Raw genomic sequence first — 108,158 nt, 5'->3', positions numbered from 1 at the left:
TATTGTTGCTTTCACAGGTTTTACTCAATTTCTAAGAAGTTGGAACTTCACTTTTCAAGAAGAATTTTGAGGTGACAAGTTGGAGTTAATTAAGAAAAATATTAAAATAATGTATTTTCGTTTTGTTCTAAATAAATGTATCTGTAGTAGGTACTTAAATTTAACATAAATTCACTAAATGAATTATTTTTTAAACTCTTCAAAATTAATTCGACAAACAGTTTGAATTTTTTAACCAGCAACCATTGTCGAGTTGATTTTACTAGAATTATTTTTCAGGAAGATTGACTTGAGTTTGACTCAATTTCAAGTCAAACTCAAGTCAATTTCAAACATTCAAGTCAAACTTGTGCAACTCTAATAGGGGTACACTGTAACAAACAGAAGTAGGAGAGGCAAATGTTTACAATTCTGTTTTTTTGTAGGCATCGACTGACGATTCTGCTTTATTCATTAATGCGATATCACATTTTAACTCATGAAATTGGTATTTCCCGCCATCTGGAGAGTAAACAGACAACTTGTTGTAGAGTAGATTCCGTTTCGGGAGATTTCTTCATTTATAGAAATTTAAAAAGATATAACAGAAGGTATTCTGGTTTAATTACTTAAAATCTCATCTGAAGAGAAATGAGATAATTCATTGTTTCAAAAAACTCCAATAGTTTCGATGCTACAGATAACATTCTGATTGTGGGTTTCGCCTATTCAACAATAGATGTCACTAATACTGACTCTCAATCGCAAAATTGAAATATATTTTCAAATATCTCCTAAGTCTATATTATGTATTTATCTCAATCACAAAATTCAAATATATTGTCAACTATCTCCTGAGTCTATATTATCTATTTTATTTATTTATCTTTATTAAAATTCACACATAATTTTAAATATCATAGTTACCTATATTGCACAAATCGATCCTTTGTCTTTCAGAGAAAAAGCTAGATTATTCTACAATTTCATATTCATTCAAACTGAATTTTATTTGATATTCCTATTTTTTTTCTATACAATTCAAACAGTTATATGACTTTGTATCTGTATTTAAATTTTTGTAATAATTGTAACCTCGTAGGAACCTACTATTGACGAACTATTTTCAATTTGGATCTTATTAGGTATATCGAGTTTGAAATCAAAAGTTCACAAAAAATCAGAATGGAGAGCACACAAGTTTTGATTGCTAAGTTCGAAATTTCATCATATGGAATGATCACGGTATACGTAGAAAGTAGTAAAGAACATTTCAAAGTCCACTATGTTATTACATTAATTGATGAATATATAATTATTTTCTTAATTGAAATGAAATATTCAATGTAAACAATATAGCTTCTCAAATATTCGTGAATACGAATATTTTCAGTAATTATTATTTCTTGATTCACAAAATAATTTCTTATTTTAACTATATCACAATAACATCTCTCATAACTTAAATCTTCAACAGCCCATTTTCATATCACCATAGACCTATGCAGGCAAAAAGAATTCTACAAACAATTCTTATTTTTTCCGAAATCAGGATTTATCATGACTGTGATGAATTATGGTTTCAATCATTTTTTCATAAGCCAATATTTTTGCGTCTTTAGCCATAAACACATCATAATGATTGAAGGCTTTATGTGGTACTCGATAATTCAAAACCATATTTGGCAATTTCTTTTCGATTTCTTCAACATCCTGTAAAAAAAAATTTAGGGTATCAGGTATTGATTTTTTCATTTCGAGTAGCTATGTTCTATGAAATTTATCAACAACTTTCAAAAAATAAATTCTGTTACCAATTATTATCGAACACTCTCATCTTTCGATTGATATTATAAGACAATTGGTAAAGAATTTAAATCTTTGTGAATTTTTTCTTCAATTGATTTATCATCGAAAACAATGAGGTTCAGAGAAACAATCCAATGAATAATAGGAAATTATAAAAGACTTAAGTGTTAAATACCTTTGGTCGCGACCAACAATCATTCTCGCCCCAAAAATACGAAACAGGGGCAGTTACATTATTGAGATCATATTCTGGAGGGTCTCTTATGCCATATTTCTTCAGATTTTCCTCAGGTCCATAATCAAATCTCCTGAATATACCTGAAATAAGAAATGTGAATTATTGGTAAACTAATGAAGAGCAATAGTTAGAAATAAATATGAGATGAAATATCTGCTTATGAAACAAAATCAATATGGCCAATCAATCTGTTAAAATATATAATTCAGTATTTCAGTTGAAGAAAATCACAATATTATTACGAAAAATATACAGTTAATCAACAATATGTTGAAGTTGTGTTGTGGCCTTGTCTGTATTTTTAATTTACTTTCCACGTCAATGTGAAATGTGAATACAAAGTGAGTTCATAAAATTTGAATGAGAATTGAAATGCACAATTCATGATTGTCAATTCGGAGATTTTATGTCGGACAGTTTTCAGTATTGGTATAAGTTGTAAGAGAACATTTTAAAGGCCACTTCCATGTAATGATCGTTTATAAAGATCTTCTATTATTGTAATTTTTTTCCTAATGAAGTTATAAAATGTATACTTTTTCTGTACCTGATTGAGTATTGGGTTCTCCAATAAAAGGTTTCATTTTGAATTGCTGGGTAGCTTCCGATTTTGAAGCTATAATCTTTTGGCATTAGACAAGTTTAAACTACGCCATTACAAAAAATGAAACGATACACTCTTCAACAATACATAAAAATCATCAGTTCGCAAAACTAAGGCATATTTTTTTTTAAATACTTTCATATATTGTATTGAGTTTATAGGTTCATTACCTCGACTCTTATTCTATCTAATAATAATAATAATATTTAAGGTCGTTGTAGAAAACCTGTGTTCATTGATTTTTCTCCAAATTTCATTTGTTTTCTTTGTTTATTTATAAACTTATTGATTGATTGATTTCCAATAATTTCCAATCTATATTTGCAATTTGTCAAATAAAGTTTCCAGAACATGTGATTTAACACCTTTAGACTTTTTCGTCTGGAGCAAGGAAAAAGATAAGGTCCATGCCAATGCTCTACAATCGATTTAAGACCCAAAAGATGTAATTCGTGAAGTTATCGAGGTCTTACAGCCTCAAATGTGCGAATTTCTCATAGAAAATTTAATGAAAAAGCTATGGTCCTGCAACAGTAGTCATACTTATATGGTGGCCATTTGGCTGATATCGTTCTGCATCGGCATACATCCCTAGTAATTTAAAATGAAATAAACATCCATTGATTTCTCTCAAAATATACTCGTTTTTTTTTAATATCAAAATGAAACATCCTAAAGAGGAACACTTTATGTACAAGTTGATAAAATGGTTATTTGCTCACCTGAATTATACATTTGGAGATAATGCAAAAGCTGCTTCATAGAAGATTTAACTGGATAAACTTCGAACATTTTCGCTACCGTCAACTGAAAAGAAAATTGATAGGCTGAAAAATCAATATAATAGATAGGTATATCATTATGAAAAATGATATTATCTTATATTATCATTATGATATAAGAAATAAACTCACTGATTCTGATTGTTCTATATCTGAGTACCCAGTGAAAGGGTCGTATAATTTACTGCAGACTAATGAAAATATTTCGTACTGACATATCGTTCCAAAAAGTTGTCTTCCAGGTACTGTATGTAGTCCTACAACTCTTGCTCCCAACTGAAATGAGGTGAATAAATTGATGTAATTTTAATGAATGGCAATCGCTACAAATTTGCTATGACGCGTGTATCAATAAGATGGCAAAATTTTGAATACATTTTCTTTCTTCTCGAAAACTTCCCAAACTCAGCTTCACCAAGCTGGGTGCCCCATCCTCGGGACCCGTGGGCCCCGGAACCCCCAGGGATGGAGCCCTAGTCATTTTTCACGTGAAATGGGGGCTTTTTTCGGGTGTCCCCGCTCGGGTGCCATTCCTTGTACCCCTCAGATAGTTGGGACACTGGACGGAGTTTGGAGGTCCATTTGTTGTGCTTCCATATACTTATATGTAGCCTTTATGTTTCTTGTGATCTTCTCTGGGCCCTCATTACTTGTGTCCCTCAAAAAGTTGTATATGGGGTCACAACGAATAGGGCCCCAAACTCTGTCAGGGGTCCCAACTATCTGAGGGGCACAAGGAATGGAACTCGATATAGGTTACCAGAAAATAGCACCACGTTCATATGAAACATGACTAGGACTCCGTGACCCCAGATTTGGGCCCCCCGGAACCCAAGAATGGATGCCAAAAAAAAACAATTCCCAGATTGGTTGATAAATGTGGAGTATTATACTATAGATCAATGCTTACATCTTTTAAGCTAAAGATGCTTATACGTTTCAATTCTTCAATAAATCATCATAATATTCTGCTTCATTATTTATAATGCTTGAAGACTGATTTTCAAATCCTCCAACTTAAAGATTAAATAAATATATAAGTAGTGTAAGTATAAGTCCTCAGTCTCGTTCTCTCTATCACTCATGTTTATTCCTACTTACTTGCAGAACTGGCCATACAGATCCCAGAGATTTCAGAACTATATTGTCTGAGTGCCTTAAGTGTGAACTAGGCGATGTAAGCAAAGCGAGCTGTATCTTCTTATTATATTCTGGTCGTGAGGAAGCCATAATGAGGAAAGTAGCCTCTCCTTGAGATATTCCAACATAAAATAGTTTTTCACTTTTACTTGTTTCTAGGACGTAGTCTACCATCGCAGGCAGATCGTAGTAACCTATCTCGTGAATGCTGAAATAGATGGATAATTTGAAATTTGAATGTACTGACCTGTTGAGTATCCAAATGAGTTATGATAATCATAAAATCACACTACATTCAACCAACTGACTTAACACAGAATTGGTGAAAAAAATAACTTCAACATATCATCACCTCGTATCCCAGAATTTTTCAGGATCTTCATACGGGTCCACGGAAGTATGATTGAAGGAAGCTTGAGTTCCTCTAACATTTCCAAGCCAAACATCGTAGCCCTCTTCCAGTAATAAATAAGGAAGTGAATTTTTTCCTTGGAAATGAATCCAGTCAATCGCAGAAGATTCCAAACCATGTACGAAAAGAATTGGATAACGTTCTTTAGGTTGCTTTGTACTTTGTTCTGCTTCTTCTTCTTCTTGTTTGAGTATTCTATGAAGGCCCAAAATATATCCATCTTCTGTTATTGTATGATGAAGTTGACCTTCATAACCACTTTCATTAATTGATGATAACTGGAATTTTAGAGCAGGTAATCAATGTATGCAAATTAACTTTAATGAGTGAAGTAGGAATTTCATTTTAAATGTTTCAATTATAAATTATTCCATACTCTCCAAACTTATTTTGAAAAACATTGAAAGAATGAGTGTGAGAAACAGTACCTTCGATACTAATTTATTGAAAAATATATATAATATATCAAATATATCATACATAATATTCAAACTATAAAAATTATTACTCCAAATCATGTATATAACAGTTGATCAATGAAGCATAAATTCAATTCAATCCTATACCTATCCCCACGTAAGGTCCCTCCAAAAAATGTTTTCATTGTTTTTGGCTCAGGAAATTCGATTTGCAATGCAAAATTCAGAACACTTTCATTATACGATATTTTCATTCAGCCAGGAATCGAAAAATAATATGTGAACTATTAAGATGAAGCGCAGCAAACAAACTAAAAATGACGCTGAAACTACGTTCAAGTATAGATTACAGTTGTGCCAACTTGAATTAATTTAAATCATTTTTTTTATATATTTTTGATATGAGGTAGATTGTGAGTTAAATCTGTAACCCAAAATCTGTTCATGATTTCAACAATTGGCTTGATGTAGGCTTTTTTTTAATTGTATCATTTGACCTTTCTCCAATATTGAATTTGATGGATAGGTTCAATTATGTTAATAACTCCTCTTGTTTAAGTTACGATGAATTTAAAATATAATTTATTCAACAATACAGCAATACAATAGGTTTTTTATATACCTAGTGAATTACGAAGCAAAAGCATGTACAAGTACTGAACTGGAAACAGAAAAACAGTATTTTAACAAGAATTATGTCTTCATTTAGATGAAACTATGGTTCATTGCATGCCCAGTTAATGATTTGTTTTTAATTTATTCATGATAATTATTTTTCGTGTTTCTTTTATATCTGATGTAATAAATTACTTTTCCAGTCAATTACGAGCTGTTCAATTAGAAAAATTATTGAGAGTTTTTCTGTTGATGATTCCAATTACGAGTAACCAATAAAAAATTGTATTTCTAGATTAAATGGTTTAAATAAATAAAAAATATCTTATTTTCTATTTCTGGTCTGGGAAATGCTACCAAAAGATAGGTTCAAGGAGAAAATTGACAAAAAATTGCCCAATATTCTCGTGACCGATGAAGTTGAGATTTTGAGTGTTCATATGAAATAACAATTTTAAGCTTTGCGAGAAATAATGAGCTGATCACATCATAAGAACAGGGAAGTATAAAAAGGATACAAGAATGGAGACTGTTCATGAAGGGACTAAAATAACACACAATTTCACAGAAAAAAAATTAGAAAATCGCTGATGTGAAGTTATGACCTTTTGGGGCTCGTTCATTAAAGCAACGATTGCACACTTGAAGACAACATATATATTTATGAATAAAGAACTATGGGATCTCCAAAGTTGCAATGAGCGCTCAAAACCTTCTAATGTTAGGTCAGTACTTTCCTCATTTTTCTGCATTGGTCTATGAATTCGGTGGTTCAAAAAGAAAAATGAATTAAATTCATTCATGTATAAAGAACGTTTAAAAAAGAATTTTTTTCGAGCGCTCAAAACATTCTGGACCTGAATTAACAAATAATGAAATAGCCTCTCTACTTACACTTAAATGAAATCGAATGAAGAAAAAATTCCTCTTTTCACGAGTTAATTATTTCTGTAGTATTTACTATGTAAAGAAAAATTTTCAAAAATTCGCTACTGCTGCAAATTAACTTCAAAACTCTTATGGTTTTTTGTTATATCTAGAATGATTAACTAGTGGTAATAAGTATCTGTTTCATAAGGAGTAAGAATGTAAAGAAACTATTATAAATTCATATTTCTTTCTCCACTGACAACAACTTAATTATAAACAAAACTCACCACAACGTTTTCCTTTTCTCTTCTCCTCAACAGCACAACTGCAGTTATTATAACTACAACACTAGCGGTAAGTCTCAATCCAAAAACACCCATTTTTGATAGAACTGGTATAATTTAAACAATAGGTCTATATGGTTTGGACACTGATTGATGTTTACTTCAATTTTCTGGTTTAGTCCATAATGATTATATTCAATGTACCTAAGAAATCTACGGAACAGGGGCGGCGCAAAAGAAATTCTACTTCATTCGAATTCCATAATTCGATAAAATATTGGTATTGGTCCTTCACTGGTTATTCCAACAACAAGAATAGGGGGGACAAGGAGGAGCCCGGGATTTTTTTAAGGGGGGGGTCCAAGATTCCTGGGAGCATTTAGTTTACGTTAAATTCATTTTGTTTATATTATTTGATATTATAAGATGATGTATAGAAACACAAATATGTTGGTACTTTTTAATATTTAAGTTTTATTATTTGTCACCAAAAGTGAATAAAAGAAGAGAATGAAAGGAGAAAGCATATAAATAGAAGAACAAAACTAATAGTGAAATATAATAAATTTGATTTTTAAGGCTGAATTCGAATGGATATTTATTCTAAATTTGTTTTCTTTTCAATTACCTATAGGAAATCTAAATTTTATAGGTAATTCAGAGGATATATTTGTAAACATATGAACCAAAAATTCTGGAAGAATCTTATAGAATTTCGCAACGTGATTCCAGTTCTTTATCATTTCTAATATTTTTATGGTATTGTTTCATAGGTATCTTGGATGAAATTTTGATTCCGAATTCTCCAAATCTGTTTGCAACCATCATATATGATATTTATTTTCAGACTTTTGAACAAATTGAGGTATTCCATGGGATATAAACAATAATATCTACTTTGTTTGAAATATTCAGTATTTGTTCAAGCGCACCCATCAGCAGAATATCGCCAACGCCACTGATTTAATCACCAACTTGACTCACATTATGCCATCACGGTGTCAAGGTAATTATGCAATAGTTTCTACCAAATTACTGCAGCAGTCTTCAGTGATCGAGAAATAAGATTGCAAAAGTAAAATTGCTTCTCATTTATTGATACATTCCTCTTGAAAACTTTTGCAACCAACATACTTATTTGAACAGATGCTGTCCATGGTAGTATGATATGACTGTACATATTCAGTCATGATATTGAATGAATTAACAAAGGAAATAGGTTTCCTTGAACTCTAGTATTATTGAACAGATATACATTCTCTATTCACCCTTATTTCGTTCGAATCAATAATTTTGTTATTCATTCAAGGAAGATAACAGATAATTGATGAAAAAAACATCTGTTTCCGCAAATTCAAAGCTATAACAGAAAAATTTTGAATTTTGAATGGATTTATCAATTCGCCAAGCTTGTAAATGGTTATTTTATATATAAAGGGAGGGCCAAATTGGATACTTTTGAATGGGAAGTCCTAATTCTATACTAGATTGACGAAAACAGATGTCGGTGTCTGTTGTTCAATTTTCATACGAAACTTGGCGAAAAACCGCAACTCTATAGCTATCACCGTTACATAGTTAGAGGGTGTTTTTCGAAAATGTTTTTGTTTATCTAGTTGGTATAGAAATAGGACTTCCCATTCGAAAGTATTCAATTTGGCCCACCCTGTACAGACAACATTTCAACCTTATTGGAAATATTAAACAAAAATCGCATTTTAAGCATCGCTAGATAGATAAAAACAACGGTGAAGGTTGTAAATAATTTTATAATAACGAGTCTTTTTAGGTTCAGCTGATTTCATGACCTCCATGCTAAAGATCAATTCAACTAATACCCATAAATAACTAGATAACATTAATTCATTTTGTTGGATAAACTATCATTCCGTATGCATTGGGCGAGAGGAATATTGTAAACATCATTCACTAAAGCTCATAAAGTTCATAATTTCTTAATGTCGGTAAAAACGAGTTGGTAGCTCATGAAATAAAAAATCAGGTCACTTGAGACTTGAGAAGTTTGAGCAGTGCATTTTGTATACATATGTCTACGTTATACCTAGACCTTAAAAAATCAAAAAAAGTAAAAGTTCTTCCATGGAAAGTTTATACCTTTCTTTCGATCGATATAATTACGTAGACCACGAAAATGCTTGAAGTTGGGCGATTAAAACATTAATTCAGAAATTATTGGTAATAAACTGAAATTTTAAAGAAAAATTAGGTAATTTTTCCCGAAACTTTATTTTCTTCTGGACTAAAGATACGGACCTGAAAGCTCATCATGTTCTAGATCATAATTCCATTTTCGCAAAACGTTTTTATTTGAGGGGTCTGTAACAGATATTTTAGGAGATATAACAATTTTTGTGAAGAAATTCAATTTTTACTGATTTTTCCGAAATTTCGAGTCTAGTTTTCTCCCAAACGTGAGTTCTACGAAAAATCGGAGAATGGTGTGGAAATGAGCGATCTCTAATTATCCAAATTCCGTTCTCACCCAAAAATTTTTATGTCCAAAAATTTCACTCAAATACATTAAAAAATCAAAAAAGGTGAAAGTTCTTTCATGGAAAGTTTATACCTTTCTTTCAATCGATATAATGCTTGAAGTTGGGCGATTTGAACATTATTTCAGAAATAATTGATAATAAACATAAATTTTTGAAGAAAAATTCTGTAATTTTTCTCGAGGCTGTATTTTCTTCTGGACTCATGATACGGACCTGAAAGCTCATGTTCTATATCATAATTCCATTTTCGAAAAACGTTTTTATTTGTGGGGTCTGTAACAGATATTTTAGGAGATATAACGATTTTTGTGAAGAAATTCAATTTTCACTGATTTTTCCAAAATCAAGCGATCTCTAATTATTTCGTTCTTACCCAAAAATTTTTATGTTCACAATTTTTAGTCATACATATTGAGATAACAATATTCAAAAATTCATGTCTGAATATATGACGAGTATTTCAAGAAATTAATTTCTTACAGTTATATGTGAGTGTTTAAATTGTAGTGACTCTGTCTGCCCGTGAGGTGGCGTTATGGGTGTCGCTGTGTTGTAGCAGAGTCACCTCTCCACGATGGTTAGGGAGGGTATCTTTCACAGAGATCGCTGGATTGCCTAACTGAAGAGTCCAAAAGCGATCTCGGGATGAAATAAAATTTGGCTCCAGAAAGACTCGCTAAAAAATTATCTCAATTAAACTGGAAATCGGTCTCATTCTATTTATCGTATCAATTCGAAAAGAGATGAAAAAACGTGAAGGAATATTATTCCCCTTGAGTGATACTAAATTTGATTCAATAAATATTTTATTCAAATGAGATATAATTACATTTTCAAAATTTACAATGGAATAATATTACGTTTAATATCACGATCGAATCATATATATTTTCAAACTGAGTTCATTTTTTGTTCCACCTTAGATTTTGAATGATTTATCGATTGCTCAGAATCTTATACAATTTTAAGTATTACAGACGAATTGCAATGCTCATGGTGAAATAAAAAATATATAAAACCTTCAATTTTACAGTCGTATAAAGAAGGGCAGTACATTAATAGGGGCGGCATATCGTTTCAAAGTCCTCCTTCCTGCATATACAGTGTGGTTGTTTCCATCTAACCATCTACCTCTTGGCAGGTAAACGTCCCTTGATCTCGCACCTTGATCCAAAACAGGAGCAACTAGTATCTTTTCACCCAGCAGAAACTCTAAAAAAAGGTATTTTTTGAAGTTGAATCTCTTGATTCAATCGATAGAAACTCACCATCATCTACTCTAAGAGCAACAGGATCTGTTGGATCAATCCACCAAATTGGAGGATTCACTGGAGTACCTTTTAGTGTTGAATTCCTCATTGCGTCAACGATTATATCAGCATACTTCTCGTGGAGATCCGTGAAATTTCTAACAATTTCTGTTGCATTGAACTGAAAAATATACAGATATTTTATCTCGTCTTGCTTGAAAAGCCTGCTAAAAAACATGACATGAAAGAGTTGATGGAAATATAAGAGTCAGGAGATTTGCGCTCTTCCAATTCTTTTAACTGCAATTTTGTCGTGATCAAAATATACATATAAAACTTTTTTTTTGATTGTGTAAGCTAGCCGTAGCCCACTCTATATTTTCACTTGATTGTGTCAGAGCCTACTGTAACCTTTGTGGGTTGTGGTCCTTATACTGTGACTAAAGTAGTTCACGGCCAAGGACAATTTAGGGAAATAACAGAATGGGATAAAAACACTTATTCAATTTATTTACAACCCACTAAATATGTGTGAAGAAGATGATAATTTGTCTAATCGATTCTTAGTGTCGCTGGTCACTTGGGTCGTTGCAGGTACTTTTTCGTCGGTCTCCGGAACATATATGAAAATCTTTAATCTTCTCGTTGTCGGTGCAAGTGTTGAACATATGTTGTAGTTGTAGACTGTTGTGAACTCAATTGAATTATTCGCCCTGAAATGCCGAGTTTTATGGGCATTCAGGCTGTTTTCCATTCGACCGTTAGCAAAGCCTTTCTACGGATCCCTTAGGGGTGTGGCTTTGATAATCCTAAGTTTGTACACTGAATTCTTCAGTTCTCGGACTTAGAATATTTTCGAAGGAATCGATAGATTCCCTACACCTTCATTGTATTTATCAAAAGGTTAATTGATTGTAATAAATTTGTTTTGATTCGTATTTTTCTAGGACAAAACTCAAAATTTGAGGTTGTTTGGTGAACTCACCGAAGCATCAGCTAATTCCCATGGCAAGTAACTGAACTGCATAGCTGGCATGAATGTATTGGCTTGGGTCCATCTTACCAAGAGTTCAGGTGTCGGAATATTACCATTATAACCATTTCCACCAATCAAATCGGGTAGAACACTAGAAACAGAAAAACAATTGATGATTCACCTCAAGTGAAATTAGTAAGACTTACAAGGTGTATCCAATCATATTGAACTGGAGCAAGGAATGAACCAACGATCTCAAACCATTATTATTACCCCAAACTGAATCTTTATCAAGCATTCTTACGAACACTTGCAGATTTTGGGTCCTGTAAAAGAGGACTTGTATTTAGGTGTTCGATGAAATATATTCACTTCTTTTCACCTGAATCCTGATCTGACTTCAACAAGACCTCCAAGCTGTGAACACGCTGTCAGATAAAGCCTAGTCCAAGAATTTGGTTCGTCATCATAGGTTGTATTGAAGATTGGTTTCTGAAAATATCATTTTTTTAAAACATAAAAAACCTGTAAGCTGAAATTTCAGAGTGATTTACATAGATGGAGGGATTTTCTACGCAATTCTTAAGTGTTCCCAACATGCTTAGCTTGACCTTATCGGATTATTCAAATACACAATGATATTTATTGAAAATTTATATGATATTGAATAAGATCTATTCGAATGATTCTCGGTTTCAGTTTCGAATTTTAAGTACGAAGAATATTTCATGTTTCCTGTATTTACATGCCTAAACCCAAGCTTTGGCATCTATGCTGTATCCTTCCTCTCGGTTTGTACAACGTTTTTCTCAAATAATATAACTTTCAATTAGGCTTATCCAAAAAGTTTCTTCGGAACTTTGAAACTGCGAGATCTAAGAAGTATCTGGATCTCAACAAGAATATGCTACACCTCTTCACTGTATTCCTTATAGGGCATTGTTGCCTCAAGATAGCACATCATGAGGATGACGAGTGCAGATTCTGGGGGTAGGAGGTAGAAACACCGGATCAACTGGTGACTTGTAGAAGTAAGAAGGTAACGTTCCTAAAGCCATCCGAGATACTGGAGTTCTTTAGAACTCTGGAATTGAAAGGCAAGCTGTAGTCTTGGATGATTAATGGCAAGAACTGCTCTGATGACCATTAGATTGCGGTTCAATATAAGTACCTTAAATCTCTATCTAAATCTACGCTATATCACTGATTTCTTTTGAATAGGTTAATAGGAAGAAGAATAACTGAAGATGAAAATAAAGAAAAACTGAAGAAGTAAAATGGAATAGGTAGTACTCACATTTGGAAGCCAATCGTTTTCACCAGCATCGCATTTGAAACCATCAATGCCATGAAGATTATGGATTCTCAAAAGTCTGTCCACGAACCAATCTGAACCATGCGGATTAGTGAAATCTATAACGTAAGATGAATTGCCATTCCACCATGAAGTTACTGGGTTGCCAGTTGAACTGTTGACGAAGATACCTATAAAAGAAAGGATATGTCAATTAAACAGAAATAATGATTCTGCAGTAAGTCGTTTAGTGTACTAGGGGCATATTATGGTTGACATAATGGTCCATCTCAACCTACTATTGGTAAGATAAGTAAAAGAATTCGAGGAGACTGGATCTGTTACTAATGTATCAAGTTCCATACATTATCGAAATGCATGCTCGACTATTGCTGCTGTAAAGCAAGTGTTGAAGCAGATCGATGTTTATCCATTCCTGCATCTACATCCTCATGAGGTACAGTTGACACAAGAACTAAAGCTAGCTGACCATGGAATGCGTAGACCATATGCTGATTGGGTGCTTGAACAACAACTTTTGGATGAAGATATTTCGCATAAAATTTTCGTCCATTTCAGTATCGTAATGAGTTTATTACATTACTAAAAAAGTGATGTATTTAACTCATTAACTCAGCATTGTTGCCAGTTAAATTTTTCGCTTCGTGGTTATCTACACTGACTTCCGATTCTATCAAATTTCAACACACTTCAATTGTCAATATAATATAATTTGGACATAGTGAAATGATTTGCAACATTATTTGCAATTTCTCTTAATTCTGGTATTGTTAAATCGATTTCGTCAGACATAATTCACGAATTTAATGCGTATTTATGAATTATTTCAAAATTAGAACAGTACGACTTAAATTCAAATTCCGTAATCTGTCAATTTTCGAAACAGTCACACCAAGTGCCAAGATACAATACAAAAGTCACTAGGATGTATAATCTGAATTTTGCGTTGAATTTCGACAATATTTCACAAAACTTGAGTGAAATAGAGAAAATATCGTCTAATGCTCGTTGCAGAAGGCAATTCTAACACTCATTTCAACAAATTTCTCTTTCGTGTTGGATTAGGAGCCCATTCTTCAACTTCTTTTATAATATACTATTAGCGACGAAGCATATTTTCATTGGGTGGCTATGCAAACGAGAAAAATGGTCGCATAATGGGACTAAGAACATCCTCATGTAACTGCTGAGAGGCCATAAAAACCACAAAGAGTCACTGTATGGCGTACAATTTCGTCTGGTGCAGTACTTCTTTGAAAATAGGTCTGGACCTTGAAATTTCAAGTTTCTACATTGTTCTGCTCGAGTATCATCGATTTCACGGCCGGACCCGATTGAACAGGCACTATAAGCATGATAAAAGCCTTCGGTTCGGGGAACGACCGCTCAAAAATATGAAAGAAGACTCACCTCGCCTTATACCATTACGAACTGGGGTGGAACAGTCTGTATTGACAAAGGGATGTGTCCATAGAGTAGCTCGGAAGCCATGTTTGTGGATGAGGTCAACAGTTTCATTTATTGAACGGAACCTTGACTCTGTGTCAAATACTTGATCTCCATAACAAACCTGTAATTGTTTAATTTTAATTGATCGCTTTATACATGAGAAAAAGATATGGATGGATAAAATAAAATTACTTAGCAAATCTTAACCTCAAGGTCGTAGGTGGAAACGACCTATGGCCTAGCCGCTGGTACGACCTTAAGGTAAACACCCTGAATTGAAGCACTGAAATACTCAAAACCATTTCAGTCCATCGATAATTTCAAATAATTACCTCCCATTTGTCATCAATCTCTATTTGTCCTTTTGTAAACCCGTGTCTGTATATGTCATTCAAGAAGTCCCGTACACTACTGTCATTGATTTCTGCTTTGTATTTTCCCCAAGTTGTCCAAATGGGTTCTCGAACCATTCGTGTGTCAGGAAGACCTGTAAGGATAGATGAAAATGAATGAGATCCAATTATTTTTGGTATTCAACCTCTTACTCTGTGGTTTTCCTAAATAATGTTGGACAGCAAACATATGAGCATCCCTAGAATTGTTTTTCGCAGCTATACTGTACGCCAGGAAATTCTGAAAAATGAAATATAAGTAATTTCTTCAATTGAAATAAGAACACTAAGTTATAGTCGCAGAAACTCAATAGTAATATTTAGGATAAGATGACAAAGTGCTTATGTAAGATACGCCGGTCATTGTAATATTTGGGATACACAACATATATTCAAACATTGAATTGTTCAAATACTGATTCAGTGAAGTTACAGCAACATCAACAAACTCAACACATATAGTTCATTGTCATCAAAGAATATTCACTTTACATCTTGATATGGACTTGTGAAGCAATCATAATAAAATATCATGAAAACATCACACTCCGTTCCTGCTTGAAAAAGTTTCTGTAGATTTTGATCATTTCTGAAATATCTTTGTAGCTGCCATAGTAGCCGCTATTAGTGAAAGAACGTGCCGAGAGTGATTTCAATGCTTCAAGAACGGAGATATTGACGTCGAAGATCAGCATGGCGGTGGAAGAAAGAAGGTTTTCGAAGATACAGAATTGGATTCATTACTTGATCAAGACTCATGTCAAACGCAACAAGAATTGGCAGGATATTATAGAGTGACGCAACAAGCCATTTCAAATTGCCTGAAAGTCATGGAAATGATTCAGAAATAAGGAAATTGGGTGCCGTACGAGTTGAAGCCGAGAGATGTTGAGCGTCGTTTATTTGCTTGTGAACAGCTTTTTGCAAGGCAGAGATTTCTGCATCGCATTGTGACTGAACACGGAAAATGGGTTCACTACGATAATTCCAAACGCAGAAACGGGAAACGGGATATCCCGGCATTGTTTCCAGGTCGACGTCCAAACCGAATATTCACGGTTCCAAGTTCATGCTCAGTATTTGGTGGGATCAGATGAGCAGAGTGTATTATGAGTTGTTAAAACCGACTTAAACAATCACAGGCGATCGTTATCGAACGCAGTTAATGCGTTTGAGCCGAGCATTGAAAGACGAACGGCCGCAATACAACGAGAGACATGATAAAGTATTTCACAGCTTGACAATGCTTGACCCCATGTTGCGAAAGTGGTCAAGACATACTTGGAAACGTCCTACCTCACCCGCCGTTCTACAAACGTTGCTCCCTCGGACTATCCCTGGCTGAACAGCACTTCCGGTCTTATGAAGAAGTAGAAACTTGGATCCATTCGTGGATCGCTTCAAAAGATGGCCAGTTTTTTCAACGCGGGATTCGTACGCTGCCCGAAAGATGGAGGAAAATAGTGGCCAGTGATGGACAATACTTTGAATCATAAATGTAAAATGTATAACCAGTTTTTCACAATAGAGCCTCGAATTTCGGAAAAAAAAACAGCGGAAGCAAATTTGTACGCCTGGTTTGGTATCTTATGATCTTACTTACATGTGTTCGGTTATAAGGATCATAAGCTCTACTCATGAAACAAACTTTGTCTTTCCATCCATTATTCTGGTCAACAAAAAGAGGAACTGTACTGTTAACCCATACCAAACCTCCTTTGGAATTGAGCCAGTAAGGTTCAACAACTGCTCCATTATCTAATTTCGAAGAAATGAATGGTCGTGTTCGTAGTTCCAACTTTTCAATGGGCCAAGAAGTGTTAAAAGTCTCTGGCCCTCCAAACCATGACACAGTGGTAGAATTCAAGTCGAAGCAATCAATGAAAGCTATTATGGAATTGTTGAAATTGAACCATTCGATGTTGAAACTTTCCTGAAGAATTGTAATCGATATGGTGAAATTCTTGGAGTCTGTGAAAGAGCAAAGGTTGTTGGAACATCCTTTGGGTATGAAATGTATGTTCCTTCCAATATGGCCTGAGAGTTTCGTCTCATTTCCTGGAATAAAACAAGAATGAATCTCACAAAATATCGTCACTAGTCAGTAAAAATGTCAAAAAAGCACCAATAAGTTGTCAATTAAAATTCTAGATAACGAATGGAAGTACACATAACGTAAATTGTAAACATTTCAGGCGGTCCAATTTTTTTTTCTCACACGATTCCGAGGGTTCATCTTCATAGAAACTAATAATTATATTCATCACAAATAAGCTCAGAATTATTCATAACTTACCAACAATGAGATCTACAAGCATTCCATCATTTTTTACATATGTGATTCCCAGCTTAGATTGTCCATCTCCAGACTCTATAACCTCACTATACTCAGTCCTAACTGCGGCCGTCAGGCACAGAAGGAATGCTAGTACAAAAAACATAAAGGACTTAGTTCGTGTCTTTATCAAAAAACCAATCTTCAGGGCCACATGAACCTCTGAACCAAATTGAGGTAAAATCAATACAATAGGTACGAATTGTTAACTAGAAAAATTTTGAACTGCGGTAGAAACCGACACTTTGGAATGGTTCACTCACCTATGCATTTGAAAATCATCCTAACCTTTCTCAGGCAATTTTAGATGATGCTTTGCTTAAATATTGTTCGGATACTTCAATAATCTTATCGATTGTTTTATGTGTATTATCGAGAAAATAACAGGAATAAAAACTAAAAATTATACCAAATTTTCAAATGATAAAGATGATAAGAACTATACACAATAGGAATATTAGGGAGGTGTTTGTTTTCATAACTACCACTTGTAAGATTACTTTTTTCATTTGATTTTTGTTGTGTATGAATCACTAATCCGATACATGATAAGTACTTGAGAATGAATTTCGTGCAAATTTAATTAAATTCATATTTTATATCTTAACTCTTAACTTAACTTCTTAACATTTCTTAAGCGCATCCACCTAAATTTATGTAGCACAGAAAACAATTCACGATATTGTTATTTCATTTCCAGCTCAAATTCATTGAAAATTGTGGATTTTATATATATTTCATTCAATTTATATAATAGTAATTTTTTAGTAATATTATATTTTCCTTTTTATGATTTATATTTTCATAATACAAGTCAGGCTTCATTAGTCTACCAAAGGTAGAAGAAGCATTATGATTTCTCTGATTTCCAGTCGGTGAAATCATCGATTTTTATTGGGCTTTCACATAATTTCCTTTAATAATAATCTACATTGTAGAAGGTAAAAATTTTTAATTAGTTTTTTTTTCATAGCTCTTTCAGTTTTTAAGATATTGAGATTGAATTTTAAATAAAGTTTAAGTTTTATGGTTTGCATTATCCACAATGCCGAGTGATTGTAACAAGCTACATTAAGACGTTCGTTCAGGGGTCAAGCCCTTTTTCGCCCCGTAAAATATTTCGTAGTACGCCGATGGTGGATTCTTACATATGAAATGAATTCCATAAATTTTTGTTTGTTATAATTTTTAGGCTTTTGTGAACGTTATCGAGATGAAAGTGAAACCTAAAAAACCTATATTTCAAATTTGATCTTAATATATCAAAAATTGAAAGAACTAGGTATGAAGAGAAAGAGGAAATAGTCCGGTAAAGTTCATTGCATAGCAATACGTATCAGAATACTGGTTTATCGAATTTTGTGGTATGAATATGCCACCACGATTGCAGAAAAAATTCAGGGAACATATCCTTTTGAAGGTTAAAAAGAATTCACCAGAAGCAAAACAAAATTGAAATATTCTTCACCTTATATATGCCTATTCCTTATTGTTCGGGAATTCAATATTTTTGCATTTTATTTGTACATGATACAGTAAATATAAAAATTCATGAACAAATTATTACCATCAAAAAATACATGGCTTGTCAAATGAATGTGAAAACATCATAAAATATAATAATAAATAGTCATACACATATTCAAAATTGAATAACACAAAAATTGGGTACGATGTCACAGTTAACTTAAAAATTCGCTCAACTTGTATATAGTATTTTCTAAAAGTAACCCCTTCACTCTCCTATTAAATACCGATGCACCAAGCTGTTTGAAATGGTTTGGAAGCCTATTATATAGTTTGAGGCATGTATGATTGGGACCTTGTTGGGTTTTCTTTATCCTGGCATAAGGAATAGAGAAGTTGTCCTTTTCGCGAGTGTTATATCCATGATAGTCAGAATTTCTGATAAATTTGTCCTGTTTGTTGTGAACAAAGTTAACACAGGTAAGTATAAACATTGATGTTATCGTCAGTATTCTTTCCCTCTTAAAAACATCCCTACAGCTTTCAGTGCTCTGCATCCCGAATATGGCTCGGACAGCTTTCTTTTGCTGAATGAGAACTCTCTCAGCTTCTGAACTATGACCCCATATGATTATGCCATACACAGCTAGTCCATGGAAGGATGAATAATAGACCATTTTAGCAACCCCCGAGTGGGAAATTTGTCTTATTCTTCTGATCATAAATATTGATGTTGATAATTTATTACAGAGATTAGTTATATGGTTTCTCCAGCTCAAGTCCGACTGAAACTCCAAACCCAGATACTTAATAGATGAGGTGTTACAAGTTTATTGCTAAACATGATCTTCTGTGTTTTTGACGGATTCATCTGCAGGCCATTAGAAGAAAACCAGTTCAGCGCTTCCCTTTCTGTGGTTTTTGTTTTCTCATATAAGTTTTTCCTAGAGTTCGACTTGTTTAAAAATGAGGTATCGTCGGCGAAACTACACGTTTCATCTGACGTTACATGGTTGAAAACATCATTCAGAAACAAAATGAATAAAATCGGACCCATAATTGATCCTTGAGGAACACCTACCTCCACTCTCAGCAGAGACGATACCTTCCCATTCCACCTCACGGCCTGATACCTGTCTGACAAATACGATGCGAAAATTTCCAGTGCCTTTCCTCTTACGCCATAGAGCTGTAGTTTTTCCAAAAGAAGTCGATGGCAGACACTGTCGAAAGCCTTGCTCAGATCAACACATGACATTTCCACCTCTTCGCCGTTGTTATATGCTTCTAAAATTGTTTCAAGCACGTCGATCATGGCTGTAACTGTTGAAAGATTTGGTTTAATATTTGAATGAAATATGAAGAGTTGTCAACCCTACCGTATAATAATTTACTAATTCATTTATTTCATATGAATTGAGATATACTGTGAGTAATAACTAACCTAATTTTTTATTTCTAGAATCAAATAAGGCTCGTTTTTCGTTAAAAACTTTATATCTTCCGATCGAGGTCAACTGATATTGATATCAATCGGAAGCTGTTGAAACTAATGCAATATGTGAATAATAATTCTCAGTGGAATTTTTCTATGTGTAATTTCCAAGATCAGATAGTTTCGTCGGATTTTCTTCAGAAGAATCTTTTTCCTTGTACCTATGTTATTTTATTTCTACGGAAAATAAAAACCGACAAATAAATAATTAATCTACAAAATACGATAAAGTTCTAAGTATAGTTGGCGAAATGATATGAAATACGACTCATACTTTCGGTGCCTTAGGATGAGTGAATAAACAAATTTTGTCAATATCATTTGTGAAAAGTGAGTGGTTACCAAACACAGCCCAGAAAATCAGGTAGGAAAGATATGCTTTTCAAAAGGTGCAAAATCTTTTTTCATTGAAACATTATCTTAATTCGTGCTTTAATAAATCTGATATCGCTGATTAAAATAATTACCTTTCTTATAATAAATATATGCAGCGTATCCTATTATTTGATATATCACAATCCATATATTCCTGTTTGAAAAAAAACAGTAGAGGGATATGGAGCGTAAAGGGTGTGGAGTGTAAATTCAAAAAAAGCATAGGAAGACCTGCTTCCCTTAATAATAATTAGTAAAAGAATAATGGTCAGATTGCAGTTACTCTCTAATCACAAATTGTAAATTATTTTCTAATTTTTTAATAAAAACGGCATTACAAATTCTACTTTTAGCCACATCGCTGAATAGGTAACCGAATTACCTTTCATTTGATGAATCACAATCTGATTTAATGATTAAATGATAGTTCCGTTTAATTAGTATGAACTGAAATATGTAAATAATTTTTACTTGTTTCTTGCTTTGATTCTAATATGTTCCATTTAGTTCAAGATGAGTAAGTTGATTTTTTTATCGAAATGTATTGCATGTTGTTAATTAAACTAAAAGTACCTAAATGTAATACAGATCCGACCCAAAGAAATTTGGATAAGGGTTAAAATCACTTGAAAATCAACTTAGAATGACATCGTATGATATATCGTTGAATTCAGCGTTAAAAGTTATTTCGAAAAGTGTCATAAAATATGCAGGTCCGTATTGAAAATAATGAGGTTGAGGGTGGCCCAGGGAATACGAAACGTTGGATACGAAATCTGATTACGTCAAATTGAGGATAATTTACTGTCGAATAAAAAATTCCTGAAACATTTTTTGATAATATTTGAAATAAAGTGGGAAAAAAGAAAAATCAAAATGACATAATTTACTTTTCCTATGATATCTCAATAACCGGCCCTGATAATCTCGATTTGTTTGAACTGCTTGACAATGCTCCTTTGAATGCAACTTTTTCTCCATTTGACCGACCTTCTAACTCTTATGGTTTAAAAGTTACCAATACAATCCCATTGAAAAAGTGGCCACCCTGTATATATACACTTTTGAAAAAATTAAGTAGACGTAGGGGGTGAGAAATATCAAATTCAAAAAAGCATACGATAAATTGCTTTCGAAAGTAAAAACCGTCGGATGCGAGAATGTTCCTTAATAATTCTTTATGCAAGAATTATTGACCAGTTACGTTGCTTTTTTGGCACGCTGTATATGGAAGTATACCCATCATGTGCGAAATACCTTTTCTGATACTTACACATTACAAATAATAATAATAATAATAATATAGTTTATTCTCGATAAACATCAATCACAGAGGCGTGAGCCTGTACGTGATTTTTAATACAACTTATAAAATTAACCATAGCCAATATAAAACATACAAACTTAATAATAATTCTAATGTGACAGGAGTAAAGCTCCAAGAATTTTCCTTGATCATATCATGCTATACGATTCTATCGGAAATAATATTCGGATATATTTGTTCAGATAACACTATTCTGTTATCATCGATATGGATTTAATGTATTTACATTGATTTATTTGATTCATGCAAAAGTGAATGAATTAGATAAAATAGCACGAGCAAGTTCTCAATAAATGGATATTACTTGATATTATAGATAATATCTCCTTGAATAAGTACCTGAAAAGTGTGAAGCACTTAGATTCATGTAATGACATGGATCTAACTAGGAGGAGATTCTAAAAAAGGGATTTCCAATAACAGTTTTCATTTTGAAATTGAAAAACCATATATTTTAAGAGTAATCAATATAGTACATTAATTTCATTAAATCAAGTATATTAATTTCGTCCCTAAATTTATAACTCTTGAGATAAATCGGGTTCTCAAACGATGTTTTCTCTTCTATGATATAATTCATGAAAATAGTTTTCGAAAAAGAAGAACAGTTTTTCAATCTTTTTTGGATATTAAAAATTCCAAAATTCAATATAAAATCATTTCAAGAAACATGTTCATAATACCTACTACATTCGATCACTGAAACTAAAAATTCCTATTTTTTTCAGTTCAACATCATGAGACTCTTTCGAGGATGGGTCTTCATTTTCTGCATAATTTTACTGGCATCATTAGTTATTGCTGGAAGAAAAACCAAATTACACCGACATGGAATAAAAAAGTATTTTACAAGGAGGAAGAGTTTATCTTGGGGAGTACCTGGAGGTCCATTTACAAATGATTTTATACGAAGGCGCTCCTGTCCCAGAGGTCATGTGTACGTAGCTGGACTGTGCCGAAGGGTCTTCTGAAATTCCTGATCTAGCACTGCTTTAAATCAATTAATCTCCAGATAATGAGGCCAAGCTGAGAAAAATAAAGAAAAATACTTCTCAATACTTCTTACCGTCGTTAACACATGTACTTAAATTTTTAATAGATAAAATATTTTTATCGATTATTATTTGTATTCTGAAATATAAATACAAAACTAAATAATTATTTTATATTGGCTCGAGGAAGGTGCAGGAGAATGTTTTTTATGGGTTAAAATCATCATTTTTATTATAATCTATCTACGGGCAAAATTTAAACACGTTCGGATATGTTGTCACTGAAAATTTTTTTTCTCGATATTATGCTTAAACTTTCTATGAGCAAAGCTTGAAATTAGGATAAAAATTTTAAATGGGTATAATGGCAATACTGTTTATTTTTTCTCAAGTCATTTGTGTTCAGTAAGTTATGCGATGAAATCATGGAAAGCTAAGCACATTAACAACGTTTAGAAATTGTTTTATTGAAATCAGTGCTCATTTGTGAATACTGAGGGAAATTAGAGAAGAATTCATGGACGACAATGACGACATTATTCAGTTAAAAACAGTCAATAAACAGTCTTTCGCAAATCGCAAAATCGAAAAAGAAAATAAATTTTTCGAAAAAAGTTTTTTCTGCCAAAGTTCTCATCGACACCATTTTTTTTCCCATTAACTTATGTACCGTTGAGTTTTTACCCAAGGTAAAAATGCCGAAATTGTCATCAAAAAAGCTATCTATGCAGTAACATATAGAGTGTGCCATTTGAAATAAGGAAGTAGTAATCTGTTTCCGGTACCTATAACCGGGAGTTGTAAAGATCTGAAAATATTTTAGGGAGAAAGATCATTGTCTCAAACCCCAATATCCAAATTTACAGCTCAAGATTATGATTATTTTTCTATAAACGTCTAATAGCCCATCCCGGTCAATCACCTTGTAAAGTGTTGCCATTATTACCATTTTACTTCGCATAATTTCTATTGAAAATCCTTTATACGCAAAATCATCATGAAATTTTGAATGATTATTTCACAACTGAATACAAAATTTCTTTCATGTAAAGGCAGGATTCACTGACTTATGTGTTCAAGAAGCTGAATTACCTGAAGGATATTGAAGCAAAAATGTTCATGCGAAATTTTATACATGAATATTACATTACATTTGAACCAACGAGTAAAAACTCTCATGTTTCCATTTTTGGTTCAAAATTTTTTGTAATTCAAACTGCTTCTGTTCTACACCAATTATATCTTTCTCCTTTCCTGTCAAATTCCCTACGCCTCCAATTCACCATAAATAGGAGACGAACATAAATTGGCATTAGCTTAATTGATGCTCATATCACATGGGAAATTTCCAATTAAGACTTAACTGCGTCTTATTACTCATAGGAGACATAGGATCATTTCGGTTTCCGACAAAAAAATATCATTTTCTTCGCGTGCTTTCATTCAAATTTCGACCCAGTTTGACGCTTCTATATCACACCCACTTTACAGACCATTCCAATTAATTGTGCAATGTGGTTGTTTGTTTCCCAAACCTGATGATAGTTCGCACTTTCAGAAGTGAGTATTCTAAAATTAAGTAAGTACATATTTTGAAATTTGAAAAACTGCAAATCTGAACTATTGTTTATCATTATAGAATATCATAAAAAACGGTTTTGAAAATTAAAAAAACAGTCTTCCACATCAAATCCAAGATCAAAGAGAAAAATATAAATTTTGATAATTATATAGCTATATGAGCTTACATTATCACAGTTCTTGCATTCTTTTTCCTTTGTGTGGTTGAAAAAAAACATGCATGTGGATAGTGATTTATATAGGGAAAAGATGCATGTAAATTCTAATACAGTTTCAAAATATTCGTTATATATAGGTGTTATGCTTAATTTTTCGCCTTTTGAAAATGTTATTATTCTTTGTTTCAATTGTTATGTTTATCATTTTATGTGTCTCATGACAGAAATTCTCATACAAGATTGGGTTTTCATATTTCTAAATAAAGACATAAAATTTGAATTGAAACTGAAAAAGTTTATAAATATTTTTCAAATACAATGTTTGCCATTTACCCTCTGGTTATAGTAGCCGATTCTTACATCAAAATTTTCAATCACATTCGGACATAGTGGTGGCTCTATCTAACTTGATCAGTTTCTGCTTTCAATACTTCAACGTTCCGAGATTATCTTTGTAGACCTGTTCTTTCACATGGCCCTTGAGAAAGAAGTATAACGGTGTCAATTCACAGGATTTTGAAAGCCAAACCACGTCACCGAATCATGAGAATTGATAATAACACGTTCTGGAAACTTTGTATGCAGTAATTGGAAAGTTTCTCTTGCTGTATGACTGGTAATCATTCATCCTGTTGAAACCAAATGCCCTCAGTATCAATATTTTCCAGTTTTGGCTATAAAGAAATAACGGTTCTGGCATTCCCAACACCAATAAAAAAAATGTACTAACCAATAACAACACACACCACAATGCGCACCAAACCAATTATAAGGCAGCTGTCCAGCAATGGGAGTGGAATAACAGGATAAGCCACTGGACCAACACTCCTTGACTCACTTAGGCCAAGAAATTCCTCACGATTCCACCTACCTACGCCAGAAAGCTTTTGAAGCTGTCTCGAGCTGAGCTTAAGGTGATGGTGGGACTGCTGACGGGGCACTGCCGGTACAAACATCATTTGTACCGTATGTGAAAGTCAGCAGATGAGATTTGCAGGCTCTGTGGATCAGAAGCAGAAACAGCTGAACACATGGTATATGCAAGTGTCCAGAGCTGGCTGGCCTAAGAACCATTCATATGGGAAATCCTTTCCTGGATACCCGAGAGGTAACGTCCAAGGCCCCTAAGGAGATTGTCAGTTTTATCAACGCCATTGACGACCTCCTTGGGTTTACATGAATAAGTAGGGAAGAGAACAAAATATCTACACCACAACATAACCCACAACGACCCCAGTTCAAATAATAATAATAGTGTTACTCTTTTTCAGGTTGAAATGCTTCAAAATCCATTGATTATATCAGCAATTCTGCTTTACGTCCAAGAGGTCCTAGGAAATGAAATCCTGGAAGGATGCGACTACGACAACCTCCAAAGAATGTATTACTGCCATGAAATAACCAACACCTTCCCCAACCAATATTATGGGGACTATCATCTGAGATGCGTCGAATGCAACATAACAAAATTCACGGAAAATACCTTCCCTTTCACAAATAGTCTAGAATCTTTCAATGTGAGCTACAGCGGCATCAGAGCGTTACATCGGAGAGCATTTTCAAAGTTCACATCAACCCAGTTCATCTACCTGGACCACAACGATATCAGAGATATCAGCGAGAACGCTTTCGCTGGAGCGAAACAACTTTACGAACTCCATCTAGAGAACAATCATTTGAAGAGATTAAAACCGAGGTTTCTCAATAATTTGAGCTCAAACTCTGTGGATTTGAGCCGAAATCAGCTTGTGGATATTGGTGATGGTGTTTTTGAGGGAGTTGTAGGGGTGTTGTATCTGGGTTTGTCCTACAATAAAATTTCGAAGTTGTCTGAGAAAGCTTTTGAGCATTTGGAGGTCTTGGAGATCTTAGATTTAAAAGAAAACAAGATATGTACCATTCCTTTGGGTGTATTTGGAAGGTTGCCATCTTTGAAGACACTTAATTTAGCTCATAATAGGTTGATCTCCTTTTCTTTGGGTACCTTTTCAGGTAAGCCTATTTTAGTTAATCATTTAAACTTGAATTTTATATATTTACTTTTTTTAAATTGAGAAAATCTTAGAATTCACTTAGTTCAGCCCATAGAGTAATAAACATAGATACAGGGAATACACGCAATTTTTACATGTCCCCAACATGGTTAGATTACGTTGTCAGATTGTGATATATTTTCAAATCCATAATTTTACTATATCGCTATGAATGCATATCATATTGAATGAAATATATTTGTTTGATTGTCTCAGTCTTTACTTGTCGGAAATTCATCTTGATGATTAAAAAGTAAAATAACTTATTTCCGCTTTATATATTTATTTTCACAACAATTGTTTCGTCATGATAACATGACTTCGTCAGGTGAGCAGTTACCATGCTCACCTGACGAAGTCATGTTATCATGACGAAGGTGAGCAGTTACCATGCTCACCTGACGAAGTCATGTTATCATGACGAAACAATTGTTGTGAAAATAAATATATAAAGCGGAAATAAGTTATTTTACTTTTTAATCATCATAGAAATATATTTATTTGAGTGATTCCCGATTAAATTTGCAAATTTGAATATTTGGAATACGATATTTTCGAAGTTATACTAAGCAGAATATTCATTATTTTCTGTATCTACCTGCTTGAATTTTCTGTTTCTACCTGTTTGAATTAACTATGTTAGATAAAGTTACCATCAAAATTCCGAGCCATCGAATTTTTGTGAATAATCTTTATCCAAAATATTGTAAACGTATTCTAATATTTTCGTAAACATAACATAAGTTGAATCTTCATAGATAACTGAAATCTAAATATTTATTCTTTCAGCAGGTTATGATTGTGTTAAAATAAGATGCTACGTCTCCTTGCCTTAAATTTTTTTGATATCCCAAAAATACATCCTCACAAAATTTTGCGTGAACATTCGTTTAACAATTTCACAATTGATTTAAAAATTTCAGTTAGATTGAATAGGTATGAATCAAATTATTAAGAAAACCAAATTTCACATAGGTATGGAAATATCTTACCTCTCAATATCTCAGTTATGCTCACTGAAATCTGTACTGTATAATATAGATTTTAGTGATACGTGAGTGGAATCTTTGATGCCACTTTCGGCACCAAAATTGGGAAATAACATTCTGAAAAATTTTCACAGGTTTGAAATCACTAGTTGAATTGAATCTCTCCAATAACAACATCCAATACTTTGATGGTGACTTTCTCCTCACTCTACCGAAGATATACTGGGTGGATCTTAGTGAAAATGGTATCTTTCATTTCGACGGATACGCCATTGTGGAAAACGCTCCAACACTAAGACAATTGAAGATGGACCACAACATTTTCTCTTGTGCTTCCTTGAAGATTCTGATCAGATACCTTAGGAGGGGAAACGTCCAAATTGTCAGCGACAGTTCAAATTACGATGTTCAGAATATTCTGGGAATTGCATGCTCCGAAACAGAATTATCGAATTTATCTTATAAAAAATTTTTAGCTACAGTTCGAGAAGAAGCGAAAAATTCAAAACATGTTTGTTGATAGTTATTACTGATTAATTTTATTTACTTTTTTTCGTTTGTAAAAACGTTCGTAAATAAATTATTCAGTATAAATATAACGTGTCAGATTAGAATTGACGCATTAATTTTAAAACGGAAAAATTGATTAAATGATTATTATCAGCGTGAATATGGAATTTATCCGATAATGATAGAATTGAGCTTATTTTTTGTTGAAAAATTTCAAGAGAAAAGTAATGAGACTGATAAAATAAAACATACAGAAAATATTTATTTAATTTCATTTTATTTCTCCAAACATCACCCTCTCTCTTAGATAAAGGTATAAAATATTTCTTTCAATATTCGAAATCGTAATTTTTGCATGAGCTTCTATGTTAATTTAGTTTTGCTAATTCAATTTTTATTGATTTTTATATTTACTTTTTTATCCAATAAAATCTTATTTGGAGACGAATGATCTATACAGGGTGATTCACCAGGAATGTCCAATTTCTGAATTGTAGGTTCTAGTCCTCTAAATATGATGATTACATGATGATACATGGCAAAAAATGTTGCTAGTTTCCGAGATACCGGATTTGAATATGGATTTTTATTTTCGCGATATTCCTTATATTTTTAAAATTTTCGTTTGAATTTCGAAAATTTTTCGTTTATCAGCATGAGGATTATTAATTTTTACTCTAATGCAGTTAAATGAGGGTGCTAGTTACACTTGGCTGTGTTCAGTAAATCAATACAAATTACCTAGGAGTAAAACAATTCAAATATGAAAAAGGGATGAATTTCACAAAAATAGAAGGATTCATGTAACTCGAGCGGTTATTAGCTTTTAAAAAGTTCAATGAATTTCAATTCAATTAAAACTTACATTCCCCAAATGTGTAACAATAAAAAATCGAAAGAATCATATTTCGAGGTCTAGAATCTATACAATTCCGTAATCGAACATTCCTAATGGATGATCCTGTATAATTATCATGAAATATATCATTGCTATAGTTTTTACAAAGTCTCTGTAATATTTTCATTATTTCTTATAATAATTTTTTTTTGTTCTTTCTACACATTTGGTATTTCTTGAAGAGCAAAGTTCAATACAGATTCTTCGTTTGATATTCTTATCTATTATAAAAAACGGGAAGCACATTTGAGATGAACTGATGTAATGGTACATAAAAAATGATATCTCTACATTCAAGACAAAAAATTCTCATGAAATCCGAAAATTTCTTAACTAAGTTGTTTCCAATTTTCTTGATATTATAAAACAAATATCTACGCCCAATATCCTGTAAAAAGATCTAAACTTACCTAACATAATATAGATTTTCCACTATTACTTTTGTGTAGAAACTCATGATCCAATTTCATTCATGTTTGTCTCTTCACCAAATTGTGAACTACTAACCATTAATCAAGCAAAAAAAAAGAATTGCTAATTGATTTAATGAAACCCTTTTTGATGAGGTAGGATGAAATTTCAGCAATAATTGAGGAAATAAGTGTCATTATTCCTGTTAGTGAATGAATCCACCTCCAATTAAACTAACGATTAAACCTAGACAATATAAATATCGCCACTGAGAATTTCAAATCATTCAACGTTTCATACAAGTATTCGTGAAAATTTTCAGTTCTACTTTGAAGATGCAAGGTTTACTTTTTTCAGCTATATTATGCGCTGCTCTGTCGTTGGCCAAATCGGAGGTAAGTAGTTATGTTTATATGGTTATTTCAATATTTTGTCACATAAAACTTCTTGTTGAGAATCAAAGAAATTGAAATATTCGGGGAATATTTTTTAAGTTCTACCAAATTATTGATATCTTATTTCATATCTTACTTTTTTCGAATAAACTAGAACTCGAATAAAATATCACGAAATTGGTTCCTCAAATTAAATGAATACTGAGTAAACTATTATATCCAATGGATTCATTCTGATTTCACAAAGTGTTTTATATGTATCTATATAAATAAATATAAATAAATTAAGAGAATATATAAATATTAGCATGACAGACAATTTCGAATCGTGATGATCGCCGATAGTGAATTAGTTCGCTTTAAACATTAACTTCCTACTAACATTTGATTCTGGTATGCGGTTAGAATTTTCAGCTTCCTCGGTAGCTGTAAAAGCGCTGGACTAGTTGATCGAAGGTTGCGGGTTCGATTCACACTCGAGGAGGTACTTTTTCCGGAATTGAAAATTGTCTATAATTCTCTTGACAAATAAAAAATTCATTGTTCAATCCATACTATCAATTTCAGCTCAGTGCAGATTTCAAAGAGAAATTCATGGCAAAAATGGAAAGTGTAGGTGAGAAGTGTGCTGCAGAAACAGGAGCTCCCCAAGGTATATCACTGTTTATAACCAAATGAATTCTTCTCATTTCTCTTCAATATCGTAATAGAATTACACTCAAATCAATTTTTGAAATTATAGAAGACATCGCCAAAATAATAACGAAAGAAATTCCAACAACCCATGAAGGAAGGTGTATGCTGTTCTGTGGACATAGAGAATTCCATATCGTAAGTATACTTAACTGATCACAGCTCAACTCATTAATTTCGAATACAGCAAAATCAAATGAAAACATTTTTTCAGCAAAAGCCAGATGGTTCAGTCGACGTGGATTCTGCAGTAGCATCTCTTGAGACGATCAAATCGGAGGATGAAGATATTTATAACAAATTGGTGCAAGTGTACAAAACCTGCGCTCAAGGTGAGTACCACCTGAACAATATCGGTACTGAGAGAACCAAGTATTAACATATGAAGTCAATATAATTTTTCTTATAAATATTGAATATGAAAGAAAATTTGCTACTACCTAATTGACACAACCCAAATTGTTTACCCTCTCACTCCTTTTTTCTGGTTATATTTAACGCACTGAGCTTCTGGGATATAGCCAAAATTTTCAATCGATATAAGACATATATGTCTTTCTTTGAGTATAATCATCAGCGATAATTGATCTTTCAAAAATGCAAATGGTTGATTATTTTTTCTTTTTTTGTCGATAATTTCCTAATTGTTCTTAAATATTTTCAGTTCCTGTAATAGCTGATCCATGTGAATACGCTGTTGCTTTGTCAGAGTGTGGAGTACATGAAGCACATAAGGTGAGTTTTTTTAAATAAAGAAAAATCTGAATCATTTTGACTTTCGTCAATTGAATGTATTATTTTTATTTCCAGTTGGGCATTGATTCAAGAATTTTGGAATGAAACCTCAAGCAATGAACTTTTGAGATGAAGGTGATGCATGTTTCTATTATTATCAATTTCACTGTATTTCATTTATAGAATAAAGCAAATGAACATTTCGTATTAGTTTCACTATCACCTTTAAGTAAGCTCTTAAGCTATAGGAAAGATATACGTAATTAATGGTGAAAAATACTGTTACAAATCCTACAACTACTACAAAGTACTGAAACCATTTACAAAAATTCTCTTATCTCTCTCAAAATTGAGAAATGTTCAGGAAAGAAGTGGCAACATCAGAGCGTTTGTAAACATTCTCGGCTGTGAACGATTCACAGCACAGGGTGTTCTAAATAAAAGATTATTTTTCACTTTTTTGTTCTCCCCTGCAATAACGAGGTAACTAAGGATGCCAACTGAACAGTTATGATCTCGAAGAATCAAGTTAAAATCGAAAAAAAAAAATTATTGCTAAACTCGACAGAAAGATTTAAGAGAAAATAAACTACAAACTTCGTTGTATGTTCCCCTAATATTGCCGACGTGTATATCCAGTGGGTATTCATTATTCACTTCATCAATAACAACAAAAGCAGATCTCACAAGTGTCGCTATGGAAAGTTTGATCGATAAAATACAAATTGATGTCAATATCTATGCTCGCTCTTGTCGTTATTGTCAATCTGAATCTCAAAAATGGTGATCGTTCACGTAAAACAAAAAGACGACAGTCAGTTTCTACATGAAACAACTCTTAAAACATCTGTGGATGATCTTATCAACAACATAGTTGCTATTTACAATGGTAGACTGAAGATACAAAGGGTGTGTAGTGAAATTTCAGAACTAGCCAAGCATGGCATCTTGTATCCACCTGAAATACTGGGTTTAACACTCGAACAAGTAGAAGAAATGAAATTGGTAGATCCATATGAAGAAAAGTGAGTTATATTTAGAAAATAAATGGCTTTTAGCTTTTTTTGTATGTCTTCAGAAGCAACAAAAATATAGCTGAGGTTTGAGTTGTACCTATTCTAAGCACTTTGTTTGGTTACGAATGTTTCTTCTGATTGAGGGATTGAGCACTGATATTGAAATTTCTTTTAATGATTTAATAAGTTGAAAAGTATACGTAATTAGTTTTTTGAAGATTTTTAAATTTCATGGTCAACCTGTTTAATTTTTTTAGCAGATTAGTTTCAAATGACCACCTCAACTTTGTGGAAATCTTTTGATATCGGAAAGACTTTAGTAATTTTCGTAATTAATAATTCTTATGAAGGACACTCACAACATGTTTCACTGATTATGTTAGGTACCTATATGAGGTTATTTTAACTTCAATAGAGCCAATATTTAAAAAAATTTCCATCTTATGCGCATTCACCATTTGCATTGACTAAGTAAATAGGTATAATAACTAGAAAAACGAGAAAGAGAAGAGAAAAAAGTAATCATACTGAAATTAGTGCATTTGCTGGGATCTATTGAATAAGTATTATCGATTTGGGTATTTCAATAGTTTCAGTCATTCTGAAATCCACAACTTAAAAAGGGAGCATTAAAAAATAATAAAGGCATGATTGAATAGTTAAAATTTACAATATATTATAAGTACTTACATCGGCACCAAATCATTAATTCTACATCCAATTTTTCTCTTTCGAATCTTTTTGCATCTTGGCATTCCTTCATTGGTTAGAAACGTGGTACCAACTTAAGCAGATCTTTGTCATGGACAAATGTTCACACAAAATAGCGAATTCACTGCATTTCGATATCTTCAACATCAAAGCTATCTCGTGGAACATCAATTTACCATCGCAAAAAACCATTTCGTCAACTTTTTTGATGTTTTATGAAATAACTGCCGAATATTTCATTCAGCATCCTCGGAGGTACTTCTACGAAGTTTAAAGTCAGCTTACCACCTTTCAACCGTTATTGTCGATGGAGCAGAGTCTGAATAAACTTATCGAGCAATTGATAAGTATTTTTTCCCACTCAACCTTCAATATTATGATATTTCGTTTTCGTACTAACCAGAAAAAAACTGATTCAACACTGGATGTGCCATCAGGCCTGAGAGTTAATGAGTGACGTGGTATTTGGGCAAAATCGAAAAAGAACGCAGAAATTATGAGAGTTAATATACCTATAAGTAATAAGACTTCAAATAATGATATAATCAGTTCATTTCTTGAATCGCTAATTTTTCTATCTAAGGTGCATACCAAGCGGAGGCTTCATTCTCAACAAAGATCCCATAGGCAGAAGGAACGGTCGTCAGCCCAAGAAAGACATGCAAGATGTACTGAACAAGGCAATAGCCGACGCCAAAGAAATGATTTCGAAGAATCTAGTACCCTTGGGAAAAGTGATGACCATGAAGATCGTCCAAGAGGCCTTGAACATCCTCAAGGGAGCCATCACCATCGTTTACCCCATGAAGTTGCCACCGCATGACGTCATCAGGATGGAGTTCGAGAACATAGAAGATCTCACTGGCACCCAGGCATCTCTTGATGTCATTGATCCCGTCACTGCTCAGCTATGGTTTTGTGGAAAAGAAATGTTCAGAGATAAGACCGTTGCTGATTATGTTGGAAAAGTGGAGAACTGCAAGGTTGGAATATATACCTCTATCATTTATATAAATTATACACGTTGACCCATTTTAAAATATCCACTGATATAACGCCTTGGAAAGAGTCTGGATCAAAAAATGTTTCAAATGAAACTTTTTTAGTCTTCAGAGGGGCATCGATATTCAATATGACACCATTATGTTTGATGGCTAACAGAAAATTTTTGGAAAAAGTACTTCCTCCAGCGGGACTAGAACCCGCAACCTCCGAATCACTAGTCCAGCGTTCTCACCAACTATATATATACAGGGTGTAACTAAATAAGTGTAAAACATTTAGGGAGGTAATTCCTCATCGAAAAAAAGATAGGATCTTTCATATAAAGAAACTTCATTGGACCATCCCTTGTTAAGATACAGCACCTTAAAGGGGGTACATAAAATTTGTATAAAAATTTTTTTCACAAAAAAAGTTACAATATTGAAATTAACCTGACGTTTTCTAGTAACAAAAAGACACTTAGCCAGTAATTTATTTGGTTTACCCCATGGTTGTAAAGGTTTGAAAACGCTAATAGCGACCTAATAGATAGATTAGTTTCGTATTTTCGCAGTTATGATGACGATGTATCTCTGTAGTTGTTCGTGAAATAATTTCTTGCTGCGAACTGGTTCATTTTGGGCAAAACACACAAGAGACATTTTTTGTTAAGAATGAAACAGGCTATCGAAAATAAATTTTTAAATGGTAAACGAATAATAAGACAAAAAGTTACATTGGAAATAAATTTTAGGGGATGCGTTTTCCACCCCTCACAACCATGGGGTAAACCAAATAAATAACTGGCTAAGTGTCTTTTTGGTAGTAGAAAACGTCAGGTCAATTTCAATGTTGTTACTCTTTTAGTGCTTGTAAAAAAATTTGTTATACAAATTTTATGTACCCCGAGTAAAGGGCTGTATCTTAACAAGGGATGCTCCAATGAAATTTCTTTATATGAAAGACCCTATCTTTTTTTTGATGAGGAATCACCTCCTTAAATGTTTTACACTTATTTGGTTACACCCTGTATATATATTCTTTTGAGAAAGAGCAATACAAAATATTAATTTCAAACAATCAAGCATATGTGTCGATGAATCTCAGTATTAGCAGAGGAAATGTAACGGGGCATCATACATTTCAACGTATGATACAAGAGAACAGATAAAAACCTCAGCAAAAACTCTGTCTCCCCGTATCGGTGTAGTGACTGGTTTGTGTAAACGTTTAAAGAATAAGCTTCCGGAATTGAAAAATTGTGTCTATTAGCATTGTTTAAGGAGAAGATAGTTAGTTACTTCGGTTCAAATATCATTGGAGGAAATTGGGCAATATCGTTAGAGGGCGCCACTCCGGAAGAGGCCCAACATGATGGGTTGCCTATGTGCAATGTTGAAAATTCAGACGAGTATTAATTTTTGGGTATGGTGAACAACAGATGTCTCTAGTGCGTTTCTTGTTCAATCTTTATCTTTCTGTCGTCGAGCAGGCATCGGAAGAAATTCTCTTGGCCGCAATACATTTTTATTACCCTTGCCGCATGCCGGCTAGCTGCATGAAAAAGGGTAGAGCCTCAGAGTAAGAAGTAAACTGTTTACTTCTTACTCTGAGGGTAGAGCTATTGTTCGAATCGTATTTTTGGTCATAATATTGTTTTAAAAGCTTCGTCGCCCTACCTTCAGACTGAAATAAAAAAAAAATTTGGCACGGGAAAAAAATTAGACATTCTATCTCTGTTGACAGGTAACAAAATATAACTTTCTCGAAATTACTTTTTTCCCGGGAAAAAAGTGAGTGTAAAGATTATACATATATCCGGGAAAAAAGTATAGTCACTTTTTTGCCGGATAAATTTCGTGAAAAGTTTTAATAATATTGTTAATTTAACTAATAAAGAATGTTATGCGTTATTTAATGAGCACACACGAAACTATTGTATTTTGTCCACCCTGTACCACTTTTAATGATCTTTTGAAATTGAGAGTAGACGCTGGTGATAAATATAAATACAGAAATAGAAAGAAACGGAATACTGATGTCGCCTACGACAATCATGGACGCCTGGTCGTTTTTCAATAATTTTCATTTTGCCCCCCCTGAGAAAAATTTCTGCGGGCGCCCATGCCTCAGTTACGTCTAAAACCCCTAAGTGATACTAGATGGTCAAGTAGAATCGATGCTAAAGATTCATTTTATTCAAATATGTGATAGCCTTTTAGAAATAACAGAAAATGATACTTTCAACATAAAAACTAGACATAAAGCAAGTTCTCTTTTATTAAATATTCATTCTTTTAAATTTATTTGAAGTATCATAATTTCTTATGACGTTTCATTCCAGATTAATATTGTAAGCAACATGATGCAAAGTGTAGCGATTGACATTAAAGTGTGCCAAAACCATTTGAAGAATTTAGTTGATCATTTCAAAAATTGTAGGGATGATAATGTTCTCGAGGAAAAACTTGCGGGAGCTGGAAAACTAGCGGCTGTTCTTGAGATAGCTCAAGATTTTTCTCCATTATATACTGTAAGACGAAAGTATAAACCAAAATTGTTCGATTATGAACAGACGGAAGATCCAAAAATCGCTTTTAAAATAAATTTCTTTTAGAAAATAATGGATCAAACACTTAGTTCCTTAAATAGTAGATAACGTTAACGTTTTTTGTTTTATTTGTGATATTCTTAAATTAAATGACAAATATCTATTGAAATGCTGTCATGCTCTTCAACAAAAGCTAACTGATGACATGAAAAAACGAGACTGAAATGAAAGAAAATGATTTATTCAACGAGATAAGAGCCCTAGGATTGTTTTCATTATCTGAAGCGAAAATCCTCTTGAAATTCTACAATATATTTTTGAAAATAATCTAACTTCTTCTCTACCGAATCTTAGTATTGCCTCAAGAATCCTTCTCACTTTACCTGCGTCCTGTGTCTGTTGCTTCTGGTGCGAGATCATTCACTGAATTAAAAATTTTTAAAAACTATTTGAAGTCTACCATGTCTCGAGAAAGATTTTCTGGATTAGCAATCTTAGATATAGAGCAAGAGATACTCGATAAAATTGATTGATTGATAATATAAAAGAATTTGCAGCAGCCAAATCTAGAAAAACATCCATTCAATTTCTGGATTGATCCTAATTAAATGTTTATGCCTTTATGAATAATTTATAGAAGAATACAGCTTAAGTTTTGAAACACATTTGAAATGTATTATGTTACAAATAACACCATAAAGTTCTTAAGGCAATGAAGGTTGCTGATAGATTTTCAACCATTCTATACTAAATTCTCAACAAAACTTCAAAAAAAAAAATTTCCGATTATACAGTAGTACTTTTCTCCACCTCCCCCTTCGAGGGGCGCCAAAATATGTTCCGCACGCGGGCGTTGATGTCCCTTGCGGGGGCCCTGAGCAATATTATTCAATGCTTAACGCCGATCTGAGAGGGGAAACTTATATGGAATTTTATAATTTTATTTTTCATGAAAAATCTCTTTGCAAACCAAAATTCGATATAATTTGAATCAAATATTCAGCTGAAAAAGTCTTATATGTATATTCATAAATTAAACATTCACGTCCTATCACAAAACAAATGAGATTTTCACAAAAAAGAGAATAGTTTTTTTAAATCAAATTTTCTTTTTCTTTTGGCAGTATTCCAATATTTTAGTTACCTATTTGAGGTAGATAACCTTGACATGAAACTATTCACTGATAACAATTTTACATAATCAATTAATTAAATTTAAAATTCTCTTTTCGAAAAACTAAAAAATAGTCTTATACTTATTTTTCTCCAATCACAGTATTTCTTTTCAAACGCAAATCAGATCATACATTCCCTTCACGATTTTCATTTCAGATAATCCGGTCCAGAGATATCGTGATCACCGCAAAATTGGTTTTTTTTTGCGGAGCTCTAGGAGATCGGCGATAGCAACATTCGCGAAGATTATTTTGACAAATAAAAAATATGTTAATATATTATAAGGTTATTATAATATGTACACCAATTTTCAAATTAATAAATTGAATAGTCTGCGCGAAAAAAATTCTTGAAAATCCGTCTTTTTGAAGCCTTCTAACTGTATGTAAGAATGAGCGAAATCCCATAACAAAAACAATCCCCGTTACGACCAAAGCAATAAAATCCCAAGCTCGAAACCTGGGTCATAAACATCGAAGTGTTTCTACTTTACTTGGCTCCGATTATTTACTCTTCACGTCAAGTTTTGTACCCAATGTAGAAACCTCTTTACCGACAAATGATTATAGAAATAGCCGCCTAGAGGGCGCATTAGGATGGACCCCAAAAATTCTGAGTTTGCCACATAATTCTAATAGGTACCGCCACATACGCACATCCAATGCCCTTTGCAGGGCGAGTAACCAACTATCTTCTCCTTAAACAATGCTATTAGCCATAAAATATTATGCTTTTATAATTAACTTCAGACATTGATCAAATTTTCTAATTCAATATGAACTTCGAGTTTTATTTCAAGGTTTTTTAAGAACAAGTAGATTTTTTGAATAGGGAGTATAAATTTTCCTCTGAAGAATATTAATCTTCTTGAAAAACTGAAAACATTTTGTTGCTTTAGAATTTAGAACATACGATAGAACTGTGCATTTCTAATCAAGGGGAAACTTTCGTACATTTAATTAGGTGAAACGTCCAATTAATTTAATTTTTGTTTGCATCTTTTAATTGAAAATTTCATTTTTGATTTGTTATTTGACTCTCCATCAGTACTCTTGCTTTTGAATATGCTCAGTATATTCTATTTTGAATATGCTCAGTATATTCTATTTTGAATATGCTCAGTATATTCTATATTGCATGTAGAAGATTTTCATCAGAACCATAAGCATATGCATTAAACAGTTCATTAACATTTTTGAAAATCAAATTTCAGGTGATTATGAAGCTCAGCAAGAAGGGATCAGGAGCACCAGCAAGGGAACCAATTATGAACGATGAAGAAAGGAAGCAAATGATGATGCATGCCTACAGAAAACAGGAAGAATTGAAAAAACTAACTGCAGATGATGATGATTCTTATCTCAATTCAGAATGGGCTGATCAGGGCAGTATGAAGAGAAGTTTCCATGGTTTAACGAATATATCTTGGAGGCCCGGAAGAAAAACTAAATAATTGTCAGGATTTCAAAGTTTTTTCGTGTTTTTTTTTCTATTGACTACCATTCTTTTAATTCTGTGTGAAACCTGAATTCTATGTTTATGTGATTAAAGGCAAACTATGTAATAACTGATCTTTTCTGAGAATATTCTCCCTGAATTATTTGATCTAATACCTGATGCACCCTGGATACAATGTGATGAACATTTATTTAATAAGAAAAGGAAAATAATTCAGATTTTTCAATCCGTTATGAGAGTGAAATTGATCGCTCTATAAACCTCTCTAATAACAGATCCATCCCATAAATAATAAACTAGTTCGCTAAGAACATCAGATCGAGCACACCATAAAGTGAACCATTATCTCAACTATACGCAACCTGCATAATATTCTTGTTGTTTAAAAGTTAATTAGCTGATTTCTTCACAGTAAAAATATCAACACAACGGTTCCATGATTCCATTTACATACCCAAGTCAGGTAGTAGGTACTACGCCTATTATGAAAACCTTCACTACACTGAAACAAGAGTGGATATTCAAACTTAATCTTCGGAATGTCATGTTTATTGATAGTTTTTTAGGTAAGTCTTTTCGACAAATATAAATTATATTCTATTTTCTGACTTCTTTCAGTTTATTTTCAACGAGAACTAATTCAACATCAATATTCTACGGAGACAATTGTATCTCACACATCAAGTACCTTTCTGGTGAAGTCAGAAGTGTTTTCCAACAATAATATTTCAAAAGCATTAATTCCGTTCGATAACGATCGCCTGTTTCAGTCGGTTTTACCAACTCATAATACACTACGCCCAATGATCCCACCAAATACATGACCTTGGAACCGTGAATATTCGGTTTGGCCGTCGACGTGGAAGCATGGCCGGGATATCCCCAGGATTTTCTGCGCTTAGAATTATCGTAATGAACTCATTTTTCGTCTTTAGTCACAAAGCGATGCAGAAATCCCTGCCTTGCAAGCAGCTGTTCACAAGCAAACAAACGCCGTTCAACATCTCTCGGCTTCAACTCGTACAGCACCCAATTTCCTTATTTCTGAATCATTCTCATGATTTCAAGTGTTTTGAAATGGCTTGTTGCGTTACTCTCAATGATCCTGCCGATTCTTGTTGCATTTGACACGAGTCTTGATCAAGTAATGTCTCCAATCTTCGAAAATCTTCTCTCTTCCACCGCCATGCTGATCTCCGACGTCAAATTCACCGTTCTTGAAGCGTTGAAACCGCTCTCGGCAGTCGGCACGTTCTTTCACTAATAGTGGCCTCCCCATAGCTTTTTGAGAGCATTGGATGAGCCTTAGCCGCAGATTTCTTCATATTGAAGCAGAAGATGAAAAACTCCCGCAAATAACGAGAATTTTGCTCGTTAGCTGACATGTTCAATCGAGGATAACTTCATAATGCAGACACAAATCGACCAATATTTCGATGGCGTTATGTTTACAAATACCTAAGCTTATTGTTCGACATTTACGATCTATTTATATCGACTTACTACTTACCGCTACAGCCATCTATTGCAAAACAGCGAAAGCAAAGTTGTACACCTAATAAATCTAGTAAATCTCTGGATTTTTAACAACTCTTAGGCCCAGTTTCACCAAACAGCACTTGATCCCAGATTGATTAAACTCCGCTTGTTACTAAAGCAGGCTTAACAGTGTTTTCTGTTTCACCATGCATCAACCCGTCCAAAGATGATCGCGATTAACCAAATCGCGATTAAATAGTCAGACCATTTGGCAACGTTGTGAACAAAGAGTTATAATAGTGTTCTGTATCGTATTAGCAGTGATGACCACCATTGGCGCTAGGTGTCAGGTGTCATTCATTCATAACTTATAACATTTCAAAACATTTGTCATCTTGTAAACAAAAAACAAAGTTAATTTTTGCCGAAAATGTCGAGTGATGTGTTTCGAAATGTCGGAAACTTGCAGAAGTTAAAAATAAATTATCCCATTTCACAAAACCACACATTCTGGAAAAAAAACTACATAAGTAATTTTATTAACTTATTTATTTTTATAAACAAGTTTAACTGCTTCTTAAATAATATTTCAATCAAACATATCAATAAATTATTCTTTGCAATAAATTTCATAAAACACAAAAACAAAGTTTACGTGTATTTTAAATGGGAAATATTGAGCCTATACATATAGTCATATTTTGATAAAATTGACCCAAAAATTAGAAATTTCCGGAAAAATAATTACATAGACAAGAGTTCCATACTGATAAATAATTATTAATCTCAACTTTAAAGGTTATAATCCTCCAAAAATGGCCGATTAGTGCTAAATCGCGATTGGTCGATTAAATGGCGCTTTGGAGTGTGGTGAAACGCTACATTACATTAATCGTGATCTAAGGCCTCACTTAAGAGCTAAGTCAAGATTAAAGCATTTGGTGAAACTGGGCCTTATGGTTGGGGCGTATTTTGTTTGAAATAAATAATACACGGGGTATTAATAAACAATACCTACGTAGAATTTCAGCTAGGATTCAAAGTAACCAAGTAAAGAACGTTTAATTGAAGCTATGATTCTACTTTGTGATATAAGAAGCAGAGCCGCAGCTCTAAAAATATTCAAGATCGATAGAGCAGTGGTCCTACCAAAGAAACCCAATTTTCAATAGAATATTACCGCCGTAAAAGTTCAAAACTACTCGTTAGATTCAGACAAGATACAAGAGACATTTGGTTTACATAAGGAACAATCATAGAGACAAATCATTAACAACTGGCTTGTAAGAGATGTACTGTATCTGTTGTGCAACAGGCCGGAAGTTCTCTTGGAAAAGCTCATTGCTCCAGACGTTCCTCCAAGCACATGGAGGTCACGTTTTCGTTATACGCAGCCGTGACCAGCGGTAAACCCAGACCTCGAACAGACTAGGAGGTGCCACGTGCCTTGCGCGTGAACTCCCAAATGGAACAATGGCACTCACTACGTCACATGACATCTTCGTCAGGAGCAAGAGCTCAGCGAGAGATCGATCATCGAAATCGTAGCTGTGGTGGGGGTAGAGATTCCAAGTTCACGAGAATCCATTGCTGACTCCGTTTATGAACAGCTGGGGTCAGAAAAACTGAACTCAGATAACAGTGTTAACGTTGTGATGACGATGAATGAACATTGCTTCCGGTGATGGTTAGATGAGATGCGTATGTATATTTGACTTAGTTCTTAATCGTTCTGTCGAGATTTCTTTGAGTTTGTTTGATTTGGGGAGATCCCCATTTCGACAATGTGTCATTCTTTGTGTACGTTTGTGATTCAATTGAATCGGTGGAAAAGTAATCTTAGTTTGTTTACATTCGCAGATCTTTTATCTTTGCTAGAGATGATACGTTATAAAAGCGGACGTATTCGCTGGATGATTCAAATCACAAGTAGATTTGCTTGAGAATGAATCGAAAACACTCTTCATAGTATGGATAAAAATTATCATTTGCACCTATGAATCGGAATATAAACATAAGTCAGTAACAAGTAGGTATTTGTTTGTTGATAAATTTCATACATTGTCAGCAACCATTGGTTTAAAACGAATGTGATTATGTTCCGTGCAACATTCAATTTGAGTACAGTTTATAGAAAATAAATTAGCCATTAAAACCTTTTTTGCACATTAATGGATACGTTATTTGATTTTCGAAATTTTTCGAATTCCATGCAATGATTGAATTTATTTCGAGAAAGTTTCAATTATTCAAAATTCATTGGAATGAATATGTACCTATATTACAGCATCTCATTAAATGAAAAAAAATATTTTGGCTATGAGATCCTTTTAGATACATCGAATAATGGCAAATATAAGCTTTCCTTAATAGAAAGAGTGCAAAGAGTCCACGGGCGTAGCCAGGTTTCAGTTTCGGGGGGGGTTTTACATATTATAAAAAAAATCTTATGTTTTTCTTTTTAAATATATCAACTTCAAAAGAGCCAACCCATTCAGTCTATTTTCACTAGTTTTATTTTTCAAGTATGTTTTGAGAAAAAATAAGCATTTTCAAAATCATTTTTTGAAATTTAGTTTATTTCTTTACATCGATTCCTATAAATATATTTAGGAAAAAAATACCGTCGTAGTATTTATACAACAGAGTACTCAAATTCAAATTTATGAGTAGAAAGTTTATATGCAAAAAACCGGTAAAAAATTATAGTTATCACGTTTTTTGCATTTTTTTCAATGTTTTATCATGAAATTTTGGTGGCAAACTTCAGATTCGAATTCTGCACCCCAGAAACAGAGATAATGAATCGAAGAAATTAAAACTATCCCATCAACTGAGTTTTAGCAGAGATAGATATAATACGCCAATTTTGAACTATCGTTTGAGCCAGGTTTTTCGGGCAAAAAACTTTATGGAAGGAAACGTCAGAAGATTAAATTTTTTTTGTATTTTTTTTTTGTTCTGTCAAAGAATTTTGGTGCTAAACCTCAGATTCGGATTCAGAACCCAAAAAAATTAAGGGTGTTTTTTTTAGAGCTATAGAACTTTAAATTGCAATAAAACAACGATGGATTATTCGATTGATATGAATTTTATTTATCCGTAAGATAATCTTGTGGCATTACATTTTAAATATGATTTATGGCATATGACCGACAAGGCTGGCTCGGATGTAGTCGAATCTGGACGTCCAATTTTCGATGACTTTTCCAACATTTGTGGCCGTATATCGGCAATAACACGGCGAATGTTGTCTTCCAAATGGCCAAGAGTTTGTGGCTTATCCGCATAGACCAATGACTTCACATAGCCCCACAGAAAGTAGTCTAGCGGTGTTAAATCACAAGATCTTGGAGGCCAATTGGTCCAAAACGTGAAATTAGGAGGTCACCAAACGTATCTTCCAATAAATCGATTGTGGCACGAGCTGTGTGACATGTTGCGCCGTCTTGTTGGAACCACAGCTCCTGGACATCATGGTTGTTCAATTCAGGATTGAAAGAGTTAATAATCATGGTTCTCTACCGATCACCATTGACAGTAACGTTCTCTCCATCATCGTTTTTGAAGAAGTACAGACTAATGATTCCACCAGCCCATAAAGCGCACCAAACAGTCAGTTTTTCTAGATTTAACGGTGTTTCGACATACACTTGAGGATTAGCTTCACTCCAAATGCGGCAGTTTTGTTTGTTGACGTAGCCATTCAACCAGAAGTGCGCTTCATCGCTAATGGACGTAGTGTGCGATACGTATTCCGCACAGAACCATTATTTTCGAAATAAAATTGCACTATTTTCAAGCATTTTTCAGGTATGTTTCTATTCATGATGAATTGCCAAACCGAACTGAGAATAAATCACTTAACAGCTGTTGAATCGGTCGCCATCTTGAACAGAAATGCCAACTTAAAGTTATATACCTCGAAAAAAAACACCCGTTACATACGAGCGAAAAAATCAAACTAACTCATTACTTTCCTTTGGGGGGCACATGTGAGCACAAATTGACTGGATTACGTAGAGGTAATTTAATTCAAATTTCACATTACAAATTAATTGAACTGAGAGTGATAATTTCATTCACTTTTTACAAATTCCATTGAAAAATATTTTCGAGATTTTGAAAAAAGAATAAGTTTTTTTGACATCTTCAACATTTCGGGGGGGGTTTGAACCCCCAAAACCCCCCCCCCCCCTGGCTACGCCTGTGGCAAAGACAAACAGTAGATGCTAAAAAAATAAGAAATAAAAGGGCGTATCTGAACCTAACCTCATTTCCCTCATACTAAATTTAAAAAAAAAAAACAATTCGAGGAAAGCACCGAGTTAGCATGAGGAGCTTTCGAGCGCCCATTCATTCATCCTAGTAATGTGGTCTTCACAGAACCCTATAAAGGAACATGTGAAAAAAAATATTGTTATGTGGAGATTCAATTTTTACGGATTTTTTGCATATTTCGAGTTCGAAATTTTCATGAATTGGAAGGTCTATGAACAATCGGTAAGCGAAAATTTTTGAATCGAAAAATATGAATAAATTTGAAAATATTCTCAAGGCTTTCAACTCTCGTTGAGGCAAGGTACGGACTTTTAAATCTCAATTTGCTTTAGATCTCAGCTCTATCTATAAAAAACGTTTTTATTTGATAGGGCTGTGACCAATTGTTTAGGAGGTATAAAGATTATTGTGTAGAGATTCGATTTTTACGGTTTTTTTAGAAATTTCGAGCTCAAAATTTTCATAAACTGGGGGTCTACGAACAATCGGTGAGCGGTGTTAGGATGAGTGATCCCCAATTACTCGAATTTCGCACTGACCCAAAAAGTTTTAATGGATAATGGATAACTGTTAAATGTTTGCAAATTTAACATTATGGATGAGTGCTTGTTGTACTTATATTCATGGATGTGTATATTGTAAATGCAAATTCGTTATCCAGAAGTAAAATTTTTTTGTAGCAATCAACAAAAAACCTTTATATTTGTATCCCAAACACATCAGTGATTTTTCACGAAATTCTTCTCATCCAATCTACTAAGTTCATGTGAATTATGTCAGTCCAAATATCAAAATTGTCAATCAAAAATTCAAATTACAAATCCTACGTTCTCTCATTTCTATTCAGTGTTTCTCAGGTAATTGTAATTAGAACTGACGTAATAATAGAACTTGCCAGACGTGCAAAAAATCAACAGAAAATTGCTAGGTTGTGCATTTTGACCTTTGAAGTGAAGACGACTAGATGATTCATTTTTAGAAATCATCAACTTTTCAACATGTTGTCCAAATTTGACACTACATTTATCATTATTATGAATTCACTGATTATATGCCATGAAAAGAAGGCGCGTAGGCGAGATGGTTCTTGTTCTTTTAAGAATTATCAAAAACAATATTGTAACGTGGCGATATCGAAGCTCATGTTCTTCAGTTCTTCCGGTACAACATATGAATGCACTATTGAATTTTAATGCTGAAAATGCAAATAATGAGAACAATAGATGATACATAGCTTTATTTTTCTCGTTCATCATTGCTGTTAATTTCAAATTTGTACCTTCAGTATTCATAGAAGTTCATTGTCGATTTGCCATCAAATCCATACTCCAGAAACAATGTTCAATTCTAGTCCAATGACACCATTGAAAACCAAGGTCATAATAATTGTTTGTATACAGTTACGGAAACAATAAAATTTAAAAAAATTGAAAATTCTCCTTGAAGGCAAAGAATACAATCGAATACTTATGAAGTTGATTTTTCATTGAGGAATGTAATAAATGAAATTATTGATAAAATTAACTAGGTATTGTTTTCTTTTGATAAGAATCGAATTGAGGACTGATCTACTTCATTGATATGATACCTGGTATTTTCAATCTGAATGGAAAATCATTTTAACGCACAAAAATTGTGTTTGCTTTGTTTCCTGACGTTCCACGGAGATAAAAAAAGCCAAAAATTATCATTCTCAGAAAAGTCTAAATTCATTCTTCTTAATTGGAGCCCATTCAAAATTTCATCATCTTGTGTAATACGTATAACATGTTAAAAAATTTACCAATTCTGATGGCACGAAACAAGAAAAATTTACGTGATCAAAATCAAATTTTTCATTACTATATTATGTCTGCATTAATAAAAGCACAATTATCTTGAAAACGGTTAGTTTTCCCGGATTCAAACAAATATACATTTTTCACTAAAAAATTGAATGGGGGAAAACGAAAAAGCATTATTTTTCTTATTTTACCTGTGGCGTTAAAAAGGGGAGAAAGAGGACTATGAAGAAAAGTTTCCAGAATGTGTTATTTTTCGAAGAGACGATCACAATTGTCCACCGAGATCTTGTGATTTAATACCTTTAGACTTTTTCTTTGGCGCCACGTGAAAGATGAGGTATATGCCAATGCTCCACAATCGATTTAAGACCTTAAAAATATAGAATTCGTGAAGTTATCAAGAACATAAAATCACAAATGTGCGAATTGGACATATAAAATTTCATGAAAAGGATATGGTGCAGCAACCGTATAGTCGTGGCGGCTTTTTGGCTGATATCGTTAATGACATACCTTCCTCTTTACAATGAAATAGACTCTGTTAAAATATAATAGTTTTTGTTTATATCAAATGAGATAACTCCTTAGAAATTCCTTTACTTTAGCGGTTAAATCTTATCACCTCATCCTCGGAAACAAGTGGAAAATTTCACAACAGCAAACACAAACATTCGTGTAAATCATGGATTAATTATTTTCACTAAATACAGTAATCATAATAGAGTATCTACGATCGTCATGCTTTTATCGATTGGTTGTAATGGTACTTATCCTTGTACTAATTCACACTTTGTATTCCATACGCTGATCGAGAATAGTATAGAAACTGAAAATAAATTATGTCATGGAGATAATTGTTCTCGAATTTCAATTTCTGTTGAATTTTCTATGAAAATCTGAAAAGAGAACTTTCAGATGGATCAGAAAATTGGAGGTTTCAGTAGCATTCATTATTTATGAGGGTTTTTCATGATTTGTATCACGCGATGATCCAGAATTGCTTCATAATTCAATTGTCCTATATCTAGAGGTAGCTAGTTGAGTTGGTAAGAAGTTTCGAATGCAATGATTTATTCATGAAAGCCATAATGTTTAAAGGCTAGGCGGCTATTTATGGAAGAGAAATCTAATAAATATTGCAATAACAAACAACGAACTCCGCAAGTTATGCAAACTTTTAACGAACAAAAGGATCTCTCATATTTTACAAAAATCTTCGGAAAGGTCAGATTATGTTTCTTTACCGAAGCTGAAGAAGCACTGTTATCATTTTTTTTTTGGTCTCCGATTTCAAAATATCAATTCTGTAAATGCAACGAGGACCATTCTTAACAACTTTGATTTCGTGTCATCTGTTTGTTTGTATCCGCAAATCCTTGTGACAGCTTCAACTTCAACTATTCTCATTCTAGTTTGATGGATTTTTGTGCAGATCTACTGTTATTTGGGCTATATATTGTTCCATATAAAATTCGATAAGAAGGGTACGCCTTGAGCATGTACAAACCTTAAATTCTCTGGATCTACATATCTTACGTTCTACATGTTCGATCTGGTTCGATAGAAATTTGGGTCATTTCGCATATATTAGGCCAATTGAAAAGTCCCGAGTCTGATGCACAGATGGCGGTGCTAGTATTAAATCCATGACTTTTAGTTAGTACCAACCTCCAAACGATACGTGTCAAAATTTGACAGCAGTCCGACCATTAGTTTGTGAGATATTGCGCTGTGAGTATAGCTACTTTGGTTATTTGAAAAAAGATGAAAAAAAAAGAATTTCGTGGGCTGATCAAATATTGCTTTCTGAACGGAAAAAATACAGTTGAAGCAAAATATTGGCTTGATGAAGAGTTTCCGGGGTCTGCACCAGGAAAATCAACCATCATTGATTGGTATGCACCGACGAAAAATCATAAAAGTTCACAAAATAATTTTGAATGACCGTAAAGTGAAGTTGATCGAGATAGCAGACATTGTGAAGATATCATCTGAACGTGTACATCATATCATTCACGGATATTTGTACATGAAAAAGCTGTGTGCAATATGGGTGCCGCGAGAGCACACAATCGATCAAAACCAACAACATGTTAATGATACTGAGCAGTGTTTGAAGCTGTTTAAGTGCAATCAACCTGAATTTTTGCGTCGATATGTGACAATGGATGAAACATGGCTCCATCATTTCACTCCGGAGTCCAATCGACAGTCAGCTGAGTGGACTGCACACGATGAACCGAATCCAAAGAGAGGAAAAACACAACAGTCAGCTGGCAAGGTTCAGGCATTAGTATTCTGGGATGCGCAAGGTATAATATTGATTGATTACCTCCACAAGGGGCAGACCATCAACAGCGATTATTATATAGCATTATTGGATCGTTCAAAGGATGAAATCGTTAAAAAACATTTGAAGAAAAAAACGTGCCGTTTCATGGAGACAATGCGCCGTGTCACAAATTATTATTATTATTATTATTAAATCAATGAAAACAATGGCAAAACTGCATGAATTGGGCTTTTGTAACCACCGTATTCGCCAGATCTGGCCCTCTGTGACTTTTCCTATTCTCAGACCTCAAAAGAATTCTCGCTGGAAAGAAATTTAGCGCCAATGAAGAACTAATCGCCGAAACTGAGGTCTATTTTGAAACGAAAGACAAATCGTACTACAAAAATTGAAATCGCTATAATCGCTGTATCGACCTCGAACGAAGGCAACTATGTTGAATAATAAAATCGAATTTTGCCAAAAATTGTGTTTTACTATGGTAGACCATGGACTTTTCAATTGGTCTGTTAAAATTCGAGTTGATACATAGGAATTTCTGCTCCTACAGCGTGAGTTCGAATGCTTAAATTAGGAAAACAATACTGCTACAGGTCCGAAAATAACTTACTTTCAATGGCTGATTTTCAATAACAAAGAACGAAAAGGCATAGTGTGATGCCACACCCATTAGAAGAGTTTATTTTTTTCTCTTTTATCTCGAAACATATCTCAGAACAAATAAATAAACATAATACTTTAATAAAAAAGAAATATTGAAATGAATATAATCCGTTAATTCCTGAGGTAAAAAATGAAGGGATAAAATTTTAAAAAAATCCTTTCTCGAAGTCCTAGAGTTTGTTAGGTATTTTTTTTGTCACTGTTTTCTAATTCTGAATAATCGCGAAAGGACTTCTCTATTCTGTTCAAAAATTAAGTCTGAATTATATAGCTTTCCCATATCAACTAATCACTATCGATAAATTTCAATTTCAATGACAACCTTCATTTTATTATCATTCTGTCGTCACAATTTGGATCTTTCTTCGAACGGTTCATATGCTGGAATGATGAAATATCCTGCAGAATAAGGCGCAAATTATTCACATAAAAAAGGCATATTCATAAAACTGTCATAACCTGCCAGTAGTAGAGTGAACATTGTGATCGAAGTGATGTAGGAAGATAATAAATCGTATGGTTTACTTTGCAGGTCACATATCGAAAATATGTACACTGAAAACAAGAAGATGGTACCACCAGATGGTGGTTGGGGTTGGATCGTTGTGGCGGGAGTTAGCATGGTCAATGTAAGTACCAATATTGGTAATTAATCTTTTATTTTATTTTTTGTTATTCAATGGTGAAAATTATAACAATATGTTGATAAATAGAAAACTATAGTACTATGTGGAATGAAATGATGTCATTCATAGTCTTTTTCTCCTAAACATTTTCAAAACAATTATTGCCCTTCCTTATGAAATTTTGTATGAACATTCGTTTTGCTATTTTACACCTGATTTCTGAATTTCAGTTCAATCATCAGATGAGAAATTTTTCATTTAATGAAAAAATAAAATTTCATATAAGTATAACTCCTAAACCATTGAACGGATTTTGTCCATTGGGGAATTCAAACGAGATATTCGGACCATGAACCTACACTGAAAATTTCAAGTCAATTTGTTGTCAACGTATCAAACCCAATCGTTTGTTAAAATTGAAATTTACACACAAAGGTATAAATAAGTATACCTACCCTAGAAGACTTTGTACACACCCTCATATATTTCATTTTCATAATTTTGCACCGATTCAAGATTCAATAGAAGGTAGAGAAACTTTTTATTTGAAAAAATGTTGTTCCCCAATTTCATTATTTCTGACTGCAAAATGCAATTGACCTACACCATTCTGAACAACCTTATTGGTTTCGTATCTGTCTGTAGTTTTGTGTAATGTTGTGTCAGATTGATAAAATTCCATATGGATTTTTAGGTCAGGTCATAAATGGTTCCAGAGAAACTTCAGTTCTTCAGTTGTTCAATTAAGATGAAATTTGATATAGATATTTGGCTAAATTAGAACTTCTCTAGAGACAAAACTGTTCCAAAAGAGTCACAAGACCAAAAATAACATATAAGTATACTATGAAGGGCAATTTTTTTGGGAGCGATGGAGAAAGAATTTTAGTGACACCTAGAGTTTTTGAAAAACCCATTTTTGCGTTCCTGTTTTTTATCTTTATATTTAAGAAAAGAGTGAAGCTCTTTCTGACGGACAAATCTAGGCACAGAATATCTGACCTTTTCAAATTCGTTTAACTCTCTGTCTTGTTAGAACTTGCCTTCCCAATACGCAAAGAAGAAAGAATGGTAAAAAAAGGAAAAATATTTTTTTTTTTGTTCAATTGTGTGTCGCATATATTGGCTTTGTTATTTTGCATTGTTCATAAAATTGAGAAAAAAATTTAATTTGGTTGTTCACCCCACGGACAGGCTTAGCCTTTGTGGGAATTTTCTTTGTTTGTAGATTGTATAACATTTCTACAAATAAATTTATTATTATTATTATTCTTCGTCCGCTCTAAAACTGACCTGATAGCCCAATAGACCTTCAACATTTTATAAAAGCTGAAAGTTTTTCTGTTCAGCGACTATAGAGTTTAGATTGAGCTTACTTTGGCAGGTAAAAGGTGGTGAAGGTCTATAAAATAGTACCTTGAAGTATGAAGCTCAATTAATTTTTATATTTTCTTCGGGGTAACTAAGGATAACTCGTCATCCATTTCCAGACACTTATTACAATTGCTACCCCCTGCCAGACACCCTTTTATAATTACAAGTATACTTTCGTTATAGTATAAAAGCTAAATTTTATATATGTTGCTTGGTGTTCTATAAAAAGATTTTACCTCAATAGCCGGACAGTTTTAATGGTTTTTATATCTTGCCAGACACTTTGAAAGTCCGCTGTAGATGTGAGTGCTAAGTCAATTGCAATCTTTTAAGATATCTATTAAAACCTACGACTATAAACTTACGTTTATAGTTATGTTATATAAAGTATAAAATGTTATTTAAATAATGTAAAACACAAAAAAGTATTATTATATTACATGTAAAAAAAATATTTAATTGTTTTTAATTCATTAAAAGTTAAGAAGTGTCTGTCATAAGTGTCCGTCAATGGATGACAAGTTTTCTCAAGTTATCCCAATGAAAATATAAAAAATCGAGCTTTATACTTCTACGAATTTAAGGTAATGTTTTATTCACCTTTACTACCTGTTAACACAACCCAAACTATAGCCGCTGGTCATCTTAACTTGTATAGGGGACATGTTCATAAAAACTTTCACCTTTTATAAAATGACGAAGAGGTCTGGTCGTCGTGCGCTCTTGCTATATGAGCATCAATTCATGAATATAATATTTTTCAGCTATGCACCAGATCCATAGAACAATCATTCGGTCTCCTCTTTGGTGACATTTTAGAATCAATGGGAGTGGAAACCACTGGTTCAGCCCTAATAATGAGTGCACTAGACGCACTCATCAATTTCTCAGGACTCTTGGTGGGACCTCTTATTCGTGCCTTTTCATTCCGTAAGGTATCACTTGCTGGAGCTCTTCTTTGCTCCATTGGTTTATCGGCTACATCTCCTGCCAACAATATGGGACATATCTTGCTATCATACAGTATTATTAATGGTAAGCAATCTGAAAACATTCCAATAGTTTTCGTTTATTGAAATGAAGTATAGATACAAGTGGTATCATTCCATAATCATTTTTCTATTAGAAAACTGTGGATAAGCACTATTTCCTTACATGCTATAAAATTCGAAATAAACAATATACTAACTGACAAAGAAACTGCTACACCCAGAAAGATATGTTTAAATTTTTTTTGGTAAAACATAGATATAGTATAGCAAGGAGTAAATGATTGAAATTTGGAGAAGTAAACGAAGGGTTTACAATTACAAGTCGTCTTTTCTGATGAATCTCGATTCTCTTTGGGTGCACATGATGGCCGAAGAAGGGTGAGACGACCTCGGGGGGAAAGACGTGAACCTCAGTTTTATGTTGAGCGTCATGTACACCGGATAGTAGACGTTATGGTATGGGATGCTATTGCACATGCAAGTAGGACACCTCTAGTCTTTATTCGAGGTAACATGACAGCTCTGCGTTACCTTCGGAAATAGTCCATCCATATTTTCTCCTTCACCTTAACCGGCTCGAGAATCCAATATTTCAACAAGATAATGCCCGACCTCATGTTGCCAGAGTTAGTTTAAACTTTTTCGAAGAGACCCATGTGAATCTTTTGCCATGGCCGCCCAGATCCCCCGATCTTTCGCCCATAAAGCATGTTTGGGACATCATGGGTAGAAGGCTTGAAAATTTACCCCAGCCCCTACGGACTTTGGCGGCTCTGAGGCATGAAGTACAGGTAGCTTGGGATAGTATCCCTCAAGAAGAAATAGACCATCTTATTGCATCAATGCCGAGACGTGTTGGAGGGTGTATAGATAATCGCAGTCGACAAACAAATTATTAACAAATTTATTAAATAAAATTGTAACCCCTTCGTTTTTTCTCCAAATTTCAATTATTCACTCCTTGCTGTACTATCTATGTTTCACCAAAAAAATTTAAAATTTAAACAGCTCCTTCTGGGTGTTGCAGTTTCTTTGTCAGTTATATAATACACATGTATCATTACAGGACTGGGAGTTGGCCTAGCCTCCTCGGCAACTTTTGTTGCCCTAAATAACTACTTTGTGAAAAAAAGAGGCCAAGCAGTGGGTCTTTCTTTGGCAGGAACAGCTTTCGGTATGATGATCATGCCTCAAGCCATCAAATTGTTATTAGACGCCTACGCTTTTCGTGGTGCTATACTAGTCCTTGGAGCGTTTGCCTTGAATGGAGTAGTCGGTTCTTGCGTGTTGCAACCTGCAGAGTGGCACTATGTAGAAGAGCGCAAAACTGTTCAAGATGGTAAGCTTCATAAGGTAAGGTATCCAAAGAATATGAGGAACTTACAATCTAAATATACTGAGTGACCCAAAATGTTGAAATTCCGATTTTATAAATTTTCACTGTGAAGAGTAGAATTTTTAAATTTATATGTCATATTTTCGAGATGGCATTGTTACAATGAGTTAAAAACGGTTGTCAGAGAAATAAAAGACTTTATAGATCGACCAATTCACCTTAGCCTTCTAAATATTAATCAATTTAGGCTGTTGAATTTCCAGCACCGTCCACAGGCGTTAGAAATGTTTGGAAGATACAGATACAGATCACATCATCAGAACCCAGCTGAGGTGTATCAATGATACGATGAGTGCAAAAGAAATCGCAAGTAATCAACACACTATTGTACAAGTTTTTCTAGAAATACTCTAATAAAGCCAAATTCTGATCATTTCTGAAATAAAAGGCACCCAACAGGTACTAGAAAAAATTATTAAAATCGGAAGTTTTTAAATTTTTATCAGATTGTCACTTTCCTCACTCAGTGTATATTGCATATAGTTAGCAGAAGAAACCAAAATCTTCAAAGTGGTTTATGAAGGATTAACTTTCCACGAATCATTTATAGGATTTGGTTTTCTGGCTGTCTTCAGACTGTTAATAATGAGAATAATCAAATTTTTGAATGAATAAATGGTAACTTCTTTTAATAGGAAATGGAAACTATAAAAGAGACAGAAGACGAGGAAGCAGATATTTTCGAGGATCAGAATCTCCTCCATCCCAAGATGAATCAAGATATGATAGTGGTGAAAACATTGGAAGACCTTGGAAAACAATCGACATTGATCAGAAAAGGCACATTCCCAAGAAATTTTTCCACGTTGAGCTTCGTTGGGTCTAGGAAGAGAAAAGTTTCTTTGGAATCTGTAATGTCTAGTTATTCCAGATTGGATTTCACCGGCTCCAGTCTTCAGTTGCATTTGGAGGTATATATCAATTTTTACAAAAGGGTTAGGTTAGGTTAATGAACTAAAGCAACTAAAGCTTCTGTGGGAACTACCATTTTGGAGCTTCTGGTCCACTTTGTATAAAAAGAATTTTTTTAGCAATGCTATGATAGCTTCATTGCCCTATCTTTTGTATTAGGTACTTATAAAAGATCATTCAAATTCTGAACAATTTTTTCAGACAAACCATTTACCAGATGATAGACCTGCAGATAATGTTCCCCTTAGAAGAAACATGAGCTATCCTGGAGTGCAACCGAAAAGAATCAGGGTTGCAGCTCCCACACCACTATCCCTAGAAATCAAACCTTTGAAGAAGCACAGCATGTGGCAAAAAGTTGTTGAATTCATGGATTTCGATCTGCTCAAGGATCCAATATATTTGAACTTGGTCTTTGGACTCTCGATGTTTTACGTTGCAGAACAGAATTTCAAGATGTTAACTCCGTTTTTCTTCAAGAGTATTGGTTACGACAAACAGGATGTGGCAACTTTTTTATCTGTACAAGCAGCGACTGATATATTGGCTAGACTTATACTACCACCTATATGTGATAGAATGGCTGTGTCGAAAAGAACCCTTTTCATGACTGCGATTTTTTTTTTGGGTTTATGCAGATCAGGTAAATATCGTCTATATTTTCAAGATTTTGTTGGGAACTAAGAAGACTTATATGAAAAATATATTTCTACTTATTCTTCATGATACTTTCGGAAATTTCTAAATAAATATAAGCATGCTCACACTAAATACCTATTTAATAATGTGCAAGGTATTCAGGAGTATGTTTGAATACAATTTCATTAGAAGTTAAAAAGAAGAAAGCATTCCAAGAAGTTTGTTTCAATTAGGAATTACCAATGTTATAATTTATTGATGGCAACTATTTCTAGCAATAGAAATATTTCTTATCCTGAGAATAACAGCTTTCCATTGTACAAAACTTGTAATAAGATAATTTGAATATGTAAGATTAGATGAAATGTTCAACCTGTATTTAAACTGAAATATTTTTAGTATGACAACATATTATGGCAACTAAGAACTTCTAAGAAGTCAGAAACGATATGGCTTTGAAATTGTTCAAAGTTGTAAATGAAATATGAACAAATTGATGTAAGCAAAATCATCATATATCGAATGAAGTTGGTTTCTATTTTCATTTGCATGTGAACACAAAAATGGCTACAATTGTTATTGCTAATTTTTTGAGAAAATTTCAGCCAGTGCTATAAAAACTACAAAAATATTTTTTTGAAACATCCCAACGAATTTATAAAATGTTGCATGTATAGGGTGTCTTTCGAAGTGTTGGAAAAAAGTTAATTTAGCGAGTGCAAGACTCCAATAGACAATTTCAAAATTTAACCGAACATTCCATTTTATTTTTATGGCTCATTCCTGATTATTATCAGTTGTAATATTTCCATTATTTTGACATTTTTGCTCTGTTAAAAACAAGAGGTTTTTTTGATTTGATGATTGAGACTATCTGAAGCTAGAAGTTTCAATGCCGAATATGAGTTAGTTTTGCAACGAATTCTAAACAATATGCTTTGATAGTATTGGAAAAAATATTCAAACTGATTATTTTTTCTTTATTATTCAAATGCACATATGATATCATTAAAAGAACACTTGGAATCTTGTTCAGATCGAAATGAGAACTTGTGAGAAAAACCTGAAGTTGTGTGCACTTCAAACGACATGCTCTATATGAAGTCCATAAATAATTCAGCTATTGGCTTTTCACTACACATCCATTTAACACTGCATTATCACCAAATATAGGTCCTAAGCCCTAATTTTGTCATATTGTTAATATTTCTAATTGACTCTATGACTTTTTGTTGGCAGCTGAGGAGCTGAGAAATAGGTAACCCACACAAGAAAAAAGTGTAAGGATTTCAATAATTCTTAACGCCTATTTTTATTTTTTCACTAAATGATGGGCTTTTGCTTACTGGGTGATTTTTGGGTTGTTTTTCGCATAAATATTTCAAACTCTTATTTTCGATGACCAAAGGAAAAAATCAATCAGAATTAAATATTTTTCAGTGCTTCTTATAAAACACGACTCCAGTGTTTCCTAATTGGAGAAATATTCAGAGACGCACTTATTATGATTTGCTTCGAATCAAGCACTGAAAATTATTCTTATTTTTGGTTCATCAGTTTTCTTATATTTAATCGGACTAAAGCAGTTTTTCTATTATTTCAGTATTGGCCATACAGAAAGAAAAATCAATGATATTAACATGGCTTGCAATTGCTGGATTTGTCAGAGGATCGGCTCTAATAAACTTTGCTATTTGTATATCGGAATACTCGACCCTAGAAAAATTACCAGCAGCTTTTGGACTTCATAATGTCGGCAAAGGATTATTTGTGGTAGCTTTAGGACCCTTATTAGGTAAGTATCAACATTCCCTGAACAAAAGTTGAGAAACTATACCAAAAAAATTCCATACATCACTTCATCAACTCTAAACGTGATTTAATGATTAGTTTTTTGATGAAATTAAAAAAAAAACCTTCATTGAGAAAAAACACACCATGGATATCCATGTGAATACCCACTTTGTCACTTTGTTTTTGTTGACAAAAGTCATAAATTTATAACATAACTCGACACATGTAATCAACTTCATGGCAAATCTTTATGCTACCAAATCAATGTAAGCGTTGATATCCACTTATAGGTAAATATTGAACGGTTTGATAATTTTTGTTGAGAAAAGTGGTACAATAATTATTTCTTTGAGCGATCAGTTCAGAGAAAAATGTAACAGTTTCACTCATTTCATTTTCAGGGATTATTCGAGACACAACAAAAAGTTTCCCAATATGTCTACATTCTCAAACTGTTCTCATAATGCTCTGCTGTGCAGCTTGGATTACAGAATACATCATTCTATATATAAAATCTAGGAAGAAACAGAATGAACCACCGCCTGCAGTTTCATGACAAATAGAAATATACTGTGATGATACCCTAAGTTTGTGATTGGAAATTGTGTAAATAATGATTTTAAAGAAATGATGGAAGCAGGGTAATCATCTTTACAAAACTTCATATTTGCACAATGATACCTGCAAATCTAATGAAGAATATGATGACTGGAAAAAATCATATCGGCTGAAGATAAGCTGAAGAAAGCATTTTCTCAGAAAATGTTGTATCATATTTTGCGAGATTTCAATGGAAAGACAATTTCTGTGTTCATGAACATTCTTATTTGTATCATGACACATATTCATTTGGATTTTTCAGATTTTTTTCTTCCTTATTTGATCGGAGGCATATACTATAGATACTTAAAAGATCAAATTTCATCAGACAAATTTTTCAGTATTATATTTTTCAGTGAAGTATTATTTGTATTTTGTTTTTCAATTTTGTACTAACTTTTATTTTATCGAATCATGTTCATATCAATAATGAAAAACAGCATATTGGGCATTAAAGCCTTTCAGATTATTGATTTGCACATAAATGAACTGAGGAGTTTTATCATAAATGATGAATATTATGTAAACATACAATTATACAAAGAAAAATATATTATCCACAAATATGGTCCATTTCAGTCTTTCAAAGAGGTATTCGTAAAAAAAATTTCAATAATTGGAGTTCATATATTAATTTATCAAATGATTTGTACCAAAATCTGGTACCGAGATCTATAAACGGATATTTAAAGTTATACACAAACAAATGTAATGAATTGACAAAAATATCTAACAACTACAAACAATTAGACGAATCATAAACAATGAAGTTTAGTTTTCCACTTATTTTCAAATTTTTAATGTTAACAGTGAATGAGTTTTCAACAAAAAAAAACTAAAAGATATCAACCAATCTCAAACTAAGCAATTTAATGTTATTTCTATCTTCTAATATCACAATATCAAAATGCTCATCATTTCACCTTGAATGAAGCATTTGACAAAAAAATGAATTGTTTCATTTCCAAAGTTGAATATATTTTTATAATGGCACTAACATCCTTCAGATATGTATATCATTCAAAAAATACAGCCAAAGTTTGACTTCTATATTCATTTGTAGGAAAAAATTCGTCTGAATATATCAGAATTATGAGAATTTGTAAAAATAACAAATCTAATTTTTTTTTCTAATCTTAAATGGATTTTTTACATTGATAGGACTACTAGGAGGAGAATCAAACGCTTCATCGAAAAGATCACAATCTGATCCAGATTCAATTTCTGAGCATTTTCTTTTGATATAAGAAGCACTCGCAACTGCATTATTTCCAGTTACATTATTTATTTTTGAATTTGGATTCATGCCTACAATTTCCTTTGTCTTTGGATTCTTAATACCAAAGGAATCATCACAAACATTGTTGGTACTTTCAGATACAGAATTGTTACACAAATTCTCTTTTTCATGTACTTCTGTTGATTTTTTTTGCATATTTGCCTCATCTTCTAGAATGAGATCTGCTCCCAACATTAAAAATTCTTCTAGTTGCCTCTCTTCTTCAGTCATAACACTTTTAGAATCAATCACTTCTTTTTCTTTATTTTCTTCTATTGTAGAATTATTCAAGTCTAGAGAGCCTGCTTCACTTTCTAGGGCTTCGAAGGAAAAGTCTTCAAAATCCTCGTAAACAATTTGATTTTGCATCAAATGATTCCTTACATTATGGTATGCCATAACAACTTTTAAATCGTTCCAAGATATTTCAGGTGGACATTTCTCCTTGATTGGAGTCATCAAATTACCTGGTGTTTCAAGAATTGCTCTTAAGATAACGAGAGTTTTAGTTTTATCCACACCCATTTCTTCTAGTTTAATTGGAAGACCCTTCTTCATACAATCCACTAAATGACTGAAGATAGTATTTGGAGACATAACTCTTTGTTCGCTGATTTCTTGAATACTTTTCCCTTGTTTGAATAGATTATAAGTTATATCGGTGCTTGCACTAGATTTTTCTAATAAAGGCACTTTGAGCAATGCTTCAACAATGCTCATTTTTGTTATACCTTCATTTTCATTAGAACCGGGACCACACTCTTCAATAATAATATCGATTAGCTTTTGTCCAAATTGATGAATTTTCACCTCAGAAAACATTTCAAAATGACACTTTTCTAGTTGTTTAAGTGATCTTGGTTTGACTTTTATTAGCTCCCTTATATCAGGAATTGATATTACATTGTGCGGCATACAATCTCTCTCATCCGCAATTTTGTATCTTTTGTCCATGATTAAGGAATACAACTTTTTGTCCAACTCTTCCTCTCTATTTTTGAGGATAATATTTTCAACCAGAACAGCTTTAGAACTTGATTGAGCTTCTGCTCCCGTATTATAACTCCGAACTTCAATTTTCGGTTTGGCTTTTATTTGTTCCAAAATATCTGATCGTGGCTTTAATTTCAATTTTACAGAGTTATTATTTACTGAGAGTTTCTCTAAGAACTCTGTCCCTTTATCAGTCAAATCAAAGATGTAACTACTGAATCCTGAGAAATTAACAGTTTTTCTCATAATATACCCCTCTTCTACCAAAATATTGCAGATGGATTTCCACCAATTCTCATTCCTATCTTTACCACAACCATGAAAAGGATGCTTTTTGTGATTTTCCTTCAATTTGCTACCTCGAGAACCACGAAGAAATAAAATATATGTTGTCAATCCATATCTACCTCCTAAGGCATCAACACTTCTCAACATTTTTTCTGCATCATTTGTAAAATCATACTTGCCTTCTTTATCTAAACCTTCATAATTTTGTTCGGCACCATACAATTTAGCATAACAAATATCACAACACTGTTTATTTTCACCAGTGTATTTTTCTCCAAAGTACGACAGAATGAATGCCCTTCTACATTCTGTAGAATACAGATATTTCCTCACAATGCCGGTCAGAGAATGCTTGTGATCTTTAGCAGCTGCGTAAGATTTTTCTGCAAGCATTAGATGTGTTTGGAAGTCACTTTCACTGAAAAACATAACACATCTAGCGGGTTCTCCATCTCTACCTGTAAAGGAGCCAAATATGGTTACCTGTATAATGGATCAAGAGAAGAAAAAAGTTGGAAGTATTATGGTAAGAAAAATGAGAAAACCGCTGGAGTAAGAAGTTTTTAAGCGCTTGTTCAAATTCGTATTCATGCAATTTATTTACAAAATGTTGTCTTCAATATACTCAACTCAGTTGTCTGGACTCAAATCTGAAGTCAAAATTTTAGTCGGATCTGTGACAACATGTCATTTATTAACTTTTGAAACAGTTTTCTTGGCAAAAAAATAAAGCAAATGAAAATATTAAGAGCATGCTTGAAAGTGTTTGATTGTTCCCCTTTCAATTCCAATATATAACAGCAGCAATAATTCCATGAATTACCTGCTCTTCCAATCTCTTGATAATATGCTTCGATACTGCTAGGAGTTCCATAATGCACAACACATCTTATGTCAGGTTTATCTATGCCCATTCCAAAAGCATTAGTTGCAACAACCACATCGAGTTGGTCTCTAAGAAATTTTTCATGTATCTCTTTTCTTTCGTTCAAACCTTTACCAGCATGATAAGCAGCACAGTTGACACCTGAAGAACACATATGTGACCAAAGAATACTCAAGAATGTCACTATTAACCTTTAGATTTAAGAAGTTGTTCTATAGTTTCAGTGAATTTTCTTGTTAAGCAGTACACAATTGTTGGTCCAGGAAATTTCAAGGTACCCAATTTGTTCTCTGAAACTTTAAGAAAATCAGCTGAAGGTCCTTGTTGACTTTTTTGATACACTTCGAGGTTTAGGTTAGGTCTATCAAAACTAGAATGGGTTATTTGTGGATTTTTCAACCTGAAATTTGAATTTCGCTTTCAATATGAAGTCTCTACCTTATTGGAATTAATAATTTTAAAATTTAACAATAAAACAATTTGTTGAATTGTATCAATGGTCAATAATTATGAATCATTATATTATTATCACCAATACTTGTACTGTATTAGAGGTCAGGAATAAAGAAGTAAATAAATAAATAAATGTGCATATCACCTTAGAGATTTGATGATGTCAGTCTCTACTTGTTTTGTAGCAGTTGCAGTAACAGCTAATATAGGGACACCAGGTAAGTATTCTTTAATTTTTGATAATTTTCGGTACTGTGGACGAAAATCATGTCCCCAACTACTCACACAATGAGCTTCATCTACAGCTATTAAGCAAACATTTAATTCTCGTTTCATACGTTCTAAAATAGCACTTCCATATTCACCAGTAGCAAATTCTGGGGTAAGATAGATAATTGAGTATTTATTTTCAAAAATCTGATTCAACACCTTTGTCTTTTCTTTTTGTGCTGTTCCCAACAGACATGCGGATATTTTTGCAACTTTCAGGGAATATACTTGATCCTCCATGAGAGAAATTAGGGGTGATATTACTAATGTTACTCCTTCTGAATAAATTGCTGGATATTGATAACAAAGGGACTTTCCATAACCTGTTGACATAATGGCACAATTGTCCCTTTTGTCATTTAGTATAGAACTAATAATTTGCCATTGCAAAGTCCTGAAAGTAGTATGACCAAAATATTTTTTTAGAATTTTCAAGTGTTTGGAGGACGGAGTTTGACAACTAAGCATTGGTTTTTGTGTTGATATGCCAGAAACATTATAGTCCTCTATTGAACTGTTATCATGTTCATCCAAAAATTGATCCATCATCTGCTTATCCAAAAACTCATCATTACTCTCATCAGAATCCATTGTGAAATTTGTATTATATCAATTTGAGACAATACTGATGACTAATTCAAATGAATTTTGTGAACAGGGCTATGAGAATTTTAGGTTCATGAAGTTCTTAATAACACTTCAATACCAATGGGTGTTTTCAATGAATAATAATTCTCAAGCTCAAGTATAAGCTCAATCTCAATATTTGAATTTACGAAAATATTTAACTGTCAAAACTTATAACCTAATATCGTAGATTAAGCGGACTTCAGGCCTTACGCATAGAGTTGGAGTTGAGAGTTTAGACCTACCCAACATCTGAAGAAAAATTTCCCAAATTGATTTGTTAGTTAAACTTATTAAGGAATAAATTAAAGAAAAATCTTATGAAATGATCTCTATGAAAATGTTTTATTCATATAATGAATTTATATTTGAATTATCCTTTTTATATGGTAGGTTTTTGAAAATTTCTCAACAACTACATAAATAATCCCTAAGGAAAGGTTTTGAAGAATTCAAAGAAAGGGGGAACATTTGGAGAAGAAATAAGCTGCCGTAGCAACTTCAAAAATAAATCGACAAAATTCACAACGGATTTTATTGTCTTCACTTGACAGAAGAATATCTTAACATTATGAATTTTAGGCATTTGTACTTTAATATGGTGCGTAAAGTTCTCAGAGGAAAGAAAAGATTTTCTTTCCTCTGAGGTAGAGATATCTTCACCCTCCATAGACAACAGAGTTTTAAAATAATATTTTATATTCTATGCATTTGGAGTTAGAAGATTTTGACAGTAACCAAACCACCATTTTTCCTGTGGGGCAACAAGTTAGTTATAGTCCATTTACATGTTAGTTAATTCGTTATTTGTGTTTGGTTTGAGTCAGTTCTAGAGTATACTATATTGAGTTTTTGGAAAAAAGTGCAGAGAGTACATCGATGCACTTTTAAAAGATTTGCGGTGATATTTGAGAGGATACTCCAAATCTATATCATAAGAATGAAAAAACAAATTCAGACGAAGCGTCACTAATGTTAATAAATATTGTTTTATTGGTGCCAGAGTTCTGCTCTGGAACAGAGATATTCTTAAAATTCAAAAGAATATTCTAGTCTCGTCACTTATTGAAATTTCTACAAGGCGCTCCCCTGAGCGTCCTATTGCGACTTCTTTCAATCTCTCCCTGGTCCCTAAGCCACTGCTTGGTGGGTACTTACCCACTCCAAATCCAAAGAATTTATAAATCATCCACTAATGAGTATTGGACTTGAGTAGGTACAAATGAGTTAAATATTTTTTCAGAAATCATTCAGAAACAATTCATGTGGAAAATTTATCGTAGCTGTAAAAGAAAAGAAAGAACGAAAATATTAACCAAATTATTTATTTCTCCATGGGGAAATATACGATCGATAACATTGTTTTAACTAAGTCTATACTTTGACAATTAAAAATAAACTATATTTACAATCTTATTCTCTTAACAATTACTTCAATATCAGAGAAATCGTTCCATATGAAGTAGTTGCAGAACGTTTCCTATCTATTCCATCACAGATTCTTATCACCGCTAAGCCCAGGTCACACTTTAGCTAACGTTTTCTTCAGGGTGCAGAAGGACACTAATCGCAAGAAAATCATATTACAACCTAAGAATACAATGTCATTCCAGAAATTCGGTTTGTCCATGCCAACCTCTCTGAGTAGTTCTATTGGGGACACGAACAGACAGATTTCTTCTGATTCTGGACAAGGTACTGCTGGTCTGTCGTAGCCGTAGATGCTTTGAGCAAGAGCATCCATTGCATAGCTCAAATAGGAGATGTAAGTCAATGAGTACATGACATTGGACATGTGAGTGAAGAGCAGTAAGAATCCCGCAACGGACAGCATCAGAGCTAGAGTTATGGCTCCAAAGAAGGTCCCATTCTGTAAAAGGATATTGGTTTGATTATTAAAGAAAAATAATAAAAAAGCGAAAATTACGAGGGCTGTTTTTGCAAAAATTTACACAAAATGAATAGTGTAAATTTAGTCATCTTGATGTGGTGCAGACAAATCAAAATAAAACATTCTGGAGCATCGTGAATTTTTAGAAGACTAAAAATGCATATGTGATTCACTTTATTGCGATGCGATATTGGAAATTATTTGTTTTTAGTCATCAAAATATACTTACGATGGGATTAACTATAGTGCCAAAGAATACTCCCATGCTTGAGGCCACAGCACATACGAAAAATAGCACTAGTACCACCATCAGAAACCTGGACAGGTCGAGAGGCTGGGCGCTTAATAAATATGATCCAGAAATGTAGGCAAGAACGAATATCAACTGAAAAATTCGAAGAATGTGGTAAAAGTATTTTTTAATATTTCAAATATCGGTGCTACTTACTTGCATGGGTAAGTCTATCAAGAGGAAGGCCGTATAGTATGTCTTGAGATTGTACCAGTTATTGAATCGTTCTCTTTTCAAAATGTTCAATTCTGCTGGAACTGAAAGGAAAAACATCAATGAATTTTTACGTGAACATTTAATTTCTCATCGTTGAACATTTTAGAGAATATGGACAATTCCAAAGTAGGTACATCGAGGTGCGCCACAGCTAGCTTATATAGGTATTTCAAAAATTATGGTTTCATTTGGAAAAGTGGTGATTATGAATTTTATTGGAGAGGGCATATAAAATTTTTCACTTACATTTCAAAACGGCAGGCATCAAAGAAGTATATCCTAAATAAACAATCGTCACCAGTAGAAACCCTAAATTTTTTATCATTTTTGAAGCGTCATTACCAACATTCAAATAAGTCAATCCTAAAAATATTCCCACGCATAAATGTAGGAATGTTTTAAGTGTTGATATCGTCTGAAAAAAAGAAACGTAGGAATAAATGAAACGTTGTTTACACCAATGAATAAATTAATTATATAATCACACTTCAATACAGGAATTCTGATTCCTGGTCATTGAATGAAATATTCGATGTATTGAATTGGTATCGGGAGCTTTTGAGCGATCATTAATTATAATTAATGATCGCTCAAAAGCTCCCGATACCAATTCAATACATACTGGGCCAATAAATACTGGGCCCATTGCACCCTTGGAGATGATATTGCTGAAATTCGACATGAGCATTATAGTGATTATTTCACATTATTATTTCGAAATGAAGGACTAGACATCACCCTAATGAAAAAATTGACACCGCTTGATTTTTCTGAATTTTTCGCATATTGTGGAATATGACCACCTGAACAAGAATGTCTATGGGTCCAACTCAATCCTATATGACTAGTTTTCGAAAGACACGGTGCCGAAGTGACATTTCTTCAAAGTAACATTTCTCATTGGAGAACATCTTAAATGAAACACACTTTTACGGGACAAATATTGCTTACCCATAAGGTAATTTTTAAGTTTGAAACATATTGCCCCGGTAATAAAGAGGAAAAAATGTCTACAATAGAAGTTTATTTTCCCTCAGAAATTCGACATTATTCAAATTATTTTTTTAATGATATTCCAAAAAGAGACGTACCTAAATATTGATAGAAAACTTCGAGGTCATAGAGAAATAAATTTTTAAAATTCAGGTGAAAAGAAAGTGGAATTCGCTAAAACTTCTAGGTAATGATGTGCAATTACAATAATGAGAAAAAACGATTGAGATTGAGATTTCGATAAATAACAGTAGCTAAAGGTGAAAATAGGTACTACAAATTCGTCTTAATCTGAAGTTCAATAAGAATAACCTTCAAAATCGAACTAATAACATTTTAGAGTTGAAATTTATTTTCATTTAATACTCTACTTGATGGATGTAATAAATAATGATAATATTAACCTTAACCTAATAGAGTCATAATCAATTATTGTTCGTATTAATTGTAGAAAATGCAACGTCATTAATTTTCATAAAAAAATACATTTCTTTGAGTAGATAAGGACCGAATCAATTCTATATTCTTATTTCTTAAAAAAATATTTTTTTTGGCAGTGCACAACAAAAAATTTGAACCTTACCCAGTCTCTTTTCATCTTCTTTATCGATCTTTTCATAAGAATACATAACTTATACAATTCAGAAGGTGAATTCCCTGTACTTAAATGATCATCTTCGATTTCTTTATAAGGTATATTTCTTTCAGTCAGATCTTCGTCTTTTCTTATGTTTCTCCAAGTATTTACCCTTCCTTTGATCTCCAAAACATCGGTAAAATCGCCATAATCACCATTAGCTACTTCCAAAACTGAAACAGAGTTTTGCTTGAGCAAATATGCGATATCACAAAAAATATAATATTTTAAATGCGTACGACAAAAAATCCACTTTGGCAAATCAACTATTAGACACACAAGAGTAACGTAGCGTTCTTCAATTACTACTCATAAAAGTCATACATATTCAATTGATAGTATTCTGTGCTTAGATCAGAACATCTTTTTTTTTGTTACATTGACGCAATTTCCATTTGAAGTTTATTGATCTGAATTGATATATTGATATTAACACCATTTATTAGTTATTAAACCTTGAACAGTCGAGGAATATTTTCCCTTCTCAATTCATGATCAAAATAAGTGTATTCATGTTACTGTTTACCTACCATCGAAAAAAAATCGCACGTGGAATTATTTTATGGACAATTTCCGCTATATTCTTAGTCAGTGCTTTTGCTTTTCACACTTGATATAATTAAGGTCATTGACAAGTATTTTGAAGCTAATTGGCGGTATTACAAAAAAATATAATTTTTTCAATTTGTACGACAAAAAACCCACTGTGAAGCCTTTACAAAAGAGGTATCGTAGTGTTCAACAACTGTTACTCATACATATTCAATTGATAGTAGGTACCTATTTTGTGATTAGATCAGAAGGTTTTTTTTTTGTTACATTGACGCAATTCCCATTTGAAGTTTATTGATCTGAAATTGATATATCGATAAAAACACCGTTTATTAGTTAAACCTTGAATGGTTGCGGAATATTTTCCGTTGTCAATATTCATGATCAAAGTATTCATGTTACTGTTTACCATCGAAAAAAAAAACACACGTGAATTTATTTTATGGATATCTATATGCCGCTACATTCTACGTAATTGCTTTGATTTTCACACTTGACATAATAAAGGTCATTGGCAGGTATTTTCTCCAATGATTTACGAGCAATATACAGAGTAATAACAGTAGGCAAACTTTACTAACGAATTTTATGTGTAATCAACAATGCAGTTTTCATATTGACAAGGATTTTAAGAAATGTTGGCTATGAAAGAATAATATTATTTTTATTATTGTGATATGAATGTATAGCCTTTAACCTACCTATTGACAGATTTTGTCATTAAATTTGTTGAATAACACTCTTTCAATGAATCTGATTGCTCAGTTCAAGACCATGTTTGGTTCAAAATCTGGATTTTGGTGATATTAGGGTTTTTAACATCTTTTTAACACTCTTTCAATGAATCTGATTGCTTAGTTCAAGACCATGTTTGGTTCAAAATCTGGATTTTGGTGATATTAGGGTTTTTAACATCTTTTTTCCCTATACCATAAAACAACTGACCAAAGGGAATAAAGTAACTCTACTATGGGTACCGAGGCATTGTGGTATTGAAGGAAACGAAAAAGACGATTAACTTGCAAAAAGGGCAGGTTAACACCTGTTGGTTCTGAGCCCTTCTTTGGGCTTGGAAAAGACCAACATAAGGCAGTGCTCCAGCAATGGGAGTAGAACAATAAAAAAACCCTCTGGAGAAACACTCCGGGTCTTGCTCAGGCAAAAAAATTTGTGTTTCTTTCGCCGATCTATACTAGGAAACTCCTGAAGCTACCACGAGTTGAGCTTCGTGTTGTTGTGGGACTGCTGACAGGACATTGTCGGTGCAAATATCTTTTGTACGATATGGGTAAGTCAGCACATGAGATCTGCCTTCTGCAGGCTTTGTGGAAAGGACGTAGAAACAGCCGAACACATAGTGTGCAAATCTGCGAGGCTGAATGCCTAAGAACCACTCACATGGGAGAGTCTGTTCTGGATATTCACGAAGTTATAGCCCAGGCTCCTGAGCATGTCAGTTTCGTTAATCATATCTACGTGAGACTATAAAAAACATCCATCTCGAAAAAAAAATCGTTTGCGGGCCCATGTTCATAGGACTTTTTCCTTAAAATTAACCAAGGAATATCTAATTTTTTTTTTGTACCTTCAATTTAGGAATACTCTATATATTATAAAACCTCTAAAAAACTATGCCTTCATAGTGAACATTTTTGAATGTTCGACATTTCAAATAAATACTAATAAATTCGCAATCAAATCTAATACTCACGATAATCAGCTGGATTATGATATTTTGGACAATTGAGACCAAATGAGGCCAAATAAGAAACTACGTTCCTACTGGAACCTTGATAAATACACCGACCATCTGCCACCACATAAATGAAATCGAATAATTCGAATAAAGCTGCGCTTGGCTGATGAATAGTGCAGACTATGTTTCTGCCTTGCTCTGCCAGTGACTTCAACATAGATATCACCTGATGAGAAGAAGCACTATCCAATCCCCTGGAAACAATTTCAGTTAATATCTACTAAAGCAGTTTTTGAACGTATTCATCATAATTACAGAAATGATTAACACTAACCCTTTCTACACGATTAATTTACTCACGTTGTAGGCTCGTCTAGGAACATAATGGATGGATTTCCTATAAGTTCTAAGGCTACACAAAGCCTCTTCTGCTGACCACCGGAAATCATGCTACACCTTGTGTTTCGGCAAGGTAGCAGTTTTAGAGCTTCTAGAATACCATACACCTGAAACATGACAAACAAAATGAAAAGTTGCTTAATGGTAATTTGGAGGGATTAGAAACAGAGCTAAGACCAAGAAAAATTATACAGGACAACAACAACAAAAATATGTTTTTGATGTTTGGGATTTTAGAGCTGATTCCAACTATATTTGGGAAGCTAAATCTGTACATGAAATCCGTTTTTCTCTATCAGCTCTTTTTTTTTAGATACATCAACTTATCTACCAATGTGTGTTTCATTCAGTATATTCATTTATTAGAGTTCTAAAATTATTTTATATTCATTAATGTAGGTATAATGGTTTTATTGTCAGTCTGTAATTGAGTGAATATGGTTCACTTTACCATATTGACATATCATTGAAACCAGTTTCATGCGAAACTTTTAATATAGAAAATGTCAATGCACTCACAATTTGCTGTTTATTTTGCTTCGAGACATCACGGCTCAACTTGAGATCTGCAGCGAAATTCATGGTCTCTTCCACTGTGAAAAGAGGGTCTAAACTGTTGTCCTGTAGGATGTAACAAGAATGTTTGGCATATTTTTTCACTCCTTTTCCACTACAGGATGCCCTTCTGCTTCTTATGGTCCCTTCTGCTTCTCTGGAAGAAAACGTATAAAATTTAGTTTTAAATCTGCATTGAATTAAATTAAATGTTATTTATTTTGTATTTGTATATTTGACTACAAATATCAAATTCGTTCAGATCTCTGAGCGAATTGAGTGTTTCAAGTTATAAAAAATCCAGACTTTATCTCAACTCTACTCTTGACTTTAATGAGAGTCGATTTAGGTACTGCTCGTATTTAAACAACACAGCACATTTTACACTATGGCTAATTATTCCTCTTTTAACGCAAAATATCTCAACATATAAAAAAGGAAAAATTAATAAGTAGGTAGCGGCAAGATCATTCAATCTCATTTAAAATAAAATAAAAATTCATAACTTAGAACTTATAGTGCTGGGACTTTGGTGAGAAAATATTTTATTGAGTATAATTTAATGATTGAGTATATGGCGCTAAGATCCGAGAAAAATTTTTTTTTAATTTGATTCCTTGACTTTCTGCCTTAAAAAATCATGGATTGTGTAAGTGTTCGTCAGTTGGGAGTTTCAAAACGGTAAAACAACCAATGTCTATACAATATTATATATGAAGAGAACTTTCTAAGAAAAACTCTGGACAGTGGACGGATGGATTTTTTTATTCGGGTTTTTGATTCTACACATTCGAAAACGTAGAGTGAAAAAATTTCAAGGGTTGATAATTTTTTTCCGTGACCGATTCCAAACGTTTTTTATTGAAAAAAATAAATCAAAATCAGTGGAAAATAAAAAAAAAAATCTATGATCTCAAATAAATTCCGAAATCATTATCGTTGAATGACATATAATTTCAATTCGCGAATGAATGGATTATTTGTTTGTTTATTTTCTACTGTCTTTTTTTAATACGAATGCATACTTGTCTGTAAAGTATGTATATAGATATCATTATTGAATTATACCTAGAAATGGTTATTTCTTATCACGAAGTATCTCTTAATTTATGGCTCTACGGATATATTTTCATGGAAGTGTGCGCAAATCGATAATGATTCGATTAATAGAATGCCATAATTCAAAGTGACGATAGTTGCACGAGTTTCAATTCTCATGAGGTAAATACATGTACTATGAAGTTAAAAATTAATTAGAAAGTGTGTATGTATACCACTTCACATATGAGTCCTGGGTATAGCACTTAGATGACACCATAAGTGCTATATTTTCAAAAGATTCAAAAGAGGCTCATCAAAATTTCGAAGAATCGAGTCTGGATGTAGATATTGAAGGTTAGGTGAAGCTACATTGGTTGTTTTTTGAAAAATAGGAAAAAAGTTTCATGTAATAGGCCAATTGAAAAATCCCCGGTCTACCATAGTAAAACACATTTTTTTTGGCAAAATTCGATTTTATTATTCAACATAGTTGCCTTCGAGGGCGATACAGCGATTATAGCGATCTTCCAACTATTCGATACCATTTTTGTAGTACGATTTGTCTTTTGCTTCAAAATAGGCCTCAGTTTCGGCGATTACTTCTTCATTGCGCTAAATGTCTTTCCAGTGAGCATTCATTTAGGTCTGAGAACAGAGAAAAGTAGCTGAGGGCCAGATCTGGCGAAGACGGTGGATGCAGAAGCAATTCGAAGCCCAATTCATGCAGTTTTGCCATTGTTTTCATTGATTTGTGACACGACGCATTGTCTTGATGAAACAGCACCTTTTTTTTCTTCAAATGGGGCCGTTTTTTAACGATTTCTTTCTTTAAACGATCCAATAACGCTATATAATAATCGCTGTTGATGGTCTGGCCCTTTTGGAGATAATCAATAAATTTTATACCCTATGCATCCCAGAATAATGATGCCATAACCTTGCCAGTTGGACTTCTCAATTGGCTTAATATGGATAAAACACTGTCTTTTTGTGGAAAAATAAACTGTGAAAGCAAATAAAAGGCTTGATAAGTTTCATGCAGTCTCTGCTCTGTCGACAACAAGGTTGAAAGATCTTATGCTGATTTTAAACGTTGTCGCTCGAATTCGGCAGTTGCTTCAGAAAGCATGAAGAAAGTCGATGAAATGGTTTCGAGTGATCGTAAATTAAAGTTGCTTGAGAAAGCGGTGGAGTTGAAGATATCAGAAGAGTGAAGACAGTGAATTCACTATTTTGTGTGAACATTTGTTCCTGAGAAAGCTTTGCTTGGTAACCGCTGTTCAAAAGTAACAATGCATCATCGATTCCAGAAGATAATCCAATAAAATACGTTTAACTCCAAAATTTTGTTATTGTAAACAGCTTTTACTTACTACTACTTACTATTTATCTCATTTTCCTTCCATCTTCGGAAATACAAAATTTTATTTTTGTAAGTTAGAATATAAGACAGACTCATTACGGATTTGACAAAGATTTTATTCTTACTGTTATAATTGAATCATTTGTGTTCAATTCCGGTTCATATTTGGATCGACCATGAAATTTATCCTGAAATTAGAGATTTGATAGATCGATGTTGGTCTTATAAAACTTGTAGTTAGATCGTCGATATGAAATATGACACAATGAAAAATTGAACGAGCATTCCCACAGGTAATTTTGAGGTTTGCTGCATAAAATGGATATAAATCTCAATCCGAAAAACATCGCATTAAATTATATGAGCATCCTTATTTTTTCATTGGTCCAATACTTTTAATTGCGTCACATAACCAATTAATTGACGTCAATTAGATAGACAAGCGTCTGGTTGAAAAGACCGGCTAGATATACTTTCTCGTTAAAAAAACGTTGTTATCTGAATCCTATCTAGATTTTTCCATTCAATTCATCTACTCAGGCTGCAGATTCAGAAAACGTTCGTGTCTTATAATTGTTCGGCTAAATATTTGGCAGGTATTTTAAATAATATCAATGATGGAACCACACTGTTAACTATAGTTAGACGGTGAATTTGATCCCTTAACATATCAAAAATAATTTCACTTCAGATGAACATTGGACCTGTTTAAACTAGAACAGGTTATAGATAACTAAAAGAATTCAAATCGATTTTGGAAATTATCATAACAAGCTGGACCAAATTCCTTCTTAAATGTGATTGGTGTAGGTATCTTACACATTCCCTAATCAGAACTTAATTGTCGAGAGTTGCTTGTTGGTTTTTTATATTTTTTTGTCTAGAAGGTTATCTAGTTAAGACGATTTTGAGAACATTGATTACGCCTTAATCTCCTATTTTGACATTCTTCATACATTGTCGTCTTCACTTGGAGTTTTTTGTGCTTGATATGACCTAGAGAAGGAAGATTCATTATGTCTGGTATTTCTTTATAAACTTCATCCAGAGTGAAAATTTGAACCAAACTATTCAAAATAAGGAAGGAAAGATAGAACTGAATGAAAAAAATTTGGGCTACCTCGTTTCAAATTGAATTTCTTTGAATTATATTGAATTTAACTAAATCTTCTACTATTTATCACGATGAGAAATTTGAGTGAGATCAACTCAAAGACTTTAATGGATTATTTTATCTAAATTCAGTTAGTATCTACCTGCATTCAAAAGAAAATAAAAAAAAAATTAATTGATAAAGAGAAATAATAACAAATTACAATCAAATTCAAGTAGGTATTCATTTCTGATTGATTGTCATCGCAAATCATTTTCTTACTTTATCTCTTATTCCACTTTCAGCACAACCATTCATTTCCTCGGAAGGGAAACTTTGAAAAAAACAAAAGTAAAATAAGACAAAGATTCTTTTATGAGCCTATAAGTATGTAGGTATATTGTTTCGGGTTCTTTGAAATGGAGAAATACGGACAGATCTTTAGGTACAAATGAAGCAGGTACCTCAATTATCGCATAGCAACAACCCTTTGAATGATTAACCATATCTCCTCCCATGGATGTGTGCAAAATTTCAGGTTCATCGGATGAGCCGTTTTGGCCTGGGAAGGTCACAAACATGTTCGGATTCATTATAATGGTATGGATGTTAGGTATTTTTAGGTAGATATTGAATTTTGAATTTTTCATTGATCTTTTGTAACATCTTCCATTTTTTTCCTTTTATTTTTCCATTTGTAGATATTTCTTTATTTTTGGTACTTTAATTCAAAATTCAATTTTTGTATTTAATAGAAAGTTTTTGAAACAGGACCTTCAATTTGGTATGACGGTGAAGGTATGACACAAAGGACTGTTATGCACAAATTGATAGTGGCCTGATTTCCAATCTCCATGGTTCAAGTTGTAGCCTGTGCTCTAGCAAGTTTACTGCCAAAGTTGACGGAGTACTGTCTTTACAGAAGGCACTTTCAACTGGAGTCCCACAAGGATCTCTGCTGTCTCCGTTATTGTTTACATTATATGTATCCGACATTCTGAAAATTGGGAATACCTGCATGGTACATTATGTTGACGATACCTTCATCCTTGCCAATTCCTTATCTTAAAATGCAAACCAAGTACCTGAAATAAACCATCTCAAGACTACAATCATGATTTGCTCGATGGAGATTAAAAGGGAACCATCAGATGAGCGAGGATGCTTTCTTCAACCGAAAGAAGTGAAGTATCTGTGAGTGATGCTTGACAAAAAGCTAACTTGGAAACAACACGTCTTACCAGATGTTACGAAGGGAAATACAACAGCGGTTTGGTTACAACCGCAGCTTCGGAAAAGCAGCAAAATATCTCTTTTCAACAAACTTCTTCTCTACAAGTCCATCATTTGGTCGGTCACAACTTACGCATGCCGGCTTGGGCATACGCTGCAAAGACTCATATACAGAGACTTCATGTCAATGCTTAGATGAGCAATAAAAGCACCATGGTTTGTCAGCACCGAATGGATTATTATTCACTGTAACAGGGTCGTTGCGACTCTGGTATTGCGACTTATGGTATTACGGCACTCACATGTCAGTAGAGACCCCTGGCTATATGATTCCAAGGATCTCAGCGTAGCCTGGCTATCCGTAAGTGAAGTTAATACGCGCTCTTTTGATGTTTCTTTTGAGACACACATGGGCGCAAGTATAGACAGAAAATGTCTTGGGCTCACTGCCCAGGTATCCAGAAATCCTCGTTTAAGGCCGATATACTCCAATACATGTGCCTCTTTTGTGATTTTGATCCATCTGTATACCACATGGAGGACTTTTTGTTCAAGCAATTTTCGGAGTTCACCGAATGGATACATGGAAGACCTACAAATACTATTCCAAGTCGACCACATATCAGAACTAAGTGTGAAGATTTTCAACTCAGCAAAAAATTGCGTAAAACCCTTTATATCTAAAGAAGGCTTGACTATGATGAAAAAGCCCCAAAGAGACCAAAGATGACACTTCTTGAGGAGGTGCGTATTTTGCCTTATACTTTTTCCTGGCATGTAGCCAACTGCTAGAGCAGGACATAATACGCTACCGGAAGTGAATAACACTAAGATGGAGCAGTAAAAGGCAATCGGCCTGACCGCAAAAGAGAAGTAAGTGCAAAGTTCAAAGTATGGCTTTCAGCTTTGACGTGGTATCAATATTGATCCTGATCCGAGAACATTGATCTATTAGTTCTGTGAATTTTTTTATGGATGAATATCATTTAGATAACACTGAAAATGACCTAAAAATAAATATATGATTGAGTACATACTGCATTAATATGTCCGACTGCCAATGTCAGATTGGGCAGTTCAAGTACGGTAGATTTAGTTCGTAGTTCAAAGTTCACAAAAAATATAGATTTGTTTGAGGACATTTGCACTCATTGACATATTCAGTTATTTCGGTCAGACACAGTGAGCTATCATTCGACCAAATGTCTGTAATTTTTTAATTTTAAGAAGATTATGAGCTTGAATAATTGGGGTCGTGTCTTAATGGTGAATTCGAAGTCAAAATAAATTCTTTCCATCTTGTTTTCTTTGTACAGAAAAAAAAGGTTTAAGATGGGAGACTTGAGATATTCAAGGTAGGTTCAGAGTCCGAATAGGTATCTTGTTAATGGACAAAGGCCATTAAATGATTCCGGAGAGGTATGCCCAATTGAAATTTTGTTTTCTCAATAATTGGAAAAAAAGATACCGATCCGATCAAACTGAAATTTTGTCAGTTCGAACTCCTTGAGATAATTCAGACTATGTTTCTGTTTGTTCACATGATTTCAATTTAATTTTTTTAAAACGATTTTTTCCTATAATATTTTGATGATTTTATTGATTTAGCTTATCTTTAACTGATACTAAGAGAATAATAAAATAAGTTCAAATAATAATAATAATAAGAGAAAGTATACTGCCAGTCCCCGTACGAAACTTGAAATAGGAAGCATTTTGAAAACTATTCATTTTAGGCACAACATTACTCAACAAAGAAATGAAGACTTCTCACTAGACCAGGTTAGTCGACAGGAATAAAAACTGGGCTGAGGGCAAGCCATTCGAATCAATGGACTTATTGACATTTTATTGTTTTATTTATTTATTACAAACGGCAAAACAATTTTTTTTTAAGTAATCATCAGTCGTTACGCATCAGGATCGAAAAACTGTTCTACATTAAATCATAAATTGAAATCGTGTAATAGAGATGTGATGAAACTGAATGTCTGAAGTTGAAGATATTGATCTCAACGTAATTTTAGCGTAACATTGATATTATGGTAATGACTCAAAATTTATAAATAGAGGGAACACAGATCAAAGTTTCAAACTGCATTTGTTGATTATATTTTATCAATCAGATAATGTTTTCTCAAAATTCGTACTCTCTAATTTATCCAGTTTTTTTTTTGGTATGAATTATATTACACGGCATAACAACTTATTATCGAAACAAATTATAAGGAATCAGCCATAAAATTTTATGGGATTAGAATTCGGATGGCATTTTTTCTATAAATTTTTAGATTTTTCCAGAAGGTGAACAGGTAAGAATTGCAAAGTTTGCTTTTGACAAACAACAAAAAATAATTTGGACGGCTAATTCAGTGTCAGAAAATGTTCCTTAATGATCGGATAGGCCTAGAGTAGTATGAATAACAGGATACTCTTGCATTCTTTTTCTTGCATAATAAATTTTGATTTTCCTTTGCTTAATTCAAACTTATAATATCAGAAAACCGGAAATATAGCTAAATCATTTATTTCAGCACATACCTCAGTTGAAAGATATTGAAATTTCCAAACAGATTAATGTTCGATTTACCTGAAAAAATTATCACTAACGCCTCTTTTAATAGCTCAATTATAGGTAACTGCTTGCCGTGTTATTAAATTTAATGAGTACTCACGCGAGCATTTATTATTTTTTGGCTGGTTCTGGGTTTGAAACAATTAATTCATAAGAAATGGAAAAAAAATCATATTGCAAAAATTGTCAACATTATTTAGTTTTTGCTGTTTGTGTGTTTTGAGTGGTCGTTTCCCGAACAGTTTGATCATTTTGTCACGATAACTATCGAACGGAACAACATAGAAACTTGAAATTTTCAGTATAGGCTTGGATCTCGAATGTTGCGGTTGAACTCTCACCATGTACTGTTCCAAATTTGGAACATGGCCTTTTCAACATTTTTTCTAACAGATGAATTGGTTCAAAATTATAAACGCATTCTGTTCCCTATTCGGCACACTCAATTCTCGGCGTTCAGAAACTTTTACCGCCATCTAACGACGCTCATTTGGTCAGTCAATTCCAGTTTTGTCTGCCCGCCGACTTACACCTGTCACGAATTATTATTCGAAAAATTTTGGTGGTCGAAAAAACTTGAAAAACAGGATTTCAATGGAAAAAAAATTCGTTATACGGTAAGTTTTTTCTTATTTCGATTCCTGTTAAGAAATACCTTCCATCTTTCTCCTTGGAAGATATTTATTTTCTTGTGCCATATTCGGAACAGTTTGCAACAAAGGCCTGTCTGTTAAATCGACCAATTTTGCTTGAGAATATTTTTCCATTTCCTGGATATGGTGTGCTGCAATTAGTCTAGCGATTACAGGTTCTGTCCTCAAGAGATTGAATAATTTTCTTGGTGTTAGATGACGCTCTTTATCGGAGAATCATTGTAGTTGAAATGTTTTCCAAAAGGAAAATCATAAACTATTATCTACGCAATTTTTAACTATGGTTAATTTTCATTATAATCTGGAATTATAAATAATAATGAATTCATTCTGGAATGCTTGTTTTGTTCCAACAGGTAAACAATAGGAATAAATGAATTTGAGAATATTGATCATTTTCTCTAAACTTCTTTTCAGTACCAAATTTTCTTTGATACGGCGTCAAAACTTTCTTTCCAACAGAGTTTGCGGCAGATAGAATGGGTTGCCACATAGTGTTGTTGGTGCAAATTCACTGAATTCCTTCAAAAACCGACTCGACCAGTTCATTGGAGACCAGAATCGTCTTTATCAACTCTTAGCAACTGTTATTATGTGCGGGTTTCTTCATTATTTATAAGAACTTAGTAGTTTATGAATTCCATTTCATTATGTAATTTTGAGTTTATGTGTGGAAACCCCTATTCTTTTCATTTATTAATAATAATAAAATATTTCATCAATATTCGAAAAAATATGCTGTTAAACAAAAATTGTGTGCGCCTTGCTTCTCAACATCGAAGCTCGTTCTATTTAAAAGAAATGAGTAGTCAGAAAAGCTCAGGAAATAAAACGTATAGTATTAAACCCCGGAACAATCTTGAACTAACTGAGATCCAATTTATGAGAAATATAAATTTTTTATAGTGATGGATAAGATTCATTTGTTTTTCTTTCAATTATCTCAATAATGGGTAATTAGAATTGAACAATCTTTAATTTAAAACAATATACCACGACACCGAATCGTGTTGCTATCATTATATGATTAAATTTGAATGGGTTTATTAACATGTTGGCATCCTAGCAATGTTCCAAATAATTTATTATTGTCGAACGGAAGGAGATCCTAACAGAAGTAAAATAATTGAAAAATTAGTATCTATTCCACCAAATAAATAATATACAGGCAGAAAAACACATTTTTCCTTCAGAATTCGATTTTATTCATCAATACAGTCACCTCCAATGTTCTTCAAACTTTTCAATACCTTATCTGTAGGAAAATTTGTCTTTGTTATGTCCTTGGAGATTTTTATTGCAGGGAATGTTGACAATGGGATCGGAACTGAACAAACTTATGTTATTTTTGAGAATCAAGAATGAAATATGAAAAGGCGGCCATCAAACTGGGCTGAATTGCCGCCCATCAAGTAAAGGCTCACTGTTCCTCTTGAACCCTGCTGAGACCAGTTATCACTGGGAATGATTGAAATGAAATCTGGAAAATACGCTGGGTGGTCAACATAGAAATTATGGTCGAAGTAGTGGAAAAGGAGTTTTTTCTCTTTATATTCAATTCATTCTTCTCCTCCAGACCAGTTATCAAATGGAGCTTAAAAACTTTTTGGTAATCGGTATCTTCAAGCATCTGCTCTCACAATAAGTTATGCCTTCATTTTTTGAGAATTTGTATTCAGGAAATGTATGCTCATATAATAATTGCATTTGCCAGGAATGCGCGACAGTTGAACAATTAGCATAATAAAAGTATTAATGAATTTGCATTTCAGTTGGAGTTCTTTCGTAGAGGAAGTCATCTTTGACGACTTCTCATGACCTTTACAGTTCAAAAAATGAGCAATTCATAGAAATGTTCGAGGAAGGCCAACCACCTTTTGAGAACAGAGGATTTTCGAACTTTGGTTTTACTTCACAATGCCTGTACTTTTTAAATTTTGAGCTGGAAATGGTCTCAAACAATAAGGTTTCCAAAATATAGCCTGCTCAATGGGAAGATATTGCAATTTCCAAACAGAAAACATTATTACCAACACCTCTTTAATAGCTCAATTATAACAACCTGCTGTGTTATTACATTTAATGAGTGCTCACGCAAGCATTTTTTCTTTGATGTCAACCCTATGCAGAGAATCAATTTGCCTACCTAACAGAAGTAAAAGGTCTATTCCAAGAGGAAAAATTTTGAAGACATCTCTTTAAGCACATTTGATAATAACATTGGGAAAATATTCATTAACAAAAAAAACAACTTTTTCGAACGTGTACAAAAAACCTAAATTAATTTTATGATTTACCGGAGGATATCTGTGCTTGTTCTCATACGTTAGAAGATGTATACTACGATCAAAGACGCTATAAATTCAGTTACAAAAAAAGCACAAGCATTATTGTCAGTACCAATGTTTCCGTATGACCATTTTATAACTTCAAGATCATACATGAAGAAAAAAATTTGCTCTACTGGAAGCATGCACATGTTCGTATACGAGGTGAAAAAATTCCTTTTAAAATTATGAGCGATTTTAGGCGAATAACTCACACACAAAGCTAGATGATATCTATATGCAACGGATCAAGTGACCTTTAAACAAGACGCATTTACCACCATTAAAAACAACCAGATCCAGTACTCTATTATATTAATCAAAAGCAAGATATGTTGTGTCAAATCGGCGATCTCTAAAAATTTTATGAGAGGTTTGTCAGGTGTGCAACGTTGTAGAGTGCACTTACGTAGAGATGTTGAAGTTACCAACAACACAATTTGCATTATAATGAAGCAGACAAAAGATAATCTGCATCATCCTGTCCAAAACGCAACATTCAACCTTCTCAATAATATCAAAACAGAATCGGTCAGTGACAACAAGTGTTGATTAATTATTTTACGTACTTATTGTCGTATTTTGGGATGGTCTAATTCAAAATTAGCGATAAGAGGTTAAAAGATAATCCTTGTACTGGATAATATTATATGAAATATTGTTTTCAACACAGACCTAAAAATTTTCAATGTAGCCTATAGTGCAGGTCGATTTAATAACAGATTTGAGGTTATTTCTTGAGAAAATTGTTATGTTCTGATGGAGAGGGACATTTTGAGATAATATGCAACCAATTAAATATTTTGAATAGCAATGGAGAACTTTCATTTTGATTAACAATTCACAACAATAATTGATTCTAGAAATATTACGATATTCACATGTAGTAGATGCAGTAAATGGTCTACCGACAAGAATGCAAAATTTCCATATAATATTGAGTCTCGAATGTCTAATGTCCTGGTAAAGATAGAGAGCAATATTGAGTGAAGTAATCAGTACTGCGGGAAGCAGAAATAAGTAGTTCCTTTATCCTTTATCCAAAACAAATAAAGTACGTAACGGGTGTTTTTTTTCGAGGTATATAACTTTAAGTTAGCATTACTGTTCAAGATGGCGACCGATTTAACAGCTGTCAAGTAATTTATTCTCAGTTTGGTTTGGCAATTCATCATGAATAGACTCACTCCTGAACAACGCTTGCAAATAGTGCAATTTCATTTCGAAAATAATGGTTCTGTGCGGAATACGTATCGCGCACTACGTCCATTTTATTTTGTTTAGCGATGAAGCGCACTTCTGGTTGAATGGCTACGTCAACAAGCAAAACTGCCGTATTCGGAGTGAAGCTTATCCTCGAGTGTATGTCGAAACACCGTTACATCTAGAAAAACTGACTGTTTGGTGCGCTTTATGGGCTGGTGGAATCATTGGTCCGTACTTCTTCAAAAACGATGATGGCCAGAACGTTACAGTCAATGGTGATCGGTAAAGAGCCATGATTACTAACTTTTTCATTCCTGAATTGAACAAACATGATGTCCAGGAGCTGTGGTTCCAACAAGACGGCGCAACATGTCACACAGCTTGTGCCACAATCGATTTATTGAAAGACACGTTTGGTGACCGCCTAATTTCACGTTTTGGACCTGTGAATTGGCCTCCAAGATCTTGTGATTTAACACCCCTAGACTAATTTCTGTGGGGCTATGTTAAGTCATTTGACTATGCGGATAAGCCACAAACCCTTGACCATTTGGAAGACAACATTCGCCGTGTTGTTGCTGATATACGGCCACAAATGTTGGAAAAAGTAATCGAAAATTGGACGTCCAGATTGGACTACATCCGAGCCAGCCGTGGCGGTGATATGCCAGAAATCATATTTAAAATGTAATGCCACAAGATTATCTTGCGGATAAATAAAATTCATGTCAATCGAATAATCCATCGTTGTTTTATTGCAATTAAAAGTTCTATAGCTCTGAAAAAAACATCCTTTATAACATACCTGAAACCAGTCAAAATATTGAGAAGGGACGATTTTCCAGCTCCACTAGGACCCATGATGGCAGTCAGCTCTCCAGATCGTAAGCATCCAGAAACTCCCTTGAGAATATTCCTAGATCCTGGAAAGAAGTTAAACAATTATATTACACACTTCTACAAATTCTGTAAAACGGTTTGAAAATTCAATTTCACTTTTTCTGGATACAATTTCATGATGAACGGCTTATAAAATACGACAAATCTATGACAAAATAATAATAATATGAATTGGTTCCGTGTTTGTCTGTCTGTAGATCTGTGTCAGCAAACCCTTGTAACAGGGTTCCAATTTCAGCTTTAGGTTTAGGTTTGAGGTTTTAAATTTCGAAATGCTCTGTTTATAATTCGTAAAAACATGAAAAAAAATGTACAGCTCAATTCTGATTTCACATATTATCTCTGATCTGTTATTTCTTGATAATTGCTGTACTACCTATATGATGCAGTATGAAACAAAAACATCACACATTAAATTAAATTACCTATACCTAATCTTCTTTCTTCTAAGAAGCGAAATTTTTTTGGTCTTCAATAAATTTTTTCCTCAGGTAAAATTCGTCCAACAATGAATAATAGCATTAACCTAATAAAATATAATTCCAATTTATTTATAGCATTTCTAATTGAGGGTATAGCCACTTAACCTTGTATGGAGTTTATAATTAGTACCAATATTAATAAAACGATAAAACTCTTCTTGCTTTTTGGGTTAAACCATACCGTATGGTTATAATAGCAATAACCTTTTTTGTTTTAATCTCCTAATTTATATATTTCAAATTGAAGAGAAATCCCGAACTCAGATATACAATCAGGACAACTACTGAAAATTGTGAATATGTTTAACCTACACGGTTTTCCAGAAAGATTTAAATTCAAGGTTAACTTGATTTCAACTGGATATGATTTTTATTTGAGAATAAACGTTTTGTTTATCAATTATATTGTACAGTTATTGATTTTCTGCATACCTATTTGTGACCATTAATGAGAAATATGTTGAAATCCTATATAATCCACTCATTGAAAACGGATAAGGGCTTTTTATATTTTCTAATTTAATATGTGATCTAAAAACATTATGTAAAGACAGGCATATGCAATTTGGGGTTGTTGTGAAGGAGGTAAAAATTAAAGTGGGAGAATCCTTTGGATTGTTTTATTCCAAACATTTAACATATATAATATGTCCTACAAACATGGCCAACATGGGCCCTCAAACGTTTATTTACGAGATACAGGGTGTTTCTTGTAGTCCTACATTTCATAAGAATATATCAAATCTTTATGAATCATTGCTACAGTTCGGCAAAATAAAGACCAAAACTAGTTATTAATTTATTCATCACAGATCACAGCTAACTGGATTTTTATGATAATTTGGAGTTTCGTGAGTATTACAAGATAAGTGTTTTATTTATTTTTTTTTGGAAATAGATACGACAAAATTATGAAGGACAAAAAAGTTTAATATCGAACTAACTGAAGTTTCTTCTGACATTTTTTTGAACTAACAGTTCAGGAGGAAAAAAGCCGGCACAGCTCCAGAAAAAAAATCACTCTGTAGATTTGAATTTGCAATTGACAGATTCCGTGATATAACCTTCAATTTTCAGTATCTATGCCAAATTTCAGTTGAACACCTTCGGTAGAGCTGATGCTATCAGAAAAATCTTGAAAAAAAATTAAAATTTAACATCCTGTATCTCGAAAAAAAAACTGTTTGTAGGACCATGTATGTAGGACTATTTTTCTTCAATTTTTTTTGTCGAAAAATTCGCCGCCCATCATCCATCGGGCATTGACAAGTGCCTAATTTCATGACAAATTTCTCAAGCTATCTTCACAAGCCTATTTTGGTAACAGCCGTCAGCCTTCGGCTTCGGGATACAGTTATGTGGTCTCCAAGGGTGCAATTAGCGCATGCATGAACAAGAGCTCGAAATCTTTATGTCAATGTTTTCCTAATTTTTTCAGTAATATTTTTGATCTTGAAAGGACAAATCGATTATGTAGAACACAATGAAAACAGGAAATGTTATAATTAAAAATAAACAAGATACTTGTTTTAGGTCCAATTTATATGCTGCATGAATTTCCTAAGACGTTAATTATACACCTCCATTGTGATTAATAAATTATATGGTTTCATCTTCCATCTTCTACAATCTTGAATTTTCCAGAGTATAATATAGGCAGGTACCTACTGCAAACTTGTTCAAGCGCTATTAAAAGAGAGGTTGGTTGGATATTTCCATGTCGGCAATAAAAACTCCATGGAACATCTCAAACTCACTCTTGAAGAACGTTTCGGATGATTACAACGAAATTAAAATAAAAAAAATCTAGGTGATAAACTATGTCATATTGGAGTTATGTCAGAGTAATTCGGTGGTTGTTTAATAATGTCTAAGGCCGGTTTGTCACATGGTAATAAATAAATTCATTCGCATATGAAAAAACCAGCCCTTATTGAGTTATTACAACAACAACAATTTTTTTTAGCGCCTGGAATTTTAGCGCTGATTTTAACTATATTTGGGACGCTTAATCTGTAAATGCCATCCGTTTTTAATATCTTTACTTTTTAATATCCATCAACTTATCTACCAATGTGAGTTTCATTCAGTATATTCATTTATGAGTATTCTAAACTTATTATAAATTCATTAATGTAGGTACAATGGTTTTATTGTCAGTCTGTAATTGAGGAAATTCCAGGTAAATCTATAAATAGTGGAACCATTGCCTATCAGGTACGTGAACTGACCCATTTAATCCCCTAACTCGGGTAAGTAAGTGAAAAAATCATGCTTCCTCCGTTACATATAAAGTTGGGTTTAATGAAGCAATTTGTAACGGCTCTTGATAAGAATGGGTCATTTTTTGCATATATATGGGTAAAAATGCACCAGATAAGCACAGAAAAACTCAAAGCAGGGATATTTAACGGCCAACAAATAAGACAATTAATTAAGGATCCTGACTTCATAAATTCAAAGAATCAAGTTGAACGAGAAGCTTGGACATCATTTGTTACAGTTGTAGAAATTTTTTTAGGCAAACAAATAAAGCTCAAGACTATGTTGAAATGGTTAACAAGATGCATAATAGTTTCAAAGCCTTAGGGTGCACTATGAGTTTTAAAACACATTATTTACACAGACACAATAATATAATAATAAATAGATAAATTATTAATTAGAAACGCTATGAGATTCAATATAAAATCAGTTTCTATATACCAGAGAAAGTTGATAACTATGATCCATTATGTTTATTGCCAGAAAATCAAATGAAAAAAAATTCCCGAAAAAGTGATAATTATGGATTTTTTTACAAGTCGAGTCATTTGTGAAACAGAAAGAAATTAAAACTCATTATGTATAATTTACACATTTTTTCTGAATGTTAAACATATTCAATTTTGGTTCATTATTTTCCCATAATTAACCTATGGACATATGTTTGAGTTCAATAGAATTGTGAAATGGACATTTGAAAGGTTTAGCTGTCTACGAAATCACATCAAATATCAAGAAGAAACGTGAATGTAAATCATTTTATGTCCAATCGACCAGAATTAAGTTATATAACGAGTAGTATGGGCCAAAATTTCAGATTGATGCAATGACTTCGAAATAATTGCGAATCCAGTGGCGTAGCCAAAGGAGGGATAAGGGGGATATATCTCCCTTCCCCAGGAGGAATATCTATAAAAAGTCATAGCGTTTAATAATTTAATTCTGCAAAAAATGATTCACCAAATTCATCAACCAGTGGTTATATCAAAGAGCTCGATCTAATCCGACTGTCTTCTGAACAATCATAATAATGATTGTTCAGAAGACATACGAGTAAATTAATGAGATCCTGAAGTAAAAGCTCGGAACTAGACGAATTGAACAGCGACACCCTTGATAGCAATTTCTCTAATTTTTTAGGATGAATAAATAATGTCATATTATAATATCTTATTATCCCATTGTTGCAAAGAATATCTTTGTCGGCACTTTGGATTCCTTCACTTACTGCGTTAACATTTTCACTCATAAAGATAGGTCAGTAGGTTTAATATATATTGTTGATTAGTTTGAGGTGGATGAGGTGGAATTTTTCAATTATATTCTCTATTATATACCGTGTTCAACCCTTGATCTGTGTTGCATGATTTCAAAAATAATCGAAATCTCATTATGAGTAAGAAAACTGCTTCAAAAGAAGGAAAATTGATGCAGGCGAATCTTCATTTTTTTCGCATTTGAATACAACAGCTGACACCTCGACAGGTGTCTGTAAATTCGAAGGACATTGGAAACGAATAACCAATATTTATATAGTTTAAACTCCTTATCCCCCAAGGCTTATGTCTGGGTACGCCACTGTGCGAATCAGATGTGGTTTATGTTATTATCATCATGCTGATTTATAAAAGTTGATGTATTTCTTCATACAGACATATACTAAACCCATTATATGGAAGAATGGGAACTCACGAAGCTAGTTTCTTTCACAAATTTCTTCCATCTCACCATTCTCATCTAGGGTTCGAAACCTTGACACATTGCTTCTTGGTCCCTATTGACATTACATAAACAAATTAATATGTCGGACAGATTGTGCAGTAGTTTCCTTGTTGTCTGTTTCTTAAACCTTTTATGGAAATGCAATAACCTTCAAGTTTTCGATGTTAGGAATAATTCATGAAAATTACTGTATCTTCGGAGTTTCGGTGTTTCATAAACTACGCAATTATATATCTCGAAATTCAGGTTCATCTGATGTGAATAGACCCAAACCACAATTCAATAAAAATCAAATAAATTGACGAAATATAAAAACAACTTTGCTTCCGCCGTTTTTTTCAGAAATTCGAGGCTTTATTGTAAAAAACTGGTTATACATTTATGATTCCAATTATTGTTCATCGCTGGCCACTACTTTCTTCTTCAGGCAACGTACAAATCCGGCGTTGAAAAAATTTCGAATCGATCCACAAATTGATATTTTTTTTTAATTCTTCGTGTAAACGGAAGTGCTGGTCAGCCAGGCCGTGTACCATTGATCAAAACAAGTGTTAGTCCAAGTACGTCTTGACCACTTTCGCAACATGGGGTCTAGCATTGTCATCCTGTGAAATCACTTTATCGTGGATCTCGTTGTCTTTTACTTCTCGGCTCAAACGCCTTAATTGCGTTTGATAACGATCGTCTGTGATTGCTTCAGTCGGTTTTACCAACTCATAATACACTACGCCAAGGACGCTCCCACCAAATACTGAGCATGACCTTGGAACCGTGGATATTCGGTTTGGCCGTCAGCGTGGAAGAATGGCCGGGATATCCCTATGATTTTCTGCGTTTGGGATTATCGTAATGAACCCATTTTTCGTCTCCTGTCCCAATGCGATGCAGAAATCCCTTACAAGGAGCTCTCACAAGAAAACAAACGCCGTTCAACATATCTTGGTTTCAACTCGTACGGCATCCAATTTCCTTGTTTCTGAATCAATCCCATGACTTTCAGGCGTTTTGAAATAGTTTGTAGTGTCACTCCCAATGGTCTTACCAATTCTTGTTGCATTTGACACGAGTCTTGATCAATTCTGCATCTTCGAAAACCTTCTCTATTCCACTGCCATGCTTGTCTTCGACGTCAAAATCACCATTCTTTAAGGGTTGAAACCACTCTCAACACGTTCTTTCACTAATAGCGGCCTCACCATAGGTATTTGAGACCATTCGATGAGCCTCAGCCGCAGATTTATCCATATTTAAAGCAAAGAATAAACACATCCCACCAATGACTAGAATTTGGCTCGCAAGCTGACATAGTTAATCCAGAATATCTAACTTTATGATGCATCAGACACAAATCGACTAATATTTCGATGGCGTTATGTTTACAAATACCAAAGCTTATTGTATGACATCTACGATCTATTTATTTCGACTACCACTTACCTCTGCAGCCATTTATTGCAAACCGGCGGAAGCAAAGTTGTGAACCTAATAGTATGGGTACCTGTCTATTATTTCATACCACCCTTTCTTTTTCTTCTTTTTTAATACAAGTATTTGGTCGAAAAAGGTCAAGTTAAAAGTTTGATATGAAACTGTGTAATTTCGAATTGCAAATATACTGGATGTTAAAAAGCAAAGTTTTAATATTTTGGGAGCTAATTAAGGACCACAAAATAAATACAAAATCTCATTTTGGGTTCTCAAATTAACTACTAGCTACAAGACATCTTTCAGATGTCTAGTTAACTAAATAAGTAAAATGGTTTTCAGTCGGTTCATTAAAAAATCACAGCTTGCATCCAGCATTTGGTTTTCATATGACATTTATGTACTTTTATTGAGTATTTTGCATCCTTTTCGAGTTGTTTACTTTCTTTCACTTTCCTGTTAAGAAAAACTTATTATTCCTGAATTTGAAATGCCTTATTCGAATATTGAAATAAGGGATATTTTCATGTATGGCGGTGCCAACAGAAGTGGTCCTGAACCACGTCACCTTTATGCAGTGGCTTACTTCCTTCGCATGTGACGTACAATCAAGTTTTAGACGATTGAGGGAAACTGGTTCCTTAAAAAAAAACACTCGTGATACTGGGCGTCCAAGATCTGTAAGAACTCCAGAAGTTGAAAAGCGAATTTTGAATATTGTGACTGAAAAGTGAAAGAAGAATTTTAGCGGAAGTAGTAGCAGGATTTCGAAAAAAATGGGTTGTGTTGTTCACAGGTACACCATGACAGTTAAATGAATTCATTTACGTCATCAACAATTGGTATCCTTCAATTGTGTTGACAATGGAAAGTGAAATGAACAACAGCATTAATTTTCTTGATATAAAAATTACAAGATCAAATCATTGTCATGAATTTTCAATTTTTCACAAACTATACTGATGTTATTTTACATAATAAATCAAATCACCCTCTTCAACTAAATTAGCCACATTCAACAGTATGATCTATAGATAACACAACGTTTCCTTGAGTAAAGAAAATTATAATATATATAGAACTTAATATCATTAAACAAATCACTGTAAACAATAGCTATGATTGATAGACAAGTTGATAAACAAAAACTACAAAAAAGCATTAAATGTGATATACCCTCACATAAAAGAAATTTTCAAATATATCTTATGAATTATACCAAAGTTATTCGTGAAAAAATTGCCACATATTTCTAGGATAAATATAACTGAAGAACGTCTATCAAAACGAATTCAAACATCAATAAACTCGTCAAAAACAATAAAGATACATCGAAAGATGATAAATCAAGAGTATAAATGTGTTCATATATAATGATTGTCAAAAAGTATAGGTATATCGGAAGCAGGAAGATTCATATCAACATCTAAAGAGAATAATATAAATATTCCTATCACATATTATAATAATATAGGCTATTTCGGAATTTTACAAACCGATAATAAAAGTTATGGCTTAAAATTCCTAGAAGCTAAAATAAATAGACATAATGAAATTGGAATATTATTCAATGACCAAGATGAAGTCAACAACTCGCAGGTTTTAAATATCTTTCTGTTAATCATCTTTTGATGGAATTTCTAGGAATTTTTGCCGATAACATGTACCTACTGCTACTACCTCCATATTTACCTATGGAAATAAGCATAGTATAAAAAATGCATTCCTTATACTATGATGATATAAGTATAAGTGATAGTTTCATTTTAAAAATTTCAGTTATAGAAATGTAAAGTCTAAAGAATCTATACTGTTTAAAGAAACAATAGTTATTTATATAAATGAAAGGAGGAGAAAAAAATAATTGTCATTTCATTTCAGTTTTTGTTTTTCGATATTTTGCTTGAAACTTGTGTGGATAATGTGAATTGGTGATTTTCTAGGATCTAACAACAAGAAAGCAACAACATTATTCCTCCATACTAAAATATTAATATGATTATTTATCTTCATTATTTTGCGGAAATATATTACTTTCAATTAATATCATGAAGAATTTCCGTAAAGTATAGACCAAACAATCAAACCTGTGCACTCAAAATCATTGAGGACAGAAATAGAGATATGTGTATAATTTAAATGGAACATTACATATTCAGTCATTCGAAAATAGTCAATGAAATAAATGAGATTCCTTGAATTTGACAAAAGACCCATTGTTCTCTTGTTTCATTCGTAATAGAATAATTTCAGTTGAATACCAAACATTGAACAACCGTTATTTATGTTTTACTATTTTCATTGTTATGAAGTTTGAATCTTTCCAATGAATTTAATGGTTTTTTTTAACACGTACGATTCCAAAGATTTATTGTCGGAAAATGAGAAACTGAAGTTGAAATTGAAGTAGGTAACATTTTTTTCGAATAGTTTAATTACTGTGTTTGTAAATAAGGAATCCTGGCCTGATATTTGCAATAAAAAACCACAGGTACAATAAAAAACAAGTTAAGACTAAATTAGTTGAACTTTGTGGGAGTTTTATTATAGGGTATGAACGTCATCAGTGGAGGTTGCGTTTTTTGAATAATGGGGTATTATTTGCTCAAATGTCTATAATTTTAGATTTTCGAGCCGATAATGATCTTTGGCGATTGGTTCAGACTCGCGAAATTATCAACTATGTGCACAGCTGCATACGATTGTCACAAGTTCGACTTCATTTTTGACAAATCTTTGACAAAAGTTTTTTGAAGTGGGTCCAGAATTCCCTCGTCGTCTTTATCTAAATTTGGGGCAGCATGATTCCAATAAATATCCCGCGATCATGGGTGTCCCTCAAGCGTCGCTTCTAGGGCTGTTATTATATATTATTTTTGTGGATGATCTACCAATTATATGAATAAATATTATTATTTTCTATATATTTTCATGAAAATTTTGCTGTTCACTGATAATACCTCATTTCTCATAACAGCAGCTAATCTGACGGAACTCAAGATGAAGTGCGAATTGTTGGTGTAAATATTTTCTGTATGGTGTTAACGGAACTCTTTCTGTCTTTCATATTGAATATTAATAAAACCAATCTTATCTACTTGCAAGATTCAGATCGACCACTGACTTTAAAAATCTCATCTGGTAACGTAGAATCATCTGGTACTGTGAGGTTTCTTGGCCTAGATGTCGATACGTCTCTAACTAGAGGAGTCATGTTGATTTTGTTCGCAGGAAGTTATGTAGTTTTTGCTGTAGGCTCTTTGAAACCTATTTTGTCTCTGAACTCGCTGTTGAAAGTATACCATACACAAGTGTACTCTCACTTGAATTACAATGTGATTAGGCGCAGTCTTTATAGCACAGAACAAGAGAAATAATTCGATTTATTTTCAACCTGAAACCAAGAAAGTCCTGCAGACTCGTATTCACCAATCATATAGAATTCTTACTGTCCCATGCTGTTTATTCATAAGAATAGTGGTTCAATGCAAAAATGTTCTGAATATCATGGGTATCATACTAGACATAAAGAAACTCTTTGTTTTCCAAGGCACCGAACAATTCAATTCCAGAAGTTTCCGATAAAGCGGAGCTTAACTTTTCAAGCATCTGACTGATATGCTCTGGAACACAAAAGTATCAAGATACAAGTGAAATCGCATCTGGTTGATGACATTACAGCAGAAATTAATATTTCAGTTTCATTTTGGTTTGATTTAATTCTCAATTTCGGTTATTTATTTTTGAGCATATTTTTTTTTTATCCGACTTGATGTATCCATATAGATTTAGTTTGTCTAATAGGATCAATAAACTATAATTATTATAAATAAATTCTGAAATTGCGAAACGAAAGTTCTTGAAAAATTTGTGGTGAAGTTAATTTAAGCAGCTTTAATAAAGGAAAATTCGAGCAGAATATAGAAAAAACTACCAAATATGTCCGTAACAATAGATCCGACCTGGTTGTAATTTAGTTTATGTAAACAATAAATAGGTATGTCGAATGTCTATACCAAATATTAGGAGCAACGTATTATTAGAACTCCACATCTTAATAACATAACCGACAAACAAGACATCATAAATAATAAAGACGTGATGATATGACGAACAAAATTGCACTAGTACCTACAGAATTGTACAGTATTTGGTAACATAAATTTAATTGATTGTTTGATTCATGATTGTATGTTTCAAATGGTCTCAAGAGCAATTCAAAATATTTTTCCTATGCAGTTCAAGAACTTGAATTAGGTAACTACAACATTCAATTAATTAAATAAATGAAAATAAATGAACTCTATAATTTTGCCCTGTAAAAATGTAATGAATGCCAAAAACAAATATTGACATCTTCTATAATATTTTCAAGGGATGTAACTTCTGAAATGATCCCATAGAACAAACCACAATTATTTTTTCATTCAGCTACTAAACGTTCGAAGACTTTGGAACATCTTGTATAAATATAATCAAAATCGAATTACCAATTAGTCTAAAATCTCAGAAAAAATTCTGGAAAATGCCATCGACAATTGCAAATATTTACATTAATTTATTTTTTATCTCTAATGAAACTTCTACCCAATTAATATCTCTGCGTAATCAGGTAATGAAACACTAGAAGATACATAATTATATGTTTATAAAAATGTCAACTGATGACTAGATGGCGATTTCAGTTTATATACAAGTAGCGAAATGATGAAAATTTTTTGATTATAATTATGTTTTTAATTTTAGATTCGGTTGAAAAGTTTTCAACCATCGCGCATCATTTTGAATGAACCAATTATTACTCATAATGTTAATTTAATTATTTGATAAGTAGAGGAAACTTTGGGATCAATTTCAAAATGAAAATAATTTATAGGGTCCAATTTCATATTTTTCCTTCGTAAAATGCATTCTGAATAACATTAGTTTCTTGTCGATCGTCTTAACTTCTTCAATTCTAATTCGATTTTAATAGAATTTTTGGTGTATATCCTGTTTGGATGTTCACAAACAAATTTCATATACTTTTCTATAGGTTGAGCATGAGCAAACGGGAAATTTTGGGTATTTCCATATCTCGCATAAATTTTGACTGATTTTAATGAAAGTCGAAATGTATGATCTGATTGAGCCAATTGTGATATTTCGCATTTTACTGGACACCTAGTCTGGGTATATTTATTATAAATTGAGTAGTTAAGGAAGAAAAAGCTTTCCAGAAAAGTCATATCGAACAGTAATGAAGCCCCAAGTTTAATAACATGACCAAGGATGTGTAAAAAAAACCCTTTTTTATGTATAATGAATTTATTCCGTATTTTTATGTGGTAGGCAAAAAAACCTGCTCGCCAAAAAACATAATCACGGTCTAACCAGCTGAATTAACATATAATTAGCATAATATCATTTTTATAGCGGATAAGCAGCCTTAACCTAAAACCAAAACAAAGATCCCGAATTCTTATTTGTCTTAATCAAATATTTGTTAGGTCTTCCAATCGAATATCTATATGGATATGGCATTCTACCGTCGTTCATCCATTTCGTAAATATTGTGTTTACGTTTACTATCATCGTACGATTACAGGTTATTGATTTCATGATTTTTGAACGCACGTTCCTTGGATTAGATCGCTATATACATAATTTCGTCACGGTGTCTATAATTTTCGATTTTGTGCCGGAAAAGTCTAGGAAAAAATTGAAAAACCCGAAATTTTTAGGCTGGATCTTGTACCACGATAACGCATCTTGAGTTTTCGAGTAGGGATTCAGAACTAACAGGCGAACCTCTAGTGAGCCTCTGTTCATCGTGTTTATTTGCAATAATTATTAGAATATTATATTAGGTTGTGTTGAAAGCAAATAAACTTTATTATTATTATATTATTATTATCAAACCAAGTAGCTTGACATTTTAACCAACATGCTCGTGAAAAATTGCATACTTGAGCTTGACTTGTCTTGATTTTAGATATTTATTGCTTTACTTGATATCAAGCTACTTGATATTACTTGAGCTTGATATGCACGCGTCCCATGGTATTTATTTCTGCAATCTCGTGCGTGCTTAGACTAAATAAGGGGATTCCCCGAGCGCCGAGAGACTGAAGCAGTCGCCAGTGTGACTTTATTAGTAGTTTTCTGGCATTTCTATAAAATCTATTGGTAGATTTTGGAAGTTTCAGAAATATCTTTTCAAACTTGACCGAAATGGCCAAGCATCTTCAGCTCCTGTTGAAAGAAAATTTTCCAGAGCTGATCTTACAGTTACAAAAACCCGCAATAGGTTAGGCGACAAATCTTTAATATGCTTCATGTGTCTTAGATCCTGGATGGAAAAAAAACAAACAAAGAAACTTATTTGTTATGCTTTATAGTGATTTTATTTATGTTTCTATTTCAAGAAAGTTGATATTTCGGTTCTCTTATACAATAAGTTCAATGAATAAAAGTGTTTTTTGCAAGGTTTCTTCTCATTTCATCATTTTTCTTATTGATGTGGCACTACACAATAAAACTGCTAAAAATCAAGTAGCTTGATATAATCTCGGATATGATTCAAGTACTTGACTACTCGACAAGCCAAATAGCTTGAAAAGAAGCCAAGACGTGAATCTCTACTTTTGAGCAATACTAAACCAATCTTATCTAAATCACTGTAGGTATTTCCCTAATATGACTTCAGTCGACTTTATTATCTTTCCAAAACTCCAATTACCACTTCAGGTAACTGTTTTCAGTCAATAGAAGACAAGACAAAACACCTAAATATGCTTTAAAATTTTCACTTTGAGAGAATACAATAATTTCGATGAGTAATACATAAATCTTGTGTTTTATTGGATAATAATTTCTGCTACTTTCTCCACGTGGTAGAATGATTGTTTTATTTCTTGACATTACGAACTAAGGTTATTTACGGGCGTTGAACTAGTAACTGGAAGTTATGTATTAAAAGCTATTAAAACACTCTGTATATTTGCCACACAAGTGTTTTACGATTACGAATCAACAGAAGAACTGATTTTATAACCGCGCTGTTTGTAGTTTCATTAATCCTACAACACGCATAATATGCGTATACCTATATTGGCAGTGAAAGTGATTGAGTTCCTTAATTCCAAATAGCTGCTGAATCCGGAACAGCATGATTATCAACGTCCATATCACGCCTGCAATGGAATTACGACTAGGAAGCAGAGAAGAAACCTGTTTTTAGTTTCCCTAAAAACGTGTTCAACAACATTTCCTCGTTGAGTAGTTCTATGTTCGGGTAAAGTTGAACGACTAACTCATAATCATATTTCACAATTTTTACACAAAGGATGTTTTCATCGTACGTATGCAAATGGAATCGCAGATGCTTATTCTTTTCTCTGAATTAAGGTGAATGAAGAGTTGCGTTGGAAATATTATTACACTTAACAAATATTCATAGTGAGACAATTTTTTTTAATATGCAGGGATTCCCTGCTTGGCTTGATTTTCAAGTCAAGCTCAAGTCAAGTAGTTGTTTTTCAATCTCAATTCAAGTCAAGTATTTATTTATCAAGTACTTGAATCATATCAAGCTATTGGATTTTCAGTAGTTTTATTGGGTAGTGTCACTTCAATAAGAATGATGAACGAGAAGGAACCTTGCAAAAAATATTTCATTTATTAAACCCATTATATGAAAAAACTGAAAATTTCAACTTTTTTGAAATAGAAACATAAATTGAATCACTATAAAGCATAACAAAATAATAAAAAATAAAGTTTCTTAATATTGAGAAACCTCCAGGCTTTGTTCGATTTCATCAATTTCCATCCAGGATCTAAGACACATAGAGCACCTTATAGATTTGTCGCCTAACCTATTGCGGGTTTTGATAACTGTAAGAGCAGCTCTGGAAAATTGTCTTTCAACAGGAGCTGAAGATGATGGCGTTGATAAAAAATCCTTGGCCATTTCCTAAACTACCAAAATCTACCAATAGATTTCTTAGAAATGTGAGAAAACTACTAATAAAGTCACACTGGTGAATGCTTCAGTTTCTCGGCGCTCGGGGAATCCCCTTATTTAGTCTAAGCGGGCACGAGATTGCAGAAATATATGCCGTGCGACGCTAGCATGTCAAGCTCAAGTAATATCAAACAGCTTGATATCAAGTCAAGCAATAAATATTTAAAATCAAGTCATGTTAAGCTCAAGTATGTAATTTTTCACGAGCTTGTTTTTCAAGTCAAGTAGTTGGTTAAAATGTTAAGCTACTTGGCTTGATGAATCCCTAAGTGCTATGAATATCGATGAATGTTGTGAACAACTCACATATCTTTTATGATATTAGGCTTTTTAAAGGAGTCATTTCCCGAACAGGTCATCATTTCGCCACGATGGTACATAGTTTGTGCCGTCCAGACGTAAACACGATAACTCTCGAAGGGAACAACCTTAAACAAGATTAAAATTTTTAAGGTAGGTTCTTATCTCGAATGCCGCAGTTTAGTTAATGTATGGTCAAAATCCGACTGGGTATTCCGTTGGTATGAGTTTGTCTTCCATAAAATAACTGAAAACTAAACGAAACCAAAAATTCGATCGAGATGAAATTTTGCTGTGTGAAATTACAATAAAATCGTGAGTTGCTGCATGCAGATTTCCAGTGGGAAAGATAGGTACTAGTGAAAAATGTATTAGCTTACGAATTATGGGTTGAAAATAGGATTCTTTGAATGTTTGAAGCTATTATTAGAAAACTGCCAGGAAAACAACCTCTAACGTAAGTTGTTAGATATGGTCAGTTTTCTAGATAAGAAATTGTATAGTCAAGCACATTGTATGAACCAACATGTAATTTGGTCTCAACTCAATTATTTTACTACACAGCTCATGAAAAATAATGTCTGAAAGAAAGAATATTAAAAAATTAATACAAAACAATCTAACAGAAAACATAAACACCAAAAATTCTATGGAACCTTTCTAGAAGATAACAATTTTGAGAGACTAACAAAGGCAGGATAAACAAAACCAATAATGACAGCCAGGCTGAATTTCAGAGGGAGATATTCAGAACAGAATTTCCATAAAATTTTGAATAATTATAACGATGTGAGTGTATAGAATTATAGTTCAAGTTCACTGTTTTTATTTCAGCAGCACCGCTGTTTTCTTATCTTTCCAAGTATTCTGTTTTCTGTGAAAAGTGTTTTTTCATATCCAAATAATATTATTTAAACCTTAAACCTATTACGTCATTCACTGGAGTCAATCGATAATAAATGACCAGCTGGCTGATCACTGTTTATTTTTTTTTTTGTATAATTGACCAAAATAAGTAATGCATCATGAATAATTTGTGTCTGATCCTAAACGGTGGTAAAAACAAAGAAGCATCTTACGTTCTGTCCTTGATATTATTAAATGTTTTGATTTGGCTACCTGTAGGAAAAAAAATAGAAATCTTTCTGATTTAAAGTCTGATCTGAATATAGTTATGTAGGATTCCACTTGATACTCCTGATATCAATATTCCCATTTCTTATTAAGGAGTTTTGGATAACATGATTTGTGGCACAGAATTATGAGAAATAGTATAATATTTCATAAATATAAGTATAGGAGAAGTGTCACTTTTCATGGCGAGCCTGTGTTTACCCGCCGAATGTAGGTACTTCTGATCCGAATAAAATATGTAATTTTTTAAACGTTTTGAAATTCATAAAAATCTGGAGATCCAATTCCAAATCAGATTTATAGTAACGATCGTCATAATTGATTCATCAATGGAAAATTTGTCTAGTTACGGTTGTCATGCTAAATGAATTTTGACATATAATATTTGATAGTTATTATAGCTAGGCACCACTTTTTCCTTCGGCCTCAGAGTAATAAACATAGATAGAGGGAGCAAATATCATTTTCAGTAAGCAAATTTTATCATGAAGTATCAAATTTGACATTAAGCGCGCTGAAATGAAAACAAATCAGTGATACGATATTTCACTTAATTCGCGAGTTTCTCCACAAAGAACGCACTTTTAATGTCCCATTGTGAATCAACGTTGACACTAGGAAAGCAAAAGTTGCAAACCTTGAATTTCAGCAGGTAGATACAGAAAATAATAAATGTTCTGCTCATTATAAATTCGACAATTAGAAAAAATGTCGGATTCCAAATATTCAAATTTGCATATTTAATCGGGAATCACTCAAATGAATATATTTCATTCATTATAATATACATTCATAATGATATAGTAAAATTGTGGATTCGAAAATATATCACAATTCGACAACGAAATCTAACCATGTTGGGGACATGTAAAAATTTCGTATACTTCCTCTATCTATGTTTATTACTCTACTCTATGCCTCCGGCGGATGGAGAAGGCATTCGAGATCGAGTCTGTCTGACAATTCCAAGTTTTTAGATTTTTCCATTCAAGAGTTAACTTCTTTAGAGCCGGACGGATATATTTGAATTAGACTACGGATTCGTCATTGGTGAGTTTAACGGAAATGCAGACATCGTGCCGAATGTAATAAGTGCTAATCACAAAAAAGGTCATTGAATGTTAGGTATAAGTTTTATCGAAACTTCAATTAAGAAGATTTTACACGACGTGTTTATATTGGTTAATAATCTCTGGTAATTTATGATAGACTTATTACAGCTATAAATTCAAATGAATTAACGACCAATCATCGTCGAAATGAAATAATTGAAAAATATACACGTGTTAATCATTGAAATACACCTTGCGAATAATTGGCACATTTATTTTGCTCCAGTTTGAAGTGATTTATTCAAAAATTTGAGGTCAATCAAAATGAGAATTTAGACATTTCCGCTATTCGCAAGGTTCTAGAATCAAAATAAGTTAAGATTATATGGACCATTTTGTATCGAATATGGTGATTTCAAGGCGAATAATAAAATTCTTATTTTTCCCTGAATAGATCACTCCATAAGTTCGTCACAATGTTGAATTTTTCCAATTCTGAGCCAAAATTGGTCTTAAACGATAAAGTTTGACTCAAATGCGTTCTCAAATGCGATTCTGACCTAGAAATTTTTAAGAGTTCAAATGGCGCATGAATGACGCTCAAAAGCTCCTGTTTTTCTCAATTTTTGCGTGATATCAGACTCTATATGCATTACAGATCATTTCATTTCATGATGTGAGTAATGTTCCATTTCACGATATCGTATCAAATGTGCTAAACTTTGAACTCTTCTCTCATTTAATTCTTGCGTCAGAAAATTTTGAATGCGAAGAAATTGATTGCAAAATATCTTCATGATCTCATTTGCGAACATAAGCTATTAGGTAGCTTTAATTCTCAGATAAGTTTGTTCTTATTATTGTTGCCATCATCCCAATTGAAAATGAGCATTTTTATGAAAAATTAGACCTTCCATTTCACTTCGAAGCGTTCTTCATGTTGATGTATCACATTAACAAACAATTTGAAATACAGAAAATTCTTGATGCAATTGGTACTCCAATAGATTTTTTGTTTGACTTAATATTCCAACATCCTTGTGCTATGCAATAATTCATGAATTGTATTCCTTAGACAAATATTATCCAAAACATTTGATTAGAAGGTCGAAACCAAGTACTTTCGATGATGTCAGACTCTTGTACCGAAAAAAAAATTGTTCGACCTTCGACCTACATTTGCATATATCTGTGTAGGAGATAACATGAATATGTACAAACATTAGGAATTTTACACATTTCCTGATCTCATGGATTCTTTGGGACGTCGATTTCCTACGAGAAGCTTCATTTCGATATTGAAAAATTTTTTTTTGAGGAAATCAATAAAAAGGCCGTAACAGCTACGGTTGCAGCACCATATATTTTTCATGAAATTTTTTATGAACATTTCGCAACTTTGCGGCTGTATGTCCTAGATAACTTCACGAATTCCATATTGAAGTTCTGGAATCGATTTTGGAGCATTGGCGTAGACCTTATCTTCCACGAAGCCCAAAAATAAGTTATACATTTATTTCTTCAAGCAATATAACATTCATTGTTCACTAGGGAATAACCATTACACACTAGATCATCAATCATTCTCAATCCCAAAGGATATATCAAATTCAAATTTCCCATAGACATAGAATGATAATATTTTTTTGGAATGTTATTTTCTTTCAATCAACTCAAAACTATTGAAACTTCAAAATGCTACACTTCATGAAGTATTAGTTTACCTGTATATTGTAGTAATTGCAAAGAGGTGGTGGGACTTTATTCCTTTATCGATTGCTGATTGATTATTGGGAAAAAAACATTTAGATACTATATTTCTACTTTCCAAAAATCTCTTAAAGACTATTTCACTCTTTTTCTAGAATATTATCCTTCTGCTTGATGAAGGACTGTTTACATCATGCAAAGTCATGAATTTCAATAAAAAAGCACTCAATACGAATATTGTCGATAAAATATATCAGGGAATGGCTTCTAAATGATCTCATTAAGGAAAAACAAATACGTTGCAGACAACATGTCAACAAAGTATAACTTTATAGTCGAACCATATCGTGGTATAATTTCTTCCATGCTCACTCTTTTTGAGTGATCGATCCCCAAACACAGCGCTATATTTCGTTTTCGAAATCATTTTGTTTTTCGGATTTTGATAGTCTCAAAAGATGAGAATGACTCATAAAGAATTTATGATCAAATTCTATCATGTTCATCCGTAAACACGAAAACTCTAGGACGAAGAAATCTAGAAAATCTGAAATGAAATTTTCAGTATAGTTTCACATTTCGAATACGCTGATACTGATTCGATTCTGATGAAGTTTTACATTTACAACAAGAAAAACAATTTCAAATCTTATTCAAAATCTCATGTTATAATTGTCTCCGGAGCCAGGAAAAATTCACTTGGAATATCGGAAACATACTCAATTTTTCAGTGAATATTTCCTTGTAGATACACAATACCAATTTCACTTCACTAAATCCATAGAAATTTCAAGCGAAATATCGAAAAACTACCCAATATTTCGATAACAATAGATCCTACTAGTATGAAAATTATTTCGTATATATGTGAAATCACCACTTGAATGTTAATGACTCGATTACATATCAAATGAAAAAATATATCATTCATATGAAAAAAGTGCTACAAAATTTAAACTTCAGAAATGAATGTTCATTAAAATAATATGTTTTTCTCAAATCTATATAATTAGAAGAAAAAAATGTTTGAAGAAGGAAAATTTCAATAATTTGGTTAAAAGAATAAAATGAGTACCTCCCAAATGACTTTCAATACCATGTTTTACCACATATGTATACATACTTCAATTAACAAGTATATAATATACTAACAACTCCCTACTATAATTAAATTGTTCCTTACAGATCGAGAGTTTTTTGTATAAAAACATACCTGGATCACTTTGAAAAATAATCTCGAACATAAATGTGATTGCTTCAACATGAAGAGAGTGAAATTATAGGTTATTATCTCGGTAATCATGTATTATATTAAGGATGGATTACCGTTTATAGGAGGACGAACGATATTGAAATGAATGTTAGATTACTATTATTTCAATAGTCTTTTATATAATATTGTAGGTGAATTGATAGCAATCATTGAAGTGGTGGTTTAGTTGAAGTTTGAACAACATAATTTGCCAAGTGCATAAATTAAGCTTAAAAGTTTAAATTCCTGCTTTGAACTAAAAAGACATTTGACGAGAATTTGGCAAATTCTTCGAGCTACTTGAAATACCTTATGACTTTTTTTTATCAAGTTCTTTAGTGATTTTATAAAATTGAGCGTTGGACTTTCATTCATTTCCAGATAATTTGTAGGATATCACTATCCATTGTGATTGATGATGTTAACATCTAGATATATCAATGAGCAGTACAGGTGCAGTTTGATAAGAAATAGATACACAATAGATATGTCAGTTAAATTTGAAGATGTTAACATCATCAATCGCAACTGATATTGATATCCCACAAATTATCTAGAAATGAATGAAATTCCATCGCTTAATTTTTCAGAAATCACTGAATAACTTGATATTTTTGGTCTCACCTGCTATATATACAGTGCTCTATACTGATCAAATAAACCGAACGATACGAAAATTCAAAAAAATACACAATATTTCCTTGACAGCAGATATAAACAGGAAGAGATTTCACTAGTGAATATAAAATAACAATTTCGAGCTTAACACAAAATTCTGTGTTGATTGCGTTGTCAAAACCAAAATTCAAGGATAATATCGAAAAAATCTGAATAGAGGAGCGTTCAAAAACTCATCTCAGTGCTTTCCTCATTTTTTAATTAGAAATACTTTATCATCAGAAACTTATTTCACTCAAAGACGTAACTCAAAAGTAGTTTTGGTTTTGTCGCATATAACTGTAGAAAATTATAAAAAATGTTCTTATCAAAAATACCGGTTTCATGTAAATTGCACATTGCCTATATGTAGGCTTGGTCAAGATCATCAGAAGAATTTGAATATCACATGAGAGTTCAATGATCCTCTAAGATCAATTCTGCTTAAGTTTGGTATTTTTTCGATATTACACTGTGTGATATTGAACATATAGAAGTGATAATGATTTGACGATTACAGTAGTTGCTTTGTTGGAATGTTCATTGCAAATAAATTCTCTCTTTATATTTATATCGGAAAAGATATTCCAAATCCTAGTATCATTATAATGGCCAATAGAATATACATTATAAAAAATTCGAAATTACTATTCTTGAAATTTATCACACACGGTTTGAAATGATAACTTGTAAAGATATAGGTGAAGTTTATTGTAGAATATCTAAGTAGATCTTGAAAATATGTGCAGAATGAAATTGCATATATGAAAAATTACAGATTATTTGAAAAATATAAGTCATTTAAACAATCCACCTAAATGTATTTCCTTCTATCGCTAAGATGACACAATGCCTATGCATTCTTGCAATCTTACATTTTACTTAGGAATTTCGTTTCCTGAAGTTATGTACTACATAATTGGTTGAGGAAGACCTGATTTGTAAAAAAAATTTACAACATGATAACGAATTTGTGTTCCGGAAATGAAGAAATTTTATTGAACAGTAACCGCTTTCCCATGATAAAGCGACTCATTTTTTTCTGTTGGAAGGATCGTATAATTGGAAGATTAAAAAAATGATTTTTGAGAATTTCGATATCTAAGAATCCATCGGTCAGATTCTGCTGAATTTTGTAGGTATATGAAGTTAGCCAATCAAATCAGTTATCCAAAAATTCGGAGAACGATTCGTCTCGAATTCTTTCGACATTTACCATTTCTGGATAATGAATTTATTCCTTACACTATGTACACACTGTTTTTCCAATTTAATACATTTTTTCTTTTCAGATATCTACTATCGAAAGTTACCGTAAAAATATAAACCCATTCAAATTTATAGATAACGGATAATGAAATTCAGTTTTCTTCGATAGTTTAATCTGTCGATGCAAATATCCGCTATCTATTTCGAATTAATTTATGACCGAATTGAAATAAGAAAAATTTCCATCAACCGGATATTCGAGAATCGAATTAAATTATCAACAACTTCATCACTCGATGCATTTCTATAATAATCAGTTTGGAGTTCAGACTTTTGAAGAAAAAAATTAGATAATATAGATAACCATAGAAAGGTTTATCGTTTTTATGTAACTGCGTTGCTTTCATTTCACGAAATGGACAATTGAACGATAAAAACTCATTTCTTTGAAATAATCAGAAAATTCGTACCAGTTGGATTCACAGAATATCATTACCTAATCTTACAGGGATAACAGATCCCAATTGAAAAAACAGTCCTTCACTGATATCTTGTTTCTGGAAAAAAATCTTGGACTCTAAAAAAAAATAACATTCAGTCATTGGCGTTTTTTGCCTCTAATGAATCCAATCATAATAAAATGAGGAAACACAGGAAATTTTACATTATGCTTTATTACTTCCCCCCATAATATTCCAATAAAAATGAGGAATATCAATAGAAAAAACGTGTAATAAATGTTCAGCAGCGGGATTTGAACCCTGAGATTTTTTTTCTTAAATCTGAATGGAGGAGAAAATCAAATCATGATGAGTAGAACTTGAAAACTATGTTCAATATAACCTCAGACAAACGTCAAATGATTGGGTTCCTATATTGAATTTCCAAGAAATATTTCTCATCAATAAATTATTAATTATATTTCTCAGTTTTAATTTGTAATATTCTCGAATGAAAATCATTTTTCATATCATAAAAGATAGGACTTGAAAACCATTATATCAAGTATAACCTCATAGATATATATTCGCTATTACATAATTGTGCATATCAAATACCAGAGAGAATTTTTTGATTTTATTTAATTATTTTCAGATTGTTCATGGATCGTGTGTTCCAACAAGGAAGAAGATCAATGTGGTTTAGTCAACTATTCCTTCGCTTAATTTCATGCAAATAATCGAAATGAGTCTCAATAAAGTCTCCGTGAAATTAACTATTTTCTTTGATTTCCCAATTCTACATATAGGTATATTTCGATCTAAATTTTGATAAGTTCAAAGGTTTATTATTGAAAATAATGAACGAGAGAGTTTTTTTAGTATACCTATATTAAAGAAATACAAAATGAAATCAATTTCTGCGGTTACTAAAGTTGAAGTAGATTCACTCACGGGATCTTTTTACATATACGTTTGAAGACGTTACAATAACGTTGTTGTCATCTTCGGAAACTTTTGTGTCTGATGATACTAATATCGTTGTAATGTTGTCGGTAATCGTTTGTAAAGATCTCTTGGATAATTGTGTAGTTAGTTACATACTTTAATTCGCGAAATTTAACATTTCTATTAAATTTACTTGATGAAAATTAGCCAAGATTCAACAAAATGCGAAAGATCGTCCAAAAATATATCACGGAACACATAAAAACCGAAAATAAAGAAAAACAATAGGTACATTTCGGCATAAATATCAAAAAGCTTCCTGGAGTTCAACAATGAGGGTCAAAATTTAACAAGGAGAAATGAATTTTTATTTATATTTTTACATTCTACGAATACTTAATGTGTGAAATCATTCAACAGATTAAGTGGAAAAAATCCAATGACAACATTAAGAAAATTGAAACAGAGTTTTATGAATGTATGTTTAGAATATAACCGTAGGTTCTCTGTCCAATGCTTTTGTATGGAAATATATAAAGCTACTTTGAATAAAATTTGATTCAAAACACAAACAAATTTTGAAGAGTAAAAAACAAAAGTTGAATTCATAATTTTATATTGTAGATATGTACGTCTTATCTATTCACGTATAACGTACAATATAAAATTATGAATTTTTCAAAGAATAAGAATATTTATAAGATGAAAACAATAATAACCTTTTTTCTGAAATTCGCATTTCTTCTTATTGTTTTTTTTTCTGCAATTATCAATTTTAGATATTTCATTGAAAATATTTTTATATTCTTCTTGATGGGTGATTTTATCTCGAAAAATTGTAAATTATAAATCTCTTAGTGAAATTTGCTGTGATTTTTTTATCATAAACAATCGAAAAGTGATGATATTATTTCATTTATAAAGTCTCTTTCATTTTTTAAAACGAAGGAAAAGAATTCTGAAAATGTACCATAACACTATGAATTTAAAACCTGCTAGGTATATGTTATTATGATACTGATTAGGAAATTCTCGAAGTTTGACCCTAAATTTTTTCAAACTGAAATTTTAAAATTTGTTTCTAAAGATTTAACTCGTATAATTTCCGATTACTTAGTTAGAATATTCTGCCAAATACTAATATCTAAATCTCTATTGGCATTAAAAGTATTCATACATATAGAAGACTAAAATTTTGATATGAATTAAGTTATCTATAATTTCTTCTATAATTTTTTTTTATATTGTTATTGTGAAAAACTCACCATTTTTTTGTGGTACAGTATACTTCAAATCTTCGAACTCAATATCGATGGAAGCCACACTTCGTATGTGTAAACAAGTAGTCTGTTTCTTCAGGGGCTGATGGTGCCATTCCTCCGTCATGTTGATACAACAGTCGAAAATAAAATCTAGGGACCGTATCGAAAAACAGACTACACCGGCCAGTCAAAAGTTCGAATCGCACTATTCTACCACCGGTATAATACTTGCAGAGTAGCACCGAACTCCACCGCTAAAACTGGAGTGGCTAGTAGCTTTCGATATTCGTGATGTCCAGCAAACAACGAAAACAGTAATTTATATTCACATTCGTGCAAGAATCGGATATTAGTGGGAATGATCGATGCTGTTTTAATTGATATACAACCACTTCTGATAACGGCGCATTTTGAGCAGCACTATTTAACTAAGTTAATCTGTACTGGTTCACGTGCTGATAGTCGTGGTTCGATTGATCTTGTATCGGAAAAGCAACAGAACGCAGAACGTTGATTCATTGATATGCTTCGATCTAGAGTATCAACTGCTGTTGGGGATGTAAACAAATGCAATGTTATTAGCGGGAATTCGAGCATGTCTTGCATGAGGTACCTTGGACTCAACTTCCCAAATACACGGATAAAAATTCGGAAAAACAAATAAGTTGGGGATCAAGAACTTTTACGCGTATTGGATACAACAATTGTAATACAAGGTGAAAAACCGCGATGGCCTAATAGACGTTTATGGAAAACTAATCGTAATTTTGATCTGAAAATTTGCATATTGGAGTTTGAGGCAATGATCTTTCTCCTTAAAATATTTTCAGATCTCTGCAACTTCCGGTTATACCGGAAACAGACCACTATTTCCTTATTTCGAATGGCACACTCAGTATATTATTGCATCATTAGATAGCTTTTTTGACGACTATTTCGGAAATTGCCATACCTTGGGTAAATATTCAACAGTTCGTGATTCTTATGGCGATGATGACACATTTTTTTTTAATATTCCTGCAGAAATTGGTTTTTTCGAAAAAACCTTTTTCATTTTTGATTCTGCAAATATGTAGTATTATATGACTATTTGCAGTTTGGACCAAAAATGTACAGGGTGTTTATCAGAAGATCATGAATTTGGACAACTCAAATTCAACAAAATCAAGATATTTCTTATTATTTCAATTAATTCTACGTATGAAAAGAGGAAAGGTTACTTGAGCAAACCCTTCACCTGAACTTCAAATGAGGACAAACAACTATTTCCAAATATGTGGAGTAGTCTGCAACTTTCGGAAAACACAGGAAGAAACAAAAATTTCATGGGTTGATAACTAAATTTGATTTAAATTTTTTATTTTGGTCACATTCGAAGAACAAACTGTATCAATTTGAAAATGTTAAAATATTGAAAAAATCTTACGGTATCGACCTTGGTGGCCACCGAATATAATATCTTAATTATCTGAAGTTCACAGATTATTATAAATAGGCATGTTATATATTTTTGAAAAAGGAAAAAAGCGATTTTATTATCGTTATCGAAATTGTTATAGTTAACATTTGAAAAATTACAGTTTGTATTATAACTTCAAACCTAATTGCAATAAAAATTAAATATTACATCAATGGATTCTGGATGTTTTTGTTTCATGTGAATAGCGCCAATAATAAAGTTATGAGAACTTTTCATTTCAC

At 32.9% G+C, this 108,158-nt stretch overlaps 8 protein-coding genes across 9 annotated transcripts; 4 read left to right on the top strand and 4 right to left on the bottom strand.

Annotated features, from left to right (window-relative positions):
* Positions 1 to 817: 817 nt before the first annotated feature.
* LOC123684494 (lipase 1-like) lies at positions 818 to 7,395 on the bottom strand. The gene is made up of 7 exons (XM_045623780.1): positions 7,156 to 7,395; positions 4,905 to 5,242; positions 4,514 to 4,760; positions 3,545 to 3,688; positions 3,353 to 3,437; positions 1,964 to 2,106; positions 818 to 1,692 (listed from the first exon to the last, which is right to left on the bottom strand). The coding sequence occupies exons 1-7, from the start codon at positions 7,246 to 7,248 to the stop codon at positions 1,528 to 1,530; spliced, it is 1,215 nt and encodes a 404-aa protein (XP_045479736.1). The 5' UTR covers positions 7,249 to 7,395; the 3' UTR covers positions 818 to 1,527.
* A 3,066-nt stretch (positions 7,396 to 10,461) lies between these two features.
* Positions 10,462 to 17,784, bottom strand: LOC123684420 (myogenesis-regulating glycosidase). Its single transcript, XM_045623679.1, has 12 exons — positions 17,649 to 17,784; positions 17,347 to 17,475; positions 16,654 to 17,108; positions 15,204 to 15,291; positions 14,991 to 15,145; positions 14,620 to 14,779; positions 13,192 to 13,379; positions 12,277 to 12,386; positions 12,101 to 12,220; positions 11,904 to 12,045; positions 10,937 to 11,099; positions 10,462 to 10,880 (listed from the first exon to the last, which is right to left on the bottom strand). The coding sequence occupies exons 1-12, from the start codon at positions 17,665 to 17,667 to the stop codon at positions 10,696 to 10,698; spliced, it is 1,914 nt and encodes a 637-aa protein (XP_045479635.1). The 5' UTR covers positions 17,668 to 17,784; the 3' UTR covers positions 10,462 to 10,695.
* A 6,594-nt stretch (positions 17,785 to 24,378) lies between these two features.
* LOC123684482 (leucine-rich repeat transmembrane neuronal protein 3-like) lies at positions 24,379 to 28,574 on the top strand. 2 transcript variants are annotated; one of them, XM_045623767.1, is made up of 3 exons: positions 24,379 to 24,620; positions 26,052 to 26,772; positions 27,937 to 28,574. In XM_045623767.1, exons 2-3 carry the CDS (start codon positions 26,058 to 26,060, stop codon positions 28,320 to 28,322), a joined length of 1,101 nt encoding a protein of 366 aa, XP_045479723.1. In that variant the 5' UTR covers positions 24,379 to 24,620; positions 26,052 to 26,057; the 3' UTR covers positions 28,323 to 28,574. The 2 variants fall into 2 exon arrangements, with proteins under 2 accessions (XP_045479723.1, XP_045479721.1); XM_045623765.1 differs by having other exon boundaries at positions 24,384 to 24,601.
* A 1,107-nt stretch (positions 28,575 to 29,681) lies between these two features.
* On the top strand, positions 29,682 to 31,647 carry LOC123684745 (general odorant-binding protein 19d-like). The gene is made up of 6 exons (XM_045624147.1): positions 29,682 to 30,016; positions 30,584 to 30,668; positions 30,759 to 30,847; positions 30,924 to 31,041; positions 31,374 to 31,444; positions 31,520 to 31,647. The coding sequence occupies exons 1-6, from the start codon at positions 29,957 to 29,959 to the stop codon at positions 31,547 to 31,549; spliced, it is 453 nt and encodes a 150-aa protein (XP_045480103.1). The 5' UTR covers positions 29,682 to 29,956; the 3' UTR covers positions 31,550 to 31,647.
* Positions 31,648 to 32,158: 511 nt separating this feature from the next.
* Positions 32,159 to 39,449, top strand: LOC123684744 (cilia- and flagella-associated protein 298). The gene is made up of 3 exons (XM_045624146.1): positions 32,159 to 32,469; positions 33,755 to 34,154; positions 39,096 to 39,449. Exons 1-3 carry the CDS (start codon positions 32,225 to 32,227, stop codon positions 39,333 to 39,335), a joined length of 885 nt encoding a protein of 294 aa, XP_045480102.1. The 5' UTR covers positions 32,159 to 32,224; the 3' UTR covers positions 39,336 to 39,449.
* Positions 39,450 to 42,364: 2,915 nt separating this feature from the next.
* On the top strand, positions 42,365 to 58,739 carry LOC123683965. Its single transcript, XM_045622996.1, has 8 exons — positions 42,365 to 42,520; positions 50,373 to 50,469; positions 52,605 to 52,875; positions 53,899 to 54,185; positions 54,864 to 55,139; positions 55,342 to 55,783; positions 57,383 to 57,574; positions 57,975 to 58,739. The coding sequence occupies exons 2-8, from the start codon at positions 50,389 to 50,391 to the stop codon at positions 58,127 to 58,129; spliced, it is 1,704 nt and encodes a 567-aa protein (XP_045478952.1). The 5' UTR covers positions 42,365 to 42,520; positions 50,373 to 50,388; the 3' UTR covers positions 58,130 to 58,739.
* Positions 58,740 to 58,786: 47 nt separating this feature from the next.
* Positions 58,787 to 63,092, bottom strand: LOC123683964 (Werner syndrome ATP-dependent helicase-like). The gene is made up of 4 exons (XM_045622995.1): positions 62,218 to 63,092; positions 61,811 to 62,019; positions 61,557 to 61,760; positions 58,787 to 61,191 (listed from the first exon to the last, which is right to left on the bottom strand). The coding sequence occupies exons 1-4, from the start codon at positions 62,931 to 62,933 to the stop codon at positions 59,291 to 59,293; spliced, it is 3,030 nt and encodes a 1,009-aa protein (XP_045478951.1). The 5' UTR covers positions 62,934 to 63,092; the 3' UTR covers positions 58,787 to 59,290.
* A 1,186-nt stretch (positions 63,093 to 64,278) lies between these two features.
* Positions 64,279 to 106,977, bottom strand: LOC123684234 (ATP-binding cassette sub-family G member 1-like). The gene is made up of 10 exons (XM_045623411.1): positions 106,461 to 106,977; positions 82,497 to 82,614; positions 70,165 to 70,357; positions 69,607 to 69,752; positions 69,262 to 69,500; positions 66,945 to 67,171; positions 65,615 to 65,783; positions 65,309 to 65,409; positions 65,090 to 65,245; positions 64,279 to 64,839 (listed from the first exon to the last, which is right to left on the bottom strand). The coding sequence occupies exons 1-10, from the start codon at positions 106,579 to 106,581 to the stop codon at positions 64,492 to 64,494; spliced, it is 1,818 nt and encodes a 605-aa protein (XP_045479367.1). The 5' UTR covers positions 106,582 to 106,977; the 3' UTR covers positions 64,279 to 64,491.
* Positions 106,978 to 108,158: the final 1,181 nt, after the last annotated feature.

The sequence above is a fragment of the Harmonia axyridis genome, chromosome 7 (assembly GCF_914767665.1).
Source record: "Harmonia axyridis chromosome 7, icHarAxyr1.1, whole genome shotgun sequence".
Classification (NCBI taxonomy): Eukaryota; Metazoa; Arthropoda; class Insecta; order Coleoptera; family Coccinellidae; genus Harmonia; species Harmonia axyridis.
The sequence above is the reverse complement of the archived record's forward strand: the minus strand, read 5'-3'. Positions and strand labels throughout refer to the sequence as shown.

Excerpts from the sequence above, each read along its gene's own strand:
- LOC123684420 (XM_045623679.1), bottom strand. Across the intron at positions 15,292-16,653 it reads ATCCTTATAACCGAACACAT|AATTTCCTGGCGTACAGTAT; the intron begins GTAAGTAAGATC and ends TTCATTTTTCAG. Across the intron at positions 10,881-10,936 it reads TGCTCTTAGAGTAGATGATG|AGTTTCTGCTGGGTGAAAAG; the intron begins GTGAGTTTCTAT and ends ACCTTTTTTTAG.
- LOC123683964 (XM_045622995.1), bottom strand. The coding sequence starts at position 62,933 with ATGGATTCTGATGAGAGTAATGATGAGTTTTTGGATAAGCAGATGATG. Across the intron at positions 62,020-62,217 it reads GACATCATCAAATCTCTAAG|GTTGAAAAATCCACAAATAA; the intron begins GTGATATGCACA and ends TTCAAATTTCAG. Across the intron at positions 61,192-61,556 it reads TCAAGAGATTGGAAGAGCAG|GTAGAGATGGAGAACCCGCT; the intron begins GTAATTCATGGA and ends GCTCCTTTACAG.
- LOC123684745 (XM_045624147.1), top strand. The coding sequence starts at position 29,957 with ATGCAAGGTTTACTTTTTTCAGCTATATTATGCGCTGCTCTGTCGTTG. Across the intron at positions 30,669-30,758 it reads AGAAACAGGAGCTCCCCAAG|AAGACATCGCCAAAATAATA; the intron begins GTATATCACTGT and ends TTGAAATTATAG. Across the intron at positions 31,445-31,519 it reads GAGTACATGAAGCACATAAG|TTGGGCATTGATTCAAGAAT; the intron begins GTGAGTTTTTTT and ends TTTTATTTCCAG.
- LOC123684482 (XM_045623767.1), top strand. The coding sequence starts at position 26,058 with ATGCTTCAAAATCCATTGATTATATCAGCAATTCTGCTTTACGTCCAA. Across the intron at positions 26,773-27,936 it reads TTCTTTGGGTACCTTTTCAG|GTTTGAAATCACTAGTTGAA; the intron begins GTAAGCCTATTT and ends AAATTTTCACAG.
- LOC123683965 (XM_045622996.1), top strand. The coding sequence starts at position 50,389 with ATGTACACTGAAAACAAGAAGATGGTACCACCAGATGGTGGTTGGGGT. Across the intron at positions 54,186-54,863 it reads AAGATGGTAAGCTTCATAAG|GAAATGGAAACTATAAAAGA; the intron begins GTAAGGTATCCA and ends TTCTTTTAATAG. Across the intron at positions 57,575-57,974 it reads AGCTTTAGGACCCTTATTAG|GGATTATTCGAGACACAACA; the intron begins GTAAGTATCAAC and ends TTTCATTTTCAG.
- LOC123684234 (XM_045623411.1), bottom strand. The coding sequence starts at position 106,581 with ATGACGGAGGAATGGCACCATCAGCCCCTGAAGAAACAGACTACTTGT. Across the intron at positions 70,358-82,496 it reads AATATTTTGACTGGTTTCAG|AGAAGCAGAAGGGACCATAA; the intron begins GTATGTTATAAA and ends GTTTTCTTCCAG. Across the intron at positions 64,840-65,089 it reads GCACTATAGTTAATCCCATC|AATGGGACCTTCTTTGGAGC; the intron begins GTAAGTATATTT and ends ATCCTTTTACAG.
- LOC123684744 (XM_045624146.1), top strand. The coding sequence starts at position 32,225 with ATGGTGATCGTTCACGTAAAACAAAAAGACGACAGTCAGTTTCTACAT. Across the intron at positions 32,470-33,754 it reads GTAGATCCATATGAAGAAAA|GTGCATACCAAGCGGAGGCT; the intron begins GTGAGTTATATT and ends TTTCTATCTAAG. Across the intron at positions 34,155-39,095 it reads GAAAAGTGGAGAACTGCAAG|GTGATTATGAAGCTCAGCAA; the intron begins GTTGGAATATAT and ends ATCAAATTTCAG.
- LOC123684494 (XM_045623780.1), bottom strand. The coding sequence starts at position 7,248 with ATGGGTGTTTTTGGATTGAGACTTACCGCTAGTGTTGTAGTTATAATA. Across the intron at positions 3,689-4,513 it reads CTGTATGGCCAGTTCTGCAA|TTGGGAGCAAGAGTTGTAGG; the intron begins GTAAGTAGGAAT and ends ACCTCATTTCAG. Across the intron at positions 1,693-1,963 it reads ATTGTTGGTCGCGACCAAAG|GATGTTGAAGAAATCGAAAA; the intron begins GTATTTAACACT and ends TTTTTTTTACAG.